The 117618-nt window shown below is 37.6% G+C and overlaps 2 protein-coding genes across 16 annotated transcripts; both read right to left on the bottom strand.

Annotated features, from left to right (window-relative positions):
- Positions 1-911: 911 nt before the first annotated feature.
- Positions 912-59138, bottom strand: LOC308654351 (broad substrate specificity ATP-binding cassette transporter ABCG2-like). Of its 4 annotated transcripts, XM_081303611.1 has the most exons (17): positions 58910-59138; positions 40687-40708; positions 34915-35132; positions 26930-26989; positions 25278-25392; positions 24571-24723; positions 21984-22120; positions 18589-18740; positions 17078-17182; positions 16225-16472; positions 11698-11780; positions 8536-8625; positions 7034-7158; positions 5277-5431; positions 3082-3171; positions 2581-2666; positions 912-1129 (listed from the first exon to the last, which is right to left on the bottom strand). In XM_081303611.1, the coding sequence occupies exons 3-17, from the start codon at positions 35049-35051 to the stop codon at positions 982-984; spliced, it is 1884 nt and encodes a 627-aa protein (XP_081159737.1). In that variant the 5' UTR covers positions 35052-35132; positions 40687-40708; positions 58910-59138; the 3' UTR covers positions 912-981. The 4 variants fall into 4 exon arrangements, with proteins under 4 accessions (XP_081159737.1, XP_081159739.1, XP_081159738.1 ...); XM_081303613.1 differs by lacking the exons at positions 40687-40708; positions 58910-59138 and adding an exon at positions 57799-57819; XM_081303612.1 differs by lacking the exons at positions 40687-40708; positions 58910-59138 and adding an exon at positions 52882-52902.
- Positions 59139-75974: 16836 nt separating this feature from the next.
- Positions 75975-100660, bottom strand: LOC308654355 (broad substrate specificity ATP-binding cassette transporter ABCG2-like). 12 transcript variants are annotated; one of them, XR_014023229.1, is made up of 8 exons: positions 100532-100660; positions 92734-92820; positions 91425-91507; positions 84467-84556; positions 81379-81533; positions 78567-78656; positions 77456-77541; positions 75975-76168 (listed from the first exon to the last, which is right to left on the bottom strand). XR_014023229.1 is itself a non-coding variant. In XM_081303619.1 (5 exons), the coding sequence occupies exons 1-4, from the start codon at positions 84398-84400 to the stop codon at positions 77512-77514; spliced, it is 306 nt and encodes a 101-aa protein (XP_081159745.1). In that variant the 5' UTR covers positions 84401-84429; the 3' UTR covers positions 75975-76168; positions 77456-77511. The 12 variants fall into 12 exon arrangements, 1 of the variants encoding a protein (XP_081159745.1); XR_014023231.1 differs by having other exon boundaries at positions 92779-92820; XR_014023236.1 differs by lacking the exon at positions 100532-100660 and adding an exon at positions 100190-100330.
- Positions 100661-117618: the final 16958 nt, after the last annotated feature.

Raw genomic sequence — 117618 nt, 5'->3', positions numbered from 1 at the left:
AGATGCTCACAAGACAGTATGGCAGTATTTGCTACAATCTCCCATGCTCCAGTAGCAGAAGGTGCAGCATGAACTCTTCAAAATGTCTCTAGTCTCAGCTCTCCGCTTCCACTTACAAAATGGATCATTTTTAAATGTCATTTTGCTGTGTAGTTCTGGACCAGCTAAGTTCAGACAGTTTTTCTGATCTAGGAATTTTTTTTCCTTGAAAAATTGGTCCATTGTGTTTCTGTTTGTATTTTCCCTCCCTTCCATGATAAACTAGGTACACTGCAACTTCTACAAAGAGCCTGAATCCAATGATTTTTTTTTTATTCTTTCTTCAATGCACTCGAAATTCTGAGTCTTTATGAGACTCTGACTGTACAATACTGAATTTCAGTGAATTCCTCTTTTCACCTACCTTGCTGAGACGCAGTACTCCCTGCTGCTTGTATCCAAGCCAAGGAGCAATTGGAAATTCCAGCCATTCTCTGCCATCTTGAGATCTCTTCAGATGTTAACATATATGATATTAATTAATAACATAACTATTAATATTAATATTATTTATTAATTATAAATAATTACATAGTTATTAATTAATTAGAAAATTACAGAGTCACAAACTTTTTAAAATTGGAGTGATATTAACCTCCCTATTTATTAAAAAGATGAGAAAACTGATATCAGAGATGTTGGCAACTTGTCAAGAGTTTCTGAAATTCAATTCCTCTTTTTCAGGTCAATCAATTAGACTAGATTTTCTTCTCCATCCTGTCTCATGAGATAAACTATTATACAATACATATAGCATCAGTATTTTGTTTGGTTCTGTCATGTAAAATATGGCTTGTTATAATTTTTGTGAAATTTTTCTAATTAAAATAATTGTTGATCGCAACTGGTCAGAAAATAATATAAAATCTTTATTGGATATTTAAAATAAATCAAGGTTCTCTTTTTAATGTGAGGGCAATTCATAGTAAATTAAAGAGGGATTTAAGAATGTTTTTTAAGAAATAACATTTTTAGATAGGCAATTTCGAGGAAGACAAACATCATACAAGCCAAACCCAGATGGTTGATCCATAAGCTCCAAGGTGAGAGATTGAGGCCCTGATTTATCAAGAATTCTTCGCCAGTACATCTGAAATTCAACACAAATAAAGTTATAATTTCATTGCTAGTATCTGTCAAATTTACTCAATATATTTACTGTTTCTTTTTCCAAGAAGCCTACAGTTAACCAGGTGTTATCCCTTCATATCTAATAATTAACAATCATTAAATGGTTACAATTTTGCTAGACACCATGCCAAGCAATTTGCATCTAAACACTCAGTTAAACCCTAAAGAAATCTAAAGGGGTATTAATATTACACATATTTTAAAGAGGAGAATTAGGGTTAACAACCTTGACCAAATTTGCAGTCATACTATGAACCAAGTGTCTAGCCTTCAAAGATGAACTCATTTCCAAATTTGTAATGCAGCTCTCTTCAAAGGAAATATTGTTCAGGTAATTTTTCACATACTCCTGGTAGGGAACCCTCAGCTTTAACTGATGACACCTGTGGCCCTTGCTAAGATGATCAAAGATCCCCATAGTTCTTCTCACAAGACAGCCATTCAAAGAACACAGGCTAAGAATTATAAAACTAGGACCAGGGAGGAGCAAAGGCTTGCAGCCAGAGTTATACTCTGGAGGCTTTTGCACCAAGACTGTGATGAGCATCACAGATACTGAGCTACAGAAAGCTACCCTCAGGGCCAGGAATCAGAGTCGGATCTTAAGTAGCAGCTGGAGCAGAGCAGGATGCAATGTCTTGCCACATGTTACAAAAGCAGCTGAAGCAGAGCAGGATGAAGTGTTCTTGCCACAGCTTAGAAAAGCAGCTGTTACAAAAAAAAAAAAAAAAAAAAAAAAAAAAAAAACAAAAAAACCTGGTGCAGCCACAATTATTGCCTGCTGCCACTCTTGTGCATCTCTTCAAATTTAGAAGTTTCAAAAACATCGATGGCCTCTCTTTGCTGAAGAGAAGCTTCCTCCTTCCCCTTGTGAGGATGAGCCTTATGTAATTGTGAAGCCCAAGGTGGCTCCTTATCTGGTCCTTCTTTTCCCATACACTTCATCCTGACCAGCAATGTGCCACTGACTTTGTGTTACAAAGATGTCACACCCAGATCAAACCAGGATTAAGGGGGAAGGAAAGAAAATTTTCACAGAATTTTTCCTATCAGGAATTAATAATAAAAATTTGTTATTACTAAGAATCATTTTAATACTATTTGGAAAATCTATGGCATTCTCTTTTCTCCTGTTAATTCAAAACCACAACTAAAATATCAATCTTTCAAAAGCTCAAAACAGATAATTCTCCATATTAAATACAATTTTGACTGCAGTCAAATACATGCACAGCATGTTCCCATGCATTACTAGTGCACAATGGCTTACTTTAAGAGTGAGAAAACATAGATTCAGAAACTCTTGTTGACCCTGGAAGGACTCAAATTTTTTCTGAGCCCAGGAGACTTTCAATATCACACCACAGTAGAAAGTAATCAAATCCTTTAGGACACTGAACACAAACTTACATCAAAAAGCTGGGATGGCAGTTGCTCATTGTTGTATTGGATCCTGAACAGAAATTTTGTTCCAAAAATTCATTATGCTGCAAAGCCTGTAATACAAGGGGGAACAGGACAAGGTAAACACTTTCAAATTTCAAAGGCTGAGGTAGGAGAATTGCAAGTTCAAGGTCAGCCTGGGCAACTCAGTACTTCATGGTCTTTGTTTCTCTTCTAATTTGGCTTTTAGAATAAGCTGTTTTCCAGTCTCCCACCCTTCTTTTATTCTGAAAATATTCTTCACCTTTCATCTCCCTGAAACAATGAGGTGACTGAGAAAAACCTCAGATGAATCCCTGACCTTGTGGTTACCAAGGCTAACAGGAAATACTCATGCATTGTTCCTGAAAGACAGTTCATGGATAGTAGACAGTCACAGTTCATGGATTGGAAATGAGAGGGTCAGGCTTGATTTTGTTTGTTCCCAGGTTAGGAACCCAGTCACAATGGCAGATGAAGACAACTTACCATATAGCCATAATGAGGAATACTGAAGTATTGAAGCCAGGAGAGCTGAGGTGCCATGGTTTCAAAATTCAATGACATACCCAAGAAAACCTATGAAAAGAAAAACCAAGTATCAGAACTGGTTCAGTGTTTTCATGAGGAACTCTGGGCAAGGCCCTCTACAAGAACTCCACAACCTTCTAAAAACATCTCTGCTAAGATCTACACTTTCTTGAAATTCTTTCCATTTACTCTAAACAATAATCCTTGTTCTTTGCATGTCTATACCTCTGCATAAATGAGGCAGTTTATGATATTAAAGGAAGGATAATATATGTATAAACTATATTACATGTTTCAATTATTTTGAAGGTTTGGGGAAATAAGCCTATAATCTATATAATATGTTCCACTTATTTGGAGGATTCTTAATTATCAGGACTATGATATCAGCTTTCTTTGTAACTGCACACAATGGAAGATTAAGAAATACAGCTATCTCTTAGTATCTGAGGAATTTTTTCCAGGACACACCCATCTCACCCACAGTTACCAAAACTTGCAGACGCTTAAGTCCCTTATTTTAAAAATGGCATAGTTTTATATGTAACCTATGTACATTCTTTATGCTGTAAATATATACATCCTGCATATTTTAAATCATTTCCATGTCTTATGTAAATACCTAACACAATATAAATGCTATGTGGTTTAAACATTATGTCTTAGATGAGAAAAGAATAACTATACATATTCAGTCCAGACACAATTTTTGTTTTGTATAGTTCTGTGGTAGGTTGAATCTTTGGATGATGAACCCATAGATATGAGGGCTGGCTACATTGAATATTGACATTGCATTACCACTATCTGTTCTCCTAATAAAGCTGACCATCTAGGAACATACCAGAGATCCTGAGCATCACATATCCCTCTCTACTTCCATATGATATGATTTGTTATTCACAAGGGTCTGTGCAGTATATCCATGACTTTTGGAGTAATTTGGGGTTCAGAATGCAGGCTTAAGGAAACCCAAAGCCTAAAATTGATAAAGAGGATAATGTAGTGGAGTACAGCAGAAAACCCAGTCAATACATTCATCTAAAGCTAACAGAAAGCAGTTTGACAATGGAGGTGACAAGAGAGAATGCTCAAGATAAAAAAGAGACACCTCTGAGGAACACATAATACTTGACTCAACTAGTGCAAGGTGCCTTGGGATATGCAAAACAATGACGGGTACTGTGCTGTGCTTACACATTTATTCTTGAAGACTCCAGTGTGCTTAGTATACAACAGCATCTCTAAATAAAATGCGATTTTATGATCGGTTTCTAAACTGCCACATAGAAATGTTTACAAGTTAATCAGTTAGAGCACCAAATGAAACAAACAAAACATCTTAATTTATTGAAGAACACTTCATTTACTGAAGGATAATATAGGAAATATAAATAAGACAATACTTTCTCAGTGATATACATTGGTAGTTGCCAAATCTAGAAAGGAAAGAATTAAACTTTGGCAAGTGCTTTTACTAATTATGCATCACTGAAAGGCATCTTTTCCTACTGTAGCAGAAAGGACGTATTAATGGCTAGGCACTCCTGTTTAGTTCATGTCATAGTGGTAAGTAGTTCCATTCACCTGTTGATTCATCACTGTGAGTGCAAACTTTAGGGCCATGTAAGATTAGAACTTAACCATTAAGTAACCATTGAAAACAAAACAAGATCAGAAAAATATTGATATAAGAGATCATCAGGAAACCAGAAATAATTGACCTATAGATTTAAGTTCCTACTCTGGTATGTTGTCAAAAATAGATATTTCTAGTGTTTTTATGTGTGTGTGACACAGAGAGATGGAAATATTCAATGCAATGAAACTGGGGGGAAACCCAAGCATAATATATAGGTTTGGACATTTTCCACTATTTTTAAAACTCAAGTTAGACTCCTCATGCTGCACACTCATGAAGCTTTGCTCTGATCTTGGAGAGTAGTGAGTCCAACCAAACCATCTCTGCTGTGGGTAAACAGCTGGCAAATCTCTAATACCAGCATCAAAGGCAGGCAGGTAACTTGTCTTTTTTATGAGGAAATGGGCCAATGATAGTTCCTCTGGATTATCAAGTTTCAATTTATCAAGGTGAATGTGCATGAAGAAACAAGGTGAAAATTCTCTCTCACAGAAGCACAGTTCCCACTCACCAGCATAAACACAAAATAGGCGGTCACCAGAAGTGTTTTTCCAGATGCTGCATTCTCATGTATTCCTACAGCCAGGATCATGGCAGTGGTGGAATAAGCCACCATCAAAGTGGTAATCATTGTGATGAGGAAAGCTGTTATCCCCTGTTTCAGCCCTCAGAAAGAAAAGAAGGGGTCAGTGCAGCTGTCTAGGTCACCTTGTCTTTCAGACTGTTCAACATGCAAAGAACACTACAATTTTCCAATCAGTTAATATCAGAATGAAAAAAAGACAAACATGGCCCAACTATCATGATTCACCACTTCATTTTTTTTCCCTCATTGTAACTGCACAAAGTTATCCCAGTTCTTTTGTACATTTACTGATGAAGGACCTTTCCATGTAACACCTACTCTCCTTTACATGTAATTATGAACAGTATCAGAGGTGGATACTGAGGTGTAGAGACACAGGCAACACAAATGGCTAAAATTCTACATTCTAAGGAGACTCAAGAGCATATTCATGTACCCAGACACCTCCACATTGTTCACTGTTTGCTGCAACTGCATTAGTGAAGAAACTGGGGTTGGGATTCCACAAGTGGATTGAGTATCTTGGGAAATGGAGAGAGATTTTCTCCATAATGGAAGACTTCCCTAGACAAACAATCACATGGCTCCGTGATAGAGAATGAGTTAGGTTAAGCAACTACTTTATAAATGATAATAAAGCTAATGTTCTGGGTCATATAATGTGAAGATTTTAAAACAGCTTCAAGAATACCAAACAGGAGTCTGGGGGTTTAGTTATCATGACAAATTCTTTAGGATGCAATTTTTATTTGTAATATGGAAGATTTATGCTCTATCAATGGTTCTTACTCTCATGTGTTGTCAAAAATAGATATTTCTGTTGTGTTTATGTGTGCACGTGTGTGTATGTGTGTATGTGTGTGTGTGTGTGTGTGTGTGTGTGTGTGAGATATGGAAATATTCATGCAATGAAACTGGAAGGAAACTTGAGCATAATGCACAAACATCTGTCTATATCTACAAACAAGTATTTTTATTAAATTAACCTTCTTTAAAAGTCACTATCTTTCTTTCACCATAGAAGGAGACAGGGAGAGAATGTATGTGTGTGTTGATTATTTATCCCTCTTAACATATCTCTATAGATTCTAGAGATATTACCTACCTATCTATATTTTATCTCCATATAGAGATATACATAGAGATACAGAGAAGAAATGTAGATAAATAGGCAATAAATATTCCAGTTCCTCTAGCACAATCTCAAAGAGTTTTATAAATTCCCTCCATATTTGTATATGACACACAGCATTTCTCAATAAAATGTAGTTTTAATAAGAGTTTGTTGGACTGCTTAAAGGGGGGATATACCTGAAAACAGGCTACTTAGGAGAACAAGGAAGCAGGCTCACAAGTTCAAGGCTAGCCTGGAAATTTACCAAGATTAAAATGTCTCATATTAAAGTAAAACTAAAATGAAATGGTCCAGCACTTTCCTACTGAGCTTATACCTTAGGTTCAATCCTCAGTACACCCCTCCCGCACACATGCACAAAAGTTTGTTTAGAAAAAGTCTGAACAAGGCCCACATTTAGCAGCTTTATTAGAGAGGATACAATGCTTCAATAGCTTTTGGCTGGGTATGCAGTTTGGAGAACCATGAACATGCTTACAAAGAGAAATTAGAAATTAGCATCAGCTCATATCTAAGACTGAAGACACATCTTTGTCTTATTACTTACCTAATATCCAGTATAGTATACCAGTAAATATAAAACTTGGAAAAAACCTCCTGAATAGGAACTCAAATAACAGTTTTCCAAGGAAGTAAGATGACACTCTGTAGTATCCACTGATGGACTCAAGTCTACAGAACAAAAACACACACCACACATCCCAGATTAGTCCAAGAAGGCACAGCTCAGATGAGATGCTGTTGTACAGACTCCTGCTGCCACCAGGTCTGACACTGCAGCTGCCCACAGGCTCCAGGCTGATCCCTGGTTAATGCCTTTCTCCACTTCAGGTGCAGCCTCCCTGGGGCATCAGCCCCTCAAGGCTCTTGCTCTGACCCTCTCATGACAGCACCCCTCCTGCCACCACCCACTCTAGTGCACATCACCCCTCCTGGGACACAGTCTGCATCTCCTCACTCTCCTCTGAGACCCTGCTTGTCCTCTAAGGCTGTCTGAAGAGCAGAACTCCAGGGCCCAATCTCAGTGGCAGCACAGGCTTTTCTTCTCCCCAATTCTGAATGTGAAGAATGTGACACTGATATTTTCCTAAGCCTTAATGTAAGTGCACATCCCTAAAATCCTTTTACTTCTGCTACTTTCATGTTACAAAAGAAAAAAAAAAAGTCTTCTTCCTTCAATGATCACATCTCAAATGTGCCACCCCGTCAGCTACCAAATCCTCATCTTTCTTCTTCCTGAAATATCCTGTATTTCCAAACTCTTCCACCAGTATCTTCATTCCTTCCCTCTGATGATTCCTGCCCTTGGCATGTAAGTATGGGAAAATCTCTTCCATCTTGATTTTCCAATCCATCCCTGAGTGCTTCTTCTCCATTAATATTAGCAATCCCTATACAGACTTCAAAAGCTCATGTTGCACTTTACATGTATATACAATTTGCATTTGTCAGTTAAATGAACTAAGAAATAAAACTGTGATAGCAGAAGCAAATGTGACTCCATTTTGTTTTATGACTTCATCCTGTAAAACAACCCTGCCAAGTAGAAGGGTCATGACTGGGGCAAGATGTTCTTTTCCTTTTGCTATAGAAACCTTTAAGAATGCAGAACTACCTAATGGGGCATTGTTTTTGTAACTAGGGTAACAGGGCTCTGTTACTGTAACTGGGGTGACTGGGATAACTGTGATTGGTTAGGCTTCCCTCCGCTTCACTGCACTCTCCCACTTCTGTAACCTGGCTTGCTTGCATTGGCTGGACCCCTAACATCCCTTTTGTGTTTTCCAGGCTTATAAGGAGTGCCCTTGAAATTGTTTGGGGCTGATCAGGGGAACAGCTTTATGTTCTGGTCAACTGCCATCGGTATGCTACAATAAAGGCTTGATTCGATTATATATGAGTGGTCTGGAAGTAAGTTTAAGAAACCCCGGGATGAAGCTTTAACTATAACAAAACAATATTCCCAGATTATATTCTCGGCTCAATTGTGAATGTTATCAGTTTGACCAGAGGGTCTGATGCTACTTCCCAGAGTGTAAACCTACTCACATAAAAAGATTCCTCTCCATCAGGAAGAGCTCCCTGGCTGAGACACTCGTGACACATTGGAAGACAGTTAGCACATAGAGTGACCAGGCTCTGCAGAAGAGGAACAAAAGCCCTACTGTCAACTCAATACAATTAGGGAAGTTTTTACCCCCAGAACTTTTATATCTGTAATGATATAACATTAAATACACTTTTTTAAAAATACAGGTTAAAACAGGTACATGTGACTCCATGGGGTCTCTCCCCACTTCTATCTCCATAGTGGTGCCTCCATAGTTTTTGAGGTATGTGACATTTTGCTGAGCACTTATGTTCAGACACAGCTATTAAAAAGTCTCATCAAGAATTGAGATTTTTAAGGGCATTTCCATAGGTAACAATCACTGCACTGACCTAAGTACTATCCATGTAACAGGAAATCTCAAATCCTACCCACCTATCCTACGCTCCTATATCATCCTTAAAGAAAAAGGAGGGCACTAAAGCCATTTCTATACCCTTAATCCCTTTTTGTTCCAAAAACCAAGTTAGAACAATGAGAACCGCCCTAGACAAAAAAATTATATAATTATATATATATATATGTGTGTGTGTGTGTGTGTGTGTGTGTGTGTGTGTATGAATGTATTCTTGAGGTGCCCTGCCTCTCTCTCACCTATGCTGGGAATTAGGGCAAGTTAATGTTACCTGTTGAAAGTTACTTTCTTACTCTTGTTCCTGGACAGTTATTCCTTGGGATGCTGGTCTTGCATAGATGGTAGATAGACATGGGTGATGGGCATAAGCAGCTAAGAGGTTAATTCCAATGTTGAGCCTAAGTGCTAACACCTCACATGTTTTCTTTAAGAAAAAATTTACCCAAGGCCATCCAGAGTTATTCCCATGGCTAAGGGATGGGTATGCAAAGACTCTTCTGTAGATAAGAGACACACAGGGGCTGCGATTGTGGCTCAGCGGTAGAGCGCTTGCCTAGCCCAGGCGGGACCCAGGTTTGATCCTCATCACCACATAAAAATAAAGGAATTGTGTTGTGTCCATCTACACTTAAATATATATATATGTTTAAAAGAAAAGAGACACACACAAATTATCCTGATCCAGGTCTGGTTGGGAGGAAATGAGACCTTTACACCTTTACACAGACCAGAGATTCCAAGTTATAGAAAAGCAGGATGATTAAGACAAGATTCCACCAACCAAAAGTTCTGTAAAACAAGTTCCAATTAAGACCTGTCAGCCAGGCCAGTATGACAGAGTTGTACTTCTGTTGTTAGCATATCATTATAATATCATTGTGATTATAGCCTCCCTCTTCCCTAAGGTTTCACTTAAATGCCCATAGATAAAAGCATACCCTGTAGAGGTTTAGCAATCTAATGTAGTTTGTAAATCACAGCTGAGGAGTGATACGTGGGTGGGACTTTTTTTTAACAACTTTCCCACTCTCCCCTTAGAAATTGAGCTCAATAAATAAACCAATAAAATCAAGTGGTCAATAAAACTCATCATCTTTGAGAAAACTTATCATGTTACTTGGGGGTGCTTTCTTTCTTAGTAAAATATGTTAAACTTTTACTATGTTTTGTATCTTGCTTAAAATCTTCTCTGGTGAGAACACAGGAGCTGAGTACACAAGACAACCCCAAATAACAATAGTAACACAAGGAGAAAAGTAAGTTAATGCTGGTACTGTCGTTGTTTCTATAACCTCACCTATCCAACTTGCCTCCCTGCAATAACTGTTGCAGACCAGAGCACAGGGGAGAGTGAGCTGCTCATCAGGCAGCCACCACTGAACAGTGTGGAGAAAAATAAGAGGCATTACTTTCTGGTGAAGTCCCAGCAGCACTGAGTGCAGCAGAGGTACACCAGCCCACTGCAACTGGACCTCCCCCACAAGTATTTCTGAAGAATCTGTATAACTTCTGTCACATCTGTGGGTATCTTCCCTGCTCTCTAAACATTCTATCCCTCTTCCCTAGCACAGCTGGGCAGAAATGAGCACAATTCTCAAGTCAAACTAATCAAAACTTATCAAGGAAACTGGCCCACAAACAACAATAGAAAGAATAGGCTAACTGGACTACATAAAAATTAAAAACATTTATGCATCAAAGGCATTATCAATGGAGTGAAAAGAGAGCCTACAGAATGGAAGAAAATATTTTCAAATTATGTATCTGATAAAGGATTCATAATACAGGAATATAAAAAACTACAACGCAACTATAGCAACAATAAATTTCCCAAATAATCCAATTTGAAAATTAGCAAAGAATTCAAATAAATATTTCTCCAAAGATCCAGGGGACATCTATTTTTTTAAAGAAAGAAAAAAATAAATAACATATTCTGGTGGGGAGGTGGAGAAATTGGAACCCTTATGTGCTGCAGGTAAAAATGTAAAATGGTGCAGCTGCAGTGGAAGACAGCATAGCAATTCCTGAAAAAAATAAAATTATCATTTGATCCAACAAGGCTAGGTGCCTACATCACAGTGCTGAAATCAGGAATTCAGACAAATATTTGTACACCCATAACAGCATTATTAACAACCCAAAGGTGGAAACAACCCACAGTCTCAGAAACAGAGGAATAATAAACAAAAGGTAGTATATATTCAATGGACTATTATTCAGTCTTAAAATGAAAAAAAGATTCCAACATGTGCTACAACTTAGATGATTATTAAGGACATAATGCTAAAGAAAATAAGATATCAAAGGACTAATACTGTATCAGTCCTTGTATATGAGGATGCTAGAGTGGCCAGATTCAGAGACAGAATTATAAGGTGGTGGCCAGGGATTGGGATTGATGGATATGGAGGGTTATTCTTTAATGGGTATGAAGATTCCATTTGAGAAGATTAAAAAATGTTCTTGAGCTGGATGGTGGTGATCGTTGCACAATGTGAATGCAACTGATACCACTGAACTATACACTTAAAAATGGATAAAAAGTCAACATTTTATGTTGTATATTACTTGCCATTACATACATACCTTTGAAGAAAAGGAAATTAACTCTTCCACTCAGTTTTCAATGTGCTCATTCCACCCCCAATAAAACAATGACATTTATCCCATTCTTAGTATAAATTCAAATTCATACTGGCTCTTTATAAGCTTGAACAATGTAACAGTATTTAAATTTACTTACTTATTCTGGATTGCAGTACAATCATTTTTTAGTCCAAGGAAAGTGACACCTATTAACAGTCCCAGCATAATTATGATGAATATCTTTTCCAAAAGAAAAATGAAAATAGAGTTGTAATTACAGGTAAAAATTTTTCCACATCATTTATTTGTTTATTTGTTTTGGTACCAGGGATTGAACTCAGAGGCACTCAACCACTGAGCCACACTCCAGCCCTATTTTGTATTTTATTTAGAGACAGGATCTCACTGGATTGCTTAGAGCCCCACTGTTGCTGAGGCTGGCTTTGAACTCATGATTCTCCTGCCTCAGCCTCCAGAGCTGCTGGGATTATAGGCTTGTGCTACTACACCCGGCTTTCCACATCATTTATTATGATTCAATAAATGGCTACATAATCAGAACCCTCTCTGAAGATAAACACTTTATATGACTTGGTCAAACCTTGGGAGAAGATAAAATTATGTGTGTTTATTAGACTACTTTCCAAACCAAATTAAAAACGTTTGGGGAACTGACAGGAAAATAGAGAAGACTACTGGACAGGTGGAAATCCCTCCAGTGTTCACCAGGAATGGCCAGTCCAAGCCTCAGCTCTAGTACTGGACATGCAAATGCTACACAGTATGGCAGACTGGTGCAGAAAATCACTTGGGGAACAAACTAACATCCAAGTGGCTAAGAGTTCAGTCTTGAATGGAACTCTCAACTTTTGTGCCAGTGCACATGCATAGATAGTTTCATCCTTCAAGAGGTTCAACTGAAAACAAGATGACTTTACACTCATTAAAAATAAATGAGGGCTGGGGATGTAGCTCAGTTGGTAGGGTTCGATCCCTAGCACCACAAAAATAAATAACTAAATTACATTTATATGAAATTTCAGGGCTAGCAGGAGAATGCTAGCATAGCATGTGTGAGACACTGGGTTTAACCCCAGCACCATAAAATGAATAAACAACATTTTAAAAGCATACACACACAAATTTTGACAATGGTATTTTTCATGATACAGACTAGTTGTAAGTTGGCTCCCACCTATTCAACCTCTGTCCTCCATGGGAAATTGTATTGTCATGGTCACCAAAGCACTCATCCAGTTTTCTCTGGGGACACCCAAGTGCTTCATTACCATCTCCTCTGTCTGCTTCTCTTCAACCTCAGCCAGTGAAGCTTATTGTCAAAACATCCACCTGAGCTAACAGCTCCTCACCATCCTCACCTACTCAGTCTGTGCACAACTCCCAAGGTTACTGGGCCAGCACCACTTTTGTTTTAAGGATAACAATTCTCTCAGGGATACTTAAATCAACAAAAGGTTAAGGGTCACATTATCATGTTTTATTTGAGGAATTACACATCTAATGATTCACAAGTTAAATATAAAAATGTAGTTAAAAAAATACTCAACATTACAATTGTATCCACACATGAAATGATTTGTGAAGAACATTTTAGGCAGGCAGCAAGCCAGAATAGAAAAACTAAATCATAATCTGAAAAAACTGGTTTGTGAAGACCACAGTATGGAAATGTCATTATTTAAATGTTTTGCTCATAAGATCTCCTTCAACATAAGACAGAAATTTGGGGGAAAATTCATTCTGCTGACACGTCTTCATTACCCTCAGAATATACTCACTTTCAAGTCAGTAGAAAGAGCTTCCAAAATATATGCTGATGGATTTGCCAATGTGCAGGACACACAGGTACACAGCATTCTATACTTCACTCAGGATAACTTATATTCAGTCTTGCTATCCAGAGGTTCTGCATTCTTTGTTTCTTTTGCATCCACACCTGATATTTTATACTAACATATCGCCTGTTCTTTATTTTCAGTCGGTTTTCTACCATACTGGCAAATCAGTGCATCCTATGATCATGTCATGGTTTTCAAAGTGTACCTGTGCTATTCTTTCTTACATGAAGAAAGAAAAAACCCCAGGCAAAATGAAATTGCACAATGGAGAAAATGACTGAGTTTGTGCATGTGGCCGCCAGTCTCAGTTTTGAACAGAAGGATTCGATAAAGAAATCGTCCCAATATTTTATTCTGCTTTTGTTCAAATGTGTTTAATGAGTATTTCTCAAGACATGTTCTGAGAGAAGTTTGTGCAATTACTAGCAAAATGAATCCACAGTCAAATGTTTAATATGCTCATAGAAAACAATGACTTTCTAAGAGATTAATGTCAAGTCTTCCAAATTGGTTTGATCAGGAAATGTTTGACATTACAATTGAACAATAAATCTTATAAAGATCATCATTCTTTCCAATCTTCCAAAAACAGCCTCTGGTTAGAGATAAAGTATAAGTCATATATATATATCTAGTTCAAACCAAAGTACAGCTATACATCAAGAGACACAAGATTTATCAGTAGGAAGTCATAAATATTTTGACAATTCTATGATCAAAACTTAGAGAAATAAAAATCATACAAGATTTCAAACCCTATGCCAAGTAAACTATGGCCCAAGCAAAATGGGGCCCAGCACCTATTTTTTTTTAAGTTGATGAGCTAAGAATTGTTTTTACCCCTTTTTTTAGTAGTGGGAAGGGGAAAGGTAATATATCTTGCACTATGTAATTTGTATGAAATTCAAACTTTATAGTCATGAATACAGTTTCTTGAGAACCCAGCCATGTTCATTTGCTTATATATGAGCTACAGCCACTTTCATGTTAAAATTGGAAGGGCTGACCACATGAGACAGACCAGATGGGGCCTACAAAGCCCAAACATTTACCATCTGGCTCTTTACTGAAAAGGGTTTGCCTACTCCTACACTAACATTTCAGTGTTCACAAACTTTAACACGAGTTGTTCTGCTAAACTCCAGGAGCTTCAAGGTTCTACCCTTCTTCTAGAGATGGCTACTTCTCTGAACATTGTGGGAATTCCTTTTGTAGGATTGAGTTTGCTGATGAGGCTGAACAGGTGACCTGGAGACTCTGGGCCTGGTGTTTGTGCCTTAATGAAGCCAAGATCCCAAATAGGCACAATCCTGGTGTATACCAAGTAGCCATGGTCTATTCATGCCCTGCCCATAACTCATACTTGGGTCCTGGATGAGACACAATGTCCTGCACATTGGCAGATCCATCATTTTTAGAGGCAGTACGAAAAACCTAACACAGAAAACACACTAAAGAATCAACTCCTTATATCACCCCACTGTTGAACAATGGGTGGTCCAAGTTAATGGATCTAACTTACCTGGCATGATTCTAAAACATCAAATCTATTCTCAGAGAATAAAATGTTACCCTTGATGAATAGCCACAAAAGTGGCCATGTTCTGACAGAATGATAAATGAAAAGTTCAAAAACATGTGGCACAAGTGACAGCATGACTGAAACAAGAACAGGCTCTCAGATACACCTGAAAGGTGACAATACTGAAAGATGAAAACTGTGGTTCTTATGTTAAAACGTCAGTTCAGTAGAACCTACAACAGGCCATCTTTCAGTACTCAAACTCAATGACTGATAATAAAAATAACAACCCCCAAGCAACTAGCTAAATTGATTTCCTTATAAATGATGGACTGATGAACTTTTTATTGTGACACAGGAGTTTGGAATAGCAAAAAAGAAAAATAACCTTAAGGAGTAATAATCACCAATGACCAAAGGCCAATCAAAAGGAGAAAAGAACGTCATCACATCTTAGATAAGAGAGTTAATGTGACAGTGAATATCCTTGTTAAGTGTGGTTACTACCTGTGCTTAAACTGAAAACTTTTCAAGATATTTAGTGCTTTCCAAACATTAGAATCTCTCAATGAGGAGGAAATTACAAGGAAAACAGTTAGCATACAGGTACTTCCCTCAGAGAGTGGACAGTCCAAGGTACTTGCAGATGTATTCAAAGCCACTAGCTCTCCCTCACCACCTAATTTCAAATGCAAACCAACCCTCTTTTCCCTATCTCTTGCCCTCTCTCTTCCCCTTCTCTATCCCTATTTTGCATGAAATTGTTGCATAGTCCCTCCTGCAATCTAACATGCTGTGTGTTGTATTACTTCACTCATCATCACTCTGTCTTCATATGAAAATAAAATCCATGAGAGCAGAGGTTGTCATTTTAACTCACTTTGTCCACTAGCATATTAGATTCCCCAAAATACAATTCAAGATCTTGCATTCAAGCTGTGGAATGAATCAATGAATGAAAGTAGATAGATACTAGAAAACCCCAAAATGGATTCTCTTGCCTTTAGCTTCCATTTATTGAAAAAAAAAATAAATTTCTTACTGAGATGTTCCCTTACAATTTGTCTGGTTCAAAATTCTGAGTTATGTATTCCAAGAAATCACTGAAAAAAAAAACACCTTTCTAGATGTGAAAACTTAATTGTGTTTTATGGACTGCTTCTATATCCTAAATGGAGTAAGGATGACAAATAAATGGAAGGGTGGGTAGAAGATACACATTATCTTGAAGCAGACTATATCAGAACCAAATTGCATCCACATGAATATTTCACAGAAAACTTCAAAGAATCTCTAAGATTACCTCAACTCCCCAGGGCTTGAGACAACCCATCAAGTTTCTGAATGAACGCCAGAAAATCCATCTGAACTGATGGCAGAAGGTGGTGACATAGGTGATCTCCTTGAAGGCCGGGCTCCTGCTATGCTGGCCACCTGACAGTCTCTCTAATTCAGTTTCTGTTTCTCTATAGAAGGGGGATTTGCTATAAAACTGAGCTAATCCTTCGATCACTGGCAGTCTTCCTATTAATAGCTGTTCAGTCTCATTGGCTTTGGAATAAAAGCACACACAAAAAAGAGAAATATTATTAATAGGTGACAAACAATTAAAGCCATTTTTCTGTGATCCTTTTCATGGATAATACCTAAATTTTAAAGCTAAACATAGAAAAATCACTAGCATTGTCATGGCTCTACACATCAGAAAAACACATGGAATTAACATGACTTCTGCCTGGATCTTATGGCTAGAGCAAACTCACAGACCTTTTCCTAAGTATGTGGACCCTAATCCTTAAAATAGACTCCTTACCATACAGAATTATAAGTCTTAATTTTGAAAAAGTTGGTCCTTATTTTCTACTATGTGCAAAAGTATGAGTTTCAATTTCCTTTTCTAAAAATATGTAAAAATTATCATATTTTCTTTTTAATGAAAACTCCTTTTATAATGAGAGTAGCACAGAAGTGGTCATTCATAAATTCAATAAAGAACATCCATAGCTTTTATGGAGAAGAAAGTCTATCTGTTAACTGGAATCACAACACCACATGAGTAGGAATTCAGAAAGCCAGGTTTTAACGAGCCACCACATTGCTAAACTTCAGCCAATTCAACCAGGCAAAGACCTGTGAATCTAAGCTATTCACAATACCTTCACCCTCTTCCTCTTGCATTGCTGTCACCGCAGCAGGGGAGTCTCCACTGATGACATCAAGGAAGAAGTCTGAAGGGTTATTGAGGAGCTCACAATGGTAACCTATAAAACAAAGCAACCAAAGAACTCAACCTGATGGGCTTGAAAAGTAAAAACTACTCACTTCCAGAGAGTGAGGGAAGTGAGGCTAGGGAAGACAAATCTAACATTTTCTCTGCCATGTTCTTGCTTTCTTCTCACCTCACTTTATATTTTATACTTTCCTCTTGTTCATTCATATAATATTTCAACATGCTTTGTCTCCTAATCCTGTGTGTGTGCATAAACACACACATATATAATACATATATATAATACATATACAATACACATATATACGTGTGTGTGTGAGTGTGTGAGTGTGTGTGTGTAACCAGTCCTGGACTGTTTAGAACATAATATCCTCGTCTTTTTTATGGGGATCAACCGATGCTTATCAGTACTTCTTAAATCTAGATACAAGAAAAAAAAATGCCCAGGTTCATTGTGTTTTCTGAGTTCATGAAGCAAATGCTGGGATGGCACTATGCATGTCAACAAGATTGCTTCTCCACCTATTAAATTCAGAGGTCCAAATTATCATTATCATATCATGCTGTCATAATTCAAAATAGACAATAAATTCCAAGAACTGAATTCTTCAGAGAACATGACCAGCACAGCACACCCAAACTCTCACCTCAACTTCTTCTGGCACAATTATCTAAACTTGGCCTGAGACCAGACTCTTAAGTATTTCCTCTGAACTCTCCAAACCCATACATACTTAATTTTAAGTGGCTGAGAATAAACTAAAATATTAATATAGCTAGTGAATGTTTAAAACTATATTTGGGATCATGAAGAAATATCTATATTAATTTCTAAATGTTTCTAAAATGAAGCAGAGTGCATGAGCCATTAAAAAGATCACACAATTCAATCTGAAAGAAAACCTGGGAGCCCAGAAATATTTGCCTACCCAAGTCAAACTTAGGACCAGCCATTCCAGTGGCTAATAATAACTTACACCCACTCAAGTCAATTTAATATTACTAGGAAACAATGAGCATCTCCATGAGCCCTCATAAAAGTAGAACAACATCACTATCTGTTGCATGGTCTAGAAGAAAATGAATGATACTGGGTCTTTCCAAAAATGTTCAGCTGAAAAGCCTGGCTGTGAGTCCAACCAGTTAATTATTGAACTCTCAGGGAATGGTCACCATAACTAGGAAGTAGGCCCATAAGAAACACACACACACAAATACACACACGCATTCATACTCAAAGAGGGGATAAGAAAGAAAGAGACCTAAACAATAAGCAAACACTGAAAAATGAAGACAACTCCTGACACCAACTGACCAAAAATGTTTTGGAGTGATGGCACCCGTTAGTCTATGCAGTGACCAAGCAGCACTCCTGTCCACCTCACTGTCCTCCCCCAGGAGTCTATGATGGAAGGATCTAGTGCCTGAAAACCACACCTGCTGATTTAAAATACTCCAAAGCCTTCTGGGCAGGACCATGGTACATTAGCTTTCCTGAGGCCAATATGGTGAGGCTGTCAAACAGCTTGAAGATGGAATGCTGAGGCTGACGAAAGGAGAAGATGATAGTTCGTCCTTGTTCAGAAATGCTAAGTTGAAAGAAGGAAAATAATGAGTCATTAGATATCAGAAAATTGCCCTTCTTAATAAAATACTTTATTGTATGGTGAAAACATTTGTCCAGAGTTTAATTTGATTTTTCTCACATGAACTTCTCATCTCATGTTACCTACATGACACTTGGGGAACCTAAACTAAATGTTTTCATTAAAGTAGGTGTGAGTTATTATTAGAGCTGGGGCTGGGAATATAGCTCAGTTGGCAGAGTGCTTGCCTCACATGAACAAGGCCCTGGGTTCAATCCCCAGCACCACAAAATAAAAAAAATAAAATAAAATAAACCTCAGGGTCTCTTAAGGATGATACACAACAGTCTAGAATCCACTAGACAGTTCATTGACAATGCAGATTCTCGGACAGTCTTCCTATATATTGGATTAGAATCTCTCGGGGTGAATTCAGGGTGTCCATATTTTTAACAAGCAGTCCAGGTCTACGTATGTACTACATATTAAAATAATGATCATATGACCAGTTCTCATTGATCATTTAAATCTTCAGATGCTTTAGGATTGTTTTCATCTTTTTGCCTGATAATACAGTTGACATTAATAAGTGCTTACTACCTTCTTTCAATTTTCACAATGTTGTTATAACACAGTTCCCATATTATTGTCTCCTTCTATTTACAGATATAATTTAAATAAGATCAAGTGACTGGCCAAGGAGACAATGTTACTAAAGGGCAATGCTGAGATTTAAAGTCTAATCTATCCCATGGCAGAAACAGTACTAAACTATCATTTCACAGGAGTTATTATTTATAGTTAAAAGAAATGTTCAAAATCACTGTTAAAAATGTTATTAAAATATCACCTTTATTTGCTTTTGTGTATGTTTTCCTTGTTAAGAACCTTTTATACCTAAAGGATTTAAAATCAGCCTACTACAGTGACTCAGTCACATCAATGTTCAAAGCAGATCAATTCACAATAGTTAAGCTACGGAACCAATCTAGGTGCCTTTCAACAGATGAATGGATAAAGAAAATATGGTATATATATATACAATGTAATATTAATCAGCCATAAAGAAAAATAAAATTATAGCATTTGCAGGTAAATGAATGGAACTGGAATCTATCATGCTAAGTAAAATAAGCCAAACCCTGCCCCCAACAAAAGGCCGAATGTTCTATCTAATATGTTGATGCTAAAACACAATAAAGGGAGGTGGGGAGGGAAGAATAGAATTTCATTGGATTAGACAAAAGGGAATAAAGGAAATTGAGGGGGGATGAGAATAGGAAATACAGTTGAATGAAACAGACAAAACTTTCATGTGTTCATATATGAAAAGACAACCAGTGTAACTCCCCATCACATACAACCACAAGAACGGTATCCTAAATTACACTCCATGTATGTATAATATATGAAAATACACTCTACTTTCAAGTTTATCTAAGCAGAACAAATATAATTTTTTAAAAATTCAAAATAAAAAAACAAAATGCTTGATAATTTGAAGCTATCCATTCATGATTAATGGGGCAGGGATATATGACTAAATGAAAAGCCAATTTATATGACTAAATGAAAAGCCAATGGTCAGAGTATATGAATGGTTTTGTCAACTCTTTAGGGTGATAAAGGTAAGTTGTTTGTGGGGAGAACCTTAGTCTATAAAATTTTACTGCAGCCATATTCCCAAGGAAGAGCATCCTGTCTGGAAATCTAGTTGTTAGTGTATGGGGGTAAAGGGAAATCTTGTTATTAAAAATATTTTATGACAAAAATCACTTCAATTTACACATTTGATTAAGTAACTAGCATATGCTATCATGATACCCTAAGTTATTCTGCCTCCAAGAGAGTCAGACCCTATGATTAATGATTTCAACACAACGTATAAAAGAAGTAGCTAAGGATTCCTTATTCATAAGCAAAACAGGACAATTGGAATATAATCCCATCTTCCTGTATCTTCTCTCCATTCCTCCCCTGTCCCTCATCCCCATAATGGTTCAGCATCCACATATCAGAGGAAACATTTGGCCTTTGGGTTTTGGAGATTGGCTTATTTCACTTGGCATGGTAGTCTCCAACTCCATCCATTTACCTGCAAATGCCATAATTTTATTTTCTTTTAATACAGCTGCTTTCTTGATAAAAGAAAATATGATTTCATTTACTTCTTCTTCCTTTTATTCAAGTCCAAATCTTAGGAGTTATTCTCCCAATCCTTATAACCCAGATCCAATATCTGAGTCAATCCTGTTGATTCCCCTTAAAAACAGATCCAGAACCCAAGGTCTTCTTTCCACCTCTCCAGGAGAATCCTGGTTCAATCCCTGTCCTGGTCCATACCCTTTTCCCCTCACCATGAGCAGCTCCTCCCTGGTAACCTTCACTCACCCTGGACTGACTGCACAGCCATTGCTCTGCTCTGACACTCTCAAAATGCTCTCACATCCCCTAGTGACAGTTGTCTATGAGGTCTATGCAGTGTGACATCAGCCCAACTCTACCTCACATTATATTCTAACTATGTGGTCTCCCCAGAATTCATATGTTGAAATCCTAACCCCAGTACCCTAAAAGGTGGCTCCTTTGCATATAGAGTCTTCAAAGAGGGCAGTAAGATTAAATGAGATTGTTGATGGTCCTCATCTTACTGGTGTCCAGTTAGGAGGAGATTAAGATGAAGAGACACACATGGCCATCTACAAGCCAGTGAGACAGGCCTCACAGGAAACAGCCCTGCAGACACTTTGACCTCAACTTTTGGCCTCCAAAACTATAAGAAAAGTAATTTCTGTTGCTCATACCCCAGCTTGTGGTATTGTTACGACACTGCAGAAACCAATATCCACTCCTCAGAGTCACTGGGTTCTGTCCCTTTGGCCTCTCTGATGCTCCACACACATCAAGCATGCTCTATCTTGGGGTCACTAGGTCACTCCTTCCAACTAGAACTCTCTTCTGCAGATACAGCTGGTCTCACTCATTTACTCCCAGCTCATGCGTAACATGTTGTGATCTTCCCTGACCCTCCTGCTATTTAAATCAGCTCCCCACTACCACCATGGCCATCTTTCCATATGCTCTTGTTTCAACTTTTTTCTCTTAATCACTTCCTGCTATTTGTTTTCAAGAAAGAAGGAACAAGTTATATTGTTCATTTCTGAATCCCTTTCGCCAAGAATACATGGTACATAGACATGACCAGATATTAAATTAATGAAACAACTACATTCCTATAGCACTTACTTTTTCAGGAGTGAAACGATAGCATTTGCCATGTTTGAGTCTAAGCCAGTTGTGGGCTCATCTAGGAACAAGATGGAAGGATCAGTGATCAGCCCCATTGCTATACTGGTCTTTTTTCTTTCTTCTCCAGATCTAACCTAAAACACAAATTATTGCACTATCAACAAGAATGACAATGATCTAACTATCATTTGGTGAGCTAAGCTCTGCTAATCTTGCTAGAGAACTTTATCTCACTATCCTTATTATGAAACAGGAAGTAAATGAACCTGGGAGAAGGAGGAAGTTTCTCTTTTACTAGATGAGTAAAGTGAGGCTCAGGGCAAAGCTGCCCACTGGCGGACCTGATATGAAGCCCATGCTTTTAACAGTTCTGAATGTTTCTCACCAAGACAAATATTTAGTTTTAAGATAGGAAGTTAGAATACTAAAATGAAATGGCCCTAACAGTAAAATTATAGTCTGAAACAGGAGAAAAGATAGGAGGAGAAAAGGAAATGGAACTGTAGTAAACTTTTAGTCTTCTATCAACACTCCTGTTTCCACCCAAAGTCCCCAGGTAGACTTACAAGAACAGGATGCACTCAGACAGGAAAGTTCACTTTCCAACATACCATATCAGTACCTGTCCAATCACCATAATGCTTTGACAATGGGTACAGTCTACACCCTGACTCACGGCAGAATTCCAAAATCACACTTTCAGACATATGCAGAAAATATGGGATATTCATATCCTGAAGATGGGATATTCCATAGGACAAATGGCTCAATCTTTGCAAACATTAAACGCTCATTTGTGTAGTGAAGGGACTAGGAAGGTTTGGGGAGACAGAAAGTAGGAAATAATATTGAAATTAAGAGTCTTCAAAGAGATAGTATTCAAATGCTACTCACAGACCTTGCTTGAATCTATTGATAACTAAACTCTAAAATGTCTTTGGAGAGGATTTGGGAAATGTGAATGAATAAGGGCTTGACATAGCTGATGATATGAAATATTGTTCACTTTGTTAGTTGATCATTATATTGTGGTAAGGTAGGCAAATATCCTTCTTTTTTTCTAGATTCCTAGCAAGTACTCAAGGATGAAATGGCATATAACATTATATAAAATATTTCAGTAAAAAAATATCTGTACTAATCAAGGGAGAAGATGTTAACAACTGAGAAATCTAGGTGAACAGTATTTGTAATTATATTATTATAGTAATTATCCAAAAATCAAATCATTAGAGTAATCAGACCTTCTCTACAGTTCTACAATGATTAAAATGACATATAACATTAAAAAATTAAAGATTATTTCAATCAGTTAGATTATATGAATTATAAGTCAATAGTGTCTCTGTATATTTTTCCTAGAAATCCAAGCAAGCACCTTAAGGCAGTGAGTGCCTTTAAAAGAGAGTAAAAGAAAACACACACCTAGAAAGAAAAAAAAATCAAGTGAATAAACAGCCAAAGAAATGACAATTCAATCACTCATTAAAAACAAAAAAGTGGAAAATAATGGCATCACAGGGTTATTCTTCTAAACATAATACACTTCACATAAAAAAATATGAGCAAATATAACAGAAAGCAGCAGCCAGTGGTACCCCCATTCTCCATTGCCTCTAGGAAGCAGGTCACAGGGGCTTAATCCAGAGTCACCACATTTTACAAGGCTCATTATCACCCCAATCTACAAATGTCTAATCAGTAAAATTTCCATATGGAGTGGTCAACTATAAAACTTACTCTTTCATCTCATTTTTCTTCCCTTATCCTGCACAACCTGCAAAAGGAGGAGTTCATTTCTTTACACTTTGTTACTCTTGCTGACAACTGCGTTCCTCAAACCTGAAAGAGCCTGGCTTATGAGAGTCTGGAAATAAATATCAGCAGAGAAAAGGGAAGAAGGGAGAGAGTGAGGGACGGGATGAGCAACAAAAGTGCCAAAGAAACCATGGAAAAATATCCTGGTCACTGCAAAAATTCAATGTAAATTTTTTTTCTTTCCTTTTTTTTTTTTTTATGTGGTGCTGGGGATTGAACCCAGGGCTTTGTGCATGCAAGGCAAGCACTCTACCAACTGAGCTATGTCCCCAGCCCCTCAATGTAAATCTTAATGAAAATAAATATAGATTTTAAAACAAATTAACACCAGTATGAAACAGCAAGAATCCTTGGATTCTAGTCATTTATGAATTCCAGAAATATAAAAAAAATCAACTGAACAAAATCCTCCAGAGGAAGAGAGGCAGAAGAGCAGCCAAAAGGAGGAAGAGAAAGAAGAAAAGTCAGTGCAAAGACATCAAAAGAGCTGTGACTTGAACAGTGAGGGTGGAGGAGCATGAAAAAGGCCTGAGCAGCACTCTCCACAGGGATCACACTCCATTCACACCAGGATCACACTAAGGTTAAGATTGCTTTTCCAGCTTCATTTCCACCTTCATAGTATGTAACCAGTCACTTTTCTCATCATTACAGAAAGCAGACCCTTTTGACCTCACATGCTCTAGAAAACTTCTGATTGAGGTCACATGGTCCACACAGGGAGGCCCTTGTTCCTGTCTGATTCTGTTGGTTTTTTTCACATTACCTTGGAATCAGCCACTTCATCCAGACCTAACTCCTCAATGACCACTTTAATCCGTTCATCTTTTTCATGTTTTGTCATAGTTGTTGGAAGCCGAAGAGCCGCTGAGAATGCTAAGTTTTCTCTCACCGTCAGGGTGCCCAGTACGAGATCATCCTGAAGGGGAAGATGGGATTTCAAAGGGACACACTGAGTCTTTTCTAAAAGCATCTCTTTAGTGTAGTTATCTTAATCCATAAAAACAATATAATCAAGGTAAAGTTCCAGCTAATGTTGAACTTTCAAATCCATAAACTTCAGCGATCTAAAGACAGCTACAGACTGGAGGGAGGCATTTTCATCCCCTATCTGCAACCCAGGCAGAGCACAGGTAATTATGATGACTTCTAGACACATCCAGATTGCTTTATATGAAGATTTGACAAAGGCATCTTCAAAGGGAAGGAAAGAGATGAAAGAAGGGCAAATAGGGCCACAGCAGAACCTTATGGAAATGATACCAAAATTATATTTGACACCACTGCTTACAAGCCCTCTCCACCTTTCCATTTTATTCCACCTTCAATCTAAGCAGATATTGTGAAAATCTGGTGTAAATAAATTCCGTTCCCTGAACATGTAAATCCAACTGGTTGCACACAAAATCATAAGTCAAAGCACTTCCCACATAGAAGTAGGGGAAACCTAGAAGGCAGACTTGCAATACTTACTTGAACCACAAAACCTGAATTATATTTGAAATTGGCAGGTCGAGGGGCTCCATTGATCAAAATATCTCCAGATAATCCACTTGGATCATTCCTTGCAGCTAAGACATCCAGAAATCTATAAAAAGACATGTATGTTGTGTTTTCCCCCTAACACAGGCCATATCTCTCAGTTATTATGAATCCAAATATTGCTCCAGGTAGAAAGTGAACTAGTCAAAAAAGTCGATGGTTTAACTAAAATTGTACAAATAATATGTGTACATATACATAAATAATATTCAAAAAAATTTCAGTGCATTATAGGAATATATAATAGTGGGGTTCATTTTGACATATTCATATGTTTGTATCATTTCAATCCTCAATACTTCCTTTCTCCCTCCCTCCCTGCTGCCCTCTGATCTCCTTGCTCTACTCTATCATCTTCCTCTTATTTATTTATTTAGTAGTGCTGAGTATTGAACCCAGGGCCTTGTGCATTTGAAGCAAGCACTCTACCAACTGAGCTATATCCCTATCCCTTATTTATTTATTTTTAATTGGTGCATTATAGTTATATACAAAACTGGGATGCATTGTGATGTATTCATACTTACTTATAACATCATTTGGTCAACTCCATCCCCCAGTTCTGCACAATTCTTTTCCCTCCTCTCAACCCCTGATCCCCCATCTCTACTGATCTCCCTTCTATTTTTGTGATATCCTTTTTTATTCCACTTTTCCTCTCTAGCTTCTGCATATGAGAGAATACATTCAACCTTTGATGAGACTGGCTTAGTTCACTTAGCCTGATGTTCTCCACGACCATCCATTTACTTGCAAATGACATAATTTCATTATTCTGTATGGCTTAATAGAAATCTCTCTCTCTCTCTCTCTCTCTCTCTCTATATATATATATATATATATATATATATATATATATTTAATGTATGTATATATGTGTATATACATATGTATGTATACACATATATACATACATTAAATATACATATATATACATTTATGTATATTTAAATTTTCACCTTCCTTTACATTATATGTTAAAAGAAAGCTCTAAAATGTACAAGCAAGGTAACATCAGTTTATCCATCAAAGACCTTCCAAATGAACTTCCTGGCTGTCTGACCTTGATAGATCCAACCCACACTCCTTTCTCTAAATTCATGTCTTCAATTATTCTTTCTGCTCCATCCCCATTTTTTAAATTTTTTAATCCTTTATTGATTTTATTATTTTTTAAATACACAACAGCAATAGAATGCATTACAATTCTTATTACACATAGAGCACAATGTTTTGTATCTCTGTATATAAAGTATGTTCATTAGAACAGTAATGCAAAAAAAAAACAAAGTACATGTATAAAGGCATAAATTAATATCATTTTCCTCTTCTTCCTCCTCATTAGCTCATAATATGATAACATGTCAATCACACAATCATGCTTAGCAAGGCTGATCTAATAAGACTTCTTGGTCCTTGGATTAAATCCACAGGCTAGCCCAACTGCATGTTATCTCTGGCACCTAGGAACAGATTGCAGACACACAGCAAAGGTTCAATCAACACCTGCTTCCACCAAAGTGATTTTTTTAAAAAGCACACTGAAACTACAAAGACTGACTTATATTTTCCATTATACTCACAAAGATTTGCCTCCACCTGTGCATTCCATGATAGCATTAAGGCCTGGTTTCATGACCCCACTGCAAAAACAGAAGCATAATATCTTATTGTCCCATTTGAAACAAAATTCTATTAATTTTATTAATATGAGTCTGCATTGAATACATTCAAGGAAGGCTGATGAAATTGCTGAAAGAAAACAAACACTAACTTTTAAAGATAAAAAAATGAACTGTTGATTAATACAAGTCTAATATAAAAGGGATCACTAGTCAGAATGTATAAGAAATATGGCTTATGTTCCTCTAAATTCTCTTCATTTATTCTACAAACCACTTACTGATTTTGGAAAACTACTCATCCAAGATTGAAGGTTGCTAGAACCTGGGGGTACTTAGTGGAAAAACCAGCACTTACCAAGCTAGAGGCCCTGGGCTCCATTACTAACAACAATAACAAAAGTTCCTTGATATAATTAGCAGATTCTCATTAAGCTTCCCCTTTACACTAATTCCTTTTACAACAGTGGAAAGTTCATAATAGTTTCTAAGAAATGTTTGATTATCAACATCTTGAAATCATCTCACTTGGTGCCTAGTTAAGTTCTACACAATTAGTCACTAATTTGTATACAATCCATTGTAGTGTTCTCTCTGCTAAATTCTCCTCAGAGCAAACATCAACATACCTTAAGTAGAAATGAAAGGCTAGAGTGAAGCACTCCATAGTTAAAGAAAGCATTACCATTTCTAACCTGGAAATAACGCTTTACCAGTCAGAAAAAGAAAGACAGGGGGAGAGGGAAAGGGAGAGAGGAAAGGAAGGAAGGCAGGAAGGAAGGGAGGGAGGGAGGGAAAGAGGGAAGAAATATGTACACCCTCAAAATAGATCATTTCCTTCCTTCTTAAGTGCCCAGTAAGAGGCCTGAAAAATGGTCAGTTTAGAATGGGGAGCCATCACTCCAGTAGGGAATATCCTTAAAGGATACACAGAATAGACACCAATATTTTTAAAAACTAAGTAGGTGTGTGAGAGTGCTAAATATTCAGATAGAGTAGGAAGGAGGAAAACAAATTACAGCAGGGCCACCACAGGTAGTGAAACAGATAAAACAGAGGCCTCAGTTAGCCTATTCAGAAACCTGATGTCCTTGCCCAGTTCCTCTTAAGAATTTGGAAGCAGGTCAACATGTATTTCACCGAGAAAACAGTATCTATTCCAAGGGCAAGATCAAAGCTGACAGCTATTCTTTCTCAGACAAGGATTCCACAGAGGTCCATCCTCTGTCACAGCTGTCATGAGGGATGAACTTCCCAGCACAAGCCCCACATGCTCACATCCACAAGGACCTTGGCATTCACTGCCTGTGGCAGCTGCGTCTGGCATCTTCTTCCACCTGCCAAACCCCAAATCTGTTTCCTGGGTCAGAGCCCCCACAGGACACCCATCATTTCACCTCTAAACCTTCTTGCATTGTCTTACACATGAGCTTTTGAGGACACCACATATCTAAACCATAAAGAAGAAAACCCCTTTCTTCTGACCAAACTCAAATTCACTTCCTGTCACCATAGAGGGGAAGTGTGCGCATTCCTGGGTGGTACAGCCACCCAGGAGGAAAGAGATGAGGCTAGAACACTCACTGCTCCAGAAATATTCAGAGTAAGATTGATGGGAGCATTATAGCCTAGCCTCTTTCCTCCCCAGGCTTTATTAGAACCAACTGGGGAGTTCCAGTCAGGAGCAATAGCCTGCCCTGCCCTTAAGCAAGATAGCTCAGGCTGGCAGTGATCTCCAAAGACAGGCTTCACAGATAAGATGCTCTCATAACCAGCCTAAGCTGGATTTGGAATCTCCAGGAAGGGTACTGCATCTGCTGGGATATATTTAAATCCCAGGTGATTTATCCCATTCCTTTCTACTGCAGCCTCAACTTTCAAAAATGGCTTCATTGGTGAGGAAAAAAGGTTACAGAAAAAAGTCAGCAGGCCCTATTTGTTGTTCCATCAAGGTACACACTGAAGATTTTCTCCACCAATTGTGGCTTTGGACATTGAGTCCTTCTGTGGTTCTGGCTATCTCCTGTATGGAAAGTAGTGAGCCATATGGAACATTAGCTGCTTAAGGCTTACAGGAACATTTGCTTTGGGGGGTACTGGTCAGTCAGATACAATTCAGAAGACATAAAAATTTTCCAACACTCTAATTGGATTGGATGAGTGCATGTTTATCCAGTTTTGTTTTGGAAGAGTATATCAGAGCCTATATAACTGGAAGTGCATGCTGATTTAGTACAACTATTTCATAAGTTTAAACTTCACAACTGGCTTCAATAGGCCATGTTCTGGTGGCTCCTGCACCAGATTTATCCACTTGTAAAAAGAATTCCATTTCAGAAGAGTACACCCTGTTCCTGGGTTGTAAGGAACTTTGGGAATCTTATTCAGAAGATAAACTATAAAAGTTTGTTCAACTCATACCTTGAACTAACTCCATTCACTCCTTGATGTTTAGGGCTTTTTTGGGAACACATAAGATAAAAATCTCTGGCCCACTGCTGAAGGAGGGAAAGGAATTCGTGAAGCAGCACATTTTGATCACCTAAAACACTTCCCAAGGATAGTCCATGCTTCCGTCATTAGATAAGTATCTACTGAAAAGATGGACTGTATTTACCCATAATCACTTTATTTGAGTTCATGTTCCCCCTCCCCCAGTAAATTCACTTCCTCTTTGATTCTGTGTGCTTAAATTATATATGTATATAGTATCTATGTAAATTATGTATATATATTCTAGATAAAGTTGTTTTTGTTTGTTTGGTTTGGTTTTTTGTTTGTTTATTTGGTTGGTGGGTTAATTTTTTGCCTGTCTCTAAAAAGAAGATTCACAATTCAAGTTTTTCTAGCCTTAGTCATTAGATGTAAATTTTCTACTTGGCATCAAATTCAGAAATGCAAATTTAAGACTTAACAGACTTCTTTCAATATCAGGTCAAAAATATGGCTTTTAAAACTAGAAAATATTAAATCTAAGTTTTAAATTTCCTTGAATGTTCCTGTATGTTTATATGCTTATACACAGGCTGTTTGCATGATACTAAATTGACTTATTATCAGACCAAATGCCTTTCACATGAATTTAGTAAATCTGTAATAAGTCATTTGAACTTGTTCCTAAGAATGTCTTTAAAATCTAGTAACTTGAGTTTATGGCCTGCTAACCAATTTGGATATTTGTCTAGCTATCAGAGGAATAGTGTTCATTATTTTCTATATAAAAGAATATCTTAGGACTCTTTCTTAGGAAAAAAATTAAAACATTAACTATGCTTGCAATAAATGAATAATCTAAACATAGCTGTTAAAATGAGTATATTAAATAAGAGAAGTGTTTTTGAATTCTTAAAAAATGTATCTTTTAAAATAATTTTGTTTTTGTAAGAAAACTTAAATCTAGAGCTAAAAATCTTAGGCTTTCCACACCTCAGAAATGTTCTGATTTCTTTTAATAATTGTGTACTGCTTATATCTATATATGGCATTCATGGTTTGTCTAAAATATTAATTGTTTAGTAGATTTGGAAATTGATGAGTGAGCCTATACCTTTCCTTGTTCAAAGCCTAAGATAAATGAAAGGAAATAACTAATGGTATAAAAGGCTAGTAACCTATGCATAGTTTCTATTTCTGGCTTCTAGAATGACATCATTTTACTATGAGCTCAAAATTATGGAGTTTTTGTTGTGGTAGTTCATTGATCATAAATCCTAGCAGTATTTTCAAAAAATTAAATATTGGTACGTATATATCTTTATTCAGCAACCTAAAGGCTACACACACATTTCCAGAGCCTAGCTGTACATTCAAAAACTATATTTTCCGAATAAACTGCCTTGGTCGTATTTTAATTATCAGCAAGGAACTTCACTGTCTTCTTCAAATGTTAAATGGATTTTGTGCTATGCTTGATGTCAAGTCTAATAATATTTAAATTCTAGAAGAACTTAAAGCAAATTTTAAAATGCATTTTTAAGTGGAATCCAGCAGTCTGGTAATGACTCAACCACTCTTAGCAAAGTTTACAAAAGAACCAACTTAAAGAACAGAGATTTTATATTTTATCAAAATGATGTCTTGTCTTTCTGCAGATTTTATTATATTTTTAATTGCGTAAAAGAAAATTAGGTCCTACAACAAGTTGATATTTATTCAATTTTTTATTTCTTCTAAAGTCTCATTTGGGGTTTATAACTCTAGTTAAATATGTTTTATTTTTTTATTGGTTGTTCACAACATTACAAAGCTCTTGACATATCATATTTCATACATTAGAATCAAGTGGGTTATGAACTCCCATTTTTACCCCAAATACAGATTGCAGAATCACATAGGTTACACATCCACATTTTTACATACTGCCATATTAGTGACTGTTGTATTCTGCTACCTTTCCTATCCTCTACTATCCCCCCTCCCCTCCCCTCCCATCTTCTCTCTCTACCCCATCTACTGTAATTCATTTCCCTCCTTGTTTATTATCCCATTCCCCTCACAACCTCTTATATGTAATTTTGTATAACAATGAGGGTCTCCCTCCATTTCCATGCAATTTCCCTTTTTTCTCCCTTTCCCTCCCACCTCATGTCTCTGTTTAATGTTAATCTTTTCTTCCTGCTCTTCCTCCCTGCTCTGTTCTTAGTTGCTCTCATTATATCAAAGAAGACATTTGGTATTTGTTTTTTAGGGATTGGCTAGCTTCACTAAGCATAATCTGCTCTAATGCAATCCATTTCCCTGCAAATTTTATGATTTTTGTCATTTTTTAGTGCTGCGTAATACTCCATGGTGTATAAATGCCACATTTTTTTTATCCATTCATCTATTGAAGGGCATCTGGGTTGATTCCACAGTCTAGCAATTGTGAATTGTGCTGCTATGAACATTGATGTGGCAGTATCCCTGTAGTGTGCTCTTTTAAGGTCTTCAGGGAATAGTCCGAGAAGGGCAATAGCTGGGTCATATGGTGGTTCCATTCCCAGCTTTCCCAGGAATCTCCATACTGCTTTCCAAATTGGCCGCACCAATTTGCAGTCCCACCAGCAATGTACAAGAGTACCCTTTTCCCCACATCCTCGCCAGCACTCGTTGTTGTTTGACTTCATAATGGCTACCAATCTTACTGGGGTGAGATGGTATCTTAGGGTGGTTTTGATTTGCATTTCCTTGACTGCTAGAGATGGTGAGCATTTTTTCATGTACTTGTTGATTCTTTGTATGTCCTCCTCTGTGAAGTGTTTGTTCATCTCCTTGGCCCATTTGTTGATTGGGTTATTTGTTTTCTTATTGCCTAATTTTTTGAGTTCTTTGTATACTCTGGATATTAGGGTTCTATCTGAAGTGTGAGGAGTAAAAATTTGTTCCCAGGATGTAGGCTCCCTATTTACCTCTCTTATTGTTTCTCTTGCTGAGAAAAAACTTTTCAGTTTAAGGAAGTCCCATTTGTTGATTCTTGTTATTAACTCTTGTGCTATGGGTGTCCTATTAAGGAATTTGGAGCCCGACCCCACAATATGTAGATTGGAGCCAACTTTTTCTTCTATCAGACGCAGAGTCTCGGATTTGATATCTAGCTCCTTGATCCACTTTGAGTTAACTTTTGTGCGTGGCGAGAGAAAGGGATTCAGTTTCATTTTGTTGCATATGGATTTCCAGTTTTCCCAACACCATTTGTTGAAGATGCTATCTTTCCTCCATTGCATGCTTTTAGCTCCTTTATCAAATATAAGATAGTTGTAGCTTTGTGGATTAGTCTCTGTGTCCTCTATTCTGTACCATTGGTCCACCCGCCTGTTTTGGTACCAGTACCATGCTGTTTTTGTTACTATTGCTCTGTAATATAGTTTGAAATCTGGTATCGCTATACTGCCTGATTCACACTTCCTGCTTAGAATTGCTTTTGCTATTCTGGGTCTTTTATTTTTCCATATGAATTTCATGATTGCTTTCTCTATTTCTACAAGAAATGCCATTGGGATTTTGATTGGCATTGCATTAAACCTATAGAGAACTTTTGGTAATATCGCCATTTTGATAATGTTAGTTCTGCCTATCCATGAACAGGGTATATTTTTCCATCTTCTAAGATCTTCTCCTATTTCTCTCTTTAGGGTTCTGTAGTTTTCATTGTATAAGTTTTTCACCTCTTTTGTTAGGTTGATTCCCAAGTATTTTATTTTTTTTTTTGAGGATATTGTGAATGGAGTGTTTTTCCTCATTTCTGTTTCAGAAGTTTTGTCCCTGATATATAGAAATGCCTTTGATTTATGTGTGTTGATTTTATATCCTGCCACTTTGCTGAATTCATTTATTAGTTCTAGTAGTTTTTTTGTAGACCCTTTTGGGTCTTCTAGGTATAGAATCATGTCATCCGCAAATAGTGATAATTTAAGTTCTTCTTTTCCTATTTTTATGCCTTTAATTTCTTTCGTCTGTCTAATTGCTCTGGCCAGTGTTTCGAGAACTATATTGAATAGAAGTGGTGATGGGGGCATCCCTGTCTTGTTCCAGATTTTAGAGGGAATCCTTCAGTTTTTCTCCATTCAGAATGATACTAGCCTGAGACTTAGCATAGATAGCTTTTACAATGTCGATGTAAGTTCCTATTATCCCTAGTTTTTCTAATGTTTTGAACATAAAGGGATGCTGTACTTTGTCAAATGCTTTTTCTGCGTCTATCGAGATGATCATATGGTTCTTATCTTTAAGTCTATTGATGTGGTGAATAACATTTATTGATTTTCGTATATTGAACCATCCTTGCATCCCAGGGATGAATCCTACTTGATCATGGTGCACAATTTTTTTGATGTGCCTTTGTATCCGATTCGCCAGAATTTTATTGAGGATTTTTGCATATAGGTTCATCAGAGATATTGGTCTGGAGTTTTCTTTCTTTGAGGTGTCTTTGTCTGGTTTCAGAATGTTTTATTTTTAAATGCTCAAAAAATTTAAAAATCTATACGAATTTTGCAGTGGAAATGTACAAGACAGAGAATTTCCTCTGGTGAGCAAAATCCCGAGGAATAACAGGCATTTTGTTTTCCACACTTGGAATATTCTGCAGTTTCTCCCAAGAACTAGTAAGAAAACGAATACATATGCAATGCATAGCTACTGTGGCAATGCCCTGCATGAGGAGGCTCTGTGCTAGAGTCTTATCAGCCTTGACCTTGATCTCAGGCATTCAGCTTCTGGGAAGAAAGGAATTCTCTTGTAGATAACCACAATGTTTCACCAAGCTCTGTTGCACCTGAACCTGTCCACATAACAACAACTTGAAACAATGAACTTTCTTAAGATCTACACAGATGTCCTAACATTGCACATTGCAACTATACTATATAACTGAAGAGTAAGCTGCATAATGTTGCTAAGTTTGTAATCTACCTAATGACACAATGAACAATAATGTACTATCAGTGACCTAATGTAACCTATTGATATAAATAAAGCTGGCATCTTGGAAAAAGGAGACTTTCTGCCATCCTGCTTCCACACCTTGCTTCTGTCTCCTTTTGTTTTCTTTATAAAAATCTGACTGTCTGAGTATACTGGTATTAATTATGATAATTATCTTAATTGGGGATGAAATTAAGTTGTTTTGCTATGTCGCAAAGTTTTCTAAATTGTAATGGTAGTAGGTAGCTTCTACAGGAATTTTCCTTTCTCTCCTCAATTTATTTTCTACTTCAAAAACTAGTTTATACAACAATTGCTCAAACACATTATATAAACATTTTTACAGTTTGCCAGTTGCTTTCAAAGTTAAACACATACTTAAGTGATCCAATCATTTCATTCCAAATTTAGCCAAAATAAATAAAGTGGGTTAATACATCTTTACAAAGAGATAAACATAAATGTTCACAGCAGATTATTGGTGATAAGTATAATCTGTGAAGTTCATTCAATAAAGTAGTATCTTGAAAAATTTATGCACATACCTGATATTTGTAAATATTTCTCTCTCAAATGTTTTCCGGCGAAATAGAAAGCCATGCTTCTCTTTTACTCGATAGCAGATGTTATGAATACTTAACACAGTCTTCTGAGTAAATGACTTCAGGTCAATGGATGCCATCTTAGGGAATTATTAGGTATTTTTGTGACTCTGGGATAAAATCCTGGTAATGACTGGAAGAAATCTGGAGTTTCTGCTTTTCTGTAGAGGAAAAAGCAATCGTAAGTTGACAGTCCAGATAAATGAGATTGCAAACATTACAAAATACTATATACTACTACTTTTTTGCTCTTTTGTTTTTGTTTGTCTGTTTTTGTTATTGGGGATTGAACACAGAGGTGATTTACCACTTAACTACATGTCCAATATGTTTAAATTTTAAATTTCTTTTTTTTTTTTATTTTGAGGAAAATCTTGCTAAGTTGTTGAGGTTGACCTTAAACATGCAATGCCTCTCTCCCTCAGGGAGTTGTAATTATAGGTGGGTGTCACTGAACCCAGTTAGATAACAGAAGTCTGTTGTTAACTACACTGCAGTGAGTAGATTCCTTTCCAATGAACAGACCACAGCAACATAAAAACAACCTTAGAGTCCATAATGGGAAGAAAGACAACTGTGAATACTTGAACTCCAATAAGATGTGGAAGAAATTCCTAAAAAAATAAATAGTGAAAAGTTTGAAAATTACAACTCATAAAACAGGAAAAAAAAGACAGATAGTCTTGTCTGGCTTGAAAAACCATATAACAATACAACTTCAGTTCTGGAACACCCTACCTAATCGCACTCATACCCCCTTTTTAATTGATAGATTGGTTCTATTTCAAAATTTATAAGATTATTTGTTTCTTTACTTTCTTATTGTATTTTAGAGTTTGTAATATTATTATTACTAAAAGAGGCTTAACTAAACAGTCAGGAGAAATTTCTAGTTCCAGACTTTACAGCTCTAATTGCTATTGCCTTTAATCATCTAAGAAGGTATTGTAGTTTGGATACAATATATCCACAAAGTCCATGTGCTATAGGCTTAATTGCCAGCCTATGGTGCCATGGGAGATAAAAACTTGGAGATTGGACCTGATTTGGAGGAAGTGGATCACTGGGGGTACATTCTGGAGGGATATATCTTGCCACTATCCTTTCTTTGCCTCCTGGTTTCCATGAACTAAAACTTTCATTCTTCTCCTTACAGTATGATGTTTATGCCTTTTAATATCCCTGGAAGCAATGGAGTGAGCTGACCAGGGTCTAAAATCTCTGAAACCATTATTCATAATAAACCTTTCCTTCTTTAAATTGGTTTTCTCAAGTATTTTGTAACAGCCATGGAAAGGTGACTAAAACAAAAGGCAAATTCCAATTTGTTTGCAATAAATTAATCACTTCCTTAATGGACAAACATATTTAAAGTTTAGGAAAGTTTAAAATCAAGTCTGAAAATTATTAAGTAAATCAAACCATTAAAGCTCAAGGCTTGAAAGCAAAACCTTCACATTAAGTTTATAAATGTTTAAAATGTTTCACTAAACAATTTATAAAAGACCTCTGAAACAGATTTAATTAGAGTGAGACTTTAAGGTGAGCTAAGCTTATAAAAGAGGTTTGAAATTTTAACTGCAATAAACCTAGTTTTCAGTTTTAAAAACCAAAGTCATCCATGAAGAACTTTCTCTCCACTTTTGGTGGACTAGTTGCACCTAACTAATCATTCTCCTGAGAACAACCGGAAAAGTAGATCAAACAATAGAGGACATGTACAGTGTTCTCTGACGACAGCAGCCAAAGCAGCCAGAACTTGAGGAACCAAAATCCTGGAAATGAGGAAAAAGCACTGGAGCAAATCCAGCTCCCACCCTTTCTCACCAGGCATTTGGACACACAAACTGCACGTGTGTGGGGAAATACAGGACTGTCTGGTAAAAGGAAACTGCTAGAGGGATCTTGCTAAAACCACTATTATTTCAAATATTTTAGCAGACTCTCAGGTAGGGAGACAAAATTAAAAGTCATCAGCCACCAAAGATAATAACCCTGAAAACTGCTAGGTTTTGAGATCCCAGATGTCCTGGGAATATAGGGAAACCAAAGCAGACCATCCTCTGCTCTAAGAAGGTGATCTGCTTTCATAGTGTCCCAGAGAGTTTGATATGTTGTGTCTATGTTCTCAATTACCTCTACTTTTGACACAATACAGCACTCCTTCATGTTCAAAACACTAGAAAAACTAAGGATAACAGAAACATATCCCAACATTGTAAAGGCTATCTATGCTAAGCTTCAGGCCAACATCATTCTAAATGGAGAAAAAATTGAAGGCATTCCCTCTAAAAACTGCAACAACACAGGAATACCCTCTTTCACCACTTCTATTCAATATACTTCTTGAAACACTGGCCAGAGCAATTAGACAGACCAAAAAAATTAAAGGGATATGTATAGGAAAAGAACTTAAATTAGCACTATTTGCTAATATGATTCTATACCTAGAAGACCCAAAAAGCTCCACCAGAAAACTTCTAGAACTAGTAAAAGAATTCAGCAAAATATCAGGATATAAAATCAATACCCATAAATCGAAGGCATTTCTGTATATCAGTGACAAATGCTCTGAGAAGGAAATGAGGAAAACTACTCCATTTACAATAATCTAAAAAAATAAGATATTGGGAATCAACAAAAGAAGTGAAATATATATAAAATGAAAACTATAGAACCCTAAAGAAAGAAATAGGGTCTGGAGATATATCTCAAATGGTAGAGAGCTTGCCTTGCATGCACAAGGCCCTGGGTTCAATCCCCATCACACACACACACACACACACAAAGAAGAAGCAAAAGAAAAATAGAAGAAGACCTTAGAAGATAGAAAGATCTACCTTGCTCTTGGATAGGCAGAATTATTATTATCAAAATGACCGTACTATCAAAAAGACTATACAAATTTAATGCAATTCTGATGAAAATCCCAATGGCATTCCTCAGGGAAATAGAAAAATCAATCATGAAATTCATCTGGAAAAATAAAGAGACCCAGAATAGCTAAAGCAATCGTTAGCAGGAACAATAAAGCAGGTGGCATCACTATACTAGACCTTAAACTGTACTACAGAGGAATAATGAAAAAAACAACATGGTATTGGCACCAAAACAGACTGGTAGACCAATGGTACAGAATAGAGGACACAGAAACTAACCCACAAAATTACAATTATCTTATATTAGACTAAGGTGCCAAAACATGCACTGGAGAAAAGATAGCCTCTTCAACAAATGGTGCTGGGAAAACTGGAAATCCATATGCAACAAAATGAAATTAAAACTCTATCTCTCACCATGCATAAAACTCAACTCAAAGTGGATCAAGGACCTAGGAATTAAGCCAGAGACTCTTCATCTAATATAAGAAAAAGTAGGCCCTAATATTCATCATGTGGGATTAGGCCCCAACTTCCTTAATAAGATTCCTATAGTGCAATAATTAAAATTAAGAATCAATAAATGGGATGCACTCAAACTAAAATGTTTCTTCTCAGCAAAAAAAAAAAAAAAAAAAAAAATACAATCTGTGAGGTGAACAGAGAGCCTACATCCTGGGAGCAAATTTTTACCCCTCACACATCCGATAGAACACTAATTCCTAGGGTATATAAAGAACTCAAAAAGCTAAGTACCAAAAAAACAAATAACCCAATCAACATATGGGCCAAGGACCTGAACAGACACTTCTCAGAAGAGGATATACAATCAATCAACAAATACATGAAAAAATGTTCATCATCTCTTGCAATTAGAGAAATGCAAATCAAAACTACTCTAAGATATCATCTCACTCCAGTCAGAATGGCAGCTATTATGAAGACAAACAACAATAATTGTTGGTGAAGATGTGGAAAAGGTACACTCATACATTGCTGGTGGGGAATGCAAATTAGTACAGCCAATATGGAAAGCAGTAAGCAAATTCCTTGGAAATCTGGGAATGGAGCCACCATTTGACCCGGATATCCCTCTCCTTGATGTATACCCAAGAGGCTTAAAAACAGCATACTATAGGGACAGAGACACATCAATTTTAAAGCAGCACAATTCACAATAGCTAAACTGTAGAGCCAACCTAGATGCCCTTCAGTGGATGAATGTATTAAAAAAATGTGGCATATATACACAATGGAATTTTACTCAGCAATAAAAGAGAATAAAATCATGGCATTTGCAGGTAAATGGATGGTGTTGGAGAAGATAATGCTAAGTGAAGTTAGCCAATCCCAAAAAAACAAATGCCGAATTTTTTCTTTATATAAGGAGGCTGACTCATATTGGGGTAGGGAAGGGGAGCATGGGAGGAATAGATATATTCTAGATGGGGCTGAGGGGTGGGAGAGACAGGGAGGGGACAAAGGATTAGCAAGGATGGTGGAATGTGATGGACATCATTATCCAAAATACATGTATGATGACTCTAATTGGTGTCAACATACTTTATATACAACCAGAGATATGAAAAGTTGTGCTGTATATGTGTAATAAGAATTGTATTGCATTCTGGTGTCACTTATTTTAAAAAAATCAATAAAAAAAGAAGGTGATCTATCTAGACTTTGCAAGAAGAATGTCAATTACACTCTCAAAGGTGTTATCATCAACAAAATTATCAATAAAAATTTACCAGCCATGCCAGAAAATAAAACCTAAAATTCCAAAAATGAGAACATAGAAGTAGAGCCATGGGTAATCCAGACTGGAGTTATCAAACATTGACTCTAAAACAGCTGATAAATATATTTAATAATATAAATTTTAAAATTGATGATTGCTAAATAATAACAATCTTTAACAATGAAATTTAAGAATTAGAGCTGGATATGGTGGTGTACATCTACAGTCCCAGATACACAAAAGGCTGAAGCACAATGGTAATGATTTTGAGGCCAGCCTGGGAAAAATAGCAAGACCCTATTTCTTATAAAACAAATAAGGAGGCTGGGGATGTAGCCCTGTAGTAAAATGCATGATCAAAACCATGGTTTTGATCTCCAGTATGAGGTGGGGAATGGATTTAACAGCTAAACACATTAGATTAGAAAAGACAATTCAAGAACCAGAAGACTGGTATAAAGAAAACATCCAGGAGGAAAATTAGAAATGATGAAAACTGTCACTGTTTTAAAAATGGCTGAGGATGAGAGGAGCTCCTTATTGAAAAGAAGGAGTACCACATAAAAGAGCAAAAGAAAAATAGAGCATGAAGCCAGACACGGTGACCCACACCTGTAATCCCAGTGGCTCAGGAGGCTGAAACAGGAAGATTGCAAGTTCAAGGCCAGCCTCAGCAATTTAGTGAGGACCTAAACAACTGAGCAAGACCTTGTTTCAAAACAAACAAACAAAAACAAACAAACAAAAAATAAAGGCCTGGGGATATGGCTCAGTGGTTAAGTGGTCCTGCCCTGGTACCAAAACAATATACAAACAAACAAACAAATATTGGAACTTGCTAAAAAACTTTTGGCATAGATGGAAGTGGAAATCTGGGAGAGCATGAAAAATGGATTAGAACCAATATTTAAAAATATATACCAGTGAAATATTTTCCAAAACTGATGAAGGAATTAAGTCACAGACTGAACAATCTGCAGAGCCATGAAGCATGAAAAACAAAAGAAAACCACATGCAGGCACATCAGGTCAAAACTGACAAAAACAAAAGTCGTCGATGAATAATTGTTTTTACAACCCAAACTTCATACTTACCACACCCTATTCATCTTGGAAACTGGAAAAGAAATAAACCATTTAAAGATTAATGTCTAAGATATTAAAGGAGAATAACTGAGTTTTATATTAGAACACAACAAATGGTAATGATTAGCCAAAATTCTATTCTTCTGAAACAGTGAGAGAAGGAAACACTAACGTATGAACTTTACACCTTTACTTTAAAAACACTGCAAGCCATCTCCCCAGGTCTTCAGAAACCAAAATGTGCAAATTCCAACACCAGCAGTCACTTCTACTGTCACCACTCTGTATGTTCAACCACTGAGGACATTTCTCACCTTGTCCCAAGACGTATTAGGAGAATCATGTAACAACACAATACTTGACTTTAAATAGGTCTTAAGTGAAAACTCTTGTTTCCATCTCATTTAAGATGGACATGAGACTTTCCTTAGGTTTTCCAGTAATAAAAGGCAACAAGTAGACTAAAGTTCCCCCAAAAAAGTTCACCCATCCCTACAGGGCAGTGGGCTAAAACATATGAGTGTAGTAACAATGTCAGAAGCATGTGTAAAGAGTTTCCTTCCCTGTGACGGGATTAAGTTTGTGACTCATGTTGCTGAGCAGGTACTTATTTCCTTGCTCAGGTTCTACCTATCTTCCTTAGAGAGATTCAGTTTCAAACTGGGAAGACAGTGAATCTGCCCCTCCCATCCTCCCTGGTTTTTGTATCAATTTCTTGCCCCCTTAATAGGCTTATTATCCTTTGATTAGCCATCAGTAAGCTTTCTTTGTGAGGGTGTTGGTTGCCAGAGTGATTGGGGTTGTGATAGTTTTGGTGATAGGATACAGGTCACCAGGCAGGGTATAATCTGATCTTGAATAAAACAGTGTTTCTTAAGGGGAAATTAATGGCTGGGGGAGGTTTAAACATTGCAAGTCTCTCTTCCAGGTGCTTGCCTGTCAGATAAGGCTCCCTGTGGTTTTTATCACCCTACATTGTCCTTTCCCTGCTCACCCATTCATGGCTAACTGGACACCCACAACCAGATCCCCTCTTCACCCACCCTGAGTCAGGATTCTGGCATAGGACTTCATTACCATAAACTCAGTCATCTCTTCTGAGAAGTGTGCTGTTTTCTAACAAAATGCACATACAACACACACCCACATTTCCTGCCACACAAATGATCTCATTCAGCTTAATCGAGGTTCTGGTGAAAAAGGGCGCCAGTCTCAAGATGCACCTGTTCAGAAGTAGAGTGTTAATAGTCCTCAATATAAAGGTCAAGAGGAGTCAGCTAGACCTTCCAAATAGCCCTGAAGCAGCCCACTCATAATGACCTCAAAGATCTGTGCTATGGAATGCATGCCTAAGTACCCCAGGATCCTTGACAAACTGCCACTTTCCCATGTCTCCTTCAGACAGTTAAGGACCCATAAAAACAGAAACAGAGTAAGAGAATAGAATCTCTGAGGGGGGAAATGAGACAACCAGTACCTCTCACCCCTCACCCCCCACCCCCACCCCGCAAATGTAAATGCACTCCCAGGACCTCATCTCATAGTCTATCAGTCATTAAGAGTATGGTATGTGTTCTTTCCTACCCCTCACTCTCAATCTGTAGATGTCAAAAACTAGATGTATGGCGCGGGGCACAGACCAGGTAAAGCAATTGCCTAGCAGCAGCAGGCCCTGGGTTCCATGTCCAGCACCAAAGAAACAAAAAGAAAGACTCAGATGCATTGAAGCCAGGATGGCTTCACCATCGTACTCCAATAATAAACTAAAAGAATAAATCTGCCAGGGAATCAACACAAAATGCTAAAGGCAAACTCCCAGCTCCTTGAACTTGTTGCTCAGTATGACTTGTGGTCTCTTCCACCCAATAAAAGAGCACCCTTTGACTGCCCCAAACCGTTGAAAGTTCCTAGACTCTACAGAGCCCATCCGTGCACCCCCTACACGTGATTAAAAAGCCTGACCCCTTTCTTTTTCCAAGACCAGTCTGACACTCTTGGTCAGAGGTCTTTCTACCTTTCTGCTCTAGCAGAAGCCCCAACACAGCCTCCCTGCATATTCGCTTTCAGTTCTCCTGGCAAGTCACAAGTTTCAGTCTCCTGCATCTTGCCTCCCTCAGTGGAGAACTGAGCGTCTCCCTCTTCCTTCATGTGCTCGCTCTGAGGACTCCGTTGGTGAGGATCCAGGACACTTCCCACAGCCAAGACAGAGCCCTTCCAGGGGAGGACCCCACCGTGCAGCTGCCCAGCTGGACACTCATCGCTGGCCGCGCCTGAGCAAGCTCAGGTCTGCCCAGCTCAAGGCTGCTAGTGTCGTGGACCTCATGGACCAGGCTTAGCCTCGTGGAGCTCAGGCTTTGGGGCCAGAAGAAGCATTGGTTCTCTGGCTGGTCTCCTCCCTAACTATTGCTTAAACCCAGGCAAGGGCAGAAGGAAAAAGGGAGAGTGCATTCTGGCTGATCACAATAAACACCAGGGCACCAGAACCTGGGTCACAGAGAAGACTGACGCAAAGCATACAGGGACAAACCAATAACTCCGTTTTTACAGGTAAAGAAAACAAAAGGTTAGTGCAGAAAGGGACAGCACAGATGTGTGGTGTCCCTGTGTGCTTGTGTGTCAGGAAGCAATGGGATGTCCCAGATGCTGGGATGGGACCACTTTACTTCATATAATTTGCTTTATACCACAGACTGGAGTCCAATAAAGAAATAATTCATTTGCTTATAAAGTTTACAAATAAAGCAGCTCTGGTGGCACATCTGTATTGCCAGCTACTCAGGAAGCTGAAACAGGAGGATGACAAAGTCCAGTCCAGTTTAAGCAATTTAGGCTACTTCAAAATAGAAAACGAAAAAGGGCTGGAAATGTACCTCAGAGGTAGGACATCCCTGAGTTCAGTCTCCAGTATCACCAAAATAAATAAACAAAATCACAGTTAAACCCTATTACAAATACAGTGAGAAAAAAAATATCGATCAGGCATTAATAATAATTAACCTGGAGAGTCAGAATAGTAGAAGATGTAACATTGGTCCTTGCATCATAGCTTGAATGGTTACATTCTGAGAGCTCACTCTGCTCAATTTCAATAGTTACAAAGGTCTTTGGTTTAAGTAAACTTTTCTTTTTTATTATTGATTTAATTTTTTTTAAATACACGACAGCGGAATGCATTACAATCTTATTACACATGTAAACCACAATTTTTCATATCTTTGTATATAAAATATGATCATGCCAATTCATGCCTTTATACATGTACTTTGTTTTTTTTTTTTTGCATCACAATTCTTATTAAACATACATAACACAATTTTTCATATCTCTATTTGTATATAAAGTATATTGACACCCAATTCAAGTCTTCATACATGTACTTTGGATAATGATGTTCATCACAACTTTTCATTGAAGTAAATATGCATACAAACAAAAATGTAGGAAATCTAAAGCACATGATGTATACTTACAATGTGAACATTCCTGTACATCTGCCACCCAGAATTCGTGTGTGTGTGTGTGTGTGTGTGCATGTGTGTCTTTGTGTATGTGCACACACATAGAAATAATTTTTTGTGGTACTTGGGCTTGGACCCAGGGTTGCTCTAACACTGAAATATATCCCCAGCCCTTTTTATTTATTTTGAGACAAGTTCTCACTAAATTGCTGAGACTGGTCTCATACTTACTATCTTCCTGCCTTAGTCTTCAGAGTAGCTGAGATTATAGGCATGGGCCACCAAGTCTTGCCAAGGACAGTTCATACACCTCCTTTTGAGGGATCAAACCCTTAAATATGGTAAGCAATTCATTTTACCACTAGCTACATCCCCAGATCGGCCACCCCGATTTTTAAAAAGAGCATTAAGAATACTCCAGAAATTTCCCTCGTACTACATTGTACTCATTATTCCCTTCCAAAAAGCCATTAGTATTCTAACTTTTATACATTAGTTTTTAATTACATTTATGTAATTATGTAATTATGACTATTGTCACTATTGACATTGCTTGGTATGGCATTTGTGTGCCATTACTGCACACTGCAGTAATGGCACACAAAGATTCTCACTTATTGTTGACAACTTGCCCATTCCTGCTCTCTCTTGCTCACTAGTATGTCATTCAGTAATACACAGACCTTTTCCTGCAAATTGATGACAATTAAACCAGTTTAAGACTAATGATTATTTATGGCATTTTTGCATTTATATATGAAGTGTTTATAATACCTTCAAATATATGTCCTTATTTTATCTCCTCCATCCCATGAGAATATGGTGCAATACAGAACTAGAAAAGAAATTAGTTTTACTATGCCATGTTTCAACTTCACTTTGTCATATATGATCTGGAACCTTGGACCAAGACCTCTTAGTTCTACTACTATCTTTAAATCTGGAATGTTACATTTTCATGGCAGTTTAGGTTTACTCTTTGGCCAACAGGTAATTAAGAGGAAAAAAAGTTTTTAAAATTTCTAAATGACTTGATTTTATATATAATGCTTATTCTTTTGTTGATATTCAGAAAGTATGACTTTTAAAAAGTTGCATGAACAACAGATTTTTATATATTTGGATAGTATATAAATAAGATTTTTTGGTAATGGGACACAAGTATAACCATGACATTGATTTATGTTTTATGTATACCTATAAGCCTCTTGTATTTGATTTTCCAATTCATTCTTCATGTTTAGAAAATTTTCTGATATTATTTTATTGAATAGATTGTTCATTCCTTTGGTTTGTAACTCTATGCCTTCCTCTAACCCAATAATTCTTAAATTTGGTCTTCTCATGTTATCCCATAATTCTTGAATGTTCTGCTCATGGTTTCTTACCATCTTCACTGTGTGGTCAACTTTATTTTCAAGATTATATATTTTTTCTTCATTGTCTGAGGTTCTGTCTTCCAGGTGATCTAATCTATTAGTGGTGCTTCCTATTGAGTTTTTAATTATTTGTTTTACGATTTCCTTCATTTCAAGGATTTCTTTCTTTTTTTTTCAGAACCTCTATCTCTTTATTGAAGTAATCTTTTGCTTTCTGTAATTGCTTATGTAGCTCTTTATTGAAATGATCTTTTGCTGCCTGTATTTGCTCTCTTAAATCACCCTTTAATTCACAGGACATTTAAATTATGTACATCCTGAACTTCTTCTCTGACATTTCTTCTGCTGTGCTGGTATGGATTCTAATAATGTAGTATCTTGATTTGTTTGGAGCACTCTCTTCCCTTGTTTTTTTTATATTGTTCCTGTGTCTTACTTTCTAGCACTGCATATCTGAGGTGTCACAGCTTTAACCTTATAGGCTTATAGTATCCCTGCAGGGTTACAATAACTCTCCTTTAAGAAGGAGAACAATATTAACAGATCCTAAATACAAACAATATACAACCTTAAACCAAATAGCTCCAATTGAGATGTTTATGGTTTTGCTTCAATATACAGAAATTGTGAGTTCAATTATTATCTACAATATAAACAGAAGGTTTGCAAAAGTGTCTACAGTTTCTGATGGTGTACAAAGAGAGAACTGGGAATGGGGCATAGGATGAGGATGTTAAGGAGGTAGGAGGTGAGGATATAGAGTTACTAGATCTTTGAAAGCATGAAAGAGTAACATAAAGAAGTAGGCTAGTAGCAGGAGAAAAAAAAGAAAGTGATTTTAGGGAGATAATTAAGTAAAACAACAATAGAGTACAACAAAAAAAACAATATAAAAATCAAGAAAAATAAAAAGTGTAAAAATAGGTAGGAGATAAAAGATTATACAACACAACTGTAATATACTATGACATCCCAGCCCTCACTAGACTAACACATGAAAAGAACCTGGCTTCACAAATTTTGGGGATGTGAGGGTAGGAGAAAAGCTAGAGAGAAAAGTAAGGAAAAAAGTCTCAAAGAAAAATACAAGTATTGTTTTTGTTGGAGTTCAGTATCTTTCCTGCTACCCTTTTCATCCAATAGGTGGGATTGTCTGTCTTTTGCTGGCATCTCCACCCTCAGAATGGTGAAGGTTATTAGGGTGGGAGGGTTGGTCTTGGGGTCAGAGCTCCTGGAAGTTGGGTTTAGCACTTGCCAGTCCCTAATATAAGACTACATCACAAGGATCTCCTTTGGGAACCACCCCTGTGATATGGGCACCTAGGCTTTATCTCCTTATATTGCCTGTAGACCTCATAATTCCTGGTCTCTAATTAAGTCAAGCATTGAACTTTTTCAATGTCCATAGCCATTAAAAACATAATAAGAGCTACATATTCTGTCACCAGGTCCTCAACTATCAAACATTGACCCCTTTCCCTGTGTTTCCCACACTAAGATGATTCCCAAGCTTTTAGAAATTAAGTACAATAGTAAGGGGTCATGATGAGTGGATACCCAGGTACCAGGTCCACAGTGACATCCACTATGTGCCAAGGCACTATCTTAGGCTTTAGGATATATCAGTGAACAAAACAAATATCTTTTCTTTGACAGTCTTGCATCTAATAAAATGAGCTAAATAAATAATACATATTTTTGATGAGAAGTGCTATTTAAAAAAAAGGAACAAAAATACAGAGTAAGGCAAGCCAGATCGGAGTCAGCAACATCCAAACAACATACAAATGGATTACCTGCACATATATTTCTACAAAGAATGATGTAATCTTATAATATCTGGGTTTTGTCATCACTTTTGAGATTAAACTCCACTCTGCTTTAATGACCATTGTATAATCCCGGTCCTTGTACTTAACAAATGTGCTAGAAAATTATCACATTAAATCATGTAGTAATTATTATTAGAAATGAATGACAATCTGTTGCAGTGATTATTGAGTTTTACTAATGATTCTGGTGAGGATCAGAAGAGGATAATGACAGGCAACAATTGACATTTAAGAAAATGCTTATATGCAGAATGTCTTAAGAATGTCTTTCACTTCCTCCACAGAATTTTTTAGGGTGACCATGAACAAGGCAGTTATTTCTTTTCTCTATACTGACACCTAAGTTTATGGAAGTGGAAGTGGTTGACAAGTGCAGGGCCAGAATCAGCCAGAGAGAGATGATGACTCACCACTTCCTTCCCTTGGGAGTTCACCCTGAGGTCATCAGCAGACTCTGCTATCAGTTTTGCTCTCCTGAAATCCTTACTTCTCACAGCTACTCTCCAGCATATCAAATACGAAGGAAAGAACAGGAAATTTGACAAGGAATCCTTATTGCCACGATCCCTGCCTTGATTTGGTCATTGCTGAAACTCACATGGGTCCTGCAAGCTCAGGTTCTGGGTGTGGCCTCCCCTTGTGTACCAGAAGAGAAATGATGCATAATAGCTGCTCGGAGGCTGTTAAAACTCTAATTATGAAACTAGAGATTCTATTTCTAGTTCGATCGAAAGATGGTACAGTATAAGTGAATCATTTAAATTTATTAATGTGATATCTGCATATTGTTTTATATTTCTTGTGTTTGCTAGAAAAAAATAATTCATATCTAATAGAGGTCTTCAAATTGTTGACTGAAATTCCATATGTAAAAGCTACACAGCATTTTGAGTAGTATCAATACTAGAAGAGTAGAGGAAATGCTGAGGAGGAAGAAATTGGGGGGGATGGAGGCCTTGGGAAGTATGGATCCTTTTACAGAGCAAGATTCTACAGTGAAGGAAGGCATTGTCTCTGATAACAATGATTAGCCACTGTTAGAAGTTAGCTGTGAAAGCAGTTTTCCTATATGTACACTGTAAGGATGTAAAAGATACCTTCCCTGGCTACATCCATGTGTAGTTGTTGGTTTAATTGCTCTTATTGCTATTCACATGATTGACTGAATTCCCAGCAATAGGCAGTGGTTCCCTCCTGACACATTCCAGTCTGTAAAGCTGATTCATGACATCATCACTTAGGTAATCCTGGCAGCCTGTGAGATTACATTTTGTTTCTTTGAACTTTACTATGTGGTGTAAGAGATATTAGAAATTCACATTCACAAACTTCACTTTTTCAGAAATTCGGGAATTGTCTGAATGTTGTGATCATTGGGGTAGGTTGGAGAACACCACCAAATTCCCTACTCTATTCTAAAAGTATATTAATTACAGTCTGCTGTTCTCAGCAGTGTGGATCTTGATATGCCCCAAAAGTGAAACCAGCAGTTCCTATGACATCCACTTGTGTTACAACTTTTTTTCTGATTTGAGAAATGAAAACTTTCTGAAGAGGCATTTATAGTAAGCTCTCAATTAACCACCCTAATCATGAAAATAACTCAGAATTCTTATTGGGCTTTGGCATGCCATATGATATATGGGGGAGTAAGGTATTTAATTAGGATTTTGCTGATGATATTTAACTGCTAGTAAGAGTCATGTTTTCATGCACATGACAAGTAGTGGCAAAATGTAACATCTTAAAAATATCATCAGTGACAGAGCAACCTAATGCAGTTCACAATTTCTTATGAAGTACAAGGGGCAAGAGATGAGAGCACATGAACTATATTCACTTCTATTCTGTATTCTACATATTAAAATTAATTTAAAACATATAATGTGGCTTTTAGCCTCATCAATATATGTGTAATGTTCTTTTACCATGTTTTTGTTTTTACAATGTTTTGTTTCAGATTTATAACTGAAGTTCTAAAAGTCAAAGATTCATTCCAGAGAATAAAATTGAAGTTATGTCCATCAAAGTTCTCTGTTTAAGGTACAGAGTATCTATCTAAAGTAGAGTTATATATTCAAGATTATGGTCCCTTCTGTATGTCAAGCCTGCTGTTTTAACTTCTATTACTTGCTCATATCTTTTTCTTTATCTGAATCACTTATTTAGCCATCATCTTAATTAGTTCTGTCCAGAAGTCTCAGTATAAAAATTACTTTCACTAGTATATCTTCTTTGATCAATAACAGAAGATCTTTTTGCTAAGTTCTGATATACACTTAATCATGTAACATCATGCCTAATTGTTACATGCCTGAGTTTTGATTGGCATAGCTGTGCCATTTATTATTCTATGTCCATACTTCCCACCATCCTACCATAGAAATGACCCTCTGAAATCTCAGTAAGTGACGGTTTACCTGTGAGCATTCACTCTTGCATGAGCCTTCCTCAGGACAATTACTCTTTCTCTTGCCTCACTCATCAAAATTCATTTGGCCTTTGTGAAGCATTTACCTTGAGTTATTATTAAATTATTTCTCACTAATATTAGTTATGAAAAAAATGTTATTCATTTATGAGTGAAAGGATACTTAAGGAATTAAAAGAAGAAGAACTTAGACATAGATTGCACATAATAACAGTAATAATATCTGCAATAATAATAATCCTCATCATAATGACTTACACTTTAGAAACTACAGTCCTGGGCTCTATTCCAGGTGTTTCTCACATATGAAAGCTTATTTAATCTTTACTTGACTACTCTGAACCTGCTTCTCAAGCCAGGTACAAGTACCCTTCAAAAAGAAAATTCACTTAAAATGAAAAGTCCTATAAATAGATACATTGTGAAAGGCATTGGACACTGTCACCATTAGAATTGCATCCCACAGTTCAGGATGGCCTTTGACTCCACACTCCTTGGTCCTCACATTCCCAGTGTATTAATAATGAGCAAAGCCATAAGAGAATTACAGTATTTAAGAAGCAGGAGAGTCAACGATACAGAAACTAATTATATAATTATTTAAAATATTTCTGTACTAAGTGATGGCAAAGTGTAGATGCTTCATTGCCTTAATATGACCCTAAAAACTACCAAAAACTTTTTAAGTTGTGTCTTATGTCAAAAGTCTAATATACATAAATTAAATGCTATACAACATAATTCACTAAAAAATTATTTATTTTGCTAGTAAATGTAGATATATCTTTTTAATAATGTCATCATAACTTTTTTCCACTTCAAGATTTGTATTATTTTAAATGTCTTTTACTTTCTCCATTGTAAATTATGTAAATACATAGAACATTAACATGTTTTATTTTTAAGTTAAAATTTTACCTTGAAAGTTTTTTAGGTTTGATGAATGCTTCACCTATCAATAAGGCTTAAAATAATAAGTATTAGATTTCAATAACTTACTTTTAAAAGCAATATAAATTTTATGAGAAATAGTTGTATTCAATTAAATCATGATTGTTGTTTTTTTTTTAATTGTTGGTCGTTCAAAACATTACATAGTTCTTAATATATCATATTTCACAGTTTGATTCAAGTGGGTTATGAACTCCCCATGATTGTTTTTTTTAACATATTATAGAGGTAACTAAATTGTCTTGCTGTTGCAGATCAAGGGCCAACCACAGAGCCAAGGTAGCCCCAGTGGTCCTCTCTCACTAGTTTTCAGACACATTGCTCCAAGTTGCAGGCCTGAGTTTATTAGAAGGGATAAGAAAAGGGAACAGGGACACTATCAAGGGAAGAGTGGCTCCTCTAAACTGTAGAAGGACGGCTTGCCCCTCCTGCTTTCCAGTTTTATTTAGGGGTCCCAGGGAAGTTGTCAAAGGGTCGTGCTTAAGTCCACTCCTTGACTTTTGACTTGATAGCTGGATTGTGTCGGACTCCCAAGTCCCCAAGAAGCACTGTAAAAATACAAGATAATTCTGGGCCACTTTGGCCCATGCTGGCCGATTCTAATGAGAACATGTTTTCTCAGATTTTGTAGTTAGGGGGAATCATTCTTATTCTGAGTTCTGGGATCTGGTCTATGTGAGGGTCACAAAATTCCTCCTTCCAGGATAATCTTTATTCTCCCTACTTTAGGGTGAGACTTTTTCAGTCCTGTATTTCTCCTGTATATCTCCAGATAACAATTCACATCAAGAAAACAAAACGACATGACTGCTTTCTCTATTTCTATGAATAGTGTCATTGGAATTTTAAAATTAATTCCATTAAATCTGTATAGCGCTTTTGGTAGGATGGCAAATTTGACAATATTTATTCTGCCTATCCAAGAATATGGGAGATCATTCCATCTTCTAAGGTCTTCTTCAGTTTCTCTCTTTAGTAGTCTGTAGTTTTCATTGTAGAGGTCTTTCATCTCTTTTGTTAGACTGATTTGCTCTGGCTAGGGTTTCAAGGATGAGACCGAATAAAAGTGGTAAAAGAGGGCATCCCAGTTTTGTTCAAGCTTTTAGAGGGAAGGCTTTCCCATGTGATATGCTGAAGAACAGCTGGGAGAACTAAGACTTGAGGAGAGCAAAACTGAAAGCAGAGTCTGGTGACAGCCTCAGAGTGAACTCCCAAGGGAAGAAAGTGGCCTCTGTGTGTCCTCATCTCTCCCTGGCCCTGCACTTGTCAACCACTTCCACTTCCAGAAACTTAGAAATCAGTATAGAGAAATGAAATATCTGCCTTGATGATCATCATCCGAAACTTCTATACAGATTCAGTGCATTTCCCATTCAAATTCCAATGACATTCTTCACAGAAATAGAAAAAGCAGTCATGAAATTCATTGGGAAAAATAAGAGGACCAGAATAGCCAAAACAATCCTTAGTAAGAACAGAGGACACAGGTACAAACCCAGAAACACTAGACAAAGACACCAAAAATATACATGGGAGAAAAGATAGCCTCTTCATTAAATGGTGCTGGGAAAACTGGGAATCCATATGTAGCAAAAGGAAATTAAACCCCTATCTCCCACCCTGCACAAAACTCAGAACTCAGAGTGGGTCAAGGACTTAGGCATTAGACCAGAGATGCTGTGCCTACCAGAAGAAAAAGTAAGCTTAAATCTCCATCATGTCAGCTTAGGAACTGAATTCCTTAAGAAAGCTCCTAAAGCACAAGAAGTAAAATCAAGACTCAAACTAAAAAGCTTCTTCACAGCAAAGGAAACAATGAAGAATATGAAGAGAGAGTCTACAGAATAGGATAGAATCTTTCCACCTGCACATCATATAGAGCATTAATCTCCAGAATATATAAAGAACTTAACACCAAAAAAAAACACCCAAATAAACCAATCAATAAATGAGCTAAGGAACTGAACAGACACTTCACAGAAGAAATATCATCAGTCAACAAACATGAAAATATGTTGAACAACTCCAGTTAATTAATCAGAGAAATTCAAATTAAAACTCCACTGAAATTTCATCTCACTCTAGTCAGAATGGCAGCTATTAAGAATACAACTAACAGTAAATGTTGGCAAGGATGTTCAATATGATCTTACCTTTGGGTTTGCAATATAGTCTTTAGAATGCCATGGTAGGTGCCTTCTATCCCTAGGTTCCCCCGTGTTTTTAAGATTCAGTCATACATTGCTGGTGGGACTGCAAACTGGTGCAACTACTCTGGAAAGCAATATGGAAATTCCTCAGAAAACTTGGGATGGAACCACCATTTGACCCAGTTATCCCACTTCTTGGCATATACCTGAAGGACTTAAAATCAGTATACTCTAGTGATGTGGCCACTACAATGTTTATAGCAGCTCAATTCACAATAGCTAAGCTATGAAACCAACCTAGGTGCCTTCCAACAGATGAATGGATAAAGAAAATGTTTTACATATACACAATGGACTATTAGTCATAAAGAGAAATTAAATTATGACATTTGCTGGTAAATCTATAGAACTGGAGACTAATATGTCAAGTGAAATAAACCAATCCTGAAAAACCAAAGGTTGAATATTTTTTTCTGATATGCATATGCTAACACATAATAGGGGATGGAATGGAAGTTCACTGTATTAGACAAAGGGAAATGAAGGGCAGGGAAGGTGGGTGAGGGATGAGAATAGGAAAGAAAGTAGAATGAATTGTACATAACTTTCCTATGTTTATATATGAATACAGGATCAGTGTAACTCCATATCATGTACAACCACAAGAATGGGAAGTTATACTCCTTGCATGTATAATATTTCTAAATACATTCTACTGTTATGTACAACTAAAAAGAACAAATTTAAAAATAGGAAACAAAACTACTGACCAATATCCCTAATGAAATAGATGCAAAAATCCTTAAAAATATTAACAAAATACATTAAGAAATATATAAAAAAGATAGTACATTATAATCAAGTGGCTTTCATCCCAGGGATATGAGGCTGGTTCATTATACACAAATTAATAAATGTAATTTCACCCATTTACATAAAATAAGAACAAGAATCATATGATTATCTTAATAGGTGCAGAAAAGGCTTCTGATAAAATTCAACAGGCATTCATGTTAAAAACACTGGGGAACCTACCATGGCATTCTAAAGGCTATATGGCAAACCCAAAGGCAAGATCATATTGAACAGAGAGAAACTGAAACATTTTCTCTAAAACCAGGAACAAGACAAGGATGTTCACTGTCACAAATAGTATTCACTATAGCCCTTAAAACATTAGCTAAAGCATTCAGGCAAGAAAGGGAAATAAAAAGAGTACAAATAGGAAAAGAAGAAGTCAAATAATTTGTTTGTTGATGTCATGATCCTATATCAGGAAGACCTGAAAACACTCCACCAAAAGACTTCTAAAGCTGATAATGAATTCAGCAAGGTAACAGGATACAAGAGCAACATTCACATGTCAAGATTTTTCTATGCTACAACATTGATCATGCTGAGAAATAAACCAAGACGTCTATACCACTCACAATAACCAGAAAAGAAAAACAAAATACTTGGGAGTTAATATAACTAAGGAGGTGAAAGATCTCCACAGTGAAAATTACAGAACACTGAAGGAAAAAAAAGTTGAAGAAGTCCTTAGAAAATGAAAAGACCTCCCATGTTCGTGGAGAGGCAGAATTAATAAAATGGCCACATTTTATTAATTGTATAATTGTAATTAATAAAATGGAAGAATTAATAAAATGGTCACATTACCAAAAGATTATAAGGATTGAATGCTGTCCCCACCAAAATACCAATGATACTCTTCACAGAACTAGAAAAAATAGTCCTAAAATTCATTCGAAAGAATAAGGGACCAACAATGGCCAAAGCAATACTGAGCAAGAGAAGGGATGCAGAAGGCACCACAATACCTTATCTCAAATTATACTACAGAGCTGTACTAACAAAAACCACGTTATTGGCATCAAGTCAACATGAAGACCAATGGAATAGAATGGAAGACATTGACAAATCTACACAAAGGTACCAAAAATGTATGTGGGAAAGACAGTTTTGTAACAAAATGGGAAAACTGGATATCCATAGGTAGAAGAATGAAAATAGATTCCTGTCTCTAACCCTGCATGAAAGTCAAATCAAATGAGTCAAGCTTTAGGAGTTAGAACAGAAACTTTGCAAGAAGAAAACAGAGTCAACTCCATCATATACATGCAGGCACTAACTTCCTTAACAAGACACCTAGAGCTCAAGAAGTAAAACCAAGAATCACTAAGTGGGATCCAACTAAACTAAAAAGGAAATGATTATAAGTGTGAAGAGAGAACCTACAGAATGGGAGAAAATATTTGTCAGCTACTCCTCTGACAGGGGATTAGTATCGAAAATATATAAAAAACTCGAAAACACTTAATACCAAAAAAAAGTAACCCAATCAATAAATCTTCAATGAACTAAATAGACTTTCTTCAAAGAAGAAACAATATGGCCAATAAATATTTGAAAAAATGTTCAACATATCTAGCAATCAGGAAAATGCAAATCAAAACCACACTAAGATTTATCTCACTCCAGTCATAATAGCAATTATCAAAAATTTAAATGCTGGCAAGGATGTCCCAGGGAAAGGAAGGTTCATTCACACATTTTTGGTGGAATTGCAAATTAGTACCACCACTCTGGAAAGCAGTATGAACATTCCTCAAAAAACTAGGAATGAAGTCACCATATGACCCCGCTATCCCACTCATTGGAATTTATTCAAAAGAACTAAAATTAGAATAGTAAAATAGTCACACCAATGTTTACAGTAGCACAATTCACAATAGTCAAGTTATAGAAACAGCCCAGATGCCCATCAACAGATGAACAGATTAAGAAAATGTGGTGGATATACACAATGGAATATTACTCAGCCACAAAGAAGAATGAAATTATGGCATTTGCCAGTAAATGGGTGGAACTGGAGAACATCATGCTGAGTTAAATAAGTCAAATTCAGAAAGTCAAAGATCAAATGTTTTCTTCTCTTGGGGAAACTAGAACAAAATAAGGGAGGAAATGAAGGGGATTGAATATCATGAAAATATATGGAAGATTTATATAAGGAGACTGAGGCGAAGGGAGGACAGACAGGAAAGCCGAAGAAATGCGGAATGAGTTTGATAAAATTCTGCTATGGGCATGTGTAAATATACCACAGTGAACTCCATCCTTATATATTTCCAACTCTGATGTACTAATCAAAAATGACTAAATAAATGAATGAAAGAAAGACCAGTGGAGTAAAGAGGATAGGAGGAAGGAGGAGGGTCAGGAAATGGGGAGGGCACCAGGGACTGAAGTGGAGTAAATCAAACTTTATGCATGTATGATTTTAAACTCAATTATAATGTATAAGTCTAATGTACTAATAAGAAAGCACAAAAGTAAATGCCAGGTAAAGCTTCTTTGAAAAGCCACAGTGTTTATCCCTTTATGGTCACTGAACTATGTAACTAATCATTTCCTTTTGTTATGACCACCAGGATGCACTTTTATAAAGTGCAAAGGGAACTTGTTTCTGCTTGTGTCCATTCCAATGTGCTCCCTCATGGCAGCTTTCCAGTCTAAGTTGTAGTCCATTTTCTGCTTATCATACTTGAGCTTACTTCAAAGGCTTCATGGATGCTTAACGATAATAAATACAGAAAAAGATACTATATGTGTGTTTATTTCTATGTATCTTATATAAAAGAATATTTCCTAAAAGAACTTGTACACAATGCTCAGGGCCTGGAACAAGATGCCCAATAAACATTTGTTACTATGAATCAGTATTTTTATTTGTAAAAGGAGTGACCTTTTACATTTCTATTACTAAGAAAGCAAATGAAATGAGACCACATTATAGATATATAGATATACATTTTTTTCCTTAACTGATAAGACTTATAATCTAATTTTTGGTCTTATATTTTTCTGTACTTGAACTTTCTCAATATTATTTTTAATATAAGTTGCAACATGCAGTTCATTTTAAAAGTTAATTATGAAAATTCAATTATTTACAGAAAAATTACAAAAGGGAACCCAATATCTCTTTAGCAAACCACCCAGAGTTATAGAAAAATGTTATGTCCTGGGAATAAGAAACAAATATATTTCTTATTTTAAAAGTCAACACTTCAAAATATTATTGCGAACAAGCTTCTCCTTTACTTGTAGTAACTCCCTGCACAGTAAGTTTTTATCTAGACCTCATCAATATTTATCTTCGCACACTGGAGATAATCACCAGGTCTACCTTAAAAAGCCTGCCCATAACACACTAAAGAACTGGAATCATTTTCACCACCAAATTGTTTTCTGACAATATTCTGAATTCAGTTTGTATTTCAAACTCACTTTTGAATGCAACTGCCAGTGGCTACAAATGTAATAATAACTTAGACTTTTCACTTGTGCCTGCAAGTGACCAACGGGCAACTAAATGCAGGATAAAAAGTTTGGCATCTCTGCCTCCATTTTCTGTGTTCTTTGCTCTGAGTCAGTCACCTTAGATTCCAGTAATAACAAATCTGATCAATAAAATTCTTGTGATGAGTGGAAATGGCCCCTGGGCAACAGCCACTTTCTTATCTCAGACAAGTCCAGTCTGACCAATCCTGAGATAATGACTGATCTGACCATGGTTTGACCAAGATATTTTGATTATGGCTCCCCATGTCTGTATAATCCACAAGCTCATGCATTACCCCCAAAGACAGGGCTAGAAATGTTAGTCCCCTGTGTCTTCCAAGTGTAACTCTACTGATTAAAGTTTCTATCTGGCTTTCCACCATTACTCTTTCCATTGGTTGGTAGGGCCAGACTATTCTTTGTTGGGACCCCCCCATCTCCAGAGTATGGCCTCTGGCCTAGGACTCCAGAAATACAAAAATCAAGTCTTTGCATTTAGTAGTGTGCTGTTTTCTAACAAAATGTACATACAATACACACCCACCTTTCCTGCCACACAAATTTACTCACTGGCCAAATTGCAGTTTAGGTGACCAAGGGCTGTGGTCTCAAGACACATGTGGTCTCAAGACACATGCGCTCAAAGGCAGATCATTAACAATACAGTCCTTGACCTCTGTGTTGAGAGGAGTCACCTGGACCTTCCACACAGCTCCAACAAGCAGCTTCCTTCTGATCACGATGTCAATCATTTGTGTTGTGCAATTCCTAAAGAGCTTTTCCCAAACACCCTTTCCAGGCTGCCTCCTTCCTGAGTTTCCCTAACACCATCAGGGATCCCCATGAAAAACAGCACCCTTAAGAGTATGTGAATAGAAGATCTGAAGGGGACAATGAGATATTCAGCACCCCTCCCCCCCAAAAGGAGATATATTACAAGAATCTTCACTGAGCCTGTCATCTACTAAAAATATCCTATAGGTTCTTGGCTACTCGCTTTTTCAAACCAACTTGTGGACATCAAAAAACAGAGGCAGGGCTGGGAGTGTAGTTCAGTGATAGAGCACTTGCCTAGCATGTAGGAGGTCCTTGGTCCAATCCCCAGTACTGCAACACCACCACCATCATCCCCCCCCCCAAAAAAAAAAAAGGAAAAGAAAAAGAAAAAAGCATTAGGGCCGGATGCCTTCATGCCTTCCCCATAATAACTCTCAGGATAAATTACATAAAAGAATGAAGAATGAAACTGTTAGGGGATCCCCGCACAAGGCTAAAGGCAAACTCCCGGATCCTTTAACTTGTTCAGTATGATTTGTGCTTTCCTCCACCCCCACCTATGTTCTCTTAATAGCTGCAGCAACTCATTTGAACCACAAGCTTGGTTATACTGGACCTGGGTCCAATAGGACTGCAAATGCTCCTCGCTCAAGGTCTGTCTGCCCAGCACAAGGAAACATCCTATGAAAATGGATGCCAGTGAAAATTCCTAGACTCCACAGAGCCCATTCTTGCAACCCCTACTGGCTTTTTCCTTGTTCCAAGAGCCGGTCTGACCAGCACTCTGGGTCAGAGCTGTTTCTCCTTTCTGCCTCCAGCAGAGGCCCCAGTACAGCCTCCTGTGCATCAGCGCTCACTTGATTCGCTTTCGGTTTTACCGACAAGTCTCCGGCATCATGCCTACCTTCTCCCTTCCCTCCTGCGCTCTGGGGACACTGTCTGTGCGCACCCAGGTCACCGCCCACAGCCGCGGCAGAGCCCTTCGCGGGAGGACCCCACCGGGCCAGCGGCGCTGCTGGCGGGCACTCGCCCCAGGGGGCGCCTGGGCAAGCTCCTGGCTGCTGGCTCAGGGCTGCACACTGAGAGTAGAGCAGCGGGGAGGCGGCTTTACCACGGGCTGCAGGGTCAGGGAGCTGACGGAGGCCACTCCCTCGAGGGCTGGCTTCCTTTGGTCGGAGAGGTGGGGGAATCCGGAGGTTGCTTCGCCTGTCAGGATTCAATGAAGCGGGTCTGAGAGCCTGGGTCATGGAGAAGAATGTCGCAGAGCACACAGGGACAACGCAAAAACTCCCTGTTTTTACAGAGGGAAATGAAAAACTCACAAAAAATGGATACATGATTGCAACCGGGCGGGACAGCACAGCATGTGAAACTGATTTAATAGTCACATTTTTATTACATTTTACAGTGCGCATGCCTTCTCTTAAATTTCTTTAGTTGGCTTCATAAAAGTCCTAAATGTTATTATGCTAATTTTCTAGAAAACAGAATTTAAGCTCAGGAGAGTTAACAGTTAATGTTGCTAGCCAACATTCCAAGACACCAAGATCCCTTGTCATGAACCACAGAGGCAATAAATAATTCAGCCTCCAGCAAAGATGAAACTCTTATGCAAATCATCTGACTCCAAATGTAGGGGACTCTGAGCTGCCGCCTACATGGAGTAGCTGTCTACTGGAATATATAGAACTGAGCCCAAGTAAGGGCTTCTCACTTTCGAGACAGCCTATATTCTCCTTCGAATGGGTGCCTACCTTCCTAAGTAAACCTGTCTATGCCTTTGTGTGGTTCATGCTGAAATTCTTTTGTGACACACATGCCAAGAACTCCGCTGGCCCTGAGTTGAGGTCTGCCTCTCTTCTGGGAACCCCTCAGATCCCTTTCCAAGGACACCTCTTCTCTGTGACAGAACTGTCACTTAAAGACATCTGGGACAGTACAGAGCCTGGCAAAGGGCCAGGCCCTGATGACAGAGTTCTTGTTTGCTCATTAAATGTCGGCATTGTTTCTGACTGTGCAGCAGCTGGTGAGGCACACCCAAAGAAGCTGTTGCTTCACTCTGAGTGAAGCCAGGGAAGCCAACACAGATCCTGAGAATTTCAAAACCAAAAGTCAATATTGGGTCTTAAGCAAAATGGGAAAATATATTTTTTTTTTAAAAAATCAGTGGTTACAGTTCCTATATTTATATATAACTATGCCATATTTAGAAGTCAACAAATTTAAAATCCGAAGTGCATTCAAATTCACAATAATTGGAAGCATTCAAGTTAATCACTCAGTTGGGGTTGCAAGACTTTACTCCTCACCCTTTCAAGTCAGCCATGTCCCAACAATTGACTCTGGAATCACAAGAATCTGCATAAGGTATTGTACCTTCCCATGCTGTACCTGCATCCCACATTTGGTGGGAGTTGGGCGGGCAGCACACTCCCTGTGTTTAACAGGGGTCTCTTTCAGGTCTCAGGGCTTCACTTTATGTTCTGAATGTAACCTTCCTGCTGGGATACTAACAGCTTATATGTTAGCAGACTTTTTTTGTTTCTTCTACTCTCTCTTTCCTTCCCAAACTGCATACAAAACAAGATTTACATTCTTCCCATCCTAAGCTGAGTTATCTGCCCATTCTTTTACTGCCCACCTGAACAAAGAAACTCCAGACCTGAAACTGGGAAAACAGCTCTCTGAAGGAAAAGGTTAACATTAATTACATCTACTGATAGTATCTGTAAAACAGTCCTGTATTTCCCATTATAAAGCCTTCTGTTCCCCTTAGCATCTGGAATGGCAGCCTGTGTGACATGACTCCTTTGCCTTTCTCCTTTGCCAGCAAAGCAATAAAACTTGTTTTTTCCTTTTTCTCTAAACTTTTTCTCATTATTGAATCAGGACCAAGCTTTCAGTGTCACTTGGGGATATTATGAATTTCTCTCTTGAAGGAAAAGGTGACCCCTTGCTCATCTTCCTGGTCAGTACAAGTTCAATGAATGTGAATTCAGTACCTTGAACTCAAGTACTACATAGTTTGAGAAGTGGGGGGCCAATTAACTGTTGAAGAAGACTATTCTTGTCCTAACTTCTTTGGGTCCTAGGATGGATGATAGGTGAGGGAAGCTAACTAGGGGAAAAGAAAATCATTCTTACCTCTCCTGATACATTGCACACATTGTGTGCATTTATATATTTTTTACTTAATTATTTGCTTGTGACAAACCTGCTAAACTCATAAGTTGAGATGGCTATTTCCTGTTCATAAACTTTGTAAATTATCTATATATTTGAAAGGGGAAGTAGACTACATGAAAGAGAGATTTAATAATTAGCATATAATAAAAAAAATTATTGGTTCTTTTCAGTTATACACGACTGTAGAGTCCATTTTGTGGAATAAAAGGACCTCATTTTTGTGGGTGTACATGCTGGTGAGATTCCTTGTGGTGTATGCATATATATATGTACATAGGAAAATTATGTCAGATTCATTCCACTGTCTGTTTTTCTATCCCTACTACCTTCCTTTTATTCCCCTTTGTCTAATTTACTGCACTTCTATTCTTCCCTTCCCCCTTATTGTGAGTTATCTCCCACATAACAGTGAAAACATTCAACCTTTGGGTTTGGGATATTGGCTTATTTCACTTAGCACGATAGTCTCCAGTTCATCCATTTACAGGCAAGTATCATAAAGTCATTCTTCTTAATGACTGAGTAATAATTCATCGTGTATATAGACAACATTTTCTTTATCCATTCATCTGTTGAAGGGCAACTACTTTGGCTCCATAGCTTAGTTATTGTGAATTGTGCTGCTATAAACATTGATGTGGCTGTGTCACTGTAGTATCCTGATTTAAGTCCTTTGAGTACTTACCAAGGAGTGGGATAGATGGGTCAAATGGTCATTCCATCCCTAGTTTTTTGAGGAATCTTCATACTGCTTTCCAGAGTAATTGCACCAATTTGCAATCCCACCAACCATGTTTGAGTGTACACTTTTCCCCATATCCTCACCAACATTTATTGTTATGTATATTCTTGATAATTGCCATTTTGACTGGAGTGAAATGAAATCTCAGTGTTGTTTCAATTTGCACTTCTCTAATTGCTAGAGATATTGGACACAAAAATAATTCAGTACATGGTATAGTATGCGTTTTTTTGATTTCTGAATATTTTTTAGAATCACATAAATATTAATAATCTGCTGAGTTCTCAGCATGGTGGTCAAAAGAAATGTAAAACATATTTCATATCCTTGAAGCTTTTTATCAGGTAATTATAGGAATTTCACCATATTACACTATGATCATTAGATTCCAGCATAAGACCATACTTGATAAAGTGCTGAAATTTGTAGTAAATGTGTTGTAGCAGCCCAGTTATGGAAGAAGAAGCACCATTAGAGGACATTCATAAGTGTTTGGTGGTGCCTTGCACTATATGATTTTTAGTTCTTTTTGTTTATGCACCAGCAAATTCTGTGGTATAGCTAATTATCCCATCTTACAGGGAGAAAACTGAAGAGCATAATGTTGAAGCCACCTGCCAGGTGACGTGGGCAATAAGGAGCATGACCAAGAGTCAAACCCCGATTTCCTTTTACCTGTGCTGTTAGGGTTTGGATCTTAAATGTCTTCAAAAAGTTTGTGTGTTAAATGGTTGGTCCCTAACTTATAGAACTTGTCAACTATATATCACGTTTTCTTTATCCATGAATCAGTCGATGGACACTGGTTGGTTCCATATCTTGGCTACTGTAAATAATGCTACAATAGACATAAGAGAGCAGAGGTCTCTTTAATATTCTGATTTCATTTTCTTTGTATGAGCCAGTGATCTCATACTAGCTCATCCAAGAGTTCTATTTTTAGTGGTTTAGAGAACCTCCCTATAAAGTATAAGTATTTAAAGTATGAGCTAGTGCGGCAGATTTCTGTCTGGCTGAAAGCCCATCCTTCTCAAACGTATTTTTTTTGTATTAATACATGTGCATATTTACAGATTTTTTGTGTACATGAGTATGCATACCTTTAATAACTTGTATTTAAGAAACAATACTTTTTAATTATTGTAATTATTATAGAGACATGGGCCACCCTCTCAGGCTGTCTCAGGGTGGGTCTGGGATCTCTGCCTCTGGGAAGTCACTGTGGCAGAGCTGCCTTCTAAGCTCTGCAGAGCGCATTCTGTCAGGTCATCTAGATCCTTTCCTGAAGAACTGAGTCACCCAGAACACACGTTTGCTAATGTACAAGGGAGGAAATAGCTTTTCAGTGACCAAATTCTTTTCTACCTCTAGTGTACACTTTTTTTAATATGAGGCCCTATAAGATACAAAATTGGTAAAAATCAGGAAATTAAGAGGAAAGGAACTAAAAATCATGAAAGATATTTGTTACAGATTGAGAGTGATTATGCTTTCTTGTGCTGCTTTTTCTAGTTCCTGCACAGCATGATCATGCCCTTAATCCAATATTTTACTTCACCTGATGTCATTAATAAGAGGGTTTACTTAATCACTTCTCTATGCTCACCCCTGTTCATATCTGCATTACCTCATTTCTCCCTTGCTGCCCCTGACGCACGCGAGCAGCTGAACTTAAGGTCGCTGGCGTGAATTTCTAGGGACACCAAATAAAACACAGACACACACTCTACCTTTAAACAAGCTTCAGGACGGCTTCTCCACTCTTAGCCTCAGGCTCCCCAAATGGGAGAGCAAGAGAGTGTCATGAGAGGCTGGCCAGAGAGAGCCAGCACGTTCAGAAGTGGGCTTTTATTGGGGGGGGGGGAACCCTTGTTCTTAGAAAGTTCCATCCGAAAAAGGTCAAAAGGGACAGGGTTTACAAGGGACAGGTGAGTGTGATTCAACCTAAGGCCTGTCATCTACATCTGAAGACACACTCAATTTCCTGAACCAGGACAACCCCCAAGTTCCCAAATCGCTAAGAAATGTAGTGATAGTCAAAGCCTTTCGCTTCAGGATGGAAGGTGCAAGTCATTCGGAGTGGCTCCCCACAATCCCTCACAAAACACCTCTAAGATAGGAACTGGGCATTTTATATGGAAGAAAGAGGCACCAGGGGGGCGTGTTCACTTTTAGTTGCAATTTTCACTGTGCCTCTCAAATCATGCCGTCCCTGATTTCAGACAGTTACCAGGGAAGGTAGCCAGGGGAACTCAGGCTGATGGCACAGGCTTCCTGGACAGGCAGATCTGGTGTGGGTTCTGAACTCTGCCATCAAAAGCTTTGACACTAAATTGACCTCAGTTAGTTTCAGGTGCTTGCTCAAACATGGGACTAAAAATGGATGAGAATTCAGTAAGGAAATATTTATGAAATGGGATGAAAAGCATGTTTCTCGTCTTGATAAGATAAGGTATAATCTTACCAAGAAGGGATTGTGTTTGTAATTGCCACGGGTATGCTACTGACTTTATCTGTTCTCGTTTTTATTTGGTTTGTTTTTTGATTAGTTCCATTTATAAAAGTGAAAAGGATTCCAATGGGAGTAGTCACCGGGGAGTAATTAAAATTTAGAGTTGATCTGACTATCACCTAGATTGTCAAGAAACAGAGCAGAAAAAGTTTCCCAGATTGCTGGGCACAGGAAAAATACCTGACTGGAACTAGAAACCAGGGAAACTTTTAATTTTGAGTTTTCAGTGTTCAAGACCAACAGTAGCCTAGTAAGTATGGACAGGTGTGTCCCGAGGGCACACAACCTCCCATTTCTGGCAAATGTCTGTACATCCTCTTCTAGTGATAAGCCAAGAAACCCTTGCCTGCAGCTGAATAAATGAAGGTACTCAAAATCCAGGTCAGTAGCAAAGCAGGGATAAAAAGGCTTAGAGGGACAAAGTGATTTGGGGAAGAGAGTTAAAATCCTAGAATATTATGATTTGGGAAGAATCTAAATCTGTCCAATTTCCTTGCAATTCTAGGATCTTTCAGAAAAAGCACTGACATTTTCTAATCTCTAACCATCATAAGGATGATCACAGCTACATGCTCCATTACCAAGACCCTCAGCTATCAAACCTTGACTCCTTTCCCAGTGTATCCTTCACTCAGCTGACTCCCAAGGTATTGGAACTCAAGCACAGTAGTGACAGAACAAGAATGACGGATACCAAGGTACCATCAAACATGTACCAGGTCCACAATGACACCTACTATGTGCAAAGGTACTGTTCTAGGCTTTGGGGACACATCAGTGAACAAAACAAATACCTTGTCTTTATGGAACGTGTATTTCATTAAAAAATGAGCAAAATAAATAAAAACTATAACACTCTCTGTAAGAGGTTCTATTTTTAAAAAGGAAAGAAAAAAGGTACAAAAATTTAGAACAAGGCAACAAGGATTGGAGTTCACTTTGGATGTCATCTCAGCAACACCCAAATGTCATACATGTGGACTACCAGCACATTTATTTCCACAAAGAAGAAGGATATGTTCTCATAACATCTATATTTTGTCAGCACTTTGGGGGTTAAATTCCACTCTATTTTTTAGAGTGTTTTTCTAGTCCTTTTATTTAACAACTTTTGCTGAAAAATTACCACATTAAATCATGTCATAATTATTCCTAGAGGTGAATGCCAATTATTTTAATTTTTATTGAACTTTTGCTAAAGATTCCAGTGAGAATCAGAAGATGATAGTGACAAGAAAGCAACTGAAATTTTAGAATATGTCTATCTATATAGAATGTCTTGAGATTGTCTTTTGCTTCCTCCTCAGAATTTTAGATGACTTGACACACTAAGGCCACATCCTTCCATTTGAATTTTCCCTGAGGCTATCATGTCACCAGATTCTGCTTTCAATATGGATCACCTGAAATCACCTTAATGGGCTACTCTGTAGCACATTAAGATGAGAGAAAAGAGGTCTGACAAAGAAGAGGCATTTTTTAATTGCCATTGTCCCCACCTTTATTTGGTGTTTGTTAACTTTCCGTTGTCACATGACAAGAACAGTTCAGAGGTGGAAAGGGGTTTTTGTTGTTGTTTGTTTTGTGGGTTTCATTTTCTCACAGTTTCCAAAGATTCAGTCTCTGGTCAGCCAGCTCTATTGCTCTGGGCCTGAGGTGAGGCAGAACATCATGGAAGAAGAGTGTGGCAGAGGAAAGCAGTTCAGCTCATGGCAGTCAGAAAACAGCAAAATACACAGAGGAAGAAACTGGGAGAAGATGAGTCCTTCCAGGGTATGCCCCAAGAGACTCACCTCCTCCAACCTAGTCTCACATCTCAGTGGTACATTTTATTATCAATGGACCCATCCAGTTGATGGAAGTTATGTTTTGGATAAGGGTGACCACTGAAAACTCACGATTAGATTTTGAGAACTCTAACCTAATGAGAAGATTAATCCATTTGAGAGGTTATTTAAAAGACTACTGTATTGGGTGATAACTATATGCAGATAAGGTATGGTTGGAGGAGGTCAGATGTGGCAGGAGGAAGTAGATCACTGGCAGTGTGCCTTTGGGGTTTATATTTTGTCCCTGACACTCACTTTCTCAATATAATTTCTGTTTTCCCTGAGATGATCAGCTTTCTTCTATCACACCCTTCTGCCGAGAGTCTCTGCCTCACCTTGGGCCTGGAGCAATAGGGTCAACTGACCATAGACTGAGACTGCGGAAACTATGAGTGCAAATAAACCTTTCCTCCTCTAAGTGGTTCTTGTCAGATATTTTGGTCACAGTGATGAAAAACTGACTAACACAATGGATTAACCCACGGGTTAGAGTCCCATGATGCAATCATTGCCCCGAAGCCCCCACCCCTGAATCTTCCTGCATTGTGAAACATGATTTCAAACTGAACCTTTGGGGGACATTCCAATCCATATACTTCATTATTGCTGGAGCATGCATGGGTACTGGAAGCTCAGGTTCTAGGTGTGGCCACTCTTCCTATACCAGAGAAGACAGTGATGCCTAATAGCTGACTAGAGTCTTTTAAATGTGTAAAATAGTAGAGCTAGAGATTATCTTTCTATTTTGATAGGAAGATGGGACAATTTTCCTAATGTGACACCTATAAAATTGTATATTGGCAAGAAAAATTCTCAGCTCGATTATACGAAAGCACTATGATCTTTCGTGCTGTCGGTTTGAGTGCAAAACGTGGATGTTACTTATGTTAGACAATAGGCATGTATTGTATACCTTTGAAACCATTAGGCCTAGGGATGGGGTGAAGAAGTGATTAGAGGCAAACTGTTTATAGTAGGTGTTACCTATGGAATGAATGAATGAATGACCAGGAATGACTCAGTCATGTATTACAAAATTTATATCCTAATTCTCAACCAGATTATACACATTTGAGTGCATGGTTTATATTTTCTTAGGTTCTTCACATTGCTTTGTAAAATAACTTGTATCTAATAAAAGACTGAGACATGTTTATTCATTAACATTTCATTTAATAAATTGTATAGAAATTTGAGCAGTATAAATACTAGAAGAGTAGAAGGAAGTCTGAGGAGGAAGATTGTCCTTTGGGATGGGAAGCCTTGGGATGTCTGGTTCCTTTTACAGAACAAGATTCTATAAACATGAAGATATTGGCCATGATAAAAATGATTTGCCGTTAGCTTGAGGTGAGCCATGATTACCTTAAAATGAAGACAAAGACAAGATAGATATCTTTCTTTTTTTTTTATTGGTTGTTCACAACATTACAAAGCTCTTGACATATCATATTTCATACATTAGATTGAAGTGGGTTATGAACCCCCAATTTTACCCCAAATGCAGATTGCAGAATCACATCGGTTACACATCCACAATTTTACATAATGCCCTATTAGTAATTGTTGTATTCTGTTACCTTTCCTATCCCCTACTGATAGATATCTTTCCCTAGCTACATTCATGAGGTGTTATTACTGCTGTTGCTGCTGTGGTGGTGGTTTTATTTGTTTATTTTTTTTGTAATTCAAGTTATTGGTTAAATTCCCAGCAACAGGCAACAACAATTACAATCTGTAAAGCTGAACCTCTCCTTCACCACTTTTGAGTTCTTCCTTTCAAACTGTGAGATTATCTTTTGTCCTTATCCTGCACTCTGTGCTAAAAGAGATAAGAAATTCACAGAGTATATTCTTTCAGGAATTTCTAGATGACATAATCATTGTGGTAGGGTGGAATGCATCAAATTCCTTAATTCTATTTTAAAAGCATGTTAATGATAGTCCTTGCTTTCTTCCACATTATAGATCTTGATATTCCCCAAAAGAGTCTAGAAGTTTCTTTCTTTTACATCTACTTCTATTTACAACTTTTTTTCTAATTTGGAAGGTGAAACTTTTCTGGCAATAAATTGAAGAGGCATTAATAGTAAACTTTCAGTTAATCACAATAATCCTGAGATTAACTCAGTACTCCATATTTGGCTTTGGCATGACATATGAAAGTGGGAGATAAAAGTATTTATTGGGGATTTTGCTAATGATAGTTTCTTGAACTACTAGTAAAAAAATTAATTTGTTTTTCTTCATGTGTCAAGTTTTTGCAGGAAATGACACCCTGAAAATATGTTCAGTGAAAAGCAATAGCATACAATTTAAAATTTCCTGCAAATATCTCATGAAGAACAAAATTAAAGTTATGTACATCAAAATACACTTTGTAAGATAACAGAACTCATAAGTCAGTTATTCAGTCAAGATTGTAACAACTTTGACATGTCTATCTTGATTATAAGTGCTAGCACTTGAACATTCCTTTACCTTTCATCTGAATCAATTAAGATCATCTCAATCACATCTTTCCAAAGACTTCAGTATAAAAATGAACGTTCACTAGTGTTTCTTACTTCAGCAGTAATAGACAATCTTTTGCTAATTTTTGTTATACAGTTTAGCATGTGACAATGTGTCTGAGCTGTGCCATTTATAGATCTATGTCCATCCTCCTCACCATTCCACCATAGAAACGACCCTCAATAATTTCAGTAAATTATGATTTTGCTTTTCAGTTAGCTTTCTATGTGATCATTACTCTTTCTCTCACCACACTCCCAAACACTCATTTGGCCTTTGTGTTTGTATCAAGTCACTTTCAAATATTTTCTTCTTGCTGGGAATGGTGGTACATGCCTGTAATCCCAGTAGATCAAGAGACTGAGGCAGGAGGATCCCAAGTTCAAAGCCAGCCTCAGCTAAAGTGAGGTGCTAAGCAACTCAGTGAGACCCTGTCTCTAATTTAACACAAAATAGGGCTGGGGATGTTGCTCAGTGGGTGAGTGTCCTTGAGTTCAATCCTTGGTACCAACCCCACCACCACCACCCAATTTTTTTCTTCTTATTAGTTAAAAACATAGAAAGAAAATGTTACCCATGTGTGAAAGTAAACCTAAGGCTAAAAAAATTGACATATACTACATGGCAATAACAATAGTAGCAGAAATAATAACAGTAATGACAGTGGCTTACACTTCAGAAGCTAGTCAGAAGCTAGGCCTAGTTCCAAGTGTTTTTCATATACAAAGAATTATTTAATCTTTATACTAATCCTCTTAACCACTCTGCCCCAGCCTTTATGTGCATGTGCATTTCAGAAAGAGTTCTCACTTAAAATAAAAATCCCTAGCAACTAGTGAATATAAGCAATGTTTGGAACACACTGAAATTCTATATCAATTTTGGACATTGTTAATATCTCTAATCTATCTGGTAAATGTGCAATGTTTCCTTCATTATCACAGAGTAAAATCCATTAATTGTTTGCCTTAATGAGTTTGGGGAGTTAAAAAGAGATATTTATAAGTTTACAACATTCTCATTCATTAAATTTATGGTTTTTACCTTTCACCTTTAATGCAAATTAAGAGTTCCTTTGTAGAAGTACCTTTGTATAATGTCCATAGGTGCTTTTCTCCATAAATTGAGGCAGTTTTGCCAATATTCTCTAACAAATAAGTCATTTTTCCTTACTAAGTCATAGTGTCACCAATATATTTAATGTCCATGTGTCTGGTTCTGAACTCTTTGTCCTTTTACATAGATCTGTGATTCTTTTCACACAATTTTTATTACTATGTCTTAAGTAACATGCATCCACTTGCAGTAAAGAGATGCTTATCTTTGTTTTCTTTTTGTTTTCCCAAATCTACTAAGGTACTGTTGTAAGCCTTTGTTTATAAATATTAGAATAAGTTATATATTATAATATATAATATATATGGGGGGAAAGAATGAGACAAAGTGTACTAAAATTTATGAGAATTGTATAAATTTCAGGAGAACTGACATCTTTAAAACATCAGAAAGATAGTCTCCATTTTCTCAGATCTTGTTTTATATCCTTCAATGTTTCTTAAAATCTCTTAAAGATCTTATGCATTCATAAATATCAATAGTCTTATGGCCACTATGATTTATTTCACTATTATTATATGATTTGCTAACTATGATGAATATAATCTTGTCTTCTTTTGTACTTTTAATTAGATATTGCTATTATAATGTAAAATTACTTTTTTATAAATAAATCTCACACTCAGCACATTTTCAGAACCTCTCTAGTAGCTCTGAATTTGTGTTGATTCTTTAACATCTCCTTGGTAAATAAGAACAGCATTGCACAGGTGAACAGCACAGGAGACATTCTTGTTTCTGTCTTAATGAGAGAGTGCTTTGATTCACATTCCCTAGAAAGAAGAGCCAAGAGAAGAGCTTGATTCAGGTAGTTTATTAAAAAACTGGGGAAGGTAAGCTGGTGAGGTAGGAAAAGAGGAAACTCCCATGTACAGGTGTGCTGCTAAAGCTTTCACTGTAGGCCAAAGGGGCTGGCTGGATATCTCCTCTATCAGCAGGAAGGAATGCCTGTTGTAATTCTGTTTGAAAAACTTGAGGTTGGGGCATTTCTCCCTGGTTTGATCCCCATTGGTTCTGGATGCTCCTGGGTTTTATCCCTGGAATTTCCAGCTACACTTGCACAGGAACTGAGCATTTGTTAGATTTAGAGAAGAGTGGAGAGGGGTGTGGTGCAGGCTCAAGGAGGGATGCTGTGAGAATGATCTTAGCCCACATGGAACTGGCCACCACAGCTGCAACCAAAGGGGGAGGAGCACAGAGCAGATGTGGCGGGACCAGCAGCACCCACTTCAGCCCACCCCTCACATACTGTGCAGATCCACTTATGCCCACCTTAGGTTCACTCTGAACTTCTGAGGGAGAGGCCAATTGTAATCTCTAGAAACACAACACAGGAGGTTAAATGGAACTAGTTGGGCCCCATTGTTAATCCTGGTCACAGAGTGGGATACTATTTTGACTTCTCTCCTTTATCATTCTTCCTAGAATTTCCTCATTCCTTGCCAGTACTTCAGCTCTACTAAGACGCTTGCCTGGTACAGTGATTCATGCCTTCATTTTTGAGGGTGTGGAGCCTTGGCTGTCATGTCCTTACCAGGATGTGGAGCTTGGAAATACTGGATCACCTCTGTGTCCCCTTTATCCACTATCCAGAAATAACCTGAGCCTTCTGGGTGACAGCGATGACCAATATTATACTGTGGATCTTTGTTGCTGTTCCAGCAGAGGGAAAATCCTAGTGAGTAAGGGGCAGAGACTGACAGATTCCTTAGGCCCTTCCTATATTCCCAGGCACCTGTGTCCCTTTTGCATAGGAAAGGAAAAAATTAAGAATGTGGAAAAAAAAAGCCCACCACATGGTAGAAAATCTTTGTCAGCTTCGCCTGATAGGGGATTAATGAATAACAGCATGATTCTTTATTTAGAAGGCCCCAAAAACTCCACCAGAAAGTTTCTAGAACTCATAAATGAATTCAGTAAAGCAGAAGGATATAAAATTAATACCCATAAATCAGTTGCATTCCTATACAGCAATGATGAATCACCTGAAAGAGAAATTAGGAAAACTATCCCATTCACAACAGCCTCAAAAAAAAAGATACATGGGTGCCGCAGTCTGGCTGGGCACAAATCACGAGCCACTGAAGCAGGAACAAACTTTATTTTTGAACTGCAAGAAAACACTTCACACACGCTCCCGGGGAATTCTCCCAAACGCCTCTGGCTCGTCCAGGAACCACCAGCCGGAAATATCTCTCTCGGAAATCCCTCCTCCTGCACTCCCCAACCAATGGGAACTCTCGAGGAATCCCCAAAGTATCCGGAGAACTCAAAAGTAGCAGCCAAGGTGGATAGTAATGCCTCGCCTGTCAACCAATACTGTTGGCAAAATGCCAGGGGCCATTCAGATTCGGCCCAGGCTCTCAGCACATGGGAATCAATCTAACAAAAGAGGTGAAAGAGCTCTACAATGAAAACCACAGAACACTAAAGAAAGAAATTGAAGAAGACCTTAGAAGATGGAAAGATCTCCCATGTTCTTGTATAGGCAGAATTAACATTGTCAAAATGGCCATACTACCAAAAGTGCTATACAGATTTAATAAAATACCAATTAAAATCTCAATGATATTCTTCAGATTAAATAGAAAAAAACAGTTGTGAAATTTATTTGGAAAAATAAAAAGCCCAGAATATGTAAAGTTATTCTTAGTAGGAAAAGTGAAACAGGAGGCAACACAATACGAGATCTTAAATCATACTACAGAGCTGTAATAACAAAAACAGCATGGTATTGGCACAAAAACAGACATGAAGACCAATGATACAGAATAGAAGACACATGAATACAGTAATCTCATATTAGACAGAGGCACCATAAACATACATTGTAGAAAAGAGAGCCTCTTCAACAAATGGTGCTGGGAAAACTTGAAATCCATATTTACTAAAAGGAAATTAAACCCATATCTTTCATCCTGCACAAAACTCAACTCAAAGTGGATCAAGGACCTATGAATTAGAACAGAGACCTTGCACCTAGAAAGAAAAAATCTGCAAAAATCTCCACCATGTCAGCTTATGAACTGAATTCCTCAAGAAGACATCTCAAATGTAAGAAGTAAAATCAAATACCCATAAATGGGTTGGCATCAAAGTAAAAAGCTTATTCATAGCTATGAAGAGAGAGCCTTCAGAATGGGGGAAAATCTTTGTCACCTGCATCTCATATAGCTCATTAATTTCCAGGATATATTAACAACTCAAAAAGCTTGACACCCAAAAAACAAATAACTCAATCAATAAATGGGTAAGAAACTGAAGAGACATTTCACAGATGAAGAAATACAATCCATCAACAAACATATGAAAAAATGTTCAACATCACTAGCAGTTAGAGAAACGCAAACTAAAACTAGACTGAAATTTCATCTCACTCCATTCAGAATGGCAATCATCAAGAATTCAAGTAATAATAAATGTTGGTGAGGATGTGGGGGAAAAAGGTTCACTTACACATTGCAGGTGGGACTGAAAATTGGAGCAACCACCCTGGAAATCAGTATGGAGATTCCTCAGAAAACTTGAAATGGAACCACCATTTGAGTCAATTATCCCACTCCTCAACATATACCCAAAGACTTAAAATTGTTACACTATAATGATATAGCCACATCAAGATTTATAGCAGCACAATTTATAATACCTAAGTTATGGAACCAAACGTGGTGACTTTTAACAGATGAATGGATAAAGGAAATGTGGTACATATACACAATGGAATATTACTTAGCCATAAAAACATAAAGCTATGGCATTTTTCATAACCTGCAAGAATTTGGGCATGGCTTTGGGGTATATATTTGTATATGGCAAGCGGACACCTTGCTGTCTGCTTCCTGATCATGGTGTGATCTCTGCCACACTCTCCCGCCATGATTTTCTGGTGAACCTCAAGCCCAGAGGAATGGAACCAGCCTTCTATGGACTAAGACCTCTGAAACCATGAGCCCCTGAATAAACCTTTTCTCCTCTACAATTATGCTGGTCAGGTCCTTTAGTCATGACAGCAGAAAAGCTGACTATAACAAGTTTAAAGATAAAAATATAGGGCTGGGGATGTGGCTCAAGTGGTAGCGCACTTGCCTGGCATGCGCGGGGGGCTGGGTTCGATCCTCAGCACCTCATAAAAATAAAATAAAGATGTTGTATCCACCAAAAACTGGAAAATAAATATTTTTTTAAAATTCTCTCTCTCTCTCTCTCTCTCAAAAAAAAGATAAAAATATATATCTATGTCCCCAGAGTGATGTAGCAATATGATGTAGCAAGGCACCCACAGACTGCTATGTGGCATTCCAAGGCAACCACAGTCACATGGTGCTGTTCTCCAGTGATCCACCAGCTCTCTTAATTCCTGCAAGTATTTGCTTTTACAAAGGGGGATAGCTGTAATGTGCACCCCTGAATTTGATCTCAGAACAATACAAGAACATTAGTTGGAAAGTGGTAAGATCTGAAGAGAGTATGTTGTTTGATCAACAGTAATGTCCCAGTGTTAATTTCTTGGCTTAGAACAATGTAGCTTGGTACATAAAACATTAACACTCTGGGAATCTGGGTAAAGTGCACATGGGAACTTCCACCATATCCATGCAATTTTTCTACAAATCTAAAATTATTTAAAGGTTAAGGGTTTATTAAGAAGTGGGAGGGAGACTTAAGTATGTAACTGCACACTAGGACTCCCACCTGAACTCCAGTGATGTTCTGATAGCACCAGCAGAAATGAATACACAGTGAAATCTCAAAAAGAAGCCTAGGAAGAAGTAGCAACTGGGAGAGGGGCATGTGGGGCTCCCACGTGTTGGTTGTGTTCTACTTCTTGACCTGGTCTGGAGGTGGCACATGTGTGTTCATTGTATGGTAATTGACTGAACTCTTTTTTTTTGTTTAATTATCCTTCAGTATAAGACAGGTTTTAACATACTTCCATTTTACTGGTAAACATTCCCCTGTTACTGATGAAGATTCGAGTGAAGAGAGTATATGGAAACAGATGGGGTCTAGAGGTAGGTGGGGGATCCTGTGCAGGAACAGATGTGACAGTTAATAAAACATAAGTGTAACATTTTCAGAGCTGAGAAGGACCTTGGAAATGGCCAAACCCAGCCCTGGTGAGTTCTTCCTGGGGACAACTCTTTTGGTACTGCTGCAGTGGACAGGCAGGGCCAGACATCTGGGTCTTAGCAAAGCTCTTCAGGATGTAACCAGATTATATACCATGGAGACATCCAGGGAAGTGAAGTGACTTCAGAGCAGAATGTCCCAGTAATGCCATAAAAGTCACATTCCCAGACCCCTGGCCACTTGCGGAATCCTGAGCTCAGTAAGTACCACCAAACTTAATTCACTCATCAAAGACATGATTTTCTATCAGTATGGATTTTTTTTTTACCTTAGAAATAGTACTGACTTTTCAACATATTTTATATTTCATGCTTCTAAGACTGTATTCATGAATGTTATTTATGACACAATAGCAGATCATAGACTTATACTCAGACTATTAAAACTACTAACCTACCTGTTCATTTTGAATATGAGGAAACTGGTACCAGAGGTATTAGTAGCTTGCCACCTGTTTCATTTCTTCTTTTTTCCTTTTTTTTTTTGTACTGGGGATTGAACCCGGGGGCACTTAACCACTGAACTACATCCCTAGCCCTTTTTATTTATTTATTTTTTTTGAGACAGGTCTCATTAAGTTGCTTAGGGCCTCTCTAAGTTGCTGAGAGTAGCTTTGAACTTGTGATCCTACTGCCTCAGCCTCCTGGGCCACTGGGATTACAGACATGTGCAACTGCATTTGGCTTCAGTTCTCCTTTTTTAGGTCAATTAAGTGGACTGGATTGCCTTTCTATGGTTATTAACTCACCAGATAAACTAGTATATAATGCATAATGTCAGTAGTTTGGGGCTTGAGTTCATATGTATGATTTTTGTGAATATATTCTATGGAATATAATTGTGACTGAATGACATTGTGAAGGCAACTGAACATAAGATCACACACACACACATAAACACAAACACACAAAAAAGTACTTCATTGGATGCTTAAGTCAAGGTGCTGCTTTTAATTTGAGGGTAATTTATAGAAAACTAAGGGGGATTTAAAAATGATTTTTAAGAAATATCAATTTTAGGTAGGTAATTATGAGGAATAAAATTATCATACAAGCTAAACCCAGAAGATTCTTCCACAAGCCCAAAGGTGAGAGATCAATGCCAAGCATTGTCAAGTATTCTTCTCCTGTACATCTGAAATTCAACACACAAAAAATTAACTATATTCCTACCAAGCATCAAATTATATTGACTGTATTCACTACTACTTTGTTAGAGAAACCTATAGGTTAATCAAATTATGAGGAGTTATTCTCTCACATATAATAGCTAACAGTTACTGTGTGCTTACAATTTGGCTGATACTATGCTGAGCAACTTGTACCTAAGAGCTTAGTTAAATCCTACATAATCCAACAGTATATACATATTAAACACATTTAAAAGAGGGGTGGAATTAGGCTTAACTAACTTGGCCAATTTTACAGATTTCCATTGGGAACCAAATTTCTGGCTTCTCAAACACATTCATTTCCAAATCCATAATGCTACTCTCTTCAAAGGAAATATTGATCATGACTTTTTACTTTCTCTCAATGGGGAACCCTCAGCTTTACTTGATGATACCTATGCCTCTTACCAAGGTAAATAAAGATTCTTGAACTTCTGCTCACCCACAAGACAGCCGTGCAAAAAAATATAGGTTAAGAATTCAAAAACTAGGACCAGAGGGGAGCAAATGACTTCTACAAGAGCTATGTCTGGCAGCTCTGGCACCAAGAGTGTAATGAACATCACAGATACTCAGCAACAGGACATCACCAGCAAGGCCAGACATTATGATATTGATGACATTATGCAAAAATGGGACTTCTTTCTCAATTGTCGAAATGTGTTCTTTCTTTAAGAGAGTACACATCCTTTGATAGGGGGTATTCCAGCTTACATGCACAAAAACTCACAGGCACACAAGTGTACACAAGTGTACAGCCTGTGATTTCATGATGTCTCCCATGTGCAGGAGCTGAGGAAAGGACCAGCCTCTTTGGGCCAATGTTCACTCCATTTATGTTCCTATCCCCCACTTAGCTCTTTCTGCTGTGCACATGCTGGGGTCTCAGGCTCCATATAACCCATTCAGCTCAGAGAATATGAACCCTTGTTAAACAAGGAACAGCCCATTTCAAACTCAAATGTTCTGAGGAAATGAGAATTCACCCCACAATCAAAACATCAAAACAATCCTTCAAAAGTTCCAAAATGAACATTTCTTCATATTAAATACAATTTTGACTGTAGCAGAATACAAGTACAACATGTGCACATGTACTAGTGCACCATGATTCACTTTATGGGTGAGAAAACAGGGTCAGAAAGGTTTGTTGACCCTGAAAGGTCTCATACCAGCTTTAAGCCCAGGGGACTTTCTTCATCTCGTGGCAGTGTTAAGAAGTCTGATTATGACATTGAAGGGAACCTTACATCACATAGCTGGCACAGCCACGGCTTTCTGTTGTACTAAGTCCTGGACAGAAGTTTCATCCCCAAAATTCATTATGCAGCAAAGCCTATTGCACAAGGAGAACAAGGAAAGGTAAACAGTTCCAAATTTCAAAATGTTTCCAAAAGCAAGGTGCAGAGATGCACACCTGGAATCTCAGATAGTGGAAAGGCTGATGCAGGAGGATGACAAGTTCAAGGCCAAACTGGGCAACTCAAGTAGTCAAACCGTGTTTCACAATAAAAAATTAAAAAATACTGAGAAAGTAACTCAGTGATAAAGTGCTTGCCTAGCATATGTGAGGTGTGAGTTCAATTCCTACTACTAAAAACAAAACCCAATGGCCAAAGAATTATCACATTTATGTCCTCAAGTTTACTCTTTATTATTGCTTCTAGAAACAAGACCAAGTTTCACTATGAAAAGTTTGTCACAGCAAGGCAACTGAAGAATTTTCTGTGGCAATTAAGAAGGTTAACATTGGAATAAAGGGAAACCTCTGGTTATATTATGCCATACTTCATTCCTTCTTTTCTTTCAATTGTATAACTTCATAAACATTATAATTAGAATAATACAATGATGCTCAATGAACATTGTTCAAATATGGAAATGATCTTTTCTTGTTTGTTTTTATCAAGACCAGGTTACACTGTGTAACGTCACAGATAACTTTTTGAAGCCGACTAACTTGCTAAAACCAGTATGGCTCTGAGTATTCTACGGTCTTTATTTCTCTTCTAATTTTCCTTATAGTACAAGCTATGTTCCAGTCTCCCATCCTTCATTTTTTTCCTTATTGAACTAAAACATAAATGTTTTTCATTAATGAGTCAAACTTTCTTCTTCAACCTTTCTCCTCAGCCTTCATCTTCCTCCAACAATTGTGTAACTGGGGTAACCCCAGAAAAACCCCTGACCTTGTGTTAACCAAGGCTAACAGGAAATACTCATGCATTGCCCCTGAAACACAGTTCTGGGATGGAAGAGATTCACAGCTCATGGCCAAGGAAATAAAATGATTAGGCTTTATTTTGGTTGTTCCCAGTTTTCCCAAGCTATTCCCCACAATAACAGATGAATACAACTTACCATATAACCATAGTAAGGAATACTGAAGTACTGAAGCCAGGAGAACCAAGGCTTTACTGTTTCAAAATTCAGCGATATACCCAAGAAAATCTACAAAAAGCAAAACCCAAGAGTCAGGACTGGTTCAGTGTTTTCAGGAGGAATGCTTGACAAGACCTTTTCCAAGAACCCTACAACCTTCTAAACATTCTGCTAGGATCAACTCTTCGTTGAAATTTCTTCCACTTACTTCTAAACACTTATCCTAATCCTTTGTGTATACCTCTGCATAACTACAGTAGTTTATTATATTAAAGGAAGAACAATATAACTACAATACATATTATGTATTTCACTTACTTGAAGGATCCTTAATTATCAAGAGGACATTCTCAACTTTCTGTATAACTGCATACAATGGAAGATTAGGAAGTACACTCAATCCCTTAGTATCCATCGGGAATTGGTTACAGGACCACTCCACCCCCACTCACAGCCTCAAAAATGTACAGATGGTCATGTCACATATTTTTAAAATACCATGACACTCATATGTAATGCTGTACATTCTTCATGATTTAAATATACATATCCTGTACGTTTTAAATCATTTTAATATATATTTTGATACCTGATACAACATGAAACTTGGAAAACATATTATGATGAGAAAGGAAATATATATATACACACACAATATAGGCACAATTTTTTATTTGTTCGAATTAGTTGTACATGACAGTAGAAAGCATTTTGACACATCATACATAAATGCATTATAACTTCTCATTCTTCTGGTTGTACATGATGTAGAATCACACCTGTTGTGTAGTCATATATGCACGTAGGGTAAAATAGCTGATTCATTCTACTGTATTTTCTACTCCTAAATCCCTCCCCTTCCGTCACTCCCCTCTCCCTAATCCAAAGTAACTCTTTTTCCTAGCCCCTCACCCCTTTTGTGAATTAGCATCCACAAATCAGATAAAACATTTGGTCTTTGGTTTTGGGAAATTGGCTTATTTCACTTAGCATGATGTTCTCCAGCTCCAGCTTCATCCATTTATAGTCAAATGTTATAATTTAATTCTTCTTTAAGATATACTCAATTGTGTATATATACCACATTTTCTCTATCTGTTCATCTGTTGAAGGGCACCTGTGTTAGTTCTATAGTTTAGCTATTGTGGTTGAGCTGCCATGAACGTTGGTGTGGCTGTGTCACTATAGTAGTCCTTTGGGTATCAGCCAAGGAGTGGGATAACTGGATCAAATGGTAGTTCCATTCCAGGCACAATTTTTGTTTTGAAAATTTCTATTCAAGGTTGGTTGAATCTCTCAATAAAAATTGGTGGACAAGAAGGGCCAACTGTACTGACTAATTGAATTATGCCTCCACTATCTGTTCCCTTAATGAACCTGGCAATCTAGAAAAATGTACCAGAATAACCCTGAACATCACACACTCCTCTCTACTTCCATGTATTCAAATTGTTATTTACAAAGTTTTGCACTCTCTATGACTTTAGGAGTAATTTAGAGTTCTGAATGCAGGTTTAAAGTAACTCAAAGCCTAGAACAGATAAGGAGCATAAGGTGATGAAATCCATCAGAAAATGTGGTTATACCATTAAAGCTATTAGAAAACAGTATCTCAGTGGAGATGCCAGGAAGGACTGTGGGAAACACACAAAAGACAGTTATGAGGTTATATAATACTTGTCCTAATGGGTGTGAGGTGCACTGGGATATGCAGAACAAGGACAAGGTTGTGGTGTATCTGCATATACCTAGACTTGACCTAACCAAGTGCTAAGCATATAACACATCATCACTCAATGAAATGTGGTTTTATGACTGGTTTTAAAGTTCTGTATAGAAACCTTTGCCTAATAATCTATAAAACATCAAATAAGTCAAGCAAAACAAACCATGTTTATTTATTTAAGGACATTTTATTTACTAGATGACAGCATGGAAACTATAAGCAACACTTACTGCTTTCCCAATGATATACATTGGTAGTTGCCAGATTCAGAAATGGAAGAATCATACTTTAGAAAAAGCTTATGCTAATTATCTACCATTGAGTGACATATCCTCCAATTGTAGCAGATAGGATGTGTGTATTAACAGTCTAAGATCTACAGTTTAGTTGACATCATAGAGGGAAAATGTGGTAACTAGTTCCATACATCTGTGATTCATCAATGTGAGTGCAAATTTTAGGGGCATGATTAAGATTAGAACCCAGTAACCATTAAAAGCAAAAGATGTGTATTAATATAAGAGATCCTCAGGAAACCAGAAAGTATGTGATCTTGTACTGCAGGTGTGGGAATTTTCCACTGTTGTCAAACATTCCTTTTGAAACTACAAGAAGCACTCAACTTAGCCTCCCCAGGCTGCACATTGTAACAATTCTCACGGAGCTTCACTTTGACTTGGGAGAGTAGTGAATCCAACCAAAACACATGTGCTAGTTAAACATCTAGAAGTTCTCTAACACTGGCATGAAAGTCAGAAACAGGACTTTTGTTTTTATGAGGGAATCGCCCGATCACAACTCTGGTTTCCAGTTTATCAATATGTCACCAAGAAGTATTTTTTAAAAGCTCTTTAGTGAAGATATGGTTAAAAGTTTTAGTAACTTCACTAGAATATTAGTAGGAAAGCTGGTACATTCTCTAAACAGTATCTCATTCTATGGCATCATGAGAGTATCCAAGACTCATGTACAGAATCCTCAAAGCAGGTTTTATAGAAAAGGTGAAGGAACAGGAAGGAACAAAGGGAAAAATTCCCCTCTCAAAGCAGTACAGTTCACACTCACCATCATAACTGCAAGGTAGACGTTCATGAGAAATGTCTCTATGTCCATTGCCTTCTCACCTGCTCCTAGGACCAGCGCCATGGAGCTGGTAGCATAAGCCACCAGCAAAACAATAAACATCTTCATGAAGAAAGCCCCTGGCTCTAATTTCAGCCCTTAGAAGGAAAAGAAAGGGTCAGACCAGCTGCCTAAGTCACCTTGTATTTGAGATTTTTTTTACACAAATAACACTATAATATTTTGGCTAACAAAGATCAGAATGAAATGTCAACCAAATAGGGTCACAATTTCATTGTTTCCCTTCATGTAACCATGTAGAATTATCACACAGTTTTCTCTTTTACATTTACTGCAAAAGAACATTTCCACTTAACAACTATGTTCCTTTATGTGTAATTATGAATGATTTCTGAGTTGCTGAGATGGAGAGATACAGGCAACAAAAATGGTCAAAATTCTACTATGTAAGGAAACTTCTCAAAGCATATTCATGTTCCCAGACATATCCACATCCTCATTGTTTGCTATAACTGCATTAGTGAAGAAATTGGGATCAGGTTTCGCAATCTCACAGTGGTTTTAATATGTAGTGGGAGGGAGGTGTCACCATAACCTAAGACACTCTAGACAAACCACCACATGGCATGGTCATAGATAATGGGGCTAAGTTGTGTTTCTTAATATGATCTGGATCATACAGTCTGAAGATTTTTGAACAGCTGCAAGAACAAAAATCAGGAGTCTGGGGATCTAGATTCTGTGACTAATTCTTTATGATATACCTCTTATTTGTAAAACGAAAGATTTAAGCTCTATTAGTGGTCAAAAATAGATATTTCTGGTGTGTGTGTGTGTGTGTGTGTGTGTGTGTGTGTGTGAGAGAGAGAGAGAGAGAGAGAGAGAGAGAGAGAGAGAGAGAGAGAGAGATGGAAATACTTATGCAATGAAACTGGAGGGTAAACCCACGCATAATGCACAAACATATCTGTCTATATCCACCAAACACGTATTTTTCTTAAATCAATAACCTCAAAAGCCACCATCTTTCTCTCAACAGAGAAGGGGAGAGGGAAAGAATGTATGTATATGTTGATTATTTATCCCTCTCAATATATGTCTTTAGGATTATCATCTGTATTTTATCTACATAGAGAGATTTATATATAGAGATCCAGAGAAGAAATGTAGATGGATAGGCAAATAAATATCCCAGTTCCTCTAGCATAATCTCATATAGTTTGATAATTCCTTCCATGTTTGTGTATGACACACAGCATTTCTCAATACAATATAGTTTTATAAAAGTATTAATGTTTGGTTGGGTCAGTCATAGGTGCACATGCCTGAAAACACAGCTACTCCAGAGACAGAGGCAGGAGGTTCACAGGTTCAAAGCTAGCCTGGACAACTAAGCAAGACTGAAATGTCTCAAAATAAAACCAAAATGATGAGTGGTGATGTAGTGGAGTGGCAGAGCACTGGGCCAGCTCATTTATACTCTGGATCTAAGCCCCAGTAAAACACACGCTTATGCACACACAAGTTCTTTTGGAAAAAGTCTGAAAAACAATGCCCACATTTAGCAGCTATATTCAAGAGCTTACACTGCTTCCCCAGCTTTTGGTTTGGTTTGTAGTTTGGAGAAAGAGAAATTAGAAATTAGCATCACCTCATATCCAAGACTAAAGACACATCCTCTTTGCCTTGCTACTTACCTAACATCCAGGATAGTATAAAAGTAAATATAAAACTTGGATAAATCCTCTGGGTATTAAATCAGATAACAGTTTTCCAAAGAAGTAAGATGACACTTTGTAGTAACCACTGATATACTCATGTCTACAGGATTTAAAACACACACACACACACACACACACACACACACACACACACACATTCTTAATTAGTCAAGAAGGTACAGCCCATATGAGATGCTGCTGTGCAGACTCCTTCTGCCACCAGGTCTGACACTGCAGCTGCCCACAGGCTACAGGCTGATCCCTGGTTAATGTCCTTCTCCACCTCAGGTGCAGCCCCCCTGGGACATCAGCCCCCAAGGCTCTTGCTGTGACCCTCTCATGACAGCACCCCTCCTGCCGCCGCCCACTCTGGCCCACATCACCCCTCCAGGGACACAGTCTGCTTCTCCTCACTCTCCTTAGAGACTCTGCTGCTCCTCCGGGGCTGGCTCTGCCTGAACAGCAGCACTTGAGGGGCTAATCTCAGTGTAACAGGGGCTTTTCTTCTCCCCATTTCTGAATGTGAAGAAGGTGACTCTATTATTCTCCAAGGCCCCAATGTGGCAGCTGATCCCTAAACTCTTTGAACTTTGGCTACTTTCATATTAAAAACAGAAAGACTTCTTCCTAGAACAGGCAGCCCTGTCAGCCCCTAAGTCCTCATCTTTTGACGTCTGACACGTGTTTCTCAGAATCCCAAACTCTTCCACTGCTGTCTTCATCTCTTCCCTCTCTGATGATTCCTTTGCCAGGCACAGAAGTATGGGAAAATCTCTTCCATCTTCGAAAAACACAAGAGACAAACCCAGTCTGCTCTCTACCTCATTGTGGTCCTCTGGCTCTTCCCACTACTCCACCTGGTGAAGTTACTCTTGGTTACATTCAGCCAGCTTTACCCCCAACACCTCTAATTCACAGCTAATTCCCCCACTTAATCTCTACCAAGCCCTTCAACCTTTCACTGTGAGGGTCATCATAATGTGTTATTTGCTAAACACAAAATAAAACAAAATCTCAGCACTTTGTTGCTCCTTTCTGTGAATTATTAGAACTTACTGACAATACCCTCTTCCTGAGATACCCTTTAGCCTAGATAGCAGGCCTAACCTGATATTCCTGACTGCCTTCTCTCAGTTATTATTGACAATCCCAACACATGCTTCAAAAGCTCACATTCTACATGATAAACATATACAATTTATATTTATCAATTAAACAAATAATTTTTAAAAAATAAAGAAAAGAGAATTACTGGTATTCCCCAGGATCACATCCTTGGACATATTTGTGAGATGACCAGTGTGACCAAAAGTTGTTAATGCACCCCCTGGAAACAGAGATCTACTCACTTAAAGAGTTTCTTCTCAAGCTCAAACATCTCCCCAGCTATCACACTGCCGAAAAACTGGAAGACAATCAGCACATAGTGTCCCCAGGCTCTGCCAGGACAGAACAGAATCAAAAGTACCACAGTCAAGTCAATGCTGGTAGGTCTGATTTCTACCCACAGAACTGATTCCACAATGACATAACATTAATTATATCTTTCTTTAAAAAGTGTAGAACTGTTCTGGTTGGAACTGAGAGAGAAGCATGACCCCATGAGGTCTCTCCTCTGTCACTATATCTTGCTGCACCCCTCCCCTGACTCAGGCAAGGGCAAGGCCCCACTGAGGTGGATGGCGCAAGGCATCCATCCTCTGGAGGAGCACGGTATGTTTCTGGGAATGGGCTGGTTTGTTTTTGTATTCCTGTTAATAAGTATAGTTGCAATTTCCCATATGACCATTAAGTATGAAGGAAAAAACATGACTTTCCCAATTAATGCAACTACTTCTAAAGAATGAATCTGTTTGCTCTAAACGATTCAGCTGTGGAATGTAAATTGTTAATGTTTAATGAAAAACCCCCTGTAGGAAAAATAGTCAAGGAAGTTTTTGAGAAATTAAATTAAAATCTAGAGAAGAAAAATTAATATTAAGAAGACAGATTAGTGCTTGGTACTGGACAACTTGTTCTTGTTTCTGTGCACAATGGTTTGGTACTCTTACTCTTGTTTGATTAAAAATTAGTAGCCTCTCTTTTCAAGTTAATCACTTGCTGTAACCGTGGCACTGGTTCCAGTCAATAAGTCAAGAAAGAATAGTCAAGGTATAAGCCAATAGTCTGGGACATTTCTAACTATTATTAAAAGCTAACTAAGCAGAAACAGCTCAAAGCAAAATGTGAACTGAAAGTAAAAAATGCTTGCTTATGCATAAGCCAAGATACATTCTTCTTATCTAATTGTAGCTACGTAATATTTTGTTTCTTTGAATAATGATTCCTGTTTTGTAACCATAAAATATTGTGACCCTGCCAAAATGAAAATATATATGATTAATGTCACAAGTGAAGATGAGGATTCAGCACCTTCACTCTTGTGTCTGTGTTGTTTCTCCACCCCCCTTTCGCCGACTCCTCACCATCATCTCCTGAGACCCCCTGCCGGAGCTGGACTCCGACAATATCTCTATATTGGCACCCCTATAATTCCATATTATAGCATTGTTTGAAATTCAAGGTCTTAATTTACTCTGAACTAAATTGTGTTCACTAAAATTGATTTGAAGCAATAACCCTCAATATTAGGATATTAGGAAGAAGGTGACATGAGAAGGAATAAACTTAGAAGAGGTCATGAGGTGAGAGATGCCCAAATTACTGTATTTATAAGAGGAAGAAACATCCCAGCATGTTATTTCAGGAGAAGGTGCAGAGTGAAGACTGCCATCTGCAAGAGAGGAAGCATTCTCACAGGAGCCTCATCCTGTTGGAATGACACTCTGAGCTCAGATTTCCAGACTTTAGAACTGAGATAAAATAAACTTCTGTTTTTAAAGCCACTGATTCTACAATATTTGTATGGCAGCCTAAGCTAATTCATAAGTTATAACAATATTATCACCTTCAATTTAAATAACAAAAATGCCAAATGCCACTTGTAATGTATAATGGAAAGATAAATAGAGCCCAAAATGGTTAAAATATTCAATGAGCCAAGTGTTAATGAAGGGATGTTCAACTTCATTAGTGGATTAATCCATTCGATGAATTAATAACTTGAAAGGAATATGGTTGGTAACTGTAGGCAGGTGGGGAACGGCTAGAGGAAGTAGGCTACTCAGACCTTTCCTTTGGGCATTATATTTTATCTCTGGCTTGCTCTATCTATCCATCTCTCTCCCTCTCTCTTTATGCTACCCAGCTGCTATGAGATTTGCAGCTTTCCTCTGCCTTGCCATTCTGCTGTGATATTCTGCCTCATCCTTGGGCCCAAGACAATGAGCTTAGTCAACCATGGACTGAACCTCTGAAAGTATGAGCCAAAATAAAGTTTTCTTGATCTAAGTTATTTTTGTGGAGTATTTTGGTCACAGCAATGAAAAAAAATATCTGTTTATTTTGTTTAATTTGGCTCATGATTTCAGAGATTGAGTCTGTTGCCAGTTGAGTCCATAGCTCTGGATACAAGGTGAGGCAACATCATGGCAGAAGGAGTATTGCTCACAACATGGTAGCCAGGAAGCAAAGAAAGAAGGAAAGGGGTAGAGGGAAGATGTACCCTTCTAGGGCATTCCCCCAGTGACCCAGCTCCTCCAGCAATTCCCCACCTGCCTACAGTTATCACCCAGTTAGCCCATTCAAACTAAAATGTGCTGGTTAGGCTACCACTCTCACAATGCTATCATTTCACCACCAAATATTGCTACGTTAATACACAAACTTTGTGGGAAACCTAATATTTCAACCATAACACACACACACACCCTAGCTCACAAAAGCTCATGTCCATCTCACAATGCATAATGCATTTAGTTCATCTGCAAGAGTCCCCATTGTTGTAACAGTTAGAGCAGTGCCCAAAAGTCATATTCCTACATCTCATTAGAGACTTAAGGCAAACTCTTAGGTGTGAACACCTGTAATGATCAAAAGAAAATTACAGATATCCAATATAAAATGGCACAGAGTAACTATCTCCATTCCAAAATGGAGGAATAGCAGCATAGAAAGAAAGCACGGAACCAAAAAAAGACCCAAACCCAGACAGGCAAGCAGCTCCCATAACTCCCGTTATGACATCTAAGACACATGGCTGTGGTATGTCATCTCCAAAAGACTAGAGCAGCAGCACTGACTGGTCTTGTGAGTTGTAGTACACATGGCCGCTCTGTTAGCCTGGCTTTCTCTGTAGTCAGGAACCTTTCTCAGCAGACAGTCCACACTACTGGCATCTTTTAATTTCTGGGGTCTCAATTCTATTCATCTTTAAAACTTCATTCATTACCCGATCAGGGGCAGCCTTCAGGGATTCCAACAATCCTACACTTTGCCTGGTCTCACAGACCTTCCTTTGCAATCTCAGTTGAAAGCCTCTATGAACCTTTAACTAGAGCATCTTGCATTCTTGCAGAATCAGCAGTACATGAATGATGTCAAGGTCTGCTGCTAGATTGTTCAGGAGTTGGTTCCCTGGGATCATGGCTATAGTAGCTTCTTAGTGCCTGAGCAGCTGAAAAGCGTGAAAAAACTTCCTAGGCCCAAATATGTGAGCAAGGTGCACCCACAATCTCTTCTCAAAGGAATTTTTCCTTCTATATCCTTGAACCTGCAATTGGTGTCGCCGTATGAATTCCTGAGATGCCTTCAAACTACCCTCCCTACTGTCTCTGTGTAAAGTACTTAGCATCTCCTCTTTAGTGGCTATAATGTCATCAACAACCACAGTTTTCTTGGCCTGACTTTTACACACACTTTCTAACCAAACTCCAAGTTTTTAAAAATTCCCCTTCTCTCCTTTCTGCTCCTGATTCTTACAGTAGACCTGGACAAAATCAGAATAATACATGATACCACCTGAATGAATGATGTACTGCCACGAAATTTCCTCCACTAGATTAATTCATCCTTTACCTTTAAATTCAGCCTCCCAGAAAATCTGAGGACATGAGCTAAATATAGACAATTTGTTTGCCAGAAGGTAACATGAATGTCCTCTAGTCCAATTCCCAAGAGAGTCTTCATTTCCTTCTGAAAACTCTTGAACACAGTCCTTAATGTCATGCCCTGTTTGCATTTTGGTCTTCTGAATTTCCACCGTAACAGCTCATTAAGCTTTGCTTACAATATTTTAAGGCTTCTCCAGCTTGTATGTCCAAATTTTCTGAACCCCTATCACACAAACCATTTCAAAGGCTTTTCAATCATATGGGCAGGTTAGGCACAGCAAAATCCCTATTCCTGATACCAATTTTTGTGTTAGTCAGCTTTGCATTGCTGAAAACAAAATATCTGACAAGGACAACTTAGAGGAGGAAATGTTTGTTTTGACTCAGAGTTTCAGAGGTTTAGTCCATGGTTGGAAAAGTCCATTGCTCTAGACCCAAAGTGAAGCAGAACATCATGGTGTAAGTCGATGTATAGAAGCAGAACATCATGGTATGTGGTAAATGAGTGCTGCATAATTAATCATGGCCAGAAGCAGAGAGAGAAAGGGAAAGGAGATTCTGGTGTAATAAACTCATCCAGGTCTTCCAGGGCACACCCTCCATTGACTGACCTCCTCTGGCCTCACCTGCGTACAGTTACCACCCATGTAATAATTCAAACTAGGATGGACTGATTATATTACAGTTTTCATAAGTCAATCATTTCATCTCCAAATATTCATGCATTAACCCAGAAGCTTTGGGGAGTATTACATATCTAGACCATAACACTAACTTACAGTTTTAAAGTGGAGTAATGAAAGCAAGACTTGTGGAAAGAAAAGGCAGACAATGGAGGGAATCCTCAGTCAGCTCATTACTAGAGACATCAACCATACAACCATCCAAAAGCCTTTAATTATGTTTGACTAGGATTTTAAAATACGTAAAAATGAAAGTGATCCTGATTAATAAGATTAATAAGAGGTTAATAAGCCAGAAATGTAAAGAACTTTAACTCAACAATAACAACAACAAACAATCCAATTTTGAAATGGAGTTGTACAAAGATCCAGTGGAACTCTAATAAGATAAAGAAATATGTTCTGGTGGGGATGTGGAAAAACTAGAACCCTTGTGTGCTACTGATGAGAATGTAAAATGCTGCAGCTACAGTGGAAGACAGCATGGCAATTCCTCAGAAAATTACCAAAGTTACCATATGACCCAGCCATTCCACTTCTGGATATTTACCCCAAAGATTGAAAGCAGGGACTCAAAGAGATATTTCTACACCTGTAGCTGCATTACTCATAATAGCTCATACCTGGAGGCAACCCAGATTTTCATCAGTAAATAAATGGGTAAACCAAATATAATAAATAAATAACTATTTTACAGACTGAAAAGCCAAATTTTAACACATGCTACATTTTGAATGAACATTAAGTACATAATGCTAAGGAAAATAAGTCGGTCACCAAAAGAAAAATACTATGAATTCATGTATATGAGGTTCCTAGAGTGTCCAAATTCAGAAACACAAAGTAGAATGGTGTTAGGCAGGACTTAGGAGAAATACATATGGGAAGTTACTATTTTGTGGGGATTCCACTCTGGAAGATGAAAAAATGGTCTGGAGTTAGATGGTGGCAATACTTTCACAGGGTAAATGTACTTGATGCCACTGATGGTACAAAATAGAAGAGACAGAGACGAATCCACATGAATACAGTTATCTCATACTAGACAAAGGCACCGAAAACATTCAATGGAGAAAAGATAGCCTATTCAACAAATGGTTCTGGGAAAATTGGATATACATATGTAACAAAATGGAATTAAACCCCTATCTCTCACTCTGCATGAAACTCAACTGAAAATGAATCAAAAACTTAGACACTAGAACAGAGACTCTGTGTCTATAGAAGAAAAAGTAGGCCCCATCTTCACCATGTCAATTTAGGATCTGACTTTCTTAACAAGACTCCTAAAGCACAAGAAGTAAAATCAGGAATCAATAAATGGGATGGATTCAAACTGAAAAAGCTTCACTCAGCAAAGGAAACAATTAAGAATGTGAAAAGAGAGCCTAGAGAATGGGAGAGAATTATTACCACCTGTACTCGTATAGAGCATTAATCTCCAAGATATATAAGAAAAACTCAAAAAACTTAACATTAAAAAAAACAAATAAACCAGTCAACAAAGGTGCTAAGAAATTGAGCAGACACTTCACAGAAGAAATATTATCAATCAACAAATATATGAAAAAAATATTCAACATCTCTAGCAATTAGAGAAATGCAAATCAAAATTACTCTAAGATTTCATCTCACTCTAGTCAGAATGTCAGTTATCAAGAATATGAGCAACAATAAATGTTGGTGAGGATATGGGGGAAAAGATAGACTCACACATTGCTGGTGAGGCTGCAAATTGGTGCAACCACGCTGGAAAGCAGTATGGAGATTCCTCAGAAAACTTGGAATGGATCGAACATTTGACCCAGGTAACCTACTCCTCAGTTTATACCCAAAAAACTTAAATCAGCATACTACAGAGATTCAGACAAATCAATGTTTATAGCAGCTCAATTCCCAATAGCTAAACCATGGAACTAACCTAGGTGTCCTTCAATAAATGAATGGATAAATAAAATGTGGTGTATGTATACACAATGGAATATTACTGTGCTTTAAAGAAGAATGAAATGATGTATCTGACAATAAATGAAGAGAGCTGGAGAATATCATGTTAAATGAAGTAAGCAAATCCCCAGAAAACCAAAGACCAAATATTTTCTCTGATATGTGGATGCTAACTCACAATAAAGGAGGCAGGTGTTAAGGAAGAACAGAGTTACTTTGGATTAGGCAGAGGGGATTAAAGAGAGGGAAGGGGAGATTGAGTTAGGAAAGATAGTAGAATGAATCTGCTATTATTATCCCATGTGCATAAATGACTACGCAATGGATGTGATTCTATATCATGTACAACCAGAAGAATGAGAAGTTATAATCCATTTATGTATGATGTATCAAAGTGCATTCTACTGTCATGTATAACTAATTAAAACAAATTAAAAAAAATAAAAAGAATGGTTAAAAGACTAAATCAGGATTGTACATAGTTTACTAGGACATTCATACATATATGCATCTGTTAAAAAGAAAGCTTACTCTTCCACTTGGTTTTTAATGTACCAACTCATCCTACCCAAAATTAAACAGTAACATTGACTCTATACTTACCATAAATTCAAATTATTAAAAGATGTTCACAAGTTTGAAAAAAGTAACAGCATTTTCTCAAATAAAGATCAAAATTTACTTACATATTCTGGATTTCAGTACAATCATTTTTGAGCACCCAAAAAGTGCTACCTACAACTGCTGCCAGAAGGATTGTGGCATACACCTTATCAAAAAAAGGAAAGAATTTTAATTAGAGGTAAAATTTTTGTACATCATTTATTATTACAAGATATGTGGCTATATAATCAAATCTCTCCACTGAGATCAACACTTTAAATGGCTTGGCCAGAGTCCCTAAGAGAATACAAAACACTGTATATTATTAGTGTGCTTTCTAAATTAAATTGAAAATTAAGGCATCTGTTGTTCTGGGAGCTGATTGGGCAACAGAGCAGATGATTCTGAAAGTTAACATTCCTTTCAGTGTCAACCGGGCACTGCCACAAAGAGTAGCAGAGTGCTGAAGACACTTGGGGAGCAAATTTTCAGAGTTGAACTGAACTCCCAAGTTTTGTGCCAGTCAATGTGTAATTTCATATTTTAAAATCCTAAATTATTTGCTATCTGGCGCTTTACTAAAAATTACACTTCTGTACTACATTACACCTATTACAAACCTGAACAAGAGTTGTTCCTTTAATCTCAGGGAGCTACAAGGTTCTACCCTTCTTCTAGAGACTACTACTTCTCTGACAATTGCTGGAATTCCTTTTGGGGAACTGAGTTCACTGATGGGACAAAGAGTTTGAATGTGCAATCTCAAGACACTGAGCCTGACACAATCCTGGTTTATTGAAAGTAGCTCTGTTCTAATTATGCTCTGCACATAACTACCACCTACGTGTCTTGTACAAAGCACTATAAATCACTTTGAGGTGCAAGTAGGAAAAATTAAATGCATGAATCACCTTAAAGAATCAACTCATTGCAGCTCACTGTTCCATCATGGGAAATCCAGGTTGATGGATCTAAATCACCAGATGTGTCTCCAAATGACATTACTTATTCTCTAAGAATAAAACTTTACCTTGGTTGACAGGACACCTAATTGCCTGTGTTCCAACAGAAATGCCAATGTCACAGAGATCAAAATATTTGGAGCAATGACAGTATGATTCAAATGGGGATATAGGATCTCAGATATGTTCAGAAAGTGATGACTTGTATATAAAAATTACAGTGTATATGTGAAGTAGTTAGCAATATTTCATTAGAGCCAACAATATTCTTTCAGCACTCAGTAATCTTTCAGTACTCAGCAGAAAATCAATGACTGATAGTAAAATGACTGAAAAACCACCAGCAAATTAATCCCCTTATAAGTAACAGAACAATAAATTGGGAGAACTAGTGTTTCCTGTGTTACAGGGGTTAAGAATAACAAAAAACCTTAAGGAGGGCCGGGGAACATAGCTCATTTGGTACAGTGCTTGCCTTGCATGCATAAAGCCTGGTGTTCAATCCTCTGCACCACCACTGAAAAAAAAAAAAAAAAGAAAGGAGTGATAATCAACAACCACTACAGAACTAGTATAAAAGACAAAAGACTATTATCTCATTTTAGTTGAGAAAGATAATGAAACAATGAGTAGCCTTATTAACTCTAGTTACTACCTGTGTATAAATAGCACACTCTTTGAAATATCTATTTACAAATATCTATTTTCAAAGATTAGAATCTCTCAATGAGGAGGGTCAGTTATAAGGAAGAACATTTGCCTACAGGTTCTTCTGTCAGAAAGTGTCCATCCCAGACCTGCCTCAGGTGTACTAAGTGCCACCAGGTGTCCCTCATTGCCTGATTTCAGCTTCAAACCAACCTTCTTCCACCAACTGCCTGCCCTCTCCCTCCCCTTCTCTGTTGCTTCTCTGCTTAAATTTTCTGCATAGTCCTGCTGCCATCTGAAATGCTGTATATTTTATTTGTCCAATTACCACCTCTCTACCCTGATAAGAAAGTAAGTTCCATGAGGGCAGAGATTGTTATTTTTACTCACTTTGTTCACAACCATATTAGAGTCCCCAAAATGCAGCAAATGATCTGCGTGCAAGTTGTGGAATAAATCAATATATGAAGGACGCCAACTAATAGAACACCCCAAATGTGACTGACATTGCTTTCAGTTTAATTAAAAAATTCTTTTTCTAGCTGAGCATGGTGGCTCATGCCTAGAATCTCAGTGACTCTGGAGGCTGAAGCAGGAGGATTTCAAGTTCAGAGTCAGCCTCAGCAACTTAGTAAGGCCCTAAGCAACTTAGAGACCTTGTTTCAAAATAAAAAATAAAAAGGGTTGGGGATATGGCTCAGTGGTTAAGCCTCCCTGGGTTCAATTCTTGATTGAACCCCCAAAATATTTTTCTACTAGATTATATATTACATCTCTTCTAAACAACAAAACTTCTGATAGTGTCCTAGAAACCACTAAAAATGTTTCCATAGTAAAAACTTAATTTTTACCTGTCCTATTGACTATCTCTATATCCTCAATGGAGTAGGGACAACAAATAGATGGAAGGGTGGGTAGAAGACACACATAATCCTGAGGCAGACTACATCAGAACAAAACTGCTCCCACATTAGCATTTTACAGCACAGTTATGAGTCTGCAGGTTACCTGACGACGAGTGTCCAAAGGGAAACCCAGCAAGTTTGGATGTCCATAGGTGGGGTCTGGGGCTTCAGCCTAGCCATTTTGACTTGGGGCCTGGTCACTAGTTGGTTTTGTGTATTCTATTCTTTTGTTAAAGTATAGCTGAAAATTTAATGCTATTATTACTATTATTTTGAAGCAAGGTGTGCTATCATTTGGTTGAGTTTAGTTCAGTAGCAGAGTGTCTACCCTGTAAACATGTAGTGCCCCTGTATGTTCCCAGCATCTCACAGAATAAGGGGAAACAAACAATAGCAATAACCAATGCAAACAATATACAGCATTAAAATAAATACTTGGTTCCTAATATGATATCTACAGTGTTAACTACATTAAAAATAAGAAGTGGTGGGTTTAGCAATTGCCAATAACAAAAACAATAAGTAACTATGAACTTTTTGGCAGTAAATAAAACAGTAGTTGTGGACTACGTTATCCACAGAAAAAATAAATGCAATAGAATTAATAGTGGGGGCAGGAGTTACATAAACCAATTGGTTCTAAAATGGTAAGAATATAGTTAAGACAAAATAAAATATGAATGTAAAAAAGAGTTTACAATTTTAAAAAGTAAACAGAGAGAATGCAGAAGAGATGTAGCAGATGATGGTTGTAAGGAGAAGGTTAAAAAAAATAAAGGTAACAATGTAATGGAAGAGAGAAAAATGGAATTTGGCTATTAGTAGGAGAAGAAAAGAGAGAATTAGAAAACAATCCAAAACAAAACCAAAATATACAAACCCCAAACCCTAACCCTCAAAAGGCAAGGCAAGGAAAAATAACTACATTTTTAAAATGCTAAAAGTGAGACAAAAAAGAAACAAAGAAAAATGCATATATGTCCATGAATCAACTGGCACAACTAAAATACACACACAAATAATAAATAAATTAAATAAATAAGAAAAAATAATGAAAAAAAATGAAGAAACCATTTCCATTGAAATGGTCAAAATAGTTGAGCATAGATAACCACTGTCTGTACCTATCTTTCTTTCCATTTCTCCTTGAGTTATGTACTAAGAGTGAGAGAAGGACTGGAGATTGTTAACCCCTTCCTTTTGTGTGTGTGTTTTGCTCTCCGAGCTGCCTTTGGGAATGGCCTTACACTGAAGCTTGTTCAAATAAGTCTCAGTTTCCCTTCTCACAAGTACAAGGTAGGATGGAATGGGAAGTACTATCAATAGGAGTTTTGTCTGCACAGATCAGTGCATTTCCAGGGTGGGGCTGTTGCAGAGTTCTATGATGAGAATTCTGGCAGGTGGAGTTTAAATTGATTCAGACTTTAAGAGATTTTTTGGATGGTGTATACTCTGAAGAGTTTAGGTCCATACTATTGTGGATCTCTGTCAGGAGTTTGGATCTCAGGGGCCTCCCAGGAATTCTATTCATAGGGCATGGGAGCCAATCCTCCACACTTTATGCTGCCCAGGAACACAGCCTTACTAGGTATAGTTCTTGAATGTATTCCCACCCCCTTGTTCAGATTCCCAGCTCACTTCAGATGGTCATGTGAAAAGCCACACTTAAAGAAGAAGTAAGCTGACTCCCCTTCACTCTTCTGACTTGAATCCCCCTGGATACAATCTTCTCTGTGCCTGTTTCACTCCTATTCTGCTAGGTACCCCCTAGGTCACACTGTAGGTGCTCCCTGGAACATTGTGGCAGTGTTTGCTATGATCTCCTGGCTCTGAGACAGCAGCCACAGTGTGGCTCTGCCTTCAAGATGCCTCTGCCTCTGCTCTCTGCAGCCAGTTGAGAAACAGAGCACTTTTCAAGCACCAGTGCACAATGCAGCCTCTGGGTCCACTAAGTTCAGGCTGCTTTCCTGATCTCAGATTCTTCCATACTAATCTGTCCACTGTGTTTCTGTCTATGTTTTCCCTCCTCTGTGCTGAACCAACACCACTACCACGGCTGCCACTGCTGCAGCAACCAGCTTGGCTCCAATGCACTCACTCTTCTTTGTTTCATGTTCCCAAATTTCTAAGTCTCCAATACACTTTTACTGTCAAATATTGAGTTTTAGTGAAATACCTCTTTTATCCATCTGTTCAGAAGAAGTACTCCTGATGCTTGGATCCTGAGCCTTGAAGGAACTAGGAATGTAGCCTTTCTCTAGACCACCATCTTAAATCTCCCTGCATTTCTTCTTTAAAAGACCGTGGTTTCCCTTAGCATTTGGAATCACAGTCTCTGGGTCAGGAATCCCCTGTACATTCTCTTTTGCTAGAAAAGCAACACAACATCTTTTTTCTTCTTCTCAAAACCTTGTCCTCATTAATGGACCAGCATCAGGGACAAGGACCCAGCTTCTGGCATCTGCAATGTGAACAGTTTTCATGAAAGCAACCAAAGCAGCAGGACTTGAGGAACTAAAATATCTGCAAGGAAGAAGCAGCACTAGATCAAACCTACTCTTTACTTTCTGTGTCTTTGTACATGAAAATTCCACACATAGTGGGTAACATTCAGGAAAACCATGAAGAAAAAAGCTGCCATAGGAGTGTTCCTGAAGCCTTTGATATTTCTGACCAAATATCTCAGCAATCTCTCAGAGAAAGAAACAAAATTTGGACTTGCAGGTCAGAAAAGATCAGGAGCCCTGGAAACACAAAATTCTGAGGTCAAAAATGTGGAAAATTTTTTTTTTAAATATGGGAATATGGACAAACAAAAAATAGGCCATAATTTGTTAGATCAAGGAAAGCTACTTAGACTTTGGTAGAAGAAAGTTGAATCTCTGTTTATGCTCTTATTTTGTATTTCTCATTACTATATGCTTAAAAATAAAAGCAATTTTGTGACACCATAAAAGATACATATATTTGCTATATCTTAAAACAAATTAATTCCTGAGTTTCAAAACAACTCCAAACTATGATGCTAACTATACATTTCAAAAATAGGAAAATACTAAAAAAGAAAAGAATAGGAAATAGAGTCATTTCAATCAGTTCTCAAGACTATGAGATCAACAGATATATCAGGAAAAATGAGATTGAGAAAAGCAAAGTTATTAAGCTAATTATCAAACATAAGAACAAATATTAATATTTTACCTTCCTCTAATAAGATGTTCATAGATTTATATAATTACAGGAGGCAAAGTTGGTGAAAACTAGTCACTGGAATACCCTATAACAACCTTTACTTTAGTAAAATCCATACCCTGGGTCAGAGGTTTAAGATGATAATGAGAAATGCCACCCATGAAGTCTCACAATGAAGGAAAGCACAGAAGCAACTAAGACCCCCCTCCACACATGTTGACACTAGGAAGACTGAGGCCCTGCCTGCCCCATAGATACTATTAAGGAAACTAGGGAGATAGCCTGGGAATTCCATTCACACCTGCTGCCTCCCTTGTATGACAGTATAAGAATAAAAGCCTTCTTCCCACAACAGTGTTTCTACCTGATTGTACTTTTAGGAAACACAGCATCCTGCAGTATTGATAACAAAAGTGCTATATACTTCAGCTTGAAAACAACACATTTGTAAAATTAGCAAGTGTGGCAATTGTCTAAAGGAAATTAATTTTGTTTTTTTTAGACCTGTCCTGTTAACTATATTCATTTACCTCAAGCAAAATAAATGCAGTGAATCTAAAAAAATTAAACCTAATCACTGAATCTGTTCACTTTTCAAAACCCAAAACATATTCTTTTCATTCCTGAAGCAAGTTTCACACTCTTTTATACAAAATTTCCACTTAGCACTGGGAGGCCAATGTAATAAAGAATAATTTCAGTAACTATAACCCTTCCAGGAATACCCCAAGGCTCTCCTATAAAAGTCAAAAAGATCCCTAAGCATGTGTGCCAGTATTTGCAGTATAATTTCAGTAATTTAGCACTAAAATGTTCTTGAAGCCCAGGCCATAGAGCAGAAATTTTTGCCCTTACCTTTCTTCTACATTGTCTGTAAATAAAAGAATATATTTATAAAAGTATCTTCCTTAGACTTCATTGCAAAAATGAAATCTCTAAACATTATATTTTCACTTTGAAAATTGAATTTTCCAACAGATGATAGCTAACATAAAAGCAATAATATTGTAAAGTCCACTATTATTAAATCCTCCATATCTCTGCATACCTTATTCTCAATGATTCCTATTAAAAGAAAAATTAAATCACAAGTCACATCTATTATAATTATAGCAAGAAGTCAGTGGAAATCATGTTAAGTAGACTTACAGAATTATTCTAGGGATACTCAATTCTGATAGTGTTCCTTAACTTAGCCTCGGAAGATAATCCCCCAAGAAACATACGTCCTACAGGTAAGTGTTGGATACAAAGAAAGACTTCATTCAGTGGCCAAAGACTGGAGAAGAGGAAGCCTTGTTCACAAATCAGCTTCACAACTCTGGGGAGTTGAGTGGCTACAGATAAATAATAAGAACAACAAGGGGAAAAGGCTGATAAAAGAGAGGAATAGTCATGTCTGTTCTGAGAATAAGCAGAAATCTTCTGCAATCTCTGATGCTACCTCTTGTTACTCCTTTCAGGTTCTGGAGTTTCTGTATTTGGTGCGTGGTGGGCACTCTCATCCCTGGAGTAGGGAAAGAGAAAGACTAAGCAAGCCTATACCGTGGTAACTCCATATTTTAGTATTGTGCAAAATATTTCTTAAAATGATCAACATATCTACACTCAGAGCTGGGTAGAACCTGTTGCAAAGGTCAAGGTAACAAAGAGGAGATACACAGGAAGACAAAGATGCAAAACATTTTCCTCTCACTCTAGGCATCTATCAGGGGTACAGGTGCAAGGGAACAGTCAGTATTTTCAGGAAAATGACCTTAAGGTTCCTGAAGAGTAAATCAGGCAACCATTATCATTACAACCCAAATATCAGAGGAGTTATTTACAGCAAAGCTAGTGGAAAACTAATAATTATTGCCCACCTGTGTGACCTCCAAAATTAGTGATTTTTAAGTTAACTTAAAAGCAAGTGAAATTAAAAGATTCCTTTGGGGTTTTGTTTTGTTTTGTTTTGTTTGTTTGTTTGTTTGTTTGTTTTTGGTAACAGTAGGAGTACTAAACCACATGTAAAATTTAGAAAAAATAAGCACACATAGAGAATATTTAGCTTCCTTAGAGAATATTTAGACCTGCAGATAATATTTATTTTTTAAAGATAAAAGACAAATTCCAAACAATACTTCCTAAGAACTCAATATATTAACAGTTCAAGATCACAGAAAATATGATTCTTCTGTTTCAATGCAGGATATACTTCTAGCTAGGAATATCCTTACATTTTAATTAATATGTTTATTACAAACATGACAACAGTAAACAGAATTATAAACAGTAAAATTCCCCCTCTTTAAGTGAGCTTTTCAGACTCTCAAAAATGTAGTCATGTGAATCCCAACATCAGGATATAAACCATTGCCAGAAATTGACAGTGGGGAAATGTAACAGGAGTCCAGTTTATTCTTTGAGAACAAACTTTGCTGCCCAACTTCCAGTGGGTTGTTTTAAACCAGACATGTCTTTCTTTTCTTTTCTTCTTCTTCCTCATCTCTCCCTCCTTAAAAGCAAAGAGACTAAGCAGGGACTAAGACCATTCCAATCCCCTAATAAGCTCTCCTGTCCTGCTATCCCACATGAATAAACTGTAAAAATGAGAAGTGGAAACATGAATAAACTGGAACAATGACTCTCTCGAGGACTGCACTGAACACTCTTTTTATCTGCTGGTAATATTTGGATCCCAGCCCTTGTTCCTCTTTTAAAAGCCTGGTTTTACCCCTGGCAGGGAGAATCCCAGCCTCTGGGACAGCAGTCCCAGTTTCTCCATTTCTCAAAACTCTTTCCTCATTATTGGATTGGCAACAGAGACAAGGACTGAGCTTTCAATATTAAAACTGTTTGGGACATCCCACAAATGGCTAAAGGCAAACTCCTGGAACCTTTAAAGTGGTCCTCTGGAGATTCATGCTTTCTTCCTATCTTGTCTTAGCAGATTCAGCAGCTCACTCTTACCCTGGGCAAGGATGTTTATACATGAGTGAGTCCAATAGAGAGGACTGCAAAGGCTCCCGCCCCAAGGCCACAGTGTATGCAAATGAAAACACCGTTTGAAAATGTGCCCAAAATAAGGGAGCATTTTTAGACTCTATAAAGCCCACCCCTGCAACCCGCCCCCCCCCACACACACACGAATAAAAACTTTACCTTTTTTGTTGTTGCTGCTAATCCAAGAGCCAGCCTAGCACTGTTGGTCAGAGCTGTCTCTCCCTTTTGGCTCTAGCAGAGGCTCAATGCAGCTTCCCTAGGTATGGGCGCTGGATGCATTCACTTTCCTCCTCAGACATCAGGCCTACCCAGGGGAGAGGGCTGTCAGTTTCCCCTTTCCTCCTGTGCTCTGGGGATGCGGTCTGCAGACCCTTCACACACACACACACACACACACACACACACACACACACACCCCTCCCACCCCCAGCACTGCCGCGGACAGGGCCTGCGCAAGCAGACACAGGCAGGCTGCACTCCCGGGCTGGGGGCAGACCTCACCTGCCAGGTCAGGCTGCTGGTGGCCTCTCCCCGACCGGTCTGCTCCCCAACCTTTTACCCAGTCTGGGCGGGCGGAAGGAAGAAGACAATGCAGCCAAGGACGATGATCACAATCAACACCAGGGACTGAGAACCCCGGTCACAGAGAGCATGCAGGGACAGACCAAAAACACTGGTTTTTTACAGATAAGAAAAGTGAACAGGAGGTGGACCTATTGATCTGTGATTCACACAGAAGCAGCCGTGTGTGTGTGTGTGTGTGTGTGTGTGTGTGTGTGTGGTGTGAACTGAATGAAGAAGAGACATAACTGTAACTGTCACATTTCCATGGCATTTTACAGTGTGCAACCTTCTTAACATACATTTCTATTATCGGGCTTCGCAAAAGCTGTGGTTATTATTATGCTCATTTTCTAGAAAACAGAATTCAATCTTAGGAGAGTTAATAGCTGTCCAGTATCCCAAGACACCAAGAACCACAATCATGAACCCCAGAGGCAGATACTCAGGTTAGGGTAAACAAACTCTGAGCCAAATCATCTGATTCCAAATCCAGTGGTCATTGAGGGACAGTTGAATTGCCATCCCCTCAAACTAAGGATGTAACTGACTCCTAGAGTGTACAAAACTGTCACTCGAAGCCATCTGGGATACCCAGACATGGTACAAGAGAGCACTGAGCTCCTGTTTGCTGGTAAAAGGTCTGTTACAATAATCATTCTTCAAAGCTGGAAGAATGCTGGAGAACCTGCCTCACACCAAGGAAGTCTGTTGCTTCCCTTTCACTGAAGCAACAAAAGCCAGATTCTGAGAATTTCAAAACCAAAACTCAGTATATTGGTTCTTAAGCACAATAGGAAAATAAGAAAGATACATTTTTAAATCAGTGCCCAAAGCACTTTGATTTACATATTTACCTGTATCTATACTATATTTACAAGTCAAAATTTTTAAATAATTTAAATTTTTAAAAATCCCTCTAAAAACAACAAACCAACAGGCTAAAACCCCAGAATGGTGTATAGTAATCAATCCACCCAAAATATATTCTAATTTTATGTTAGTTGAAAATAATCAACTGAATTGTTTAGTTGGCTTTGGAGCCTCAACCTTACACTTTCATGTCAACTTTGTTCACTCAGATTGCTCCAGATCCACAGAAGGACTCTGCATTCTGTGTCCACCCCTTGGTAGAGTTGAGCAGGCAGTGTGTTCCCTGGGAACACTCTGAGTTTCTCTTTTGGAGGGAGAGGTCATATCTTATTCAGTTTCATTCACATTCCATGAATATGAATGGGTTAGAATTTTAAATCTTTAACTCAGGTCAAATATAGTTTGAGATGTGACAGGTCATGTAACACTTGAGGAAGACTGTTCTTGGTACTTTGGTTCAAGGACGACTGGCGAGGGAGCCATTCCTACTTCTCTGATGCGGTATACGTGTAGTGAGTATTGTGGATGTTAATTGTTGTCTTAAGATGAACTGCTGAACACAACAAGTGTGGATGACTACTGCCAACTCATTTGTCTTAGTAATCTTAATTATCAACATATTTTAAGGGGGAAAGAGGGCTAATTTATTAAATGGTATTTAATCCCCAAATAATTTAATAAAGGGTTTAGTATGTACTTTAGGAATCAGGTAAGTATTAATAAACTGCTGGATTTTCAGCTGTATAGCAAAAAAAAAAAATGTAAGATATATTTCTTCCCCTTGAAGCTTTTTTAAAATTTTTTTCTGATTAGTTATACATGACTGTTGAATGCATTTTGACACATCATACATAAATGGAGTATAACATTCTTCTGGTTGTACATGATTTAGAGTTACATAGGTCCTGTAGTCACACATGCACATAGGGTATTAATGATCAATTCATTCTACTATCCTTCCTATCCCTATACCCCTCCCCTTTCTTCACTTTCCTCTGCCTATCAGAGTACCTCTATTAGTCCCTAGGCCCCACCTCCTTAATGTGAATTAGCACCTGCATATCAAACATTGGGCCTTTGGTTTGGGGGGATTGGCTTATTTCATTTAGCATGATATTCTCCAGTTCCATCCATTTACGTGTAAATGCCATGATTTCATTCTTTTTTAAGGCTGAGTTATATTCCATTGTGCATATACATACAATGAAATTAAATCACTTTAATTTTCTTTTATCCATTCATCTGTTGAAGGACATCTAGGTTGGTTCCATAGTTTAGCTATTGTGAAATGAGCTGCCATACACACTGAAGTGGCCATGTCACTATACTACACTGATTTTAAGTTTTTCAGGTATAAACTGAGGAGTGGGATCGCTGGGTCAAATGATGGTTCCATTTGAAATTTTCTGAGCAATTTCCTTACTGCTTTCCATGTTTTCACCAGTTTGCAGTCCCACCAACAATGTATGAGTGTATCTTTTTCCCCACATCCTTGCCAACATTTATTGTTACTTGTATGCTTGATAATTGCCATTCTGACTGGAGTAAGATGAAATCTTTGCTAGAGATGTTAAACACGTTTTTATATATTTTTTGATTGGTTGTATATCTTCTTCTGTGACGTGTCTGTTCATTTCCTTAGCCCATTTATTGATTCGATTATTTGGGGGGCAAGGGGTTTAATGTTAAGGTTTTTGAGTTCTGTATGTGTCCTGGAGGTACCTGCAGGTGGTAAATATTTTCTTTATTCTGTAGGCTCTTCACATTACAGAAATTGTTTCCTTTGCTCAAAAGAAGCTTTTTAGTTTGAATCATTTATTGATTCTTGATTTTATTTCTTGCGATTTAGGAGTATTGTTAAGGAAGTCAGTTCCTGAACTGACATGGTGGAGATTTGGACCTACCTTTTCGTGTATTAGGTGCAAGGTCTCTGTTCTAGTGCCTAAGTCTTTGATCCACTTTGAGTTGACTTTTGTGCAGGACAAGAGTGATTTAATTTCATTTTGCTACATATGGATTTCTAGTTTTCCCAGCACCATTTGTTGAATTCAGCAAAGTTGCAGGATATAAAATCAACACCCATAAATCAAATGTGTTCCTATACATCAGTGATGAATCCACTGAAAGAGAAATTAGAAATACTACCCCATTCACAATAGCCTTAAAAAAAAGTACTTGGGAATCAACCTAACAAAAGAGGTGAATTACTTCTACAATGAAAACTACAGAACACTAAAGAAAGAAATTAAAGAGGACTTTAGAAGATGGAAAGACTTCCCATGCTCTTGGATAGGCAGAACTAATACAGTATAAAAATAGTTATGCTACCAAAAGTGTTATATATATTTAATGCAATTCCTATTAAAATCCCAATGAAATTCTTCATAGAACTAGCAAAAGCAATCATGAAATTCATTTGGAAAAATTAGAGACCCAGAATAGCCAAAGCAATCCTTAGCAAGAAGAGTGAAGCAAGAGGCATCACAATACCAGACCTTGAACTATACTACAGAGCAATAGTGGAAAAAAAATGGCATGATATTGACACCCAAACAAACCAATGGTACAGAATAGAAGAAACAGAGACAAATCCACATACATAGAGCTACCTCATATTAGACAAAGGTGCCATTAATATTCATTGAAGAAAACATAGCCCTTGAAGCTTTTTATCAGTTAATTATAGGAATTATATAGCACATTGAATCTATAATCATTTGATTCCAGCATAAGATGGTACATGTTAAAGTGCTGATGTTTCTAATAAATGTGCTGTAGCAGACCAGTTAGGAAAGAAGAAGCACTGCTATTAGATATTTGTTAAGGGTCCACCTTGTACTATATGAATAGTTATTACTATTTACACACCAAAAAATACTGTGGTGTAGTTAAATATTCCATCTTACAGAGGAAGAAACTGTTGAAGAAACTGTTTAAGCCACCAAACCTGCTCAGGTGACATAGACAATAAGGAACGTCAGTTGATGGACACTAGTTGATTCCATATCTTAACCACTGTGAATAGTGCTACAATATCCACAGGTGTGCAGAGTTCTCTTTAGTGTTCTGATTTTCATTTTCTTTGTATATTTTTCTAGTAGTGAGAAAGCTGGCCCATTTAGGAGTTCTATTTTTGTTTTTTAAGAGAATCCCCATGTAGTTAATCTCAATTTTCTGTCTGGTTTAAAGTCCATACTTCTCAAATGTATGTTTATGATTTTTAAGTTTATATTAATATATGTGTTTATTTGCAGGGTTTTTTATGCCCTTTGGAATCCGTACCTTCAATAATTTTGATATGAAGGAATAACTTCCCAAGGCCTCCTATCACAAAGGATATCTTGCCCCCCCCATGTTTCCCTCTATTCTCCTGGTATTATACCACCTAAAATTATGTGTAATTTTTAAATGGAATGTTAACCAACCAAGAAGCCTAAGACTTTTATTAGTTGCACATAATTTTACTAAGCAACATGAAGAGCATAAAGAAATACAAACCATGCACTGAAAACACATATAATCTGCTTGAGAAAAATACATAGAGATTTTTGGGGTAGTGGGTGGGTACTGGGGATTCAACTCAAGAGCACTCAACAACTTATCCACATTCCCACCCTTTTTTGTATTTTATGTAGAGACAGGATCTCACTGAGTTGCTTATCGCCTTGCTTTTACTGAGGCTGTCTTTGAATTTGCCATCCTCCTGTCTCAGCCTCCCAAGCCACTGGGGTTACAGGTGTACACCACTGTGCCTGGCAGAATATATATTCTGTAGTACATAAAGATATCTCTCACTCATTCATCTATTCATTCAGTAGGTAAAACCTGATTGTCTCTGAATAATTTGTCTTTAAATAATTTTTCCTCTCTTTCCCAGAGTCTATGTTTCACAGATACTCAATAAAGGCCTATTATTTGAAACAATAGCACATGTTATCTTTCCCTGGCCTCCCTCCCTGCCCCTGCCCGGCTCTGTCTCTGCTCTGTAGCTGCCATGAGCTGAGTGGATTTCCTCTGCCAGGCACTTGCATGACATTTCTGCAATAGTCAACTGACCATGAACTAGGACATCTGAAACCATGAAGCACAATAAATCTTTTCGCCTCTATGTTGTTCTTGTCAGGTATTTTATTTTGGTCACAGTGATGAAAAACTAACCAACACAGCATTTGCAAAGCATTTATATCAAGTAACTATCAAATCACTGTTATTAGTTAATAAAATATAGTGAGTGTGAGAGAACATTAGGCATAAAAAAGAACTACATGGGACATGTTTTGAATGACATAGCAACAAGCACTCATAATAATTCTAATGATAATGGCTTATGCTTTAGAAGCTACTATGTGTTAGATTAAACTTATTTAATCTTTACACTAACCCTCTAATCCACTCTGCCCCTGCCTCTCAAGTCACATACATGTATGCTTCAGAAAGAGTTTTCATGTAAAATAAAAATCCTACAGAATATATATGGCATGGAACCAATGGACCCTGTTACTGTTAGAACTGCGTCCCACATCTATGACAGCTATGTGACATCACACGGTTCATATAAATCAAGGTAACTCCTGGACCCCCACATTCCTAGAGTATTAATCATAAGCAAAGTTACAAAGGAATTGCAGTATTTAAGGAAGTAGGAGGCAACAAATCTGGAAATAATTTTTCAAAACATTTCTGTACTAAGTAATGTTAGAGGGTAGACTTTAAGCAACACAATTTCTAAAGCATTTAATTGTTTGAGTTGTCAGAAGTAATTTTTAACACTTATAGTTGTTTCACCAGACAGAGAATCTACAGAGCTCTTGTGCTGCCATTCTAGAAGTGGTCTCTGAGTCACTTTTTAAGGCACTTATACACTTTTATTCTTTTTCAAAATAGTGAATAATAACACAGTACAGTGTTTTATAGCTGCTTCATTTAATTTATTATGAACAAAATTCTATTTTATTAAATGTTCTGTAACAAAATACTTTCTGGTCTCTTCTTAGAATTCCATTGCATAGATGAACAACAACTTATTTAAGCAATGTTCTATGGATTGTTTAATGTAGCCATTTGTCAAAGATACACTATTAATAAGCAGCATTCTAGTGAATACCTGTGCAACCAATATTTATACACACAAAGTATTTGTTAGAAAATTTTCTAAAATTGGCAAGGTGTGGTGGCACATGCTCGTAATCCTGGAGGCTAAAGCAGGAGGATCACAAGTTCAAGGCCAGCCTCAGCAACTTAGTGAGGCCCTAAACAACTTAGTGAGAGCTTGCCTCAAAACTAAAAATGAAAAGGACTGGAGATTGTGACTCAATGGTGAGGTGTCCCTAGATTCAATCCCTAGTACCAAACAAAATTTCTAAAATTAGAACATCTGAATAAGGAGATAAGCTTATATTTTTAGGATAACTGGCAGGAAAATTGCTGCAGTTAGAACTCCCAGAAGTGTGTGAACTTTTATCTCCAGACCTCAAGATGATTTAGAATGTGCTGTTTTGAGGTGAGAAATAGCTCAATGGCAAAGTGCTTGTTCAGCCTGTCTGAGGCTCTGGGTGTCCTTCTAGCACAGCAAAAGGAGAAAAAAAATGTGACAGTTCATGTCATTATATTGTTTAAGGAAAAACAGCCTTTCCATTTTGAAAGCTAAATAGGCTGAAATGACAATGACACAGTGGCTTTGGCCATCTTGGCTGAGGTTTCCTGCAGTGAGAGAGATGTGTGGGCTACATGGAGCACTCCATTGGCAGAATGGTGTCCAAGTTCAATGATATGCTTGGGAGACTGCTAGATGGGGGGTTAAGGTCAGTGGTCATGGGCTGGAAAATATCTAATGGCTGAACAAGTATTTTATAGATAAAAATATATGTTGTAAGCTGGGGTTGTGGCTCCGTGGTAGAGCACTTGCCTACCATGTGTGAGGCACTGGGTTTGATTCTCAGTACCACGTATAAATAAAACAAAATAAATGGTTCATTAACAGCTAAAAATATTTTTTAAATATACATTGGTGATACAGTGTTCTAGTTGAAGTATTGAAGAAGAGAAAAATAAATTGTTCTTTATTCATACCATTGTTTATATGCACCATCACTTTCAAATTTTTTTCCTTTGAAATATATTCACTCTTTGATTCTATAAAACATCAGGGTAGACATATTTTAAAATCCTTCCCCTGAGGTGCTTGTCTGCCTCTATAACCGCAGATGAAATGAGAATCTAGAGGTGTCACTCTGTACCTCACACACTGGCCCTGCCTTTAATGGAGGGTATAATTAAGTGAACAATTATTCCAGGGACTTAGAATTACTATTATTTGCTCTAATAGATTATTTGGCCCCTGAATGTCCTTAGAAAATTACTAGTGCCAGAGTATGCATAACCCCACCAACAACACCTTGGTTTCGTTTCCCTTATTAGGATGAAAGACTGGGTTGTGACAGTGAAATTCATAGGGAGCAGCTGGGTAGGAAGAGCTGGAGCACTGAGAATCTGATGACGCAGCTTCCCAGATAAGTCACCGTCTAGGCACACCTGCGGGACTCAATGGTCAACCTTGTCCCAGAGGATCCTGCCCTTCCTCCTCCCAGTCCACAGAGGGTGCAGAAAGTGGAGGTGAAAACTGGAGCACTAATATTCATGCATTGTGGTAGAAGAGAATGGAAACTTTAGCAACTTAAGAGCTGACAGGCTGTGGTTTTGCAAGCTGACACATAGCAGCTTCACTTACTGACATTTAACCATAGAGGTTTGTAGCAGCCAATAAGTATCTGTAAGAAGATAACCACTGTAGGAGAAGCAAGAAACAAAGTATTGGGGACAGAACAACCTCCCTTTAGGCTTAGTGCAGTAAAAGTCCCTAAATTGTCTGAGCTGAGTCCCTAGGCTACTGACAAGCAGAGTGTTTGTATCCATATCAGTAATATAGAATACACCCTCCAACAGAATTGCACCAACTCCCTTGCCTTGATATACACCAAACTTGCTTATGTATAAAAGTAAAAGCCTGCTGTACTTGGGGCTCAGACTTTGGGAATTATCCCTCAGGGCTATGGCTACTAATAAAGTGTTGCTTCCAGGTCTTGGTGTCCTGTCCTTCATTTTTCCATACAATATAATGGTGTGTTGGTGTTTGTGTTCCTGAGGGACAAGAAGGCAGCTGTCCCAATCACCACAACAATTATACTATTTATACACCCTGATTAACATATGATGCTCCTCTTTATGGCTCATTGTTATCTTCTGAACATTATTTATTTTATATAAACTTTATATAAATTTTACTGGTGGATCAAAATTTTTTTTTTCTTTTTCTCATATGGAAATCTAGATATGAATATTGAGTTCAGGGAAAAAACAACAAACAAAACAAAAAGCCTTGAAAAGTTGTACTGAGTGGTATGCCCAATTGCCATTTTTCCTGCATCTTCTCAGTTGATGATGAAGTCGCCTTTTAAAGCTAGATGAGACCTGTCAGAGGGCTTCTGAGTTCCACTTCCAACCACAAAATCTGTATTGCCATTTTCCAATGTGTGCAGGGAACTAGAGCCTGCCTTTCCCTTCAGGAGTAACTCTCGAACTCAATACATGGTTTTCTTCTAAGAAAGGACAATTTGGGCTGGGGCTGTAGCTCATTGGTAGAGCACCTGCCTCAAACGTGTGAGGCACTGGGATAGATCCTCAGCACCAAATAAAAATAAATAAAGATATTGTGTCCAACTACAACTAAATTTTTTTTTTTTAAAAAATAAAGGACTATTTTTTGCTGCGCCCCTCCCCTGACTCAGGCAATGGCAAGGCCCTACTGAGGTGGATGGCGCAAGGCATCCATCCTCTGGAGGAGCACAGTATGTTTCTGGGAATGGGCTGATTTGTTTTTGTATTCCTTTAATAAGTATAGTTGCAATTTCTCATATGACCATTAAGTATGAAGGAAAAAACATGACTTTCCCAATTAATGCAACTACTTCTAAAGAATAGAAGATCTGTTTGCTCTAAATGCAATGATTCAGCTGTGGAGTGTAAATTGTTAATGTCTAATGAAAAACTCCCTGTATTCCTGTCAAGGAAGTTTTTGAGAAATTAAATTAAAATCTAGAGAAGAAAAATTAATGTTAAGAAGACAGATTAGTGCTTAGTACTGGGCAACTTGTTCTTGTTCCTGTGCACAATGGTTTGTGCTCTTACTCCTGTTTGATTAAAATTAATAACAAATCAACTACTTGCGGTAACCATGGCACCGGTTCCGGTCAGTAAGTCAAGAAAGAATAGTCAAGGTATAGGCCAATAGTTTGGGACATTTGTAGCTATTATTAAAAGTTAACTAAGCAGAAACAGCTCAAAACAAAACGCGAACTGAAAGTACAAATGCTTGCTTATGCATAAGCCAAGATACATTCTTCTATTCTAATTGTAGCTACATAATATTTTGTTTCTTTGAATAATGATTCCTGTTTTGTAACCACAAAGTACTGTGAGCCTGCCAAAATGAAAAGTATATATGATCAACTTCACAAGTAAAGATTGGGATCAACACCTTCACTTTGGTGTCTGTGTTGTTTCTCTACTCCTCTTTCGCCGACTCCTCACCATCCATTTGTCTCCTGAGACCCCCTGTTGGAGCTGGTCTCCGACAATTTTTATTTCAACTATTTTCCTAGGGTGAATGTTTCTTAAAAATCAAGTAGAAAAGAGCTCCAAACCACAAAATGTGTATGTAGTCATTATTCTAGAATTTATATAAATTATGCAGATTAGTCTTAGGTACTATATTTACTTGTTAGTCTTGCAGGACTAAGTGTATATCTTAATTTTATATAATATTAATACTTGTTTGAAATGAGCTGAGAAAGCAAACAAAGATGAAGTATAAGATAAAATGGTGTTTCTAACCATAGATGAGAAAATCAGACGGATTCTTATATTGTCATTAAGTTTTCCTTATTCAGTAATTTGCTTAGTAGTAAAACTTCTGCATTTTCTCTTTCCCATGTATCTCAATTCATTTGCATCTAATTTCAATGATATAACTTATCTAGTAGGACCAACTGACTACTTCTTTTTTAATATGCACTCAAAAATTTTATCTCAGCAAATATGTTTATGTTAAGCAAGATATTAAGAAAGTTTTGAAATTGATAAAGTATTAAAAAACTAAAGTTTTGGTTTGTACTACTTGAAGAATATAGTTCTCAAAAATTCTGATCAGGTACTTCAACACTACACTTTATAATTCAAATGAAGTTAAATTTAATGAAAAGGAGACTTTTGTGTTGGAAGTTCACCCATCCTCAGAAAATATTATCCAAATTTGAGTTAGTAGCAGTTGTTATCATTAGTGTAGGGTCTCCTTAAATTTCTGAGGGAAATATATTTCTTAATACAAATAAGAATGTTATGTTTAAAAAACTGTTCACTAAAGTAACAGAGTGGGAGCTAATGGGACAAGCAAGAGAACACACAGAGTTGTTGAATAACCAATAGAAGAAAGCTTCCCTCTTCAAATGCTGTGCTTAAACATTGACAAGTGGTTCATTTAATTGGTAACATATGTCCACTAGGATCTTTATTGCAAAGGGGAGCACATGGGTCTTTCCATCTTAGCTTACATAGAAATGAAACATACTAAGTTTCTTTAACATCTCACTTCATGGCTTCATCTCTACCTTTAATTTCGTATAAATGCATTTTCACAAAGTTCTTGATTCCTTGGCACTAAAGTTTGCATTCCAGTGGTATAGAGTATACACATTTAGTATATGTACCACCACATCGGTAAATGTAAAAAAAAAAAATCAATTTAAAATGTAGTCTTTTTGTGGCATCTCTCTGTATTGACCATGTGCCATATGATGATGATGGTCACTAGAAAGTCTTCGTGATACTTACTATACTATATTTTACTTCACTTGCAAAATTTTGCCAAATTATTTCTTTTTATCCTGAAGTTCAATACATTTTTATTCTTTAGTCATGGAGAATAGTCTCCACCTGTTCCCTATCATTTTTCCATCTGTATGACAGAATAAATTAAGTCTATAAGACAGAATAAATTAAGATGTTACATTTCTGAGTCTCAAGAATTTCATAGTTGTGTAGAACTGAACACTTTACTTTTTAAGAAAGATGATAGAGTAGTAGATGTAAGAATTTCTGTTTTCCAAGCAGAAACTGCTGAGTCATTTGTCTTTTATCAGGAGACTTTTAGTAAAGGATTAGAGTGTGAAAAAGACACCTTCTCTTTCTATGTCCAAAAACAACATAATGGACACATTTCCATGTTTATGAGAAACATATAAACATCCTGGGTAGCCATTTAACCTTTATACACAGGGCTGCCATGCACCGTGTCTTATTTTTAGGTCCCTCAGAAGCACAGCTCCAGACAAGGATTCCAGGCAGGGCAGGTGGCTAATTTGGGAGATGGAGGCAATGGGAACAGCAGAGTGGGAAGGACAGGAAGGTTTAAGTGTCAGTAAAGGATGTGATATCAAGATATTTGTTGATTCTGGCAAACAGTGTAGAACACAATTCAGACTTAACCCACCTAAGGAATAGGACTTTGTGTGGAAAGCTACTCTGGGTGAATGGTAGTAATTCCCTATCCCTTCTAGTAACAGAACAAACAAATAAGTCTGTTGAATGAACACAAGGAATGTGTTTCTGAACAATTTCAAATTTGAAAGGCCAATAAAAGGTACTGATATTGCCAAATGAAAACTAAAAATTTACTGAAAATTCTTCTAACAGTCTTTAGCATACATATATATTTACATACTTCAAACACATGTGCACACTTTTTACTTTTTACTTCATATTGTATCATAAAGCTGCCATGAGATCTTAATTTTGCTAATTGCTAGAGTAGATTAATATAAGGTTATATATTATTAGAACATATAATGTGTGCATGTAAAATTAGTTACAAATTCATAGTTCATATTAAGTGACAAAAACATAAAGTTTTCCCCCAAATCATCAAGAGTGATTGTTCACAGATTTTAAAAGGTCAACAAATTCCAAGAAAAAAAATGTTCCTACTACACATATAGAAGTCCAGCTGAACCCCCAAAATAAAGAAATTTCAAAAAAGTCAGAAAAGAGATTTATGTTACACAAAAAACACTGTGTGGCAGAGACAGCAAAACAGAGTGACACAGCAGCCCAATCTCAAATAACAGTAAAGTTCAGAGATACAAAGAAAGAAACTTTTTGCAGAGCTGCACAGTAAGTTTGGGCTTTAAGTGAATGTTTTTACAAGAGTCAAGTTATCAAAAATTTTCAAAGTTTATAAAGTAAAAATGCCACAATAAGCTATTAATTTATTATTGAAGAAAGAAAAATATCTTTCCCTCCAGATTCTGTGTAGCCCAAGTGCACTGTGTTTACATAGCCTACAGCAGTGCTCACTGATGTCCTGGGGCTCCTTCACATCTGCTCATCACTCATTACTTACCCAAAGCAACTCCTGGCCCTGTGAGCTCCATTGATGGGAAGTGCCCTGTACAGATGTACCATTTTTATCCCCTATGCCCTATTTTCACTGTATCTTTTCTGAGTCTATATATGTTTAGATACAAAAATATCATTGTGCTACAAATGCCTACAATATTCAGTAGCATGCTGTAAAGTGTGTGACCTAGGGATAGCCACACAGCCTAGGTGTGTGATAGGCTGTAGCATCTCGGGCTGAGAAAGTGCACACTATGATGTTCACACCACCGTGAATGCACCCAATGATGTGTATCTCAGACAGTACCCTTTTGTTAAGCAACAAATGACTGTGCTTTGAAAAATGTGATTGGTTGTCTTCTCACTTGCATTATTTTTGACAGGAAGATTACAGTGAACAGTTGTCTCTAATGCCTCCATTTAAAAATCTTTGTGCATACATCATTCGCTTGTTGACTTTTCATGGCTTCCTCTGCGGGATATAATAGGTATTGAGTGCTGGAACTCCAGTGTATAAAGACTTTTTCCCAGAACTCTCAGGCTGCCCTCCAGAGTGACTGCCCTGCCACAATCCCAGCACACACACAAGGACTCCAGGGCTAGCCAAACCCTCGGCAGCACTGGTGCCTTCCAGCTTCCTCATCTGTTAGAGGAATGGTGCCAAGGAGAGACTCATTTTATTTTGCCTTTCTGATTCCTAAAAGGGTTGAACAGTCCCTTATATGGTTGTTAAGCACCTGAGTTTGCCATTTTGAAAACTGCCTACTCAAACTGTTAAAATCATATATTTTGAGCTAATGGGAAACAAGCATGTTTTTGTTCACTGCCTTTTTGTCAATTGGATCAAAGTCACCTGTGTGTCTAAGTTTCCTGCATCATATTAGCACTAATTCCATGTAAGTTTTGGACACTTAATATCTCTCATCCATTTGATAAACTGTCAATGTTTCCTTCATTGCCACATAGTAAAAATCCACTAATGTTTTGCCTTATTGGGTTTGGGGAGTTGAAAAGAGACATCTGCAAGATCTCCAAATTCTTATTCATTAAACTTATGGTTTTTATCGTTCACATTTGATTCAGGATAAGAGTGACTCTATGGGATATAAGGTCCATGGGTATTTTTCACCATACAATGAGCCAGTGTCAAAATTCTCTGTTAAGTCATTTTTCTTTATTAGGTCATGGTATCATTGATATAGTTCAGATTCACACATATGTATGTCTGGTTTTGAATTCTTTTGACTTTTATATATACATATGACTCTTTCTGCATGACAATTTTTAGTACCAGGTCTAAAGCAAAATATGTTCATTGTAGGAAGGCAATGCTTCTCTTCATTTTTGTTTTTGTTTGCTAACTCACTCAAGGTACGCTTATGAACCTCTGTTTTTCTATACACATGTTAGAAAAAGGTTTAAGGGTTCCTAAAGGAAAAGAGGAGACAAATCCCACTGAAATTCAATTTGCATTATGTTGCATTTATTGGTTTGGGAAAAACTGACATCTTTACATCAAAAACAGAGTCTCCATTTACTCAGATCTTCATTTAAGTCCTTTTACAATTTCTTAAAATTTCTTAATAATCTCATGTACTCATTAATATCAATTTTTAATAAATATTTTTTAGTTGTAAATATACATGATATCTTTATTTATTTATTTTCTGTGGTGCTGAGAATCAAACCCAGTACCTCATGCATGTGAGGCAAGCACTCTACCACTGAGCCACAACCCCAGCACTCAATGTTTTTGTTTGTTTGTTTGTTTTTACCACAATGATTTTTCACTACTATTTAATGGTTTGTTTCTATAATAAACATAATCTTGTCTTCCATTATGTTTCCAGTTGTATATTGCTATTACAAAGGAAAATCACTCATTCTTTAAAAACTTAATCTTATATCCAGCACATTTGTTGAACTTATTTACTAACTCTGAATTTGTGTGGATTCCTCAGATTATCTGTAGCCTATCTCCTCTATAAAAAAAGGACAGCATTTTATGAGTGAACAGCAGTCACAGAAGAAATACTTGTTTCTGCCTTACTGAGAGAATACTTTGGTTTGCATTCCCCAGAAAGAAGAGCTAAGACAAAGACTTGGTTCGTGGAGTTTATTTAGGAGGCAATATTGGGAAACTGGAGTAGGAAACATAGTAAGGCAGGAAAAGAAGAATGCTGATACAGAGGTGCACTGCTGAAGTTTTTTCCGTAGGCAAAAGGGACTGGATTCCTTCTCTCTGAGCAGGAAGGAATGCCTCCCATAATTTCGTCTGCAAAACAGGAAGCTGGGGCTTTTTTTCCTGGACTGATACCTGTTGGAGTGTTAATGCCTGCAATTCCAGCTATACTTACACAAGAGCTGAAATTCTTTCAGATTTAGAGAAGGCCTAAGAGCAGAAATGTGGAGAGAGGTGTGGCGCAGGCTTGAGGAAGAATGCTGTCAGCATGAAGTCACCCCACATGGAACTGCCCACCACAGATGCAACCCAAAGTGCAGGAACACAGAGGAGATGTGACAGCACCCACTTCAGTCTACCTCTTGCACCATGCAGACCCACATATGATCATCTTAAGTCCTTCCTGAACTATTTCAGAGACTAGTTGTAATCTCTAGAAAATAATACAGAGGGTTCATGGAACTAGCTGGTTTCCACTGCTGCTACTAGTTACAGACTCTGGTCATAACTCTTTACTTCTCTCCTATTCCATCCTTTCTAGAAGGTCCTCATTCTTTTTTTTTAAAAAGGAGAGAGAGAGAGAGAGAATTTTTAATATTTATTTTTTAGTTTTCGGCGGATACAACATCTTTCTTTGTATGTGGTGCTAAGGATCGAACCCGGGCGCACACCTGCCAGGTGAGTGCGCTCCCGCTTGAGCCACCTCCCCAGCCCAAGTCCTCATTCTTTGTCAGTACTTCAGCTCTACTAAGCTGTTTGTTTCGCACAGTGACCCACATCTTCAAACCTAAGGGCTGAGTGTCTTGGCTCTCATGTCCCTACCAGCATGTGGAGCATGGAATCTCCAAGTTTTCTCTATGAATTTTCTGCCCATTATGTAGCGACAACCAGAACCTCCCAGGTGACAGGGATGACCAAAATTATAACTCCGTTCTTTGCTGCTATTCTAGTAGGTGAAAAACTCAAAGTGACTAAGTGACATGGTCAGATCCTATAGAACCTTTCCTTTATTTTCAGTGCTAGGTACTCCTTTATTCCCTGACTCTTTAGGATTCAGGACCTCTAATCCAGCAGGGCCTAAAGCTTCAGAGACACAAAGCATAACTGTAAAAATTAGTTAATGGAAATAATATAATTTTTTTATATTTTTTATTGGTTGTTCAAAACATTACAAAGCTCATGATATATCATCTTTCATACATTTGACTCAATTGGGTTATGAACTCCCATTTTTTCCCCAAATACAAATTGCAGAATCACATCGGTTACACACACACATTTTTACATAATGGCATATTAGTGACTGTTGTATTCTGCTACCATTCCTATCCCCTACTATCCCCCCTCCTCTCCCCTCCCATCATCCCTCTCTACCTCATATGCTGTTGTTCAATTCTCTCCCTTGTCCCCCCCCTTCCCCTCACATCCTCTTCTATGTAATTTTGTGTAACATTGAGAGTCTCCTACCATTTCCATATGTTTTCCCTTCTCTCTCCTTTTCTCTCCCCCGACTCGTCTTTGTTTAATGTTAATCTTTTCCTCATGCTCTTCCTCCCTGTTCTGTTCTTAGTTGCTCTCTTTATATCAAAGAAGACATTTGGCATTTGGTTTTTAAGGATTGGCTAGCTTCGCTTAGCATAATCTGCTCTAATGCCATCATTTCCCTGCAAATTCTATGATTTTGTCATTTTTTAGTGCTGCGTAATACTCCATTGTGTATAGATGCCACATTTTTTTTTATCCATTCATCCATTGAAGGGCATCTAGGTTGGTTCCACAGTCTAGCTATTGTGAATTGTGCCGCCATGATCATTGATGTGGCAGTATCCCTATAGTACACTCTTTTAATATTCTCAGGGAATAGTTCCAGGAGGGCGATAGCTGGGTCAAATGGTGGATCCATTCCCAGCTTTCCCAGGTATCTCCATACTGCTTTCCAAATTGGCCTTACCAATTCACAGTCCCACCAGCAGTGTACAAGTGTACCCTTTCGCCCACATCCTTGCCAACACTTATTGTTGTTGACTTCATAATGGCTGCCAATCTTACTGGAGTGAGATGGTATCTTAGGGTGGTTTTGATTTGCATTTCCTTGACTGCTAGAGATGGTGAGCATTTTTTCATGTACTTGTTGATTGATTGTATGTCCTCCTCTGTGAAGTGTCTGTTCAGGTCCTTGGCCCATTTGTTGATTGGGTTATTTGTTATCTTATTGTTTAATTTTTTGAGTTCTTTGTATATTCTGGATATTAGGACTCTATCTGAAGTGTGAGGGGTAAAAATTTGTTCCCAGGATGTAGGCTCTCTATTTACCTCTCTTATTGTTTCTCTTGCTGAGAAAAAAAAAATTAGTTTAAGTAAGTCCCATTTGTTTATTCTTGTTATTAACTCTTGGGCTATGGCATCCTATTAAGGAATTTGGAGCCTGACCCCACAGTATGTAGATTGTAGCCAACTTTTTCTTTTATCAGATGCAGTGTCTCTGATTTGATATCTAGCTACTTGATCCATTTTGAGTTAACTT

Source organism: Spermophilus citellus (assembly GCF_964194105.1).
Source record: "Spermophilus citellus genome assembly, chromosome: 8".
In the NCBI taxonomy this organism is placed as follows: Eukaryota; Metazoa; Chordata; class Mammalia; order Rodentia; family Sciuridae; genus Spermophilus; species Spermophilus citellus.
Note: the sequence above shows the minus strand (reverse complement) of the source record. Positions and strands in the feature narration are given on the sequence as shown.

Coding starts and splice junctions, on each gene's coding strand:
- LOC308654351 (XM_081303611.1), bottom strand. CDS start 35,051: ATGGCATCCATTGACCTGAAGTCATTTACTCAGAAGACTGTGTTAAGT. Junction 18,741..21,983: donor ATCGTTTCACTCCTGAAAAA/GTAAGTGCTATA, acceptor CTTTCAACTTAG/CATTTCTGAACAAGGACGAA. Junction 7,159..8,535: donor ATGGAGAGGAATCTTTTTAT/GTGAGTAGGTTT, acceptor TTTGTTCTGTAG/ACTTGAGTCCATCAGTGGAT.
- LOC308654355 (XM_081303619.1), bottom strand. CDS start 84,400: ATGTCCAAGGATGTGATCCTGGGGAATACCA. Junction 78,657..81,378: donor TCTACCTTGCAGTTATGATG/GTGAGTGTGAAC, acceptor TGCTTTTTGTAG/ATTTTCTTGGGTATATCGCT. Junction 77,542..78,566: donor TTCCTTACTATGGTTATATG/GTAAGTTGTATT, acceptor CTTGTGCAATAG/GCTTTGCTGCATAATGAATT.